The sequence below is a fragment of the Catharus ustulatus genome, chromosome 10 (genome assembly GCF_009819885.2).
Source record: "Catharus ustulatus isolate bCatUst1 chromosome 10, bCatUst1.pri.v2, whole genome shotgun sequence".
NCBI lineage: Eukaryota > Metazoa > Chordata > Aves > Passeriformes > Turdidae > Catharus > Catharus ustulatus.
In genome coordinates this window covers 7,298,967-7,443,145 of record NC_046230.1, presented here as the reverse complement: position 1 = coordinate 7,443,145, position 144,179 = coordinate 7,298,967, and the positions used below count along the sequence as shown (strand labels likewise).

The window sequence follows — 144,179 nt, the reverse complement described above, 5'->3', positions numbered from 1 at the left end:
GGAACAAAAAGAACACTTGTTTCATATTAAATGTATGCCTCGTATATTGAGAGGTTCAAACATTAACAGGCATGAGTGTAACTCAGTACCCCACTGCCCATCCCACAAGTCCCATCTGCTGAGTGGGTGGTGATCACGGGCCACATTATTTTGTGTGTACAAGTAAGAGAAATAAAACAAGAGAGTACAAAAAATACATACACTGCATTGTCTTAGAATTTAGTCTCACCTTTGCATTTGTACCACAACATAGAAATAGAAATGATAATTTTTTAATATTAAGAAACACAAAACATCACATGATGTAATTTGTAAAAAAAAAGTTTTCTTTCTATGTAGTCATGCATTTCTGGCCTATTTTAACAGATTTCAGTTGAGAGAATGTAAAGCCTATGTGACATGAAAATACTTTTGGAACAAAAAGCTCCCTGCAGAATTTAACATAATCAGCTAACCAGACAAGAATCTGAACCAGGTTTGCTTTCAAAAAGCAGTGATGGGAAGCATGAAAAAAAAAAGTTTTTTGCTACCATTCCTGTTCTGCCTTGCCATGTCATTCTGCAGAAGGGGGAATTACAAGCAAGTCTGATGGCACTTTACATGACAGCACTTAAACCCAGTGAAGACTTCAGAACCCTGGAACAACTTGCATATTCTTTACAAGTATTTATCCAAGAATAAGTGGCTGGCTGTTAACAGAGCAATAACAACATATCCACTTCTTCAAATAAGGATGCACTTGGCTCTGAAAAGGGGCAACTGTAAAACTTGTTCTGGTGCCTGTGGCAGCTGCCCAGTATTAGCAATCTTTCAGCACATCTTATTTGGATTATCACAAAATTACTTGGGAAAAGGTTTGTATATAACAAACAAACAACAATTCCTGGCCAGAAACATATGAGAATATAATGGAATGACTCCATGAACACAACGTAGATGAGGTCTGGGTTTCTTGTGGTTTATTTTCATAAGGCTGGAGTTCTGCTTGGATAAATGACACAGGGAGGGAGGAGAAACAGAATATCACACTGAAAGACAAAAGTAACCCAAATGTCCTGAGTGTACCTGGAGCTGCTGGAGGATTTCTCTCAGAGAAGCTGAGATAATGTGTTGTATCTCAGACAAGCCTGCACCAGTTTGCTTTGTCTTCTAAAAATGATTTTTTCATTCCTCCAGCACATTTCTGCCTTTCCTTTCTGTCTTTGCAGGCTCTTCTGCAGAGACTACAAGATGTAAGGAATGCTCCCCCAGGTTTTCTGGAAATGGGGAGTTTACTTATCCCTATTTATAGAGTAAGTTAAACACTTTCCCTTAATCTTAAACAGAAACTAAGGGTTGAATTTTTCCACAACAGTAAACTCCAGCTTTATTCTGCTCCCACTGGAGAAGTTCTTTTTCATTGCATTTACACAAGGCTCAGTATAAATAAATACTTTTAACATCCAGCCCCTTGATTAGGATAGACATGAAAAGAAATGTGGCAAATGGAAGTAATCTACGGAAGCGATACATGTGAATCAATAATGCCAACCAGTATTTATGGATCTCATTATCTCAACATGTGCTTTTTAGGATCATTTTAAATTACTATTAAAAATAGCCATAGGTACATTTAAAATTAATATTTTAAAGTTCAAATGGTCTGCATTTGCCAGTGCTGATATGCATTTGTTACATAGCTCTATTAACTAAAGGAACAAAAGGTATTGCAGAATATAATAGCGTTCTGCGGAAGAGGAGATTTCTACAGGAAAATGATTCAATTACTCTAAATCAATTATTATAGGAACAGCTACATAGCTCTATATCAATCTCCTTACGTGTTTCTAATTCTTTTGTCTGCTACCTGTGGATATTTAATTGGAATTTATGTGGAAAAATATATCCCACTAGGAACAAGATTCAAATAGTTAGGATCATTTTTCTTGCTTTAACTTCTTTGTGAGACACATATGAGGGACAAGTCAAAGCCATCACTTTGTGCAAACAGCAGCAGTCAGCAACAAGTTATAAGCATAGCTCCAGGCTGCTCTGTGGGACAGCTGGATTGACCACAGACATCATCACCCTCTGGAAGAAACCTGCACTAGGCACAGAACGAGAGCACTGTGTCCAACAAATTTGACAGCCATTATTTGATCAAGAGTCTTCAAAAAAATAGCAAAGCCTTTTCCAAAAGGAAAGCAGACTGTTCAACCCTGTCAGCAAGAGAAGTAAGGGCATTTTTCTTTAGCAGAAGAGATGCAGACCATATGATTAAGAGGCATAAGGGACACCTCAGACAGTATTTCTGGCTCTGAAGCCAGATTTGCAGGTTCCTGTCAGACTCACCAGCCATAGGGACATAACACGTTCATCCAATCTGCACTGAGAGAAACGAGATCCTACTGTATCTGATAAGCATCTGCTAACAGACCACAAGAAGAGCACAACAGTAAGCACTTCCTTCTTTTATCAGAAAAGATTGTCTCCATGCCTCTCCCTGACCCTGCACTGCTCTGGAAGCATCAAAGGAGTTATGAACCGAGTTAGAGACAGCTGCTTCTTGGCTGAGAACATACCAAGGTTCTGCTCTACCTACCAGCCACATACAGCACGTGGGATGGTCAAAAGAAAAAAAAAGGGGAAAAAGCTTCATAGAGCAACAGCTCACTCACTTCCATTTCACTAAAGAGATTCCTATTGGTCCTTTTGTCAGTCTCAAGGGGTGAAAAAGAGGTCTTGATATATCTCTTGCAGGCCTCATGATGAAAGGACTGGAATCCCATTTTAGATTTAGGGCATTCTCAGAGGGCTGTACAGCAGAAGCATGTACAAAAAGAAAGAGGGAAAAGAAGACAAGTAAAAGGAAGCACTAAGGAGACAAAGGAGCAGTTGAAACAAAGATGATACTATTCATTTGCATACTAAACTGGAAAAAAATCTCAATCTTACTCTGATGTCCTGAAGTAAGAACAAAGAAACAAAAACAACAAAAAATGGAAAGTCTTAGGTTGCATCGTTAACATAGCTGGTAAAACTGAAAAAAAGCTTTTGAGAAGGGAGAGAACTACACACCAATATCTCAGTCAAGCTGTGTCAATGCAAAATACATTAGAAATTATTGGTTGCCTCTAACAGCATTTCTAGTGGTCTCATTTGCCTTCTAAACAGAGAGCTGACACTTCAAATCTAGAATCACCAATGGAATCAACAAGGTTGCAATGAAAGACAGGTTTTGGATGGAGATTATGATAAAAGTAGAGCCTGGTATTTTTGATAGCAACAGAACCTTGATATTTTCCAGCCTGTAGTCCTCAGTGCCCTGGTGAGCTTAACTCCAAGCCACTGCCACATGTTTGCTGGCACTGATGGCTACATCCAGTACACACACTTTCAGTCTATTTATTTTAATTTATGCTACAACACTTATTCTCAGAAAAACAAATTTAACAACCTCATTCACACCACCCTGAAGGAATGCAAACTTCCATGAATCTAAAAAATACCATGCTGGTGTTCATATTAATGAAGTTATGGAATAATTCATTAGCACATCCTGGAGTATGAATAATTTCTCACAGAATTTTACCATCAAGACAGTGCATTATCTTTTAGGTTCTAGAAAATGGGACTGGCAAAGGATGATTGCAATGCTAGAGTTGTTTATTGTAGAGGAGAGGGTGAAGGGGTTGTGTGACAATGACCTCCAAGTGTGCAAAGGGCTGGTGAACAGAAGGGAATGTGCTGCTTCCCATGTGTTTTGTGTATGAAACAGTAAGGAAAAGGATTAGACATAAGGCAAAGACTTCTAAACACAAGGACAGAACAGCACATTTCTTCAGAAGTTTATATAGTCTCTATCATGGGTAATCTTTAAAGATAGCTTAGACAAACAACTGAAGCAGCACACAGCCTCCTTGGACTGCATTGTTTCCCGACTTCCCTTCTTTTCATCAATATTCCTGTAGAATCCATACAAAGTTTATCAGCTGTGGCAAGAAGAAACACTAACAGATTTATATTTAATGGATTACATAACACAAAGAAGCTGAAAACACAAAAAGCAGAGAAATGCCATCTTGTAAAGACACAGAACCTTTTCATGCCAGCAAGATCAGGGACTGCATTTCTGGGTACACAAACACATCCTTCAGACTGTATGATTGCAGCATTGTTCTCCATGTGATCAGCAAGAGACACAGCGAGCGATTCCCTGAGTGCTGAGCCCACACGAGGTCAGCCTTCCAGCACTGCAGAACTCCACCAACACTGCTTCAACTGATACAGCTTGAGAACAAATCAACCTACTAGTCTCTCCCGAGTCAGAAAAAGGGAAAGGTGAAGACACATGAGGAGAAGGACATGGTGACACTAAAGTGCAAAGGAGGGGTGGGGAGGAGGGTGTGCTCTGAGCATCAGAGCTGAGACTCTCCTGCAAGCCCTGCTGAGGGCTATAATACAGCAAACTGCTTCCCTGTAATTCATAAAGTGCATGGGGGATACAGCATTCACCCACAGCCCACGAGAAGAAGGTACTCATGCTCAAGCATGTGGATGTGAGAAAGCTGTGAAGTGGTGACAGGCTAGAACAGAAAGAAAGAGAACCCTTACTTTCAGAGATAGAGGACCCTTGCTTTTATACCAGAACAGCTGATCCTTATACCACACCCCATTAACTAATGGCCCATGAAAAAGCAGTTGTGGGAAAATTGCTTTGCTTGTTGGGGGGACTTTCACATTGCAGCAGGTTCTGGGCAGACTTCTATGTGTGAAAAGAGAACCACATTGGAAAAGTCGACAGAAAACTCTCTCTCATGGAAAAGACCCCATGACATAGCAGAAGAGACTCCTTTGCCTAAGTGAACTACAAAACTATTTTTAGAAGTAGCAAACCAACTAAAAACCCCATGTTTTGTCTCCCTGCATTGTTAGTGGGAAGGAAAGAAGGGCTGAGGGAAGGTGTTCTAAAGGTTAATTTTGGTGCTCATTGTTCTTCTTTTAATTCTGTTACTAAAGTATGCTTTTTAACTTCTGAGTTTTGACACTGTTTTGCCCTTCAAGTGTTTTTTCCCCAATCCTAACACCAACTCATGAAGCCCAATAAAGTATTGTCTTTCCCCTCTCTGCTGAACTATAGCAGAAGAGAATGAGTGAGTAATTTTCATGAGTGCACTGGTGCTTTGGCAGCATCAATCCCCTGACAACTTCCCATGCATATCACATATCCGTCACCAGCTTCTCCACTGGTTTATCATGGCCTGATTCAGGCAGTGGACAAAAACCTTTCAGTGTTACTCCACCAATATCCGAAACATGGCACTGCACAGGAGGTAAAAGTATGACTACTTTTTCTTCAAAGTATCCATTATTGCAGAGTTACAAAACTTAGGTATGTGTGCATAACCAGTCTATTTCCCTTTTGAACTAGTCTAGGTTTGCACTCATTCTCCTAAAAACAACAACAAGGGGTGGGGGGGACAAAAGCTTGTACACAAATTAAAATATTTCTAAGACTTTCTCCTCTTCAGCACAACGAGTGCAAAATCCAGTCGGTTTCAGCCCACATCTTTATTTCACCCTACCATCTTGTTTAACCTGAGTTATTGGAAAGAAATCCAAATTGGAGCATAAAGGTTAACCAGGTATGCGTCAATGATGTCACAATTAAAACGTACAAATAACTGAAATTGACACCACACATCCTACCCATTAGAAGCAGAAAAATTATCTTCATACTCTTTGGAGTGGATAATAAAGCCAAACACCAGAAGGCAGCAGCATCCAATGGGACAGACAGGCATTACCCTCCTATATCCTTTCTCTTCTGGCTATGAAGTTTTATTGTGTAACCTCCATTTAATTATCACCTTTGTCTCCCCTGCATAAGGGAATGTCAAGAACAGCTTTTGTTACTGCAAGTTGACTTCCTTCTTGATAAGCTCTCAGCCAAGAGGCAAAGCAACAATCTGAGTTTGACTATCCTTCTTCACCCCAGACTAATAGTACTATAACTACAGCCAGGTCCAAACCCCTTAAAATTAAACCTACCTCTGTGCCCAATAAGTGGCTCCAGTAGGACAAAATAAATCTAGGTAACTATGAGTAATGAAATCATGCTGCAAGAAAATTGAAAATACCTGTCAGTCCACAAGAACAAGTGGTCTCACTTTTGAACCCAATTCATATATAGTCTATAGCCACAAGGATTTTTTTTGGCTCCCCTTCAAACTCACTTCAGCAGCAAAACAGACTAATATTTCTGCACTCAGAAAAGCATTTTAAAGTCTTCTTTTAACCTTCAAACCACAGTCCAGAGATATGTCTGACCTAACTCATTTCCTGCAGCCTGGCAAGTTTGAGGTGCCCCATGCACTGAGCCCAACAAACACTCAGAGCTGCTGTGGCACTCCTCCATCCACCCTCCCTGCTATCAGCAGCAGCCCTTGTATAGGCAGAGGAGAGCCCTGACCACATCCACACTGCTCTCACTGATTGCTGGCTAACAGTCAGGAATATCTCAGCTGCACAGGGAAACTGCTACAAGTGAGAGAAAAAATACTGAACTTCCTAACATCACCCAACAGCTCCTGAATCAAATGAAGTCTTTTCCACTGCTACAAAGGAGTTGATGTGAAATAGCTCAAATATCTCCTATAAATGCAAAGTTTATTCTATCTAGAAAATTCACTATAAAGCTACTAATGACTTACAAGGTATTTTATGTCGTGTCATTGCACTAATTTCTCCTATGGTGTTCATATAAATATATATGGAGAGAAAGTTCAGCTCATTGTTTACATTTTTACATTTAAAATGTACCTTACTACAAAGTTTCCACCCCAAGATGTGGAATGCTCATTTTCCTGGAAAACATATGGTTAATCCAGCTCTAGAATAGAACACAAAAGAGGAGAAAACAGAAGAAAACAGCTCTCTATGACACACAGCTACACGACGTGAATAAGTGAGATCTGGGTTACCTAAAACAGCACAGTACAGCCACTTTGACACATTCACAAATCATGAGCCAGATCCCTTGGAATTCCAAACACAGCTTAAGAACCATGAATTTTACAAAATTAAAATAGTGTGGATTTCCTGTTATTTCCCTATGTGTACTTAAGCCATCAGGATCACATTTCAAGCTACATTTCCCTTATGGCACTCTTGGCTAAAAAAAGATTTCTCTTTTATTTTACTTTCACACGGAAAGTGAGATGTTCCTGCACTCACTCTAAGGGCTGGCACCACAGCACAGATGTGTTTGAGAACTGGAGGCTTGGGAGAACACACCTTTGCTTAGGCTTGGACCATGTGACTCACTTCTGCTGTTTGCAAAAAAAAAAATGAATAAAACAAGATATGAGTGTTGAGGGAGTAAATCCTTACAAGAATAATCAAGCTTTTTGTTCCTCTGTCGATCATTGTGTTCAAGTCTAAGTTTTAATTGTTTGCTACTGCAGTACTATGGGAAATAAACAACTATGCCAAAGATACCAACAGAGGTTTTGTAGAGTCCCCAGATGACTGGTACCAGCTATGTCCTATAAAACTCACTCTATCTTGTATCATAATAGCTTCCTGGGAAAGATGTTACAAAAACCCCCAGAGGAAACTGTGTGCGCATCTGCTCTGCTGATACCTCTTTGTTCCATGCACTCACACCAGTAGTTTAAAGGCAAAGAAGAGGTTAATAAACAGCATAACTAAACCCCCAAAATTATTTCCATGAAACTCAATTTTTCTGTTACTAAGAAAATAAACTCTTAATCAAAATCAGCATGCCTGTGCTTTTAATTACATCCCCTAACTGTGAGAAGAGCAATTTAGCATCATGCAATAAAATATTAGACTGACCTTCAGAACCAAAACTATATTAAAATGTTATCAATTCTCAAAGACTAATTAAGGAGCACCAAGAAGGTGTGCTCCTTGGTTACAAATAAATCTTTTTGCCTCTCAAAGGTGATTCCCAAGGTGCACAGCCTTCATCCCCTCACTCACCCGAGTCTGAATTTGTCCCCTGCCCTTGCCTTGGCCCTGCCTGCTCCACTCCTGCTGATGGGCCCCAGTCTGAGCTCCAGCAGCTTCCTTTGCTCATCACTCCCAGAGAATGCTCCACAGAAACCCACACAGGCAGCCCTTCTCCTCCTGTCCCAGAACAGCAGAATATCCACAGAATATCCCCTGTGAGCCACCAGAGCCCACAAGCTCCTGTCACTTCTGTCAACACACATCCCTGCACAGAGCTGATGGGAATTGAGCAACTGGTTCCCAGCAGCTCTGCTGGGTCTTTAGGAACAGGGAACTGTGTCACCCTACCTATCTCACTCCAGACAATGGGCTCTGGAATACTTAGGGGTCATGACCATATGGACAGACTGTCTCACTGCCACAAAGGAAGAAGTGGTACTGTAGCTTTATTATAGGGGGAAATCCAATGCATAAGAGCTAACTCCATGAACCTACACACTTCACCTATCTAAATCCAAAAACCTATGCATTTCACATACCTAAATCTCACCAGTGACTCAAAGTTGTTCAAGAACCAGCCTGAATCAGAATTAGTGCTGACACTTGCATCAGAAACTCCTAACAGCTTCTGAATTTCTAACATCTCCCAAATAATGAAGTCAGGTGTAGGACATCATTTACACTTTTCTCAACAACTTGTAATCTCATTTCTATAATGAAATATCAAAAGTTACATATCTACTGAGAAGCACCTTCTTCATCAGCAAAGTGCTAATTAGAATTTTTAATGGATTAAATACTTGCAGTTGACTACTGTCCTTCAATCCAGCCTTCATCAGACAAAAATCAGATATATTCTATATGCTTATAAAACACAACCAGGTATAATGTATTCCCTGACACTCAAAAGCAACAAATGCAGTCACTAAGTAATGGCTAGAACAGACAGGTAGCTAAAATATTTTGTGATGAAGAAAATGGTTGGATTTCTCCAAGGCAGTTCCATCCCCTGAAGTCATTATCACATATGGAGATATTTGTAACATTGGGTGCCTGGTGTTTTCATATTCTGTGAAGACTCCATTTAACTGACAACTACAAAAATAAACTATATCACCACCAACCTGGATACCTGGCTTTGAATTCTGTCTTTTCTTTACCCAGACCTGTTACAAGAGACTCTGAATGAGGTATCAACAGGCATGATGAGAGAGCACAGCTCACAGAAAGTATCTCTTGAAGAGGTGAGAGCACTTCTGCTGTGCCACACCACACCAAATTAAATCCATCATTCCTTCAAAGCTGTACCCCAAGGAACAGGCATCTTGCAACTCCAGCAGATGGGCCAGGACTGGACCCAGCCAAGAGACATTGTTATGTGCATTAAATGTTTGTTGAGGGCAAGGTTCCCAACCTGGGATAATGAATTAGCTATCCAGGATGCTCTGTCCACATGCAAAATATGTGATGTAAGCCTGTAACAAGTTAGCTTTTAAAAGCCGAACCTCATCACATCTATGAGAAGCAAAGGAGAGGCTAAATCCACCATGGCAGCAAAGCCCTGTGAAGACACATTTCTAATAATTCATTCCCCTTAAGCTGTCAGAAGCCAGGTGTATTTGAGGAACACAGGAAAAGTTCCAAAACCAGATCCACTTAGTCCAGACAACATAAAAACACTCAGTGAATAAATTCAGTCACCTGAAGAAATAAACATAAACAAGGTATCATTATTAATTTTTCTCAATAGATTTATTTTCACTTTAAGTAGAATTGAGTTCAATCCCTTCCTTTCATCAGTTATTTCAGTCCATTTGCACAAGACATTATGAAGCACGCAGATATAATCACGCAGGTAAAGTGTGAGGAGTCCATTTCAAGGAAAACACAATTCTCCCATCCACTTATTGAAAGTTAAAGCAACTGCTTTAACCCATGTCAACTGCTCCACAAACCAAGAAAGTCAGACATTTCCCATTTCTCATCTTATTTTTTTTTTCCTGGCTTTAGGGAAGACTCCAGGGGTTTATTTTCTTCTTCCTTGACTTTCTATTCACTTAATTCCCCTAAATCCTTCACTTGGATTAGTGTAACCATACTGTGTTAGGGGAGCCCAAGTACCAGACTTATAAGACCATTCCTCTTGTATGACTTGATGTCTGCATACCTGAATACTCTTCAACTACTGAATTGCTTGAGGGATTTGTGACAGTAGGTATGGTTCTGTGTGTGCCTAGAACCATTAGGAAAAATCCCCAATATATTATTTACTAACAAAGCATCCATGTTTTTCCTCAGAATTATCAGGATTCTTCTAATGGAAGTGCCAAGGTTGACTAACTTAGCACAATTTATCAGTGTTACAAACTTTAAAGCTCTCCAGGCACTATATTTAGGCTCAACAAGCAGACTACAATTAGCCAAACTCGCCAGACCTCATCACAGTGGAAGCATTGATTGTGCCCCATTCCAGATGTTATTAAAGTTTTCTGCTGCCTGTCAAGCCAAAGCTGTTCTCTGCAGAAGCTCAATCAGTTGACACAATATGGCTGCAGATGTACCAAAACATCTGTTTGTGGTTTGTTTTTTTTTTTTTACAAAGTATCTTTGTGATACTACAGATATTTTCCACCTTACTATTAAATCACTCTCATCTATGGAGTCCACTGTGTGCTCTTGTGGCCAGTGAGCAGTTAGGCTGCATGGGAAATTAACCCAAAAAATAATTACAGGACTTGCAGCAAGTAAACCAAATTTCAGATAGTCACAAATCTACCAGTCCAGCCTATTCCATTCTTAGATATAATATCAAAAGGGATGACCAAGGAACCAGAAAAATGCATTTGCTGAATCTTGGGAACTCCCAAAACACAGAAAAGGAGACCCAAAGCAGCTTTCTTTACTGCTTGATTACTGACTGAAATCTATGCTTAGACTTCACTGCTCCTCTCCATAAAAAAAATCTTGTAGCTTCCAACTGGCAGGGCTGAAATCCCTTGTTTGGATTCAACATGCAAGGCTGACCCATTAGCATGGTCTCCAAAGCCTTTGGCTTGCCCTGAACACTTCAGAAGCAGACATTCCAATCAAGATGTGCAGTCTGACAAACTGTTCAGACTGTCCTGCCTTCACTGGATTGGGGTGGAAATCATGGAACAACATACATGTGGAAGAGATTACTTGCACTATTAAAAAAAAAATGAAAACACAGCAGATTTGCATTTTTGGCTGGTAGAGACTAATGTAATTGCATTAACTGGGTATTTTACCTTCCAGGAGATCATCAACTCTAAAAAATTTTACCAATCCCTCACCACAGACAGTGACACTGCTCACAGATGCCTGTCACTGTCATTTAATAAGGTAGTAAAAATCAGAAGAGCTAGCAACACTGAGGGACTGAACCTGAAGGAGATCAGATGGATTTTTTTTCTTTAAGCAATGAGAAATATTGAGCTCTAACTTCAAAAATAATCTTTTATAGTGATATTTGCCTAGGTGCTTTCAGGTACAATTTAAAAATCCATCCAGGTTCTGCACCCTGCTTCACTGTGCCCTCAAGGGGGAAAGGCAGGTGTTCCTGAGACCAAGTCAGAACAGCTGAACACCATCTCTGAAGGGAGAGGGGCTCTGGAGACTTCCTTTGCTTTGTCCAGCATTCTGAGAGCACAACTCCTATGTGTAAGGAGCAAATGCCCATCCTGTACCTCTTATTCCAAGACTCCTGAAGAAACAAAACCAACTGATTGCTGTGCCAAGCACTTCCAAACACCCTAAGGAGCCTCACAAGCAATACTGATACTGGCATATTGAAAAGTAACTCACTGCAATTATCTATCTCTACTGCAGCTTTTGCCAAGCCTCATCTGCATGATATTTGCCTATCTTTTGAAGATGTGCTTTGATATCAACAGCAGAGAGATAAAACAGAAAATCACTATTATTTCCTATAGGCAGCAATTTGAGAAAAGCTCCTAACATGCAATTATTAAATGCAATTTTTAGACTCCAATACAGAACTGCAGCTCAACCTAGGAGTTTAATTCATTAAAGACAATAGGGATCCAGGAAGGAAGAACTTAGACTACAAGTCATTGTCCCCAACAGGTGGAAGAAAAGGTATCAAGATACCCTCTCACCTCAGGCAGAATAGACAGGCAGATTTCGTCACCACTTTGGTTGAGCACAATGGAAGAGTAGAAGCATAAAACGAATTAGTAAGATTAAAAGTACAAAAATTCAAATACAGTTTTAACTTTGATGGCAAAACAGAGTTTGGTTGAAAGTCTCCCAATAGTAAGACTGCTGGCCGCCCATCTATGACCCTTAGTACACTCTTCCCAATCCTTCTGATCACATTGCTCAGGCAGTACGTGTCTGAACACTGGTAATATTTTCCTCTCAATGAGGCAATGAAGAGACAGCAGAATCATGCTGGACATCAGCCAGAGAAATTACCAGGATGAGATATTAGTGTTTTGTGAAATGAAGACAAGAGGTATCTTATTTCCCTCCGAGACTATTGCATATAGGTCTAAAAACTTAAAGAATTAGGGCTTAGCATTAGAGCAATCCAAATGAAACACATGATGCAGCTGGTTTTGTGATTTCACTTCTTGGCCAGAAGCTTTTTTTGCAAAATCAGCCATTTCTCGTTAATTAAAAATCTTCAGTCATAGCTGAAGATTTATATAACAGATTAGATAATCCAGGTGTTTGACATTCCTGAAGGACTTCTTCTAAACCTCAGCAAAATATAATAAACACATTTTTTCTACCAGAACCCACTGTAGATCTGTCTTCCAAAATGAACTTACTATTACTAGAGCTTAAGTTTGTCAGCAGCTGTATATTAAAAAATGCCTGTGTTGGAGATAAAATGTTTTCTATTTCTTATTCCCATCTGCACTGAAAGTGTAGGCTCTGTCAGTAGAAGTCAGAGATTGGATGTGGTCTCCTCAGTCTGTGGCTAGACCAGGGGAATGCACAAGCTGTTCTGACAAGTTCCATGCTAAAAGAAGGATTTAGCTTGTCTATATCAGGCATTTTATTTGCAGATGGAGGTGACAGGTAATAAACTGCCCTCTCTTTCCAATACTTTTCTGATTTAAGCTTTTCATGTCAAAGAGTCAACATATGTGTTTTACATATTCCCAGGGTTTGTCCATGTCAGGCAGAAGGATATGCTGTGAACCAAAATTAATTTTCTTGAAAAGTAGAGACATTTCCTAGGAACCTGCAGGTTCCATGGTCCTGTCTGTGTCTGCTCTTTTCCCTCCTCTCCTCTTTTTCTCTTCTTTTCTTTTGTAGCCCACAGCCCCTCCCTTTGTCATGTTGGCCTTTGAAGTTGGCATGAACAGGTTTAAAAAGGAAGAGCTCACTTGCATCTTTACAGCCAACCAACCATAATCAGACACTGCTGCAATAGCAACAGAAATTCTCAGAAGCCAAAATGAGTTCAGTTCAGTCACCCAGAGCACCCATCACAGCCAGGAGTGACTGAGGGTCTGTGGTAGCCACAGCACTGGGCAGGCAGCAGACCTGGGCTGGAGGAGCCCGTGCATTGCCATGAAAAGGAAAGGTCACCAAAAGGGCTGCCATGCTCACTCTGGGGACACCAAGCCCTGCCAGTCTTGCACCCTTCCCACCCACATCCTCACAGTACTTCTGCCAAAATACTGAGTACATGCACTCCACATCTCTTTCTGTCGCAAATTTGGGCTTTAAAAATTAAACAGATTGAATATTTCTTCAAGAATTAAAACCCTTCCAGTGGGGTTCTCTCATTTTTGTCTTTATACTACCATGCACACGTCTGAGTTGTCTGCAATAAAATAAGGGGAAATTAATGCTAAAAGGACTGCCAAGTTCCAACATCTTTAACAGAAAATGTGTGTTGCTTAAAGCAAAGGAAGCTGGGGGGAACAAGGGTGGGAGCAAAGACTGACATATCTACTCAAAAATCCTTTGCCTCCTTTTGTTTACCTGCCAGAGCTGAACTGTTAGGGCTTTGTGTTTCCTATTGTATTTGATGACTTCCCTAACACCAAAAGCACTCAAAGGAATGCAACTCAGGGCTGTTTCAGGTGTTATTTATGCCACTAGCTATTTAAAGGAAATCACAGGAGCGTGAGGCCCTGAACTCAGGTCTTGCAAGGTAAGAAATTTTCAGGTCTCTCTTAAATAACAGTAACCTCAAAGGGTTTACAAATCTTATTGTTTGAGTCAGTGGGAGTTTCAGCACTGAATTTTTTGAGAGCATGCCAAGGTCCTAGGAAGTAGCTAATTAACATCTCTCCAGGAAATCTGAAAACTTCCTCTCTCATGAATTTTAACAGAAGTTTCTTGAATGATTCTCAGATTTCATGTCTGCATATCTGATCTTTGGCAAGACTAGATCTCCACTGCCATTGCTTTTCTTTTTTGGCCAGACACTTGTCTTTGTAAGCCTGGGAGAAATTAGGAGTAAATATTGTAAGACTAGCAAATTCTCTGAAGAGAAAGCTTCACTGAATAACTAGAAACAGTATTTTGTAGCTTTGTTTTCATAAATTAAGAATTAGGGTTTGGAAACCAAAATCAGAAGTGTTTGAACTTGGATTTTCCCACCTCTTTTGCAGTCTCAGGCAACATTCTTGCTTGGCTTATGTTTTCTTTGGGTAACACACTGGCCCCACTGTACTCAGTGGGAGCACTGCCATTTATTTCAGCAAGGCCAGCACTTCCTTTCCCATCTCTTGGAAGCTTCTGTGGGGTACGTGCAAGCTTGCCTCCAACAACAATCATCTGTACTTCTCTTTCTGTAAATCATTGAGACTTCCCAGCAGTATTGAAACTGCAAATGCTTCTGCTTTGTGTCTCTCCTTAAGCTGCACTAATTAATTGCCAGCTGATACAGGGCTGCAGGAAACCCATCAGCTTCTGATGAAATAGAAGATAAGCCTTTAAACAGCACTAAACAAACCACTGAGTCTTTCCAACAGCCACATCAACTTAAAAATGCTTTTTCAGACCACATGAAAAATAGAGTAGATTCCTTCCCACCTAAGGTCAACTACTGTCTTTCACAGGAGCAAAGGTTTTTGAGAGGGAGCAGCTGGGTCAGAGGCTCTGAGGCCACAGAGCACAAGCAGCCACAACAGAGACTTTGGGAGGGAGGCTCCACACACACAAACCCATGGAACCAGCCTCTACTTCCAGGGAATTAAAAGCCTGCTTTGCTGATCAAACCCAGAAAAACAGAAAAGCTTGAGACTAAAATGGATTGAAGTTGTGAATGTGGCTAGTTCAGCACAGCTAACCAGGCACAAAGTTGGTATTGTTAAAATCTACTGCAAAGGTGACTTACAGTGGGAAATACTTGCTCTATCCAAGTATCCAAAGCATCAGGATAGTTCTGTCACACCTCACTTGTTTTGGTAACAGGGAAAAAAAAAGCCTACAGTCATTGTTGGATGATGGCACATAGATACCAGAACTCAAAACCACTTTTATCAGAAGTCATCCTTTAATTCAGTCACTCCAAAACCAGGGTCAATGCTGAGCTTCCAATTTCGTTTGTCTCATCCTCAACCAGTGACCATCTGTTCTCACTTCCAAATTATTGTATTTTTGTAGCCAAAAGAAAATATTGATTTTTCTCACAGAAAAGAGGAATACACAGCCCCTTATTTTCACAAGCAATTGCCTTATTCAGTGGCATTTTCTTAGGGCTCAGTGCAATTAACGAATAAAAATTCAGCATTATAAAAAAATACATTGAAATAAAACAATCTTATTCTGCAACTTTTCTCTGTCTCTTCACACTCAGGTCGTCAGGCCTGATGCTTCAGTCATAAAATTGACAGCTTGGTGTGATCTCTGAACTGCCAGGTTTAGTTTAGTGGCCGCTGCTTGAGTAGGTACACAAGATACAAGAGGATGTTGTTAACACTTTTCAAAACTTCTCCTCTCCAAGCTAGAGCTTACTGAAGCCAAGGAAACTAGCAGGTGTACAAAATACAGTTTGTGCTTTACATCTAACTCCATGCAGAGAGTTTGAGTCTTAGGTAAAATGATGTTGTACTATGGTTTAATTGGTGGAGATTTTTCCTCAAATATTTACTCACTGAACATTCTATTGGGCAAAGTGAGCAGCAAAGAAGTAATGCTGAGAAAAAAAATTTCTTTTACATTATGAAGCTCACAATATACACTTAGACCATTCATTCTCTACTCAAGAAAAATCCATTTGGATACCCTCACAGGAAAAAATGCTTCTCCCTTTCAGGTTCTTGAGGGGTTCAAGTTTGCCTGTCCTCTTTGAGTTTTCCAGAAGGATTAGGTACTAACCTCCTCCTAGGAGCAACAAACAAGAATAATTTAAGTCAGCCTAAATCAGAAGTGGGGCTGAGTCAACCAAAAGAGTATAGTAATTATTTTGCAATATTTCTGGTTATAAAGTCCTCAAAAAAATTACTTTCCTTACCTAATGACTAACTGTTCCCTAGAGAGTTAGTCCTTCTTCTAAAGAAATTAAGATATTTGAGGGAATTTGTCTCTCTAAAACATGGACCAATACAACCAATCTTGCAAATCTTAAAGCAAGAGGTTCCCACATCGCTGTTTTGGGGTTACTTTTGAACAGCAGTCAATAGCAAGAGTCAAAAGTAGCATGAGAAAATCATGCTCTCACTGCAAGAAACATCTGAAGTAGCCCATCAGTGAGCCCATAGCTCACTGTCTTGGATTTATTTTTAGGTAATCCTCTAGAACAAATATGTATATGTATTATCCCACCCATTTTATATATGACACTTTCTACCAAATCCATGCTCCAAGATACTCACAAGCTGAAGCTTCCTGGGAAGGACACACTTCCAGTGAAATACCTACTGATTCAATAAAAACATGCCTGACTTAGATACTGCAAGTCTAGTTGAAACCACAGAAGTCAGTAATTCAGGTATTCCATGGACCAGTGCAGAAATAGGATGCTAATTTTGTTGGACTGTGAGCTGTCTAATATTACCAGATTAAAAAATTGGGTTCAGCTACGTGTACGCAATTAGCCATTATCTGACTGACATCTAGTTCAAGACAATGGAATTCTATCAATTTCATAATTTTCTTCTCATTCCACATACACACCCTGCATCTTCAATCTTTTCTGTGTTAATTCAACATCTAGAGAAGTTAGACATCTGCTGGGAAGCAGAAGTTCATAATGCTCTGGCATAAAAGTGTTTGAGCAATGACATTTAGTTTTAGAAATAGAAAGCATTAGAATAGGTTTTTTCTGCCCCTTTGCAGAATATTTCATTTGCTTAAATTATTTCTACAGTCACTAGACAGGTTGAAGTCTGAAACTCAGTCACAAAGTTGAAAATCAGACATTACTGTGAATAACCAGACAAAAAAAATAAAAGGAATATATATATATCAGGCAAAAAAAAATTATAAATCAGATCCTCTTTTATGGAAGAGGAACAATATTCTTTACATGAAGAAAGTTCCCGGTCTTTGTACCAAAAGCAAGACCAGTGAATTGGACACTACCAAGTTCAGAACCATCAATAACAGAAAATGTTAAATCCAAGTTACAATTCAGGCATAAAAACTTGCAGAGATAGAAAAAAAGTAGCTTTCATAAAACATTCACTTGTCTGTACCACAGGCATTGCAGAAGAAGATATGCAGATGTCTCTCCCCCATCCACATGTATTTTCTGTGAGTTTCTAGTTCTTAAGTCTACATTACATTGTTAAGAAAAAAAGGTGAGATGCTAACAAGCTCAAATTCTAAAATACAGTCTTTGAAATACTCTCGGAAAATCATCATGTTAGTGTTCATATACTCCCAACATCATTTCAATTCCAAGCACCAGTAGTGGCTGTGGGAGAAGTTTTTCAGTATTGGAGAGCAGTTCTTTTTTTCTGAAAAGTCATGGAAAATGACACATCCATATGATACATACATGTGCGACATGAGCACATGCTTTTTCACAGCTTTGAAGCAGCATACACTGAAGTGTCACAGAATACAATACTCCCTAGCACTGACTATCATGTAACTGCTTTTCAAAATCTGTCTGGACAAAACTCTGGAGAATTAACTGCACAAAACAATCCTGCTTTGGCACATGTATTGAAATGATCCTTCATGGTCCCTTTCCATCTGTAATTTCTAGGATTTTGCAAGCGTTTAGGGATTTTCTATTAATAAATTCCTTGGACAAATTGGCAGCAGGCTGCAACAATTTCCCACCCTTAAATCAAATGCAGAGCTCAGACCCCTCTGGATGAAGTGCAGGGGAATTAGTGTACCTGAGAACTAAACCTATGATAAGGTGCAGAGTCCAGGTCTTCAGTCAACTCCCACACCTCTCCAGTGATGTCAGCACAGGAACGTGAGGTATCACAGCACAGTCTGGGTTCAGCATGTCAATCATTGTTTCCCCTCTACCGATTTGACTTTCCAAGAACAAAAGCCTTTTACAGAGAAAGGAAGTGGTGTTTCTGCAATATAAACTCAGACACAATTATTGTGCTGCTCTGATACATTAATTGACCATATTAATTAAATACTTATCTAACATAACTGAAGGATTCATTTTGTTTTATGACAACTTTTATGCCAATAAAAGCTGGGCTTTCAGAGGTACAAAGGAAATTAAGACATTCAACAGAAGTCATTACAGAATTATGATCATCCTTAAGGTTAACTCCTTGCTGTGTAGACTTCTGCTCATCTGACAAAAGGGGCATTAGAAAAGAAAATTCAGTCCCTTTATGCAGAAGGTTTTCCCCAGTCCTAGTGCCCAAGAGGGGGTAGTTTAACATTGCTTACAGGTTACAGAGCATTGTTACATGCCTCATCTGTCCCATTCTCCCTCCACCCACATTAACACATGCTGCATGGCAGGGACAAAGAGCACTTCTCTAGGGTCCACAGTTGCAGCAGGCTCTCAGCTTTGTACCTAACTCTACTCACATTAATATTACTTCATGAGCAGAAAATTCACCCCCAAGTACTTTACTCAATCTCCTCAGAGCTTCTTTAAGGTCTAGAGCATATATCATTTATTATATTGTAGTGAGCAAGCACTGACCACAATCTTCAAGTAACTTCTCTTCACAGTAGCCTACACCATGGCCTCTGGAACCAGGGTAAACAAAGCCTGTACCAGGTTTTAGAGGGATTTTGAACTAGGAAGTAGAACTATCTGTTTCATCGATCACCAGCAGTAAGTTGGGTTCATTTTGGTTTAAATACATTTCACACATTCCCTCTTCAGTCTAGTTACATAGTAAAAAAATAAGACTATAGAGGCTGAAAGATCAATCAGTCCAAAATGCAGTAGATGTCCACAGAACAGTACAGAAAAAAGGAAAACATGCATTGCAATATCCTCTAACACTCACAAAAATTTCTGCAGTATGGACTCTCCAGTCTGAGGCACTTCCTTTGCATTTGGTTTTTCTTTCATGAATGATGTGAATCTCCTTTTTAAACCATAGAAGTTTTTTCATAGTCACTTAATCTTTCAGTAGGGAAGGCCACAGTTTAACATCACATTATAGGAATAACTCACACTGTTTGCTTTGAACTTCTCACTTCAGTTATGTAAGTTCCTGTTAGTATCAGCTCTTAAATTTAAGTCACAGCACAGAAACTGATCTATTCAGGCATACTGAAGTTATAGAAGAGTGAGTTCTTTTCCTCAGTTAAAGAAAAACCAAAACAAAACCATACGTACAAATTGGGAGCCTACACAAACCAAACAGGCAGGAGGCACTTGTGATATGGAAAATCACTGTATGGAAATAAAATTAAATTATATCACACAGTACAGTACATGTCCTTGACACATTGGTGTAGGCAGTAAAACACTAGAGTGTAAAGGGTGTAGACAAGTTATTTCCTTTCCCCACTATATTTTAATGCCATAAAATAAAATTAAAGGTACTTTGCCATTGCTGTAAATACCAAGGAGAGAAACAAACAATAAGATTAGCATAACAATCATCTTTAGAACTAATGTATCACTTAAACACATCTGTAGTATTCTGAATGTCAAACATCTAGAGGGAACAGAATTCAAATCAGACTTAAAACCATCAAGATGTTAAAAAAACTGTCTCAAGGGAGCCCAGTCTGTTGCTTAGACCAGTGACATAAAGTTGTCTTACACATGTATCCATTGGATCTTAGTGTTTTCCCTTGAACATAGAGAAAAAACCTGAGACAGTGAACAAAATTAACACAAGACCAGAAAAACATGTAAATACAGGATCTCTTAGCTAGCCCACCACGAATTGCAGCCCACCTCATAAATTATAGCTTAATAATACTATTGTATATGATGATATGGGTTATTGGTCATGGGGTATTAACACAATGATGCCTGCAAATGGGAATTTTACGACCTCTTAAAATGCACTTGTCACTTCACTTGGTCCAATTCATTGTTCCTTGCTGTTATGGATAATTATGGGTGCTGACTTGTATTAGGCAAAATTACAATTGATGTGAGCAGGGATTTTGATCAAAATGAGCCTGTTCTGTTTTACTTCACATAAATTGATGCTAGAAATATTTAAAAGGAAAAAACAGCCCAAAAACAAATAAACCCAAAAACTAAACACCTGTTCCCATTCCTGGTCCCAAAGAATTTACATCAGCAGCAATGTTTTCAGTCACTGAGTTTTGGGTTGAGCCCTTATACATGCACCTCCTACTGGGCAATGCTAACAGACACAAGTAAAGGAGCGAATTTTTTATTCAAGTATGTTCTCCTGAAACCTGAGGTCACCACTTAAGATATCTACTGGTATGAAGTCCTACACAAACACTGTGAGGTTGCAGTAGTCCACACCAGCTTGAGTTTTAGCCTAGATGTTCTACTTCCTTCTCAGTGTGGAAAACTCTGGTTGATCCCAATCTGTCATTAGATTTGGCTTTGTAGCTGAGAGCACATGTCCCCCAGATCCCATCCCCTGTGTAAGCCAAGCGCCCTTTGTTGGGAGTAACACATGCACACTGCATGTGGCTCAAGCTGCTAGCCAGCAGGAGGATGAATGTATTTACTTACACTCCCTCAAAAGTTATCTTCTAGAATCTGTTTTTTATGTGGCTTGGTAGTCTTCCAAGTGCAAAGGATTAAATCACCAGGAAGTGCTATCTTCCCATTTTCAATTCCCTTTTAAAAAGTGTTTTTCTGTGATGCCATTGGATATCAGTAGTGATGCTTGGCAATATTACATATTGCTGTTTAATTGCCTTAAAAACTATTTCCCTGGTAGTATCATTAATAATACCAAGTCTAAATTGGATTAAGCACTACACTGCTATAAAGTTAATTCACTGTAATACTAATGAAATGTCATGTGAGGCTTCCTGTAAATCCAGCTAAACAGTCACTGCCAAGGGTCATTAAATCAATGGCACATTCAGCTATTCTGCTTAGAAAGTATTGTTTTAATTGCTAGCAGGTAATTTTCATTAATGCAGGCATCTTCCATTTTACTGACTTTTTAGGTCTGATGACAATAGAGCCTTTTGTATTTCAATAATGACAATACTTTTCCATTTCTAGGAAAGGAATGAAGCTCACTTGAGAAAGTGATTGAACAGGAAAAGCAAAATTTCAATCAGCATATTCCACTGCATATTTAGAAAGCATCCAAGTAAAAGACCTGCTCTGATGCTCAAGCAGGTCAGCAGGATGTAGCATGAACACGATCTGAAGCAATATGAAATGTTACAGATCTGCAGCTCCCACAGGAGATTTCCCATTGGACAGCCAAGTTTGAAAACTCTCAACCTTCACCTCTCTGCATCAGCTTACTCAGGTAGAAAACAGCAATAACACTTCCCTGCCTTTGTGAAATATTTCTAATTCACTGGGGGAAGGAGTGCAACTTACACTGGAAGTGCTACACTCAGACTGCTAAAAATGTCTAAAAATGTTTGCTAAGTGGTTGAAAGCATGCCATGATCTTGACCTGCATATCACATTGTTTCAAGTTTATTTTTTGTATTCTGAGAGGGAACTGTCTTTAAATTTAGTTTTGTCTCTGATTCCCATTGGGTTTTTGCTGTTTTCTCTCTCATTTTTCCAAAATTATAAGCATGTGAAAAACAGTCTTTCTAGAGTGTCTTTTGGCTCTGAGCTTTGTTCACAGCAACAATTCAGATTCTGAAGATCTTGGCTCCAATCTTAAACAGACTCTCAGATTGCAAACAATTAGGGCAGGGGTAAGAAGGAAGACTGCTTACTTAAACAGAGAAGAAAGGTAAACGGAAATGCCCAGAGGAACTCAAGACACACACCCCCACACACCAGCTGTTACACTTCCCAGATAGAAGGTAAGAAACTATACAGGCCAACTTACTGTGCAGAAGCTAAGTGGGGAAATGCAGGTTTAAAGACCAAGATGAAGTGGTTTCACCCATCTCTGAGACTGCTGGACACTACACAACTCCCACTACTAAAGCTACCTCTCAGCAGCCTCTAATTACCCTAACAGCAGACACAGGGGGATGCAGTTAAAGGGCTTCTTGACAGAGTAACCGTGCACCTGTCCTGAGAAGATTGTGCACACCTGTAATTCAGCACTGCTAGTAAGGCTCTTGTAGCCTTCATTTCCAGCAGCCTCTTTTGTCCAGGAATGGAACATTTCCCAGAGTCTCAGCATTGCTTACTCCTGTGCTAGTTAGAACTTCTGGAGCAGGCTCTCTCTCCCTGCACAGTACTCTGGGCAAGGCAAGACAGCTCTTAGAAAATGGCCATGCTCTGCAGCATCTGCATGAACCTGGGCAGGTCAGAGGTTTACAGAGCCCCTCTTTCCCACCCGCCATAACAAAAACATCCAAAGTCTGGTGTGGTACCAGGAAAATCATTGCCTTGAAAAAAAATTAAAAAAAAAAAAATGTACTACACACAAAAATCTGGCTTCTGATCAGTGTTCAGCCACATATACCTAGAGATCTAAGTGAAATAAATAATCAAGTGTGGAACTTAAGAAGGTACTCATCACTTAATTTGATCCATGTATTCTATATTTTTGGTTCTACATTAGATAAAAGGATGTAATTCAGCCCAACTATCTTATGAGGATTGGTGGAAGAAAGCAGGATTTCACCCCATTTCAGTGATACTACACAATCCACACCTCTGAAGAGGAGCCAACAGGGCAGAAGTCTTACTACCACTAAACTTCAGTTGTAAGTGCTCCTTTCTTCTTAACTGCTCTTCTGTATAATAATTTCCATCCAACTTAAGGCAAGAATAGAATCTCAGTTCAAAGAAACTCAATTCAGGGTCACTTTCAGTAATGACATCACTTTAAATCTTGCTAATCTGACACATAAAATCACTGCTAAAAATCTCCCTTTTGTCTCCAATATATTCTTCAGCAATACTTACTGTCTTTGGCAGCATTCTTTCTCTTCTCTATGACTGTGTTTGCCCAAAGTACAAGTAATGCAAACAAGCTGTAAATCAGAAAGATTTACCAGTCAGATCTCATTGCACCTCTCCCTGGTTTGTAGCCACATTTCCCAGTGGGGGGTCAGAGCCATTGGACAATTCTTAGGAGCAGGTAAAATATCCCTGAACCGCCTGTGGAAGATTACAATTAAGAACCAATATGTTCACCAGTGAAAATCTAACTCTCCTCTTAAGCAACGTAACACAGACCTTGCTTCCTATCATCATATCCATTTGTCAACTTAGAAGGATATTTTAATTTTAGAAATAATACTTGGTTTTCAATATTTTTAGGGATTTTCCTACCAAAACACAGATTCGCTCAGAACACCATAGTCTGAAATCCTCTCATAGCTCCTTTTTTTTTTTTGATAATAGAAGTCCTTCTTTTTAAACATTTGCCCTCTGATTTTATAAATCAACTGATGAAGGTCACAGGTTTCCTACAGCTGAAGCCCAGTTTGTGTCAAGTACAGCAAAAGTGTCTCAGGGACTGCTGTGGCTGTTGTTACAATTACTGCAAGCTCTCTGCTGGCCCGTGGATGTTTAGCTTGTCTCCTGAGCAGTCAGCATAGCCTTTTGTTATAAAGAGGGCAAACTGAATAACAAGGAAGTCAAGGACACTCTAAAGGAGACTGAAAACAATTTGCTTGGCACTGATTTTGACACCAATACTCCTGGAAGCAGAGGGTGGCCATAGTGCAAATGTAACATCTTTGCCTTAGCTTTCACTTTATGAAGCTGTTAGGCTTAGCTCATGCTTGTAATAGACCATGCAAAAGCTGATTCTCTTTATTGATCTGTATACACAAGCATATGCTTGCTCACACTAGGACAGTTAATTCATAAGACTCTAAACATTCAATTTCAGCCCAGTGCTGAAAGATGAGCTGAGTTTCCTTTTGATAAAACCTATACAGTGGCAGTGATGTTCCCATTCTCTCATTCTTTTCACAATGTACATTTAGATCAGACTTAAAAAGCAGTTAGAGCACTCTGAATAACCACATCTATTTGTGTCCTGTGTTGCCTCTTCTTCATTTCTCTGTAGTAGTTATTCTTTTATCATGAATGGCTTATCAAACATCAACTCCCTGTCTCTCCAGAAAATTAAAGGCTGTATATCATATAATAAACTACTCCACTGTCAGTTGGCATCATAAACTACAAGGAGCCAGTTGTTCAGGATGTCATCCAGCCTCTGACCAGAGGCAAGATGAAAGCTGAACTCTGACCTGAAGGAGTGATTGAGAATATACTGTTTGTCACTGTCTAAAGAAAAACTTGAATCATCTCCACTGGCATTCACACTTTCTAAATTTAGTTCCATGCTGAAATCCTGAGATTAGTGAAACCTTTCAAAGGGGAGATGATAGTGCTTTGTGTTTTACCCAAGGACAAAGCTTAATCATGTTCCTCCCTAGGGGACCTTACAGCACATTTCTAAAATAATAAAATTCTGCCTGTGTAAATTTGGACAGGAGACAGTCGTTTAGATTTTTTGGCTCATATAAATAGAATCAGCAACCTAAGCATGGCAGTTCAGGAATTCAGCCTGCTAAAACACTCCATCATAATAGCTGGCAGTTTACCTTCAGATAATTATGGTGCTCTCTGTATGTGTTTTCAAGCATTGACCTTCCATGCACACATTTCACACGTTTCTTATGACGCAGGGGGAGCTGAAGTTGTGAAAACATTTGGGTCAGAACCAAAAGCTTGGTGCTGCTGCAAATGACTGGCAATACCTGTCAGTCTATGTTGGGCTTTGACATAATTTCCAAATGCCCTACCAAAAGGATGAAAACACAGCACCTCCACTAAAAGCAATTCTTGGCAGTTTGTCTTTCCTGACCTTCTTCATTTTCCCTCCCCAGCACATGCTAGGAATTAGGCAGTGTGGTGCTCTCCACCCCAAATTTCTCTGCCTTTTCAGAAGGGAGCCTGCAATCATTCCACACCAAAGCTTGTCCTCTTAGCACCTGCCTCTGATCTGTTTCTTGCACCTCCATCTCTGAAATGACTGGTGTTAACTTCTAGCTCAGGATCCACTGCTGTAAAATGTGGAGCTCAAGTCAGAGATGGAAGTTTAATGTAGTTGTTGCATTTCCTCCCACACAGACAAGGTCTAAATCAACAGTGAAACAGCAAGACTTAAGGATTCAGGAGCTTGGTATTTATTCATCTGCCCCACCCCAGCTTGCATGTGGGGCTTCAGCCCTTGTCACTGAATGTAAAGGGAAGCCCGGGCTCTCTTTAAAAGTCCTGGACACACAGCTTCAGAGGGCATCTTCTCTGAGAGGCAGTCTATGTGAAGCTTCCCAGAGCTGACAAAAGAAATTTCATTGACTTTTTTCTTTCCCACTGTTTTCAGTTCAACTCAGAAACTAGGAAATATGTATATAAAAAACCTTAAAGTAAGTTTTAAGGCATTGACACCATACTGCTGACAGTGTAATGTCAGCATGGGCAGCACTGGCTCACAGCAGTGTCTCAGGAAGAAACCCTATAGAGTACACACCTTTCTGTACATCTATGCCACGAGGACTAACACTGTCTGGCCCTGGGTGACTGCAGGGCTCATTCAATATGCGTGAAATTGAAGGAGTAGAGTCTCCAAATATCTAATGTTATGAACCAAACAAATGGCCCAAGGTCAAAGTCACTTCACTCTGAAATGGAGGTTAAAGAATCCTGACTAAATGTTTTAAGCTGGCCACCCCAGCCATGCTTCATTTCACATCTTTCTCAGCAGTAACTATGTATTGCTTCAAACCCAGCATAAAGTTTGCTGCATTCAGTGCCTAGTTTTTATTCTCAGACCATATTTATCCAGTCTGTAAACCAAGTCTTATTAGCACTCTCCTCTCCCACAAAAGAAACCAAAAAAACCAGAGGATGTCTTCTTCCCCATATGACATTAAGTACTTAGATACCTTACTAATTTAAAACAGAATTTTTTTTTTAAATCAGAGCAATAAAAGATGATCTTGCCAGATTTGTATTTTTGAACTCCAAAAATCAGTTTGGTGAACTCTTAAAATATATTTCTGATAGAAAAAGCTATTGCAGTGATATGACACCGTATGTAGGAAACTACTTTGTTGCCTAGCAATTCCCAGCTGCTTCACCATTAAGGTTTTAAGCATCATTTCTGTTTGACAAGCTCAGCAAAATCCACAAGCAACAAAACTGAGTCAGTTCAAAGTGACTTACACTGTGAAATGTTTCTAGTTTCCCACATATCTGCAGAATTACAATATTTTCCTTTCTCTCCTTGCAGTTTTAATTACAACACTAAACTGTTCTATAAAAACAAAAAACTAACTATAACAAACAAACAGAAAATTAGATTATGTGCTTCACAGCTTATTGTAATGCAATTGCACCTAGGTGACAGGAGTTGATATTCCCTCTGGTAATAGTTTAACCATAATAGGGAAAGAATGTGCATATATTTACTTTACTGACTAAATCAGAGCTGCAGTATTGACCAGGCACTATTTGCCGATTCCAGACACTGAGGCCACTGCTCTCCATATCACACTGAGACCACAACCCTGCACATCACAGAGCTGACTGCTCTGTCAGGCAAAAGTCTGAATGAGTGGGGCAGTAAACCTCACAGACCACAGCACACACCGCCAGGGCAAGCGCTAAAGACCAATTCCTTCCCATGTCCCTGATTTCACCCTGATATCCTATTCCTCATGCCAGCACCATTGTACTATTTCATGACATAGCTTGTATCAAATGCAAATTCCACATCCACCACTCTTCACCTGTGCAGCTTAAAAGAGCAGTAGATGTTGCCTAAAGCCACAAAGGAAAAGAAAAAATATTAAGACAGGCTGGGTTTGGAATCCAAGCTTCTGCTTCCCATCAATAAAGTAACACCAGTCAATTTTAGTTTTCTCTTTTTTGCCCCCTGTGTGGGGTGAATGACAGTGCTGAACCAGCACAGAATGTGCAGATTGATAAACAAAGGAATGAGAAGAATTTAATCCTATGCTGAGAGGTGCTCAGAGCTAGCTGTCTGAAACTGAAGGATGGCTTCCTAATAGATACAGCTCCCTGGTTCAAGCAATATGTTCATTTATGAATGTGCACTAAGTTTTCATAAAAATCCATTAATGAGAGCCGCACAACCAAGAAAATAAGGTTAGAGAAGGACAAACACTTGCAGTGATGAATTTATCTGGCATTGGTAGCCATTTCTAAGCATTCTCCCTTTTTAAAGACAGACTGACCCACTTCATGCTAAAGCAGCCTTTTAGTTTTCCAAGTTCTCATGCATGGTTTGCTGTGTTACCACATATAGTGCTTTTTTGTTATCTAACCAGTTGCATGTCATGGACAAGATAATTTCTGTTTAGGAGGTTGCTAAATTCCAACAATCATAGTGTTTGTCCTAGGCATCATATCACATCACTTACAGGTCTGCTATTAAGGTCCTGACATTTCTGTGCTAACCTCCAACAGTGTTGCTAACCCTACAAGTCTCTAATGTTTAGCTGTACTATTCGCAACACTTAAAGAATGGATTGACTTTGAGGAATCATGGCAGCAAACAAAAATCTCTTTTTACCTATAGAGGAAAAAAAAAACAAAGTCCAGTAAAAAGCATTTGGGTTCCCCATGAGCTGTTCAATATGCAGGGTACCAAACTGCATCCACTTATCTTATAACTTATCAGTTGGTCTACAAAGTGTATTTGAGCCCTGAGGGTGTGAGCTACTCCTGACCTTTCACAGCAGACATGAGAGACCAGAGTTGTCTCTTTGCTCTTAGTCACACACAAACTCTGTTACAGAAACATACACATGTTGTACCTCTTTTCTCAGCATAAAAAAACACTCCTAAAAATAATTTTCACACTCTAGTTAGTAACCATTCCATAGTTTGCTAGCAAAACTTTGATCACCAAAATTTTATAGAGACAGAGCTCTCCTGTGGCAGGGGATGAGGCCTACCATACTTCTGTATCCTTTACTACAGCCCTGAGTGCTGTAAATCAGACTTAGACCATTTCTGCATCTTATATCAACAGCAACATACAGTATCCATAAGTGCTCTGTCCTAGCCTTTAGCCTATTGACAATAGCTGTTACAGAGCTAACAAACCAAGCAATCCCAAACACACTTCCAGAGGGGCTCATTGCCAAGTCTGGAAAACAGAAAAATACAATTCAACAGTATTAAAAAAGAAACAGGGGAGTTTTCTTTTGCTTCTGGTTTGAGTCATACCAGACTGTGCCCTAGAGCAGCAGGTCACAGGGAGAGGTTCAATCACTGCTGTTCAAAAGCCATCAAGGAAGACCCTTTTTTTTCTGGCCTTTATAAACATACAATAGGAAAGTGATATCAGTGTTAGAAACCTGCTAACCAACTGGAGAGAGACAAACTTATTCTACTATTTTCTTTACCTTTATTCCAGAAGTATCATAGCAGCTCCACCACTGCTCTTGAAAGTCCCCCTCTCTCCAAGTTCCCCAGGATCCTGTGGCCAGCAGAAAGGTGGCATTAAAAGGTGAGGTGAGTGAGAACCATCCTCATTAAATGCAAAGCCAGCAGTTAGAGATAATAAGGCACCAAATAGCAGTAATTAGCAATAATAGCAAGCACCTTGCTTCTACCCTTGCTGTTTCTTTAGCCACAACCACCTCCTGTGGGGAGAACTGAGAACAAGCAGCTGAGGGGCTGGGATTGAGGATTTAACAAGGCCAGTAAAGCAAATGCTCAAAGTATTATGGTCCTCTTTCCTCACATTTGTAGAAAGCAACCAAACGATCTATTTATTGATAAATCAGACACAGATGTGAGAACACCCCTGGCAGCCAGAAACCCACTGCTTGCTTTTGCAGGGATTCCAGGAACACCTCACAGCCCCCTTAAGATCTAACTTTTGTTCCAGCTGGTTCCTTAAGGCCAGGTCCTCAACACACATAAATCATCCCAAGCTCCAGTGAATTCCTTGTAAAACCACCATCAACAGAGAAACCAGCCTCTTTTACCTCTCCTTGCAATCCCAAGTGTTTGTTTCCTTTTCATCCAGCAGTTGTGCTGCTGAATGCTAATGAGATGAGAGGTGATTCATTCCCAATCAACCATCTCCAGAATAATTAGCATGAGCATCTAACCTTCACTCCCCCTGTTTTTTCAGGCACTACACATCCTCTGCTATCCACAGATACTGGGATACTGTGTGGAGTATTTCAGCTGTATCCCAGCTGTAATTATTTTCTCCAGTATTCAAGGCATTTTGAAGAGTCACAACCACCCCTTAGTGTTCTGATGGAAATGAAGTTGTTATTTTTCTGTGTAATTATTTCATCATATTTATTACTTAAATCATCTCTAAGAACAAAAGCTACACAGAAAAAGCAAAGCTTCATTTCACCAGGTGCTCTCCTGACAGTTTGAGGAAAGCTATTTAGGGGAAAAAAAAAAAAGACAGAAAAAAACCCTTTTCTTTTAACATCACTGCTCTGACAACCACAAAGGCTGCCTGACATTCTTGATAGCTCTATTTATGATGTTACATTATCCTGCAACTGTGAGGAATGCTGTTTCTACTAACCAGGCTTAGGTCTAAATAGAGCTGTGAGACAAACTCTCTCTTTCCAGCCGTGTGACCTCCTGGAGAGTGAACAAAAAGGGCATCAGAAACTACTGAAAGGTTGCAAAGATGGAAAGAGTTAATGTCCCACTTGGTCCCCCACCTGGGCCCAGTGTGTCTCAGGGAATCTCAGACTGAGAAGTTTCCCTGGTGGGGAAACAGCAAATCTATCACCCAGCTGTGAACAGCTGCAACATACACCACATGAAAAAAGCCATTTCAGCAGCTTGGATCCTTTCTTTTATATTACTTCAAGTACAGGAGGTCCTGCACATCCATGATGGATTGTGGCCTCTTAGAACTTTAAGACAGAAAAAGTAGGGCAGTAGATTCCAGAACAGGAGAATCAGAGCCTATAAAACCCCAGGTGGCCAGCTATCTGCAGTTACCAGATTTGCTCTCTCTTCTAGGCTTTTTTCTCCCTCCCACCTCTATCAAATCACAAAATCATGCACAGAAAGTTTAGAAGGAGGTTCAGATTTTCTCAGTGCCCACATTCACAGGTTTCTTAACTTCTCAGAAAATACAGATACAGCTGGAGGGAGTTCCATCCTCCAAACAGTACAATAATATTTGGTGTTTATAAAGGACTTGTCATAAATAAAATATTTACAAACGACATCACAACCATTATCACCATTTTACAGAAGGAGCAAATGAGCTGAGGGACTTCTTCATAGCAGGGGGAGCTTGAACCAGATATTCCATGCTCCTGGTTGATCATGCTGCCAAATTAATACCAGCAGAGATGATTTTTTCTTACTCTCCAGGGTATAAGAAGATCTCTTAGGAAATCAGCTGGATAAATAGAGCAAGTGAAAAATTTTAAATTCTCTAACTTTAAGGACGGTGAACTGTGGTTTTTTTGGCCACATTCTTCAACTGGTTTAAATCAATTTGCTAGGGGTTTTAGCCCAACTTCTTGATACAAAATATACAGAATAGAACTGGTGTGATTGTGCTCTCTCTTCCCTCAAATATTCTTTGAATTTGCTAGTCAATTTAAACCAAATATTGAAAAGGTGTGGAAGTTTCAAAGGTAACTATATTCCCATAGATCTTAAGACTGGCCCCAGATAGGGCAGAGCTGGAACCAGATTAGTCCTGTCACTCAAAGACCCTGACGAATACAGCAGCAGACAGAACTTACAGAAGGAAGGTGAGAAAAACATTTTAAAATCTACTTTAGATGTTCATTTATTAATTTATCTTCAATTTCCTGTTGTCACTGTATGCATGAGTTTACATTTCAGAGTACTGGACAATTTGAACACTGAGAGCCTCTGTAAAAGCCCAGCAGCTTCTCAGCTCAGAGCTGTGTTTCCAAGCAAATTGAAATCCATGTAGATATGTAGCAGTAAAAATAACAGCTTTTAACAGCTATTAGCTGGATTTCTGGATGATGATGATTATTATTAAACAACTAGTTCATCAAATTAAAATAATTAATTGATCAGATCAGAAATTCACAAATAAATGAACTTTAAAAAATTTTACTGTTTGGTAGTTACAAGACAACTTACTGCCAAATTTTCACTATTTTTATTCCATTACATTCAGAACTTGAGCGACTAAGCCTCCAGTGCATTACAAACACTTGGTCTTACTTTGACCAAGAATTTCCAGAATTATCCCAGAAACCCAACTGTGTCCTGGGGTGTACCACAAGAAGTGTGGCCAGCAGGGCAAGGGAGGGGATTCTCCCCCTCTGCTCTTGCCTTGAGACCCCACCTCCAACGCTGCATCCCAGTATTTGAAGGACTCCTGATCTGCTGGAGCAGATCCAGAGGAGGCCATGAAGATGAATCAGAGAGCTGGGGCACCTCTGCAATGGAGAAAGGCTGAGAAGATGGTGTTGTTCAGCGTGGAGAAGGCTCCAGGGAGACCTTGGAGCAGCTTCCAGTACGCAAAGGGTGCTACAGAAGAGGAGAAGACTTCTGACAAGGGCATGTAGTGACAGGACGAGAGAGAATGGACCCACACAGACAGAGAATAGGTTTAGATAAGATATAAGAAATCCTTCCCTGTGAAGGTGGGGAGGCCAGGCACAGGCTGCCCAGAGAAGCTGTGCCCGCCTCTGGATTCCTGGAAGTGCCCAAGGCCAGGCTGGATGGGGCTTGGAGCAGCCTCGGATGCTGGAAGATGATGCTGCACATTAAAAGAAGGTTGGAACAAGATGATCTTTAAGGCCCCTTCCAACCCAAACCATTTTACAGTTCCATGATTTGTGGAAATCTTGTGAAGCAGTAATTTTTTCAGTTTCAAAAGCCAAAGACAGTCTAATAGCATCATCTGAGGCTGAGGTGGTGTGCTCTGGTGTATTTTGCAATACTGATACAGGTAAGCTATTTGCTGTTAGACAGTTGAGACCTCTCTGCAGTTCTGATAATAAGGTGCAAAGTGGAATACATATGCAATAGTGTGTTCACACACTGAAAGGTAAAAACTTGGTTTGCGGGAATCACATTTTGCTGGTTCTTTCTTCTGGAGTGAATCGCAGACATTCTCTTTGTCTGGTGACTCCTATTCTGGAGGAAGTGACAAATAATGAGTTGTTCAGTGACATCTCAGGTATGCCAGAAAAATAATTGAAAATTCACTCCAGGAATTGATCCTCTATTGACAAGGGAATGAACTGTATTACATAAAGGGGTAGATTCTGCTCACTCTTACTTTGGATTAACATCAGTGTTGCTGAGACAAAACTGTGACTCCAAGGGCCATTTCTGTCTTCTCATGATCCATTTTTTTTGCAACAGAGCCATAAGGTTATGAATACAGTGACATGTCTGAAAGAGGAGCTCCTAGAGACAATGAAGAAACTTCTCATTCAAATACATGGGTCTTCACTAAAAACAGACAAGGAGAAATTACTGTCAAGCTATTTGCTTTATAATGTGCTCCATTGTCTCTCCGAAATAAAGACTCCACTTTTCCACACTTGCATGTGCAATTTAGCCATTATCATATTGTACTTGTTGGAACGTCAATTTAAGAATCTAAATTTCTTATTTTTAAATTTTACTTTTTTTAATCACTTTTTAAAATTCTGTCTCTTGTTCAGTTTCTCTTTCCCTTTTATTTCCAATTGTTCAGTTTCACCATAACTCCAGTTTTTTGTCTCAGTCCCTAGAAATTCCCTGTTCCTGAAGATTATCTTGTCCTGCCATCTAGCGAGCCCTGTGCAGGATAACACACTCCTCACTGAGCCTAGAGACAGCTGAAGAGCAAAGAACAGGGTGAGGGGCTTGAAAACCATTTTCTCCTATTTACATTTCTTCTTTCACAAAACCTACAGATAAAAGGCTCCATCATGTTGTGGGTTAAGGTATCTTTTCCCCAAACAGCGACACCTATTATTGTAATTTACTGTTTGATTTCAAAGAGGTTTAACAGGTTCAGTCTTATGATAGGCAGTGATTTAAGGTTACCCACCAATGTATTACAGGAGATGTTTTGATGCACAAGCATCTCCTTTCAATAGAAATGTTCCTGGGATGGGAACTTGGGGAGAAAGATTCTGTTGTGCCAAGGTAATGAAACTGCCAGGATGATGTTTTAGTAGGTACCAGGCTGCATCGATAATAATGAGAAAATCTTTTGCTCTTTGAAGATAAAAAAATATTTCCTGCACCCAGCTGAATTCCCCTTTGGTTAAAAAAGCAGATTTCAGTCTCATTTGGACTGGGTGGCCACTGGTTGTAGTGTGTTAGATGACAGTGCTATACACACAACCCACTAATAAATGATTTCTTAATACACTTCCTGTCAGATCCAAAGCCCATTGCAGTCAATGAAAAGACTTTCAATGGCTTTAAACTGGCTTTAGTCCAAGTCCTTTTTCACTAAAGAATTCTTAATTGAAAATTAAAAGATGCGAGTTAAATAAAAACAATCAGGCCTGAAAAAGGGAGAGCATTTTTCAACCAAAGTGCTACTCAGGTATGTTAGGATTAGACTGGAATTTAAACCCTATGAATAAATCATCACTCACAGGAACAGGGTCAGCACAGGGCCTAAAACAAATACTAACAGGTGAAATACCCAGTTAGTGCTACTATTGCAGAAACCTTCTTTAAACAACATGAAGAATCTAAGAAAACACCACAGGGGGAAAAAAACAAAAAAGAAAAGTAGAAAAAAATCTACCAGAAGGATCTCATATTTTCTACCCCCTAGAACTGAACGAACTCACATAAAATGTGCATGGCCTTGGTCAAGATTAGCAATTTCATTTTTCTATTTGTGTAGGACTTTCAGAAACACACCAAGCAATGTTCGAATGCACATACACCAAAAAAAATTTAAAAAAAAACAAACAAAAACAACAAAAAAACAAACCAAAAACAAACCAAAAACAAATCAGAAAACAAAAAACCCAAGGAAAAAAAAACCCAAAACAACAACAACCAAAAAAAAAAAACTAGAAAACCAGCAAACTCATCACTTCAATCTTTCATTATTACTATTTGTTTTGGATGATAGGTGGAAAACAAACAATACTCTCAAATCAAAAGATTTGGTCATTTCATAGTTGCACTGCCAAGTTGGCATAATGCCTTTGGGGTCTGCCATAAAAGATTTGTTCACTGCCTTGATAAAGATTTTATAAGCAAAATCAGATTTTCACTTGCTGCAAAGGGCATAAAGGTTTTTATCTACATGGATATATATTTTCCCAAGTCCTAAGAGACATGATGTAAAAATGTATACTTGAAATGTACTTCTAAGCTGCTTCCATAAATGTAATATCCTTAAAGTGACTGCCACAGTTCAGTGCAGTGCAAAAACATAAACCAGAAGTAAACATCCATTTACACAGCAGAAAAGTATCTCACATTACCCCTATGGCAAGCTATTGAGAAAAGCAAGTTTAATCTCAAATCACCTTCCATGTAATCATGCTCTTTGTAATAATGCAACATACAACCAGGAGTAAAAATTACTTTGTGGAAATGGCAGCTACAACCAGTAATAAATGGGGCTCTTTTCTTTCTCCAGTTTGAGTTTATGAATTTCAATATCATATTCTTTCATCATGACATCCAAGACAGACCCCACTGAAAATTTTCCTGCATCAAGGAGCTTTGGTTCATTCAAAGCACAAATAACATTCTAAAAAACCTGAGCTTCCTATGATCATATTCTAGATATAGAATTTGTCTACCTGTCTCTCCACTAGCAAATGCTGAACTTACTGCTTAGTTTACAATTTGACAAAAAGGTTGGAATCCAAATGATGTTAATTTCTTAAAATCACACCAAACCCAGCTGGAATGAGGATAGAGGGAGGTTTAGCATTCTGGAGAGAAAAAGACTGCAAAGGAATCTTAGCCTGCTATTAGCTATCAGCTACTCCACTCCATGCAGGGTACAATCCTCCCATGCAGGTCATAAATCTCAAGAAAATCAAATCTCAGCAGCTCGGCTGTTGATGTGAACTGTTTTGCCTGCACCCTTGCTTGTTGTGTTAACAACTCTTTCACACTTTGGACATGCCAGCTTATTCCATGGCAACACTTGGGGTGCAGCTGCCTGAACCACACAGGCACGGGGGCAAGCCTGCAGGCTCAGCACCTGGGATGCTGTGTGCAAACCCCAGCCAGGATCTGAATCAAACACTAACTACTGCTATTACTGCTACTACTACTACTACTTCAGGAGCAATTACTTGTAGTAGATTGCACATCTATCCACAGAAAATATCTGAGCCTCCTCAGCCAACAGCTGTGCCTTAAGACATGAAATTTGACTCTGGGGAGTAGATGGAGCACAGTGGGAACAGATGCAGGCAGGATCTTTCCAGAAACAAATTTCTGCTTGCTCCAAGTGGAAAGTATTAAACACAGAACTTTGCAGTGAAACTAAACCAAGACTTTCCTGAACTTCCAAAACACAAGGATTTTTCTTCAAAGTTTATTAACTGCTGTAGAGGTTGGACATGGGTGTCAAAGAGACCACCTCAAACACAGGAACAGACTATTGCCTATCAAGATTAATTTTAAATATGGTATTGCATAATTTAATTAATAATTTTAGAATTCAGGTATTTATTAATGTGCTGGAGATTTGCTTTGTTTCCATGCATTTGCTGAAGAGTCTCAGACCTAGGCAGAGATATGTATCTTTTCAAGGGGTTTAATTTCTAGGATTTAGCCATTTATTTCTTCAAGTTTAAGGAATATGTGCAAAATTCAGTTTTACTGAATTCACTGAGGAAACATCCACATACTTGAAACTATCAAATAAACAAAAAAGTGAAGTGTCTTGACAGGAAAAATAAACCTAGCTGAAAAAGATTTTGCATATAGGCAAATTTCCAAGCATATTTTACATATTGGAAATCAATAAATGTGAAAGAGTCTATTTTGGAAAAGAATCCCCTCATCAGGTAGAAGAAATATAGATATATTTGTTTCACCACTCTCCCCTCACTGTCTTGCAGAGGGCAAGAGGGAAACACTTGTCTCCTGTCTTCTTCAAAGTTTAACATCACATAATGTCAGAACCATGCCAAGGTGAAACTTGACATAAATAGTGCAACATATCAATCATTTTCTCAAAATCACATTACATTTTCTCTGTTTTTTCTCTATTTCAGTATTCATACTAAGAAGTCAAAATGTATGGAGGCTATGATTAAAGGCACTGTCACAAATTACATAAGTTCTGTTGCAGACAAATTTTTAATGATTTTATACTTCCTTTTATGTGTGCATGTCTACACACACACACACACACATATATATACACTTATATATATTCTTTCAAATAAGCTAGAAAATATTCAGTAATTCCGTAGCTGGGAGCCAAATACCATGATCACATAGGCTTAAAAATAAATTCTATTGCAACTTCTGAGTTTGTTTTCGACCATTGTCAACATTATCAACAACAGCAAAAGACCTTCTGAAACTCCCTGGTCCACACTCACATCTTCATACCTGTCTGCTGACAAGTGGCACAGGGCATATAAAACTTAGCCAGGGATTCTTGGCATGTTAAGTCCTATGAGAAGCATCCCAGATCGATTTCAGGACAACATGACAGAAATCAAGGCATGTACAGAGGTATCAGAAGTCACTGTGTCTGGCATACCAGGTCAATAATGAAAAATCAGTGCAAATCACAATCTTTCTAGGAGGGGGGGAATGGGAAAAACAAAACCATCTGAATTTTAACCGAGCACAAATGCTGGGTTCTATTTCTTCCCATGCTCAGGACACGAAACTGGTCAGAGCTGGAACCAGACAGCAAAGAAGGAATCTTCTTCCTTACAAGCCCTGTAGCAGGAAGCCACAGCTACAGGCCTGGTATCCTTCTAGAAGAGGTGCCAGAAATCCTGCCCTGACACAGCTGCATCCGCACTGAGTGCAGCTGTGGTCTTCAGATGAGCACCAGACTTGTTGAACAATATTTTAGCCTGGGGATTCCTTTGTGATTTCACAATCTGCCCCAAAGATGAGGCAACACTTCTAAAAGATGCTTGGATGTTTTGCTACCAGATTGTGCAGATTAAAGAGCTCCTTTGAGCAGTGCTGGAGCTGCTGGGGGTATTAAAATTTTCTGAAAAAATGCTGCTGTAATAATTCCAACTTGCTGGTACCAGGAACTTCTGCCTTGTAGAGATCAAGGCACTGCTGACTGGTGATACCATGTCTTCAAGACATCCCAATTCACTGAGTTCAGAATCAAGCTTTCACCATGTAGGCAGTCCCAGTTCTACACTTCAGATATGGGATACTCTGCACCTTGCAAATTTTTGAAGCTTTTTTTTTTTGCCAAAAGGTTAAAAAAACCCTCAAAATAAAACAAAATCAACAATGAAGAAAGCACTCAACATAAAACCTGTATATTTCAATCCAGTAAGTGGCTGAAAAACCCTACATCACCTGACAAAGGCACAAGACAGAGTGTGGAATGGATCCTCAAAGCAGAAAGAGCTGCTGACACAGCACATGAAGTCACTGCTGCCTGAAAAGATCCTGGCCAGACTCCCACTGAGAAGCTGGGAGAGCTCCAGTTCCATTCTGATCGTCATAGCAGGAATGTAAATCAGGGTGGTTCAAGAAAGGTGAATGAAGTCACCTGCATATCAGACCAACACAGAGATCACACTCAACAGTTGTTCTGACCTCACCCAGTACTGACAAACACTGCACATTGTTGTGCTCTCAGGCTGTCTCCTGGCTGCACTTCCTCCCAGGCAGACAGTTTAGCAGCACAGTGTGAACTTTACCTAGGAACTGGAATTTAAATAAGACACAACCATACTGTAAATCCAGTGAAGTATCAGGATGGATCTGAGCCTGTAGCTCCACTAGGATTACATTAGGTCAGTGTGTTTGCAGGTGTTTCAGTGCACAAACAAAGCAGGGAAAGGAGGGCAGTGAATTGTAAAACAATTTTTTACAGGTCAACATATCGATACTTCAAATCAGGGGCAGATTTCACCCAACCAGGTGCACGTACCAGGAAATATGAACGTTGAACACTTATCCTTTCTGTTCCACCAACACACTATAGCTTCTGTGCCTTTACTCTGCATTCCTCACAACACAGTCTAAAACCTGAGCAGCCTGTAACAGATTCCTAACTTCAGTGCCTAGAGGCTGGACAGCAGCACGAGGGAGGTGATCCTTCCCTTTTTCTCTGCCCTCATGAGACCTCGTCCTGCAGTGTTCAGTTCTGGGGTCCTCAGCACAGGAAATACATGGACCTGTCAGAGCAGGTCCAGAGGAGGCCATAGTTATGATCAGAGGGCTGGAGCACCTCTCCTGTGAGAGCAGGCTGAGAGAGCTGAGGCTGTTCAGCCTGAAGAAGAGAAGGCTCTGGGGAGACCTCCCTGCAGATTGTAGGGGGCTTATGAGAAACATGAGGGAACAACTTTTTAGCAGGGTCTGTTGGAACAGGGCAAGGGGTAATGGTTTTAAAATAAAAGAGGAAGATTCAGACTAAGTGTAAGGAAGTTTTTTACAATGAGGATAGAACATTGGAACACAGAGAGGTACCAGATGCCCCATTCTGGAAACATTCAAAGCCAGGCTGAATGAAGTTGTGAGCCATCTGACCTGGCTAAAGCTGTCCCTGCTCATAGCAGGATCATTGGACTAAACAGCCTTTAAAGAACCCCTCCAACCCAAACCATTCTATAATTCTCATTTAGGATTCTATTGGGCTTTTCATGTTCCATGTGTGCTTGATTACTCTCTAACATACATTCTACAAAACCAGTTTGAATGCTGGCAAGCAGGCACAAAAATGCTCCTTGGGTTGAGACAGAGAAGGGCTAAGAATGGGCAGAAGGGAGCAGCAGGAGTGTTCATACCATGTTCACTTACTCAGAACATGCCATAGCAGATGACTGTGCTAAAGCCAGATGTTTCGTGACAAACAAAACACGCATCTTCATCAGACTGGCCTTTCCACAAAGGTTTTCACATTTCTTTCCTTTTATTTTTTCTCAAGAGTAAAGCTTAAGAGGACAAAACCCCTTTGACTTCACAACAAAGTGAAGTCCATCAGAGCTGGAAGTGGGGAGCCAGACTAGTGTACACTAAGACTGAACAAAATCGCAGAGTCTTCCACTAAAATGCAAACTTCAATGTCTCTGGCCCATAAAGCACTGAGATGAATCCTTGAACCATGTCCATGTTCACATGTGTTTTCAAAAATGCGAGCTTGCAACTATTACTTCAGGAAGACGCTTCCTTAAAGCCACAGTCATGAGTTCTGAATTAGCAGTTTGATCAGCAACTTGCAAGAGCAATAGGCAGAGAGAGAACCCTGCACAGGCATGACATTCCATGCAGGGAAATTAATGGGGTTTGGGCTGAACCAAACAGCTGGCAGCTTCTCCACTAAACAGTTTGGCTTCAGGGGAAAACAATCAAAACCAGAGTCCCAAAAGAAAATAGAACTGTGCAAGTTCTGCTTTACTGTGTTACTTCAGAAGCCAATGTTATAATTTTAATAGTGCTGTTGAGGAAAGAAGAGAAGAAATCTTATAGCTATAAAATATGGTATTTCTCATGTTTGTTGCAGTGCAACACCTGCTCAAATGGGACACTACTGATAAGGTTTTTAAAAAGATAGGAACATAAGGCCCTTCTGAGCTCATCACTTGCAAGCCACTATGCACACTGTGCATTCTCCACTGGTTTGTGTCTTTAGCTTTGTTTTGTTTGAAATTCTTACGCTACCACATTATCTATAGCCTTAGACAGCTTCTTGGCCCAGACTCTGAGACTTCTGGAGGGTCAGGGCAGAGCAGTAGAGCTCTCTATGATTTCATGACAGACCACAATAAACACTGCATGGCTCCCTGCTGGTTCTGTTTACACACTGTTTTAAAAATGCATAACAGCTCCCGTCTGCTCTGCTGCTTTGCTGCTGAAGGTGTGGCTTGGTGTCATCCCACACAGGCCAGGAATCCCAGCTGGGACCTCTGAAGTGCTCTTTCTCATGCTGGCAGGGACTGTCACAACTGGAATTGCAGCAGTACAATACAGGATTACAAATACGTGTTTTGTGGATGATTATTCTAATATAATTCTAAATTAAAAATAGGGTGAAAGCCTTGATCCACTGAGATTACTAAAGGTTTTTGTCAGACTCTGAGAAGGGCCAGGCTTTCACAGACAGCATTACTTTAATTCACCAATGCAACAGTATATCTATTCTACAGGGAATCAATAACATGCAAGATTTAAGACAGCAATAGATTTGAAAATCCAGGATAGCAATGTCTCATGTTCTTCCTGGTCTGAAAACATGTTGCTGGGTTGGTTATTGGCATAGCCATACCCTTTAAGCTAGGACTGAGCTCCTCAGAGAACAGCTTTTGGCACACAACTCAGAATGGTAATGGCAGCAGAAATGGCCCCTCACCCATAATGAAAACAGCACAATGCGAGAGCACTGTGACAGGAAAATAGCCCTGCAGCATGGATGAGAAAGTGTAGCAAATATCATTCAGAGTCATTCAGATGAGCAACAGCAATGTGAAATAAGTCATATCTGAGAATGCTCACGAGCTGTGCTGCTATAGTAACTCTGCTGTGAGGAGCTTGGAAGGAACCAGCTGGCTCCCTGCTCCTCTGCTCCACTGATGGATGGGCAGTTCTACTGACAGCCATTCCCAAAAGGATGGTGGGTGTCCATTGTCCCCCATCCCACACAGCCAGCAAAGTTTTCCACTAAGGACGCTTCTAGCAGTGGGTTGTGCTGATCTGGACACTTGTCCAGCAGGGAGCAGAAGGAGGAGGACCAATCAACCTGGAGAAAGAAGAATCAGGGCAAACATTAATAAAAATTAGCTGCTGAAAGAGAGAGCTGCATCCAGACAAAGCTAGACCAAAGGCACAGATTGCTGAAAAAGCACAAGGAAGCTTGGCTCTGCCAGAAAGGGGTCTGTGTCTGGACAGTCTGGGACACCACACTGTGCCAGGGGCGAAGGAACCACCAGGGAACAAGACATTTCAGCTGTAACACTAAACAACCTTCCACTTGCCATAAAAGGTTTATTTGTTAGTTCATAGATACAGACTGCAGCACAGTTAATATCACACAGGTCTGCAGTTCTAGCAGTGCCACAGCTATTAAAGGCAGAGCTAATCAAAAGATGAAAAATATCATTCTCGTGACAGGTTGTAATTCTTTAAACTTTTGTGGCGTTCACTTGGAACCAGAAAAAGCCCATTTAAACATGAAAACTTGGCTGTTGGATTCAGAAAACATGAAGATGTAGCATGCATGTCTTACTGCAAGAATGAAATCAGAAAGACAACAAAATTCAGTGAACCTGGGCTGATAGTAAGTTTTATGAGAGATCAAATCTTAAGAACCTGCTAAGTGACTTGGGGGTGGGGAATCAATGGAACTAGGATGCTCTTACAGGAATAAAAGCACATCCAGAGATCCCCAAAATGATGGGAGCCCATTCTGCTGCATCAGTGTACTAACAAATACAAACCCCAGGTGAAAGGATCCCAGCTCAAGTTGGCTGCAGCAGTGGGGGGCGGGGGCGGGGAAGAAAAATTAAACCCTGAGTAATGGCAAGAAAATGGGATTTGCCTGAGGTTGTAGGACCAAGCAAAAGCAAAATCTATTCTGTTTTCACACACATGCTTGCAGGAAGCTGGTTGAATATACATAGAATTAACTCCTGATAAAAACAAAAAACATTATTAAAAATGATACTTTTTCACCTTTGTGCCTTCAAAGAGATACAAAACCAGGCAATGTGTTAAGTATTCTCAGATATGATTATATTACCTCTCTGCCCTTTGAAACAACATACTAAAATATTTCACAATTTTTAATGTCATGCAGGGTCTTCAAATTTCAACAGCTTTCTCTGAGAAGCCATATTAATGACTGAAGAGCATGGAAGATTTACTACTTATTGCCTTTCTTTATGTTCTAAGAATTAATTGGGTGGGGGTGTCTTGCCCATTTTCAAATGTTCCTTTTCTGATTTATGCTATTTGCCTCCCTTGTTTCAGGAGATTTTTTGAATATGGGATCTCATCAACTTTGTGTGTTCAAAGCTGTAATTCTAATTAAACTTTTGTAAAGGTAGATGTTAACTTTAGCTATAAACTAGAACATGAGAAAAATACATTAAAAAAATAAAACGAGAGATGAAACTATAAGAATTAAATCATTTCTGGAGGATGTGCCCATTCCCAAACTTTGCCTCTCTTCATTTGCCACCTTTCTTCATGCAGTAAGAACTGCTTATTCCAGTCAGTTCTCCTTTGTGCAGTTTCATGGCATAAGGCTACTCAGCATTAGATGTCTTTTCCATTTCATCTGGGGTTTTTTTTCTACACACTTGGAGCTGATTTCTGTTCTCTTTTTTTTTGTTGTTTTGGTTTTGGGTTTTTGTTGTTTGTTTAGTTTTGTTTTGTGGTTGTTGTCGTTGTTTTTGTTTTGTGGCTGACAGCTCAGAATTCAAAGCAGAGCCATTCCTGGGTGGTAAAATGGAACTCAGACTTCAAAGGAAGAATCACCAAAAGACTACAACCTGGTCAAGCAGTGGAGCTATCAGAAATCTTCTATAAACTTGAAAGATGCTTACAGGACACACAGAGCTCATGTTTAAAAACAAACAAACAAAATCCCCCAGCATTTTCTTCAAAACAGAATAAAAGGTAAGAAACAGGGAGAAGTTTTCTTAGCCTGGGTCTCCTGAAGCAATACTGTCATCTGCAGGTCTAGTAGCTTCACTGATGAAAATTAATCACTCTTTATCTTTGAAGCTTGTTTGTTTTGTTGTGGGGTTATTTGTTTGGTTTGGGATGGGGGTTTTTTCATTAGCAGAAATGATGTCAATACTTACAGTTAGGGCCTCCAGCCACTTCCCATACTTCAATTTCATTTTCACATCACTCTCTGAACTTCATTGAGGGATGAGATATTTTCTGTTCTTGTTCTGACACATTTCCTTTGTTTAAAGTATTCAGGTTGAGTTCAGTGCTTACTGTATCATTTAGAAACTCCTTGAAGGCTGACAGACAACACTGACTTGCTTTTGCACTCCTCTCATCCAGGGGCTTCATATTTAGGACCTGTGAATCTTGCCAGTTTATCCCCAAAGCTTGAAAAAGATGGGAAGAAAAGAAACTCATTTATGGAAGAGTCTTACTTATTTTTCAGAGCTTATTTAAAGCACAATATTTACATACATCACCCTCAAGCCTCACTCTAGTATCTTTTTCAACTCCTTTCTTTCCAACAAGATATTCACATCAACATGATGGTTTTTTTGTATGTGAGATCCAACAAAATAGCAGAAATTGCCTTTGGAAACATTCTTCTTGGAACATTCCTTTTCTGGATACTTCCACCAAATGCGTACTTCACAAAAGTCTCACAAAAGAATTCCATTAAATATTGTCTACAGATGTATCAGAAACTCCCAAAAATGCTGCATGAATGGACCATAGATCCACTGCATGAATCAGAGATTAAATTTATCTGAAAGGTCCAATTTTCACTCTTACAATTCAGTCTCACAATGTTACAAAAAACTCTAACATACTTTTCCCTGTCTGGATCGAGTTCAGCGTGACTGGTACTTGCTACGCTTCTGTAAAACACAGTGAAGAAACAACAAGATGAAGCAGCCAAAATGAGGAATTTCCAGTTTTTCAGCAAACCTGGTGGCACTGCTCATAGTGTGACACTTACCCTGAGCAAACTGAGGCACCCAGAGAAGCCTTCACTAAACAACCACCCCTGCTCTTGGGTGGGCCCAACAGCTGAAAGACATGAGAACAGTCTCATTTAAAAAAAAAAAAATTAAAAAAAAAACCAAAAAAATTGGAAAAGCCTTGAAAGGGAATAATGAAACTTTAGCATCCTTCATTTCTTTGATTGCTGTATTTCACTTGAAAGCAAGTCTGTATGGAGTCCACCTCCTCAGCAGACAAGGATCAGCAGGCCTGAAGTTAAAAAGGGGAAAATAATTGATTCTACTGGGAAAGCACTTCCACTTAGGATGATAGTAAGTCATCCACTCTGTAGATGACTGCATATATCCTGTTGTGTTGAAAACTTTAATCAGAATAATTTATTTTTTAATAATATTTGCACTTATTTTTAGCAATGTTTCCTCTTCTTTTGTGCACTTCTCTGGGCCCTATGGAAAGTGGTACCAGGCATGATATACCCTTGAGATCTGTGTTTAGATATGACAGCCACCTTTTTCATGGCCAAGGGACTGCAGAAAGGCCAGTTTGGGAATTGGGGTGCATTAGACAGACCTGCAACATCTGCAGTCACCAACTTGCAGGTCAGCCTCCACCAGAGAGTGTTGAGTCAGCAGGGAGCAGAGCCAGAATAACCAGCCCATGCTCCCCACAGAAACCTCCGGGTACCTCTAATTCTTATGATACTACACCTGGATTTTCAAGCTCTATTCTCCCCAGAAGAGTAGGAAAGAAATAAGACATTCTTGCCCAGTAAACTGCGCATTTGCAGGGGTAGGAGAGGTGAGAACAGCCCAACTTTCTCAGCTGATATTCGCGTGCAGGCAAGCACTCGGTAGGAACCAGCTACAGAATCCTGAAAACACTCTATCAAATGGGAACACACAGAGACAAGCAAGGAAATAGAAGCTTTTAAACACTATTTGCTTTTCCCTAGGACCACAGAGGTTTGTAGTTAGGCTGATCTACCAGTCCTCTTGAACTATGCTACCCCACAGGCAGGTTACAACTCAAAGAAGTATCAATCTTGACAGCTGGACTAAAAACCGCTTGTGTTTAGAGGCTAGTTTGGCAAGGAAGAAAAATAGCAACTTAGTCTTCTAAACCCTGCAAGAAAGGTTTCAGATGTAAACAATATTTTTTCCTGAGGGAGACCTGGAAAAACATTGCTCTTGTAGTAGAAAGTTTTTCCATTTCAGCTTCAGAATGGTTCTTGGGTCCATAATTATTCTAAATTCCTTCCAGGGATGGACATCTACAGAGCAGAAGGATTGGTTGTAATTAGTGCTGATTTAACACTTTGGTTATTAAAGGACGCAGCAGCTGACCTGTGCTACTATTTCTCAACAAGTATGGGTTAACCACAGCACACAGCATTTTGTCCCCTGTCTCACACATGAATTTTAGACCCCCAAAAGTTATGTCTGAAGCTTTGGAACACTCCAACATGTAACTCATCCATCACATATAAACTGTTGCTCATCTCCAGTAAAATAAATTTGCTTTAAAATAAGCATTTGCTTTTTTGCCTGCATCACTCTTTGTGCAGAAAAAAAAATATGAGAGTAATGGTAAGCCTTGGAAGATCAAACAAATATATTTTAGAGTAACTTCCAGAACATATAAGTTTTGATGGAACAAAGAATCAATCTAAAATCTGTCTAAAGATTCTGTCTAAAAATTACAAACCAAGTCATCATTGTCCCCCTGGTGTACTCATGAAGTCAAATTTATTAGCTGAAGGTTGGAATTTTAAAGGCTGCAAGAGAAGTCACTTACAATGACCCTCTAGAAGACAGATGCACTGAAGCTTTTGAACATCTTACTGGCAGTCTGATGTAAAGGCATTTTTAAGCTGCTTCTTCTGACAGACAGTACAAGTGGGCCAGGATAAAAGCCCACTGTCCACTAGGGGAAAACTCTTTGAATTAGGAAACCTAGCCTGGTTTTGGGGTTTTTTTCCTTTTCTTTTTAAATATCCTCACAGAAATCTATGAGTTGTTTCACTATTTACAGGAATGTGCATATAAACTGAAGAAATCAGTTGACCAAAACTCTCAGTAGCCCTTCAGAAAGTCAGGTCTTTAACCAGTTTTCATCAGGGGAAAGGGATGACTGAAAAAAGAAAAAAACACCACCTGAAAACTTTCCACACATTAGAAAATACTCTTTAGGAAATCATCATCTTCCTTCTGCAATTTTCTCAACAGGCCTCCAATTCTTTTTTAGAAATCACTGTGCTCTGGTGACCCAGCAGGCACACCTTTCAGATGGGTTCCAATCCTCCTTGTTTTTAATGACTCATTTGCAATATGCATTCCTCCACATCAGCTTGTCCCTGTGGCCACTAAGCCAAAATGTAAATGTTAAGGTCGGTCATATTTACATGTCACCACTTATGCTAATCACAATCCCAGCACCTCACTCTTTAAGGGATGTTATCAATCATCTTGAATATGATTAAGCAATAATGTGAGCAAACAGCTCACAAGGTGATCTCCCCTACTCCTCAGTCAATTAATGCTGCCTTGTACTCCATCTGTTTGGAGAAATGCTTCCTATTGAGTATTCCATGCCTCTCCCCAACACACAAAGCAGTAAACATGAATAGCACCATTTTATCATTATTCTTGATAGCACAGACATGCACCTCCAGCAAGCTGCAGTTCCCTGAGTGTGTTTTCCCAGATGTAGTCCAGATGCCTCCTAAATGCATATGGCAGGAAATTCTTAGCAATCTTTTCTGTTTCCCGTATATTATTGGTTTATAATTGCTGCTATCCATCATAATTTTTTTTTTTTTAGCTACTGACTACTGCCCTGCTCTGCAGGTGTGTAGAAGAAACACAGGTCTAGCACATGAGCTGCTTTTACATCTGTCTTGGTGGGGAGCAGAATAGCCAGTCTTTAGTGTTAGTTTAAAGGAAGCCTTTTTGGCAAAATCTAAGATAAAAAGATTAACATAATATTGCACAGAGACCAGAAGATACATACATAGTACCTAACAGACAAGCAGATTGTTTTCTTGATAACTGAATTTATTTGACTGTTGTTTGGTTGGAATGGTGGTATCCAAAGCTCATAGGCAGTGCCTGACAGGGAATAACTGCACAGCATAAAGCTACTGCACAGATACACATCCCAGCTCCCTGAGAGCACGCTTGTCCGTGGTACAACACAGAGATTTCATTTCTGCTCCCAGCAGCAGGCTGTCTGTATCAACATGGTGCTGTGCTCTGATTAATTACCCTGGCTCTAGGGCTGACTCAAGGCTTCTCAGCAGATACTGGAGAATGATATCTCAAGGGTGGGTTGTTCTTATGGCTGCAAGGGGCAAGGGGAAGAGAAAGAAGACAGAAGTACTGTACAGGTACATCCTGAATGTAGAGTCCTGGAGAGCAATGCTGGAGCAGCACTGGGATTGGGAAACACAGAGGTAGAGTTTACTGATAAACCCACCACAGCTTCTGAAAATGGAGGGCTGTGTGCTGAGTTGGATGTTCCAGCAGAGTGCACTGACTGCTGTCCTAATTTACCTTGGGCCCATGTGCTTTGAAGTGACTGCTCTGACCCTGTACTTTCTAACATTGTTTTGTCTTGAAGCACACAGTACAGACACCCCATGGAAGCTATTACATGTGGCATGATCAGCCTTGAGCCACTGGTATCCTTAGGTTATTCAATGAGCTGCAAAGTTTCCCATTATTTCTGCTGAGCTTTGCCCTGAATTGGTAAAATCAGTGCATTTCGTGTGCTTGGAACTGAAAAAACATCTCAGATAGCACTTTTACTGTGGTGGCCTCTGGAATGTTTCCCCACTAATCATTAAAACTTCTAACTAGAGATTAAGGGGCAGGTCTTTCAGTTTTAACTGATCAAAAAGGGCATGAAAGTATCACCAGGTCATTCTAAAATTCTCAGTAACTGATGCTGCTAAGCACAACAGGCCAGCTCCACTAAAACATGACAGAGAAACAGTCAGAAAATAATTGGCAAGAATACACAGTAAAACATCCACTTTCTCTGACTTTATATTTCATATAAAATCCTAAACTGTCTCCAGCAGATAGTTCTGGTTTACTATCTCTGAGGGAAAAAAAAAGTAGATCAATAAGGGTTTGGAGTGATGAAGTTGATACTTCTTTTCCCCACCACTTAACTCTACAGTTGAGAACCCTATTGACTTCTAATTGTGTCTGTACCCCTTAAAATCCTTCTCAGGCAACAGATTGGATAAAAGCTGAGTGAGGACATGGGACCATTATCAACCTTGCCAGGACCTTTAACCTTGCATGACCACAGAGATTTGGATGACTAGTGAAGATGCATAGATTATTCACCAGTGCCTCTAACTGGAGAGTCTTATCTTCTTTTTGCCAGGGCTGGGATTAAATGTGTGATACAATATTCTTTGTTCAGACTCAGATGTTTATTAGTTCTTATCTACATTACAGTCTCACAAACCATAAGTTTTACAGCACTTCAAGCTAACAAACTAAAAATGGAGCTCCATCTCTCTCTCTCTCTACAAGGCCTTTTAAGGATAAACTGTCCAATTTAGAAATTACATCTAAATTAGTTTTACTTTTAACCCAATAACCAACCACCTGTGGCCCACAATGCAGACTTTTTATCCAATCACACAGTATCACCCAAACCCATGAAGAAGAAGGTGAAGAAGAGGGACAAACCTATGCCCTAAAACCTCCATCTTGTTTTGCATATATTACTATATTCTAAAACCTTAAGCTCTAAGTTTTCTACCATCTGATATTACATACTTCTATTCTATACACCCATAATCCTAGTTCTACCACTCAATTTTGGAAGCTTTCTCCATGGCCTCAGGTCAAATGCAGTGTTCTCCTGGGGGACAGTGCCTGTCAGCACAGAAAGTCTAAAATGCTCAGTGACCAGGATTCCAACATCTAATGTCTTCCCACCACCACCATCAGACCAGCAAGGACAACCACTCAGCACTGATTTTTTCCTAACCTATTTCAGCTATTTACAGACACTTCAGAAAGTCACAGTAGATATGGCAGTAAGTTTTTTAAGTTGGAAAGAAATCTTAAAGTTTATTAAAATAAAATACCTATCCTTTCTACTTCGAAGTGTATTAGGAATTCCACCAAAACAAATCACTTTAAGTACCATATCTCAAGTGTAACCTCTGTAGCACTTCCATAATTCAAGTCATGCATCTCCCTGGGGCACCAGCTCCAGTTCCTGGGTGAAATGATCAAATCCTACTTAATAACCTGACTACACAAAGTTTAGTAAAATAGCATGAGTTTTATTTGTACCTCTTTTTTTACCTGGATTATTTTGAAGATAATTAATCCAGGAAAATTAAAAGAGACTAAAAAAATCTTCTGACTCCATAGAAAATCAAGCCCTGAAAGCTTCACAGAGTCCTCAACAGAAACATTGAACACCCTAGTCAATCTCCAAGTAGTGCAGATGTGGATGTCAGTACTCAGGCACAGGGTGAAGAGGAAGAAGTTCCATTTGACAAAGTTCTTGGCAGAACATAGATAGTAAATTCATGTAATATATCCCTAAAAATTCCATTCATCTATTTAAAAAATAATTATTCTTGGAAAAGAATTCTTACAGTTTGGATTTATTTGCACACTACAGTTTGCTGTAAAAATGCAACAATCTCTACAGCTCTGCTGGCTACTAGAGCAATACCTGCAGAAAATAGGCCTTTATGAATGACCACTGTCATAGTTTATGTTTTTAGTAATATTGATTGGTTTCAGCAATCAGATGGGATGGCTTCACTACTCAAAAAAAAGATCATTTATTCTGGCAAAACAAAGCTCATTAATTACAAAGAAAAATAAATGTGCATTGATTGCAAGTCTTTATGTATTGTGGATGTGTTTTGTTAAAATGAGTTTACTCCATGTTGAGTTAACATAGGAACATTTTCCCTTTAGGGATCAGAGACTAAGAATAACTTAAATCCTGCTCCCACCATGCCTAAAAGATAATGAAGCCAGCCAGCAGTCCCTCATCAGCACACATCCCTTGTCCTTGCTGGATTTTACTGTCACACAGAGCCTGCTGCATGACAGCATCCACCTCTTTTGCCCTGTGGTGAACCCTGTCACATCTGTTTGGAAAAAAAGAATTAAAATCACTATAAGTAAGATGCATCTTTGTGCATAGAGTCACACACTCTTTTAAGGTAGAACTGCCCTCACAAAAAGCAGATTTACTCAACAGCTGCCTCTTTCTGTCCCTAACAACCTCATTTCTCTTCCCAGCAAAAGCATTTGTGCAGCACCATGGCAAAACAGATTATGTAGCAGATGGAGAATAAAATCTGACCAGTCAAAAATAGCACTTAATTTTAACTCAGACTAGTTTCCAGTAGTAAATTCCAGCCAGGACTTCATAAGAAGTGACAGCCTCAGTCTTCCAGCCAAAACATACAATGACAACATAGACAGTTGTTACCAGCATTTCCCATGAGTTAAGGCTTTCTAAGGGAAAGAAGTAGACAAGGGATAGAGAAAAAAAAAAAAAAAAAAACACCCCTGTGCTGATTCTCACTGTTCATTAGAGTGGTCCCAGTCCCCTCTACTGAAATCTATCTCCCTAAAGCTGTACAGAAGAGAGCACTTCCAGCTCCATGCTCTGAGGATGCTGCATCTCATGACCTGGGAGGTTTACAGTGTCTCATCTAAGGGAGTTGATTTCAGTGCCAGATTAAGAGCTTTCACCTCTCAAGCTGTTCCTCAGACTTCCAGAGTTATTTCAGGAAACATGAATATATGAGTACACCACAGGCTCGGGAGGGTCAGCAACCACATGCCATAGGCTCTCAACACATGGGCTCTCAACCCAGGCCACAAGGAAAGATTATAAGGAATGTGCTTGCACATCCATCCAAGTTAATATGCACAGGGCAGAGACAATACATGGCCTTGAAAACCTCTCTGGACAACCCCAGAAGAAAAGCCAGCTTCTTCACAGGGCAATTCAAAGCACTACTGGTGACACACTGGTGTCACTTAGAAGTTTCCCTCAAGCCTTTCCCTGCTGTCTTTCTCCTTTCCTTAATTGCTCAGCAATGTTCTCCTGGTCATGCCACTGTAATGTTTGCCAGCCTGGTTGTGAATGTCCTTATCTTTTGAGTCCTTTATTTAATCTTTACATCCCCTCAGTCTCTTTTCCTCTTTATAGCTCTTTGGAACATTTATTTATACCCTAAAATACATTTGGTTCTGCCTGCCTGCCCAATCTCCCATCTATCAGCTCACACATTCTTTAATTCAGCTGCACATTCTCTCATCATTCATCAGTCCATTTACACATTCTTCTATCCGTCCTCACGTTCTCCCTCTCTCTTCTCCTCACTTGCTGTTCTGTCACCTCTCTCATTTTTACAGAGCTCTCCTGCCTGTCTCCTGTGGGCCCTGCAGGCCTGGCTCTCCCAGAGTACCAAACAGTGTGTCACTGTATACCATCCTGCACTCAAAACTGCCATGAAACTTTTCACAGCTAATCAGACCTGCAGACCCAAGTATGTTTTATACATTCAGTGGTCCTGATTCTGATTTCATTCACTTCACAGTAAATTAAGTCAATGCTAGTGGGAATATACAGGTGTAAAATTAGTTTAAGTAAGATGAAAAAGAACTCATATTTTCTACCAATAACATAACTATTAAAGGGTGAAAAAAAGGAAGTTAGATAAGTCAAAATCCAGCAACTGATCTTTTGAAGAGACTGAAAGACCATGGAAGATTGGAGAGCTGTTGTTTTCTAGCAGAAGTGTGACAAAGAAATACTCCCTGAGCTCATGGTATTTAGTCCTGGAGATAGAAATACAATGGAATATGTCTTTCTGAGTACAAAAGGCATGAGAAAGAAACACTAAAACAGTACAAAATCCAGTACAAAAAGGACTGACTTCGCAGAGGTCCTTCTCAAGGTTCACAAGCAAGCACTCTAAGCAGTGGAACTAACAGACAGAAACAGAGTTTGTAACCATCAGGATAATCCATGGAAACAACAGAAAAACAAAGGCAACGTGTACAACTTGAGTTACCTGCAGAGACCTTGCTGTGTTAACAGGCAAGCCATGGAGATGTAGGCAGATTCTCCCAATACACACAGGTAAGAGCTCTTGCAATGCAGCTGAAGGACTAGACATCCAAAGATACAAGAGACCAGATGAAGATTTAATTTGGTCCTAAAAGAATGGGCCCATCTCATGTTTGTCTTCAACAAAGAGACAGCCATTGAATTCCATTATAACCAATAAAATTAATCGAGGACAAGAATATTCACTGGAAAGGTGCAAAGAAAAAGAGAGGCTCTGTGTGCCATCCTCAGACAGAAGGAGGAAGTAACATCTTTTGAGGGAGATGCTAGAGGTGTAGCTGGAGAGAAAGGGACAATCATCAGACCAAGGGGACTGATGACAAAGGAAAATTCAAGGAGGAAGAGAATGCAATGCCAACATCCAGAGAACAGCAACACACAGGAGAAGAACTGAGAGATGAAAAACTAGAACACAGTCTTAGTTAAGAATTATCAAGGAATAATACAAGAGAAAGGCATTAAGAACCCATTAAGTTCTATCTCCCAAGTGTAGAAAAGAAAAAAAAAAAAAACCTCAAACTACCAAGAAAAAAAAAACCTTTCTCATTAAAAAATTTAGAAAATGCCACATGATCATGGAAAAAATTAGGCCCAGTGCCAGCACTACACAATCACTTATCAGGTTAAGATAAGAGACATGAAAGGACATTACAGATTTAACTTCAAACACCGACCATAACATTATGCAGAAATTCTGTCTTCCCATTTTACTAATCTCAACAGAGTCACTGAATTGAGCACAGTCTGGTGAGGCAAAAGAATTAAATTCAAGTGGCTCTTCCATAAAGAATAGAGAAAGGAAAGCCATCAATACCAGGAACACTGAATGAGGAAAATCAAGATCTGACAGAAAACACTCAAGAAGTCAGCCATTATCACAAAAGAAGAAATAACATGATTTTGCTTTCCCAAATAGCTACCACATCTTGGAGAGCTTGAAATGCAGTTAACTGGAACCCAGTGGAGGCCACAGAGAGGAAGAGAGGGCAGTGGAGGTTATTTGAACCCAGGAATATGCATCTTAACTGACACAGAATCATGTTCAGCAAATGTTTTAGAGGTAATGGAATGCAGATTTAAAGATTATGGAAGAATTACGGGGCAAATGAGTTCAAAGAGACCTCATTGACCCTGCCATTCATTCCTAACCTATGGAATACTTCCAGTATATGATGAAAGCAGCAACATAGCCTTTGCCATAGCCTTGTTTATTAACTAATTATTTGAGGCCACAAAGATAATGAGAACTACACAAACAACATTGAGAACACATTGTCATTCACCAGATCAAGTTGCAGTCACAGAAAACTATTTTTGTGGCTTATTTCCCTCATCCAAACTCCTGGAGTATTATGATAATGTGTTAATGGTTCAAAAGTACCTTCAGCAAGTTGGTACAAGGCTCAGCTTTCTCTGCTAATCAGCAGCTTGAATGAGCCCATAATGATACTTCTGATTCAGTTCGGACCCTTTCCCCTCTCCAGAGCATTCATATGGTTTTGATCTCAGTGCCTCCTCCAGAAGAGACTACCCACAGAGTGCAGAGATGGGGAAGATGGGGAAGAAGGCGTTTAAGATGTAATTTGCATTTCCAGGTGGGAGTTTTCTGGGCTGAATGTTTCCTAAGCCTGCACTTGTCTAAAGCAGTTCATGAGTAACAGAAATGGATGCCATCGCTTGGAAAAAACAAAAACAAAGAAATCCAACCAACCCCAAAGCTACCCACATCCATCTCTCCAGAGCAGCTCTTCCCCACCACAGTGCCAGACAGGGCTGACAAGGGCCCATGACAGCATCCCACACAGCACAACAGCAACTGAGCCATGGCCTTGGGAGTCCTTGAGTGAAAAAGCCACAGCACAAACCAAAAAAGCTTAAACTCAAACAGGGAGCAAATGCACACTGAAAGAAATGGAGAAACAATTAATAAACCATCTGAGAGACCAAGGGGCATTGCTAGAGGCTTTTGCAGTCCACAAAACAATTGAAAATGAGTTAAACTAAGCACTATGAGAGAACTAGGAGGGGATGAGGGGTGAGGAGTTTATTTAAACTCTTTACTGTAGGTGTAGAAGAAATTACAGCAACCTCACCTCTCATTGCATCTCTGTCACTGGAAGAGAACACTGCACTGTCCACCCTGGGCTGCCATGATGAGACATCAAACTTGCATGTCAGGACACTTATGCTGTAACACTGAATCCTGACCACACCACCCAAGAATACAGAGCCAAAATTATACAAAAATACTAAGCATGCAAACAGTGACAGAGAGCAGTCACAATGTGAGCATAATATACCACCAGTCGGTCTTTATGAGCTTGTTTTTCATTCGTTCTATTGCAAAGTTTGTATTTTTGTCACTCCACTTCCTTTACAGACTTGGGGACAGCATGCCAGTTGTACTGAATTTCCAGCTGCCACAGCCCAAACCAGGGCTATTGCATGTCAGAGTTCAAACTGAACATGCAGAATGCAGAGAACAGTCACAATAACTCCTTTATGATGCTAATGAAAACACAAATAATGAAATTAAAAAGCCCCCATCTAAAGTAAAAATAACAGTCACTGCCATAGAGACCGTATGAGGCAAAATGAGAACTACATTTCAGCAAAACTGCACATGTTCCTGTAGCCAGACAAGAAAAACCTTCTCCTTTTCTCAGTGGGATATTAAACTTTACAGCTGCACTTCTTATTTTTAGATGGTTCTTTGAATGCATAGCTTCTGACTTCCCTAATTTCTTTTGTATGTAGTAAGATTTGATTTTTTAAATTTTTTTTAAGAGCTGCACTGTCATAAATCAGTCCAGTCTTTGGAGGTCTTAAAAATGTAACAGTTATGACTGTAGTATTCATAATACTTTTATTATCCCTTCTAGGCTTTGTGGAATGCCTTGACATTCACGTCTCTGACTTGGCACAATAACCACCATATCTTTGGGCATGTGCTAGCACACACACACAGAGCCTCTCACTGCAGGCTGTTTAGTCAGGGGGAGCCTGTGCACACTCCTGGTGTGCAGCAAGTGCCACCAGTGCTACGGTGTGACACCACTCATTTCTCTCAGGGAAGAGACAGAATTGCTAAAGATGGATTCTGTGTCGCTGGCTGCCCCCTCCCACACCTGCACACAACCTCCCTGCTCCTTCCAGAGAGCACAGGGAGCCCAGGGGAGAAAGACAGAGAGACATCATCTTCCCATAACGAGGTGGGTGATGATCTTTCAGCCCCACCAGCCTCAGAAATGGATGTGAGCCTGAGAGCAGGATCTGTGAGACACGTAGGAGCCCAGCAGGGGCTGAGGGAATGAGGGCTTGGCTTAAGGTGTAGAATGATAATTGATGAGTCTGTCTGTAGCTGTGAAATAGGATCTGAATTGCTGCAATACACAGGACTTGCAAGCCATTCTCAGGAGACTGGAACCAAGTCCTTGTAGGAAATTTCAGGGAACACAGTCAAGCATTGGCTTTCCTCAAATGTCATCTTTTCCACTGGACACATGTAAGCACAGGAATGTGTGTGATACCACTGCAAGGTGAGTCAGCCACATATTCTATTAAATGCTAAGCTTCAGACATAAAACAGGCTCATGCCACAAAACCACATCTAGTTCTAATCCTTTTACTGCTACTAAACTAGACATTTCCCTAGTTTTCAATCAAATGCTAATTGAAGTTGGTTCTAACGAATGCTTTGCAGCTGTGGAAAGTATCTGAAAGAATTAGTAGTTGATTTTTAGGGATCTCAGATGAAACATTCCACATGTGGTACTTTGGAACTGCCACAAGGCAAAGGCTGGGAAAGCCAAAACACAAAAGGAAAGTCCATGGGGGGCTATGTACACGCTCACACAGATGCAAGGTGTGTTTGTTGGTTGTTTGAAAGCTCAGGGAGGGCAAGGATCAGGTCTAGCAAGCAGAGCTAAAATCAGGTGGAGAAAAACCCAAACACTAATACAGATTTTGGAGAAAAAAACTGAACCCCAGCTACCAAGGACACAATGCACAAACTGAACACCACACACACTACCATCAGCTATCCCCTTAAATCCAAAGAGTTGAGGATCTGAGCCTGATTTGATTGCTAACACAATTAATGAGACAAGTCAGGACTAGTGCTCTGATTCCGGTCTAATAATAACAATTTCAGTTACTTAAGTTACAACTTAAGTTACTTCTGTGACATCTGAGCATCACAGAACAGAAGCCTTGAGATTATTTATTCTTATGAAGTGAGCCAATGAGTAGAAAGACTTGCTTGGATTTATGTGTATTCCCCCAAAATTAACACTTACCACAGCAAAAAAATCAACTGCAAATTCTGTTGAGGAGGCGTGAGACTCTTCTAATTATATTGAGAATGCTTTTGCAGTATAACATTGATTATATTAAGCCTTCTATGATGCAAACAATGTTAGTACATATAAGACTATCTGTACAAGAATCACATAGAATCAGGGGTAAAAAGTATGAGATTAGGGGTCCCAGACTTTGCTGCATTTGCAATTCATGCTGAATATGTCCCCTGCCAAGCTGTCATTTTGCATTGGGAGTTAATTTTCCTGCTATCGATCCTCTCCCTGCTTATTCTTTTTCTCCTTCTTCAGCTGCCAGGGGTTTTGGAAAACAAACAAAACTATAATGAAGAACTTGAAGTCTCAAACAAATTTTGCACACATTCATTCCATAACCAGCCTGACTTATACAGCCTCATGCAAATTTCCATTAAAGTTGCCATGCATTTGAATAATGAGTCACTGTCTAAAGACGGGAAGAGGCACAGTGCATTCACGTTGAAGAGGAGCTAAAATCAAATAAAGATACTTCACAGCATAGGTGTTCACAACATTGTAGCTGCTGTAAAGAAAACACCTTGTTTCTGAAAACAAAATCTAAGGGACAGAAATATGGCCCACAAATAAGGTATTGCATTTTGGGAAGGAATGAATGAAATACCCCATATAAGATAGACTGTTAAGAAACAGAAAAACAAAAAGGATTGTGATAGATACCATTTCTCCAGGACACTTGAACTACATTCTATACTCAACAGTAGGATTTGTCAATAGCAGTAATTCTGAAAATGAAAAAGACATATGTAGAGTCTTTCCATCAGCCTTTTCTGACACATTATTCTTTCTATTCTTTTTTATTTACTCTCTTTGCATTTCTCCAAGCTGGTTTTGGCTGAGAGATACAGCACAGGAAAAAGCAGAGCAAAGTGTGTGTAAGCCTATGTGTAAGATCTTTCTGGCAAGCAGTGATGGGACACCCTCTCCTGGAGAAACAGACACACTTCCTCTGCTCCAGCAGTGGAAGAATAGGAAATCAGTGATATTCCTGGGATCTGGAGACAAACTACCACCACAATTCTTCATATAATCACAATAAGTAGGAATGCTTCCCCTTGATATACACAAGGTCCTTCTTTGGATTGACAAAGACACTGTTAAATACAGCCCCTCCAGAAAAATAACTCATTCACATTTAATCAATTAACAGCTATATTAGAACCACAAAGAAAGAAACCTCTAGATAAAATACATCAAGATTTTTTACTCAAATTCAGATCTTCCACAAGGGGGATCCCATTGGCGGACTGACACCCTGCATCACAAAATACATCACTTTGAACCAGGCAGAATATCACCATTCAGGTGGTTACCTCCTAAAGTTAAAAATTAAAATAGCTCAGATGGAAAAAAAGGATCATCTTGCTTGGCTAAAAATCAGAGTTCTACACATTTCCTTCACTCACTTCTTAAAGATGTCATAGTTTCACATCATTATAGATTATGGCAGTTCTCATTAATCCACTCATATTTGCTTAGAATGTCATTTGCAAAATTGCTACTGCCTGTGGATGAATAAGAAAGCAGTGAATAGAGCAGGGATTTGTGGTGCCAGTGCCCAGGCTACAGGTGACAGTGTGCTAAGTTACTGACTGCCTGCAGCCTTTAAAAATCAAAGAACTCTACAGGTACAGGGCTCCCAAACGAGCAGCCTGGATTCCAACATGGCATATTTACACTGGCAGCAATATCTCAGACACCACAGTGGAACAAACACCTGGGCAATTCATTTTCCCCCCTGAGGGGCCTGGCAGCTCTGCTGTGTGCAGAAAGCAGGACAGCTTCTGACCTGGACACTGCTGACCTGTGTCTTAATTAGATGCAAAACAGAATGCAAGGAGAGAGAAAAATAACAGTTCAGTGTGGTCACTGATGTGAGTTTTGAACTTCATTTGACATTGCTAACATTGCTCTCATTTGGAGAGCTTCTAATCACGGTCTCCTGTGCTATGAGAAGTTTGTAATAAATTACAAATGATCAAACTGCAGGTACTTCTCTCAGTTTGCAGCCTAATTTAGAAAAAATCAGTGGAAGAACAGCAGCAGCACATGGCTCAGGCTATGCCTGATCAAAGGGGAATTATTCCTCACAGCTCCAGGAGCATTCAGGCACTGTTTACTTCAAGGCAGGAATGAATAGCAAGGATAAGGCACTGAAGCCCCTAGGAAGTCCTCACAGCCTTAAAAAGTCTGCAGAGAAAATTTCCAAGATGCATTAAGCACAAAGGTTCTCAGTGCCCAAGGCAAACTGGAAAATATTCCTTCCCTCGAGTTACTTAATGCTAAATCATCACCTGCAGGCTCAAGCTGTCATTTCACACTGAGTCACATCTCAGAATCAGGAGTTCTCTTCAAATCATTTGCTCTCCCCCTCCCCACCCCAACACACACGGTGGTTTCTCATACAAGCATTAGCAGAATATGAATTACTTCTAGGAAGGAGACTTATATTCATAGATAACATACAGTAATTTCACGAATACAAGCCGCACCAATTTGACCAAAATTTTGGTGGAAACCCGGAAGTGCGGCTAATATTCCGGGGCGGCTAATCTATTAACAAAATTCTAAAAGCTGCCAACACGGAAGTGAGAGCCCGCGGCAGCCCCAAGCCAAGCTGGAGCCCGGCCGGCCCCGGCTGAGGTGGGAAAGCCTGGCAGAGGCGGGGCCAGCAGTGTGGGGGGCGGGCGGCAGAGCCTGAGCCAGCAGGGCGGGGCAGGGAGGGCGGCAGAGCCTGAGCCAGCATGGCGGGGGAGCCCGGGAGAACTGGGGCTAGCAGTGCAGGGGAGCATGGCAGAAGCAGGAAGGCCGGCGGGTGGGGCTGCCTGGCAGCGGGGGAAGCCCAGCAGAATCGGGGCCAGCAGCGTGGGGGAGCCCGGCGGTGCGGGGGCCTGCAGTGCCGGCCAGGGCGAGGAAACGCGGCGGCGGTGCAGACGGGAGGGGGCGGCTGGCGAGCCTGGTGGCGGCGGCGGCAGCCCTGCCGGCGGGGCGAGCGAACGCGGCGCTCGCGAAAGCGCCGCTCGGCGAGCGAAAGCGGCGCTCGCGAAAGCGCCGCTCGGCGAGCCGAAGCGCCGCGAGCCGAAGCGCCGCTCGGCGAGCCGAAGCGCCGCGAGCCGAAGCGCCGCTCGGCGAGCCGAAGCGCCGCGAGCCGAAGCGCCGCGAGCCGAAGCGCCGCGAGCCGAAGCGCCGCTCGGCGAGCCGAAGCGCCGCGGGGTGGGCGCGGCGCAGGGCGAGCGAAAGCGGCAGCGGGGCGAGCGAAAGCGGCAGCGGGGCGGGCGGCGAGCCCGGCGGCGGCAGCCCTGCCAGCCGGGCTAGCGAACGCGGCAGCGGGGCGGTGCTGACGGGAGAGGGGGGCCAGCGAGCCCAGCGGCGGCGGCAGCACCACCCGGCCAGCCCCGCCGAGCCGTGGCGCTGAGCTGGGCCACCCGGCCCCGTCGGCAACCATGAGCGGGCCGAGCCTGCCTGGCTCCGCCCCGAGCCAGTAAAGCCCGCTATGCCGCGATCCTGTTACTAATTGGCCAATTTGTGAAAGCTGCGCACGGATTCTCGCGACGAACGAAAGTGCGGCTAATATTCGGGGTGCGGCTTATCTATTGACAAAGACAGCAACATTGTCGAGGCACCGGGGGTGCGGCTTATAATCCGTGTGGCTTGTATTCGTGAAACTACTGTACATTAATGCCCTGATTAAATTCAGCCACAGCCTTCCAGTCCTTCAAACAGTTCTACATTCAATGATACTTCAGGATTTATAAAGAAAAAGAAAATTCTCAGCATTTCCTGGTCTAAGGGTTACCCTAAGAATCTGTTGTTTGGTCTATAAACAGTAAGAATGCACCTTCAAGAGTCAGAGGCAAGATGCAAATTAAATACAACCACTTCAAAGATGCTCCTGTACTGAAGGCTTTATGGCATCCAGCTGGCTCCAGGAAAAGGTCTAGAGAAGGTTCTGGTGAGGATCAGGGAGACAAGACTTTTTTTCTTTCACTGTCTAGTCAAAGAACTCTGTGCAGTTTGTTTCAGTAAAAGGGTCATCTCCCACAGTACACACCCTTGCATTATGGCAATGCATCTAATCTAAGTTGGCAGTCTCGTGACTAAAAATACAAACACATTAAAGATGATAGTCACAAGTAAAGAATTAAAATTGTCCTTCTGATCATTATGTGAGCCAGAAATAAGAACCACAGGAAATCATTATCAGTCTAAGGAACCAGGAAAACCTGAGTTACACACAAGAACTTAATGTGCTGTGATGTTTCACATCCAGTAAAAAGCCAAAATTCAGGTTATAGATGTTGGGAGTCCTGCATTGCTGTGTTAGGAGTAGTGTGCAATTCATAAATCTACAGAACAAGGAACACTTCCTTAAAGAGAAAGCAATGCAAACTCTTAACTCTGCTGCACTAGTAATTAATTACAAACTGGATTCCTGAAGAGAAAGCCTTTAAAAATTGTAAAAGAAAATGGTAAAGCCAAAGAGCCTTTCAGCAGCTCAGCATGCAGAGCAGTCCTTAACAACAGCCCACAGAATGACAGCCCCTGGGTAATGCCTCATTTACAAAAACACAGGTCAAGGGTGGCACAGCCTTGGCATCAGCCAGCTGCAAACTACCTCTTTTTCCACTGGCTCTTCCCAAAGCAGAGGATGAAAGGCTTTCCACTGAAGGTAACTGTGCAATGGGAGCACGTTCTTTCAGAGCCCATACACACCTGACCAGCACACAGGACTCGGCAATTGCTCCTAAATGAGTAGTACAGACTCTTTATCCAATCAATAGGACCTTCCTGCTGATCTGCTTTTGCAAGGAGAGCTGACCTAAACTGAAGGAAGCCTGATTGTTGTACAAATACACTGATCTAGTGCATTTATGTTTTAAGTTTTGGCAAAACCCACAAGCAATCATAACAGTTTAGCACCTCAAAAAAGTTAAATAATCAGCCAGGTTCGTAAAAATCTTTCTAAATAGTATCTCATTTCTGCTGTGCATTTTATCCAGAGGAATCTTGAAGGGACTTTGAAATATGCACCAAAGCACAGCATAGATTATATAAATTATATGATCATTTCCCTCTCAGATGAGCTCTAGTACCTGTTTGACACTGAGCAGAATCACTGCACAGCAGGCTGCAGCTGGAAGCAGAGTAGCTTTTTATACAGAAACTGCAGGTGGGGTTCAGAGTCAATATAATTGCAGAGCCTGGAATTTCATCAGAATCCTAAAGATGACATTCCTTTCACTGCTTCTTGTGAAAATCTGTAAAACTTAAATTATTAAAAAGGTTTTCCTCCAGCCATTCTTATTTTGGATTGACATTTCTTCACTTGACTCTCCATTTCAGTGGTCAATAAAATCACAAAGGAATTGTGCTCTGGAAGAGCTTCCCAACAGGTATTGCAAGTTGGAATGAGATCAGGATTTTCAATGAGGGTGCAGAGGAGCCTTTCCAAAGTTTGGTTCACATCTGTGAAGGGGCCATGCTCATTGCTAAAAACACCCACCAGGGAGGTGCAGGTATCATTACTAAATGCAAATATCATGCTAACATTTCTAGCAGATTCATCTGAAATTGCTTCTTCTCTTGACATCGAGAAAGCAGAGTGCCATGGTAAAAAATTCATTTGGAACTTACCTTCCTGCTCTCCTTACAGAAACCTCTCTCTTCAGACCAGCTCTATGGGACTATAAGCAGAACCTGGAAATGGTGCTTTACCTGCACAACAATTATGGACAAGTGTCTATTGATGGAAAGCAACAAAGAGAAAAATAGGCTCAGGATTTTAGAAGCCTGGTGTCTGTGCATTTTTATCTCACTTCTGATCAACTTCAGTGTCTTCAGAACAGTCTTTAACATCCCGTAGAGGATCTCTTTCCTCTGCTGGTCAAACATTTTCACAAAATCTGTAGAGCTTGGTGACTTCTACATTCCTGATAAATGTTGTTGAAATCCACTCAGGTTAAAAATTTATCAAGGGGAGACTTCTCCCCAAACCAATGCCAGGTGTGGTTACAAAAACCTTTCTCTCCTGTGTTGAGATGCTGCCAGTAGACCAGATTCAGTCAAGGACCAGGTTGAAGAACCAAAGCTTTGTGCTCTTTTCTCCCGCACATTCAGCATATCAGTGATTTACAGAGCTGGCCCACCAGGGTAACAGCAGATATTGGCATTCTGTCAGCCTGAGAAAACTCTTCCATAGAGAAAACATCTGCTGAGAGTGTTTGATAAGGACACTTCACTGTCTCCCACTGGCAAAGTCATTTTTTGTTCCAAATATCTGAAGGAAACAACAACCAAAGTCTTTGCCTAACTCTGTCCAGATGAACTAGACAAATTCTGATAGAAACTGGATTGATAAATGCTGTAACAAGCTTTAAATTTTAGATCAATATTTTACAGGATTGTAATCTCTCTCAGGAAAGTGTTGTCATTAAAAATACTACATTCCATACAGGGAACCTTGCTGGAAAATCAGAAAAGAGAGCAGCACATACAGGGCAAAGTGCTCTATTCAATCCCAATTCTGATTTGACAGGTTTGAGGTCTGGGCCAAAACAGTGAAAAAAGCTGTATGAGAAACCCCTACAAGATAATGTATTTATATGCAGGCACACAAACAAATGCATATGAACTCATAGGCACCATTTGGATTCACAAGATTAAATCAGAAGTCAAAAATCATAAGTTTATAAGATTTCTAAACAGAGTGGATCAGAGATGCAATAAGCCCTTCTCAGTTCTATGTCTGGAAAAGAATCCCCCACAAAGGCATATCAATATTTTGGAGTTGCCTGAGTGGTCACTGATTTCAGAGAAAAATATATCAGCTTCTTTAGAAAGAGAGAAAACTGTGAGGGGAGGGGATGGGTATGAAGGAAGTAATGAAAGGTAACAGATTAAGATGATACTGATTTTTCCCTGAGGAGGTTTTTGGCAGGAAGCCACTAATGAAATCTACATTTGCACACTCCTGTGGGAACTGAGAGAAACCTCAGCCCTGCCAAACTCTGTGGCTTCATTTTGATGGATGAAAAGGCTTTGATAGCTCACTGTACATGGCTGGAAGACTTGGAGAAATGCTCAGCTTCCAAACAGCCAAATTCATGAGTTGTTTGCCAGGAGAGGTTGCCACTATACATGCCAGAAGTAGTGGGCATTAGAGAAGTATCTCCATACAGTCAAAGAAAAATAAAGGATGAGAGAGGCTTGGAAGTCACCTCTTCATCTCCTAGTTGCAAAATACAATAAATGCTCAGCGAGGTGTTTATATCTCCTCTTCCTAAAGACACTGAAAGTCACCTCTCCCACCAGCTCATCCCATCACTCTGCTAGACTTACTCCCACAAAATCTTTCTTAAATGTCCAACTTGAGTATTTTTAACTACAATTACTTGTAGCCCTAACCATGAGGAAGAAGAGATTAAAATCTTTTTTTTTTTTCATAGTAACCATACTTACATTTGATTAAATCTTTCTCCCCTTCCAGATTTCTCTCTGGAGTCTCCCTCCAGGTTATTCAGCCATAGTTTCGAGCTTTCTCACTGTTCTGGATGTTCAGAAGAGGACATGGCACTTGAGGCAGGTCCTTCACCAGCACTGAGGGAGAGGGAGGATCACTCCATGCATTCCCCAGGTCACACCACTTCCTTAGTGCACCATCCTTTTCTCGCTTGGATCTCCCTCCTGCAGTCCCCAAGCAACATCACTTGGCTCTGGCTCTCTCTCACACAACCCCCAGGAACACAAGCCCATTCATCTGAGACAGACTCCCTCTCCCTCCCTTGTCAATGTTGCTGCTAAATAGTTGTATTTTGTCCTAATTAGTATAGCCTGCAGGGCACTTATTCTTTGAGTTATCCTGAGAGTTATTTCTAATAAATATAGATGAGAGAAACCTTCAAAGTTTGCACCAGGTATTTTAACACCATTTCATACTGGTGAAATAATATGTTGCAATGTGCTTGAGAGCTCCAAGAGGCCAAAGGAATTGTAGCTGCTCCCATGATAAACTGAAAGCTTAAGAGAATGAGGATGAAACATGTTTCATACCCCATCCATATTCACTATTCAATAGCATACAGGATTAAGAAAACATGACCTGGATGCTGTACTGATGAAACAATGTAATTTCAAAAAGAAACTAAAACAAATACTACATTTCCTATTCCATAGCAATAAGCAAATTGTTCATGGTATGTTTAGAGTTAGAAGTGTGCACAATGAGCCATTTACTAATCTATCATCTTTCCATCCACAAATTCAGCACACAGGATTACAGTACAGTCTGAAGGATCATCAATCCAACCTCATATTCTCAGTGCCACATCCAGAAATGTTCGAAGGGATTTCATAATATATTTCAGTTTTGAGCTTGCATACAAACTGTTCCCTGCACCTGCTGTCACCAGTGGTTAATATTTGACATTCTGTAACTTTCTCGTCTCATTCACATACTTTTAATATTTATGTTCTCGGATCAGACGGGTTCCAAGCCCAATATATAACTACCAAAATACCTTCACAACAGCCAAAGATGGATGAAATCTATGCCATATTTATAGGGAAATAAACATTTGTGCAACAGCTGATGACTGTCAACTGTGCTAGTGTTGGTTTACTCCCTCTACAGATACACGAGAGCATAAATACAGGAAATTTTAAAAGCATTTGAAGCTGGGGCACGAACTCAACCTGCATCCAGAATTTCTGGATGAAACAAAAAGCTGATTAGGGCAGAATTCTAGTTATTTAGAGGACATGCTTTCTGGGGATTTGCTGGAGGGAGAGGAGATCCTGTCTCCAGGGAAAACCCTGGCTTGGACATTTCATCAGACTTTGCTGCTGCTCAGACCCGTTCACAGGGCTGCACACACACAGACACACACACAGACCCACAGGGCTGCAGACCCACAGACCCACAGCCGGTCCCGTTCTGGGGAAGCCGTGCGGGTCCCTGCGGTGGGGCTGGTCCTGGGCCCGTCTCCAGGGGAGGCTCCCCCGGGCCAGGCCGGGCGGCCCGCGGGTCTCAGCTCCGGCTTCCCCTGCGGCGATTTAGCAACAATTCCCCACGTTCCCCCTCTGCGGGCTGTATCCTGTCAGCACATTCCCGAGCCGAGCCGCAGGAGCGGGCAGGACATGGTCCCGCTACCCTAATGCTCCTCACTGGGCTCACCGGGGCATCCTCCTCCTCCTCAGCTCCACACTGCCCGGCCGGCACCGTGTGCCCTTCACAGCCCCTCCATAGCCCCTCCATAGCCCTTCACAGCCCCTCACAGTCCCTCACAGCCCCTCCATAGCCCCTCACAACCCAGCGTATGAGAGAACTTGACCAGTGCAATTGCAGCATTGAGAATCTGGACCACTTGCAGAAAATGCAACCTTTTGCATCCAGTTAGGGAGTTGGAAGACAATAAAGGGGTCTACTTCCCTGACAAAAAGAGAGGTGTAAAATTTGCGTTGTCATCTGATGTCGAACACTGTGACCCCTAATTAAAATTGAAATTACCAATGATGGCCAAGGTCAGTTTTAAACTGCTGATAAAACTCCGTGAGCACTGACTGAGTGGCAAAGGCCACGGGCAGCGTTTTTCAGATCTGCTCCAGAAACATCAGACGGTAGCAGTGAAAAGGGCAGCAGCTCCAGAGCAGGAGCGAGCAGCGGGATTTAGGGAGCAGCAGGGAGGCGATGGGCCACAGGGAAGGTGCAGGGCCAGAGCTGCAGCACTGCAGCCCAAGGAGCCCACCCGGGGCTACCAAGGACACAGAAGGGCTATTCACCCTTCTGCCACTGCCCTCCAGGATTTGCAGGAAGTTTCCTCCCAGCGAAGCGCTCTACAAAAATTAAGGATGGCAAGCAGTCAGTCCTTTGTGAAAAGGTGAGATTCAGGCAAATCCAGTGGTTTCACGTGGATACCGGGACACACGGATCCTGCTGTGACAGTTACATTCTGTTCTATGCCCATCAGAACAAGCACTGCCAGAAGCAGCCCAGATTCACAACAAGTCCTTACAGCTAATGAGCCCCTGTCTATCCGTGTTTGAGCTGGCTGCCTTCCTCCTACAAACACCACTTCAGAGCAGCACTGCCTGCTTCCAGTCCCCCATTAAAAACAAAAGTATTTTTGTCACTCTTCAACAAGATGCAGTGCTCTTTCTTACCAAAACTCCAATTACCACACCGCATACTCAAGTTAAATATTAACAGATAAAACTCTCCCTAAACCTACTTAACTCTGGGTTCACAGCTAAAGGGTTAGGAACACAGCTGAAAGCACACTAATTGTTGACAAATGTCATCTTACACCAGTGCTATTACATAGTCATGGACATCATTTAATCCCCCTTGGAGGAGTTTTTAAGCAAAAAGACACCTCTCTGGTGCTTGAGATTCGGCTCAAGCTATTATTGTTGTCCACTTGACAGCTAAAAGTGACAGTAGCTGTTAATCACCCTTCAAGATAAGCCTGAGTTATGCATGTATGAGCAGAGCAGAAAAGCACTGTAGTCTGTTACTTATAAAGGTCTGGTTGTTGAAGGTTTTTTTAAAAGGCACTGAATTGGTCAAAAACCTGTTATAACTAGAATTATTAAAGAAGAACATTAGGTATGCGATCAGTTCAAGAAGGAAAATGAAATTAGTGACCAATGGATCAATACTGACTCATCAGGAGCCAGACTTGATCCCGTCCCTGTTACTCACCACTTCTGGGGGCAAACAGACTTTTCAGAAGACAGAACAGTATTACAGTCATCCCTCTCATCATCTAAATCTGCAGAATCCCTTTGTAAATGACTGTAAGTAGCTGGCCCTGGCCCTTTAACCTTCCAGTCACTCCAGGACCCCAGCACTCACACATACACCCTGCAGACACCCCACAGCTGCCCTTTGACATTCCTTCTGTCCTGTAGCCGGCCAGTGATCCTCAGTCTCCTGGGTAGGAACAGCTTTGAACAGCTGCATCTGTACCTGCTCCAGGAAAGGCAGATGCATGAATCCACATTTTCTACCCATTTTTCATCTTTTATCCTACATATCCTGTTTTACAAGGACCTACAGCAACAACTTCTGCTCAAACTTTCCCCTCCCACATCCTCCCATGAGCATTCTACAATGGCATGTTAGAGGCTTAGAGGCTGTCCTGGGGTGATGTTATGATTCTGTATCCCCCACTGCCTGCTCTATGCCCACACACGGCTCCTGTACTTGAAGCTGGAAGGGGGGAAGCCGGGGGAATTCCTTGTGTTCAGTTCTCACAGACTCCCCCAGCTCTCCCTGCTGCGCGGCCGGGAGAGTTGTGCCTTTACTTTTAGCTAGCTCCCGTTTGTTAGCTGAGGCACGAAGTTTTCCTGGGACTGTGCCTTCTTCTTCTGGAGCTGTTCAGCTCTGTTCCAGTCCAAAATCCATCACTGGGAGCCCCTCACCGTGGCCCAGCAGGGGGAGGCTGCAGGGACACCACACCCCGGCTCCGGAGATCGGGAGAAGCCGAGCAGGACTCTGAAAATCCACCCGCTTTCTCCACAGCCAGAAGGTTTATTATCTGACAATATTCATTATTTTCTTTCCATGCCTGCGTGCACTCTGCTTGTTAAACAAACACGGGGTTTTTTCAGTTTCCTCCAAGAAATTCCTTTTGAACCTGTGGGGAGGGGCTGCCAAAGCCTGTCTTCCTTTAGAGGACACATTCTTTTTTCTTTTTTTTTTTTTTTTTTTTTTTACTGTGCCATAAAGACTGTCTTTAGAATTAAAACTGGACTGTTTTACTTTTCAAATGCCATCACTTTTCTTTCACCCTACCCTTTTACTTTCAACAGAAAAAAAAATTTTATGATTTCGGTCAAGGGATCCTAAAGGAATAGCTTAAGTGTAATTCTAAATCACTTTTGAAAATGGCTTTCTGGGACATTTGGAAACAAGAAGCTTAATGGTGTTTGATTTCAGTTTGAAGGAACTTTACGAAGCTCAGACTGTGTCACATCTCAACTGCTTGAATAAGGTCACAGCAATCACATGCAGCATAGTTACTTTCATGTGAAAAAGGGGGAAAACAAAACTGCAAGGCAAACAAACTGAGACCAAACCAGAAAACTGACAGGAAAAAATAATACTCTTTTATACTTCCATATAGAATAGGCTTTACTAATTTCAAAAATAACTCTGCTGAAAAGTGCTGAAAAGGGCTGATTTTAGTACACAGGTTCGCAAAGCTGTGGAATACCTGCAGAATACACCTGTGTTCAACAACATGAATGACTCACTTCAAAACAACCACCACAGCTCTCGTTATTCCTGCTCAAACCCTTGTGGGGTGAAGAACCTCACATAGACACCTATTGGCTCAAAGCACGGGGATGGAGGCCTCTCCCTCAGCCTGCAGGATGAGATCCAGGCACAGCTCCGCAGGTTTTAACTCCTGCTTTGCCAGCGCCTCCTCGCCGGTGTAACCCCGCCATCCCGAGCTGCACCGCCCGGAGCCGCCACGCGAGGGCGCCGCAGCCCCGCTGCCGCTCCGCGTGTCCCGGGGGACGCTGCTCCCGCATCCCGCGGGCTCCGGGAACGGCCCCTCCAGCGCCCTTCCCTCCCTCTTCCATACACAAACAACACACGGCAGCCCCAGCCAAGCCATTTGGCACTCACAGTGCGCAAGGAGCGTCTGAAACTAAAGCTGTTACGCCTTCCTAGAAAAGGAACAAACAGGAGCGAGGAGTGGGCGGAGAGCGCGGGACATCCGCACTGCACTGGAAAATGAGCTGGACTGGGTGAGGAAGCACTGCTTCATTCCCAGTACAAGTACTCAACATGTTTAAAAATCAGTTTCTGAATACTGTGTTTAGCACACAACACAACAGCCCACTCCTACATCGGTTTCAAGCCAAGAGCAAGATCTCAAGCAGCACTCCTTAAAGCAGCAGCTTTTAGTCCTGCTCTACCATTTGATTAAACTGTGCAGCTGCTTAAGTCGATGTGTCCCAGTTAGTACAGCTAATTCATCAGTGCACCCCTACAGAAAAGCTATTTATCAATTCCAGGATAAATAAATTCCCACCAATTCCTCTTTTCATTGTTCAGGTAGTTACATTTGTTACCTTAACCTAAATATAAATCCACTTGAAATTACAAATTGAATCATAAATTAGGTCAAACTTCAAAAGGTAATGATGAATCAACTTCAATAATGCAGTTTGCTTATCACAGCCAGGTCCAAGGCTTGTGAGAATCTCAGCCCTGCAGCTCTTTGCTTTAGCCCTTCTGGTGGCACTGGAGATGGGTCAAGTCTTTCACTGCTGCAGATCCTCTGTGTGTATGGCTTAGATGTATCTTAATGACCTGTGCATACACATAATAATTAACTTTTGCCCTTTCTAAAAATTATTTTTACACTTAAGATTTGGTTCTGCCCACCCAGTGACCCTCGAACATACAGGTGAGCAGGTACTCACGACATGAGGCTGTAACTGAAATTTAGTTCCAGATTTCCTTAAATCCCCCAATCCAGGTTTCCTGTCACTGCCTGACCACAGTGGAGGCCGTTTTGGCTGAAACAGCCATCAGTGCTGTTATCACATCAGGACAAGAGAGACAGAGCTACTGGAAAGTCCCCACTGACAGCCAAGATCATCAAGGATCCCGTGACATGAGGGTAGAGCTGGGTCTGTTTAGCCTACAGAAGAGAAGGCTCAAGGAAATTCCATCAATTTGTATAAATACCTAAAGGGAGCCATAACAGAGGTCTTTACAGAGTTGCCCAGGGACAGGAGAAGAGGCAGTGGGGACACAAGCACAGGAGGTTCCACCTCAACAGAAAGTTATGGGGTCTCTACATTTGCTACTTATGATGGACCAAAGGTCCCCTTCAGCTAATTTCTACAGTCAGCTCACCTCTCAGATTGTCTCTTCCTGTTTGCCCTCCAGCACACAAGCAGGGATGATGACAAGCAGATCCAGTCTCTTAGACAGAAAGGTTAGCACTCCAATGTGGTACAAAAGCCCCAAATATTGTATCAGGATTTCTAGTTCAGTGCTCATGAAATGTTTACTTGTTCCTGACCAGACTGGGGCCTAGGACAGATCAAGTGAAGTTAGAAATGCAACGAGCACCATGACAATATCCACTGTTCCTCCAAATGGCTAAGCAAGTCACAATGAATATAACACAACAAATACACAAAGAGACCCCAGAATTTTATTTAAAGAAACATGTTCAAATGCAGCATTGAAAACAGAGACTGGAATACCAAGAGTCAGAGAACTTATGCTGAGTTATGTTTTCTTTGACAAACTAGCACCATTGAATCACAATTCACACACTAATTTATTTCTAGAGGTTAAAAAACCTCCATCACTATAAAATTTCTAGGAGTTCTATTAAAAATTGGTTCTCAATTTACTACTCCTACAGAGATGAAAGCAGTCTGAAGTTTTCATATCTGCTCATTGTTCAAATTACCCATAACAGGCAGTTTATTCTTAAGTCTAAACATCCTGATCAAGGGAAAAAAATGTCTAAAAAGTGACCTCCACAAGTCTTTACAAACTAAAGAAGTAAGAAAAATCTACTGTGTTATAAAGATACACAGTACAGCATGTACAAGTCTGGTCTTACAAAATAAGAGCTTCCTAGTCCATAAAAATACTAACTCAACTACAAAGTTTTCTCAGTATTTAGTCAAGCTGCCTCAAGCAGTCACCACAGCAAATTCCTAAAACACTGATTTGTTTCATAGCACAACAGCTTGAACGTGTTCACAATGGGAAAGTGCCCAACACTTCACCATAAAACTGATTTCTAACCCTAATTTCCCACTCAGGTTTAGTGGTAGTGTTAGTGTTTGCTATCTATTTTAACATCACAAGGCCTTTACATGTTTCTAGACTGTGTTTGAACTATTCAAAGTGCTGAAAGTGCGATCAAAGAGTAGAGTTTTGTATCCCTTTTCCAGTACACCCCTCTCTGGCACTGGCAACAACAGCCAAGGGTTTTTAGGTGTGTGAGGTGCAAAAGGCACATGCTCCTTTGTACATGCTCAGGGAAGTAGTCACACACACATACATGCACTTTGCTTTAAGGACCTGCCCCATAATATTAGAAGGCTTCCTCTGAGTAAAGAAATTCAAAAATTCCTTACAAATGCCTTAATGCAGACACCTGGAATTCATAATGACCCTGACATGAACTGCTTCAAACGACTGTGAGATGGTGGTGGAAAAAAAAAGGTAGTTTTGGCTTTAAATTTATGCTGTCCAAATATTGCTCTGGAACTGAGAAGCACAAAGTCTATGCTCTCACTCAGTCAAGCAAGGGCCAGTGATTTATCACAACAGTTAACAGCATTTGTGAACGTACACATACACACAACCCTTGGCATTTGTTCTTCTACTGAAGGCTTCTGCAGCCTGAATGAAAATAAACCTATTTGAAGAATGTTTCAAGCATTACCCCTCTGTACTTACACACAAAAATACAAGAAGTAAGAAAACTGAGTCTGCCAGAAAACAGATCACTGACATAAGTTAACACTGCCTCCTTGTCTCCTCCCTTCTCTACAGTGCTCTCCTATGACATGCATCATAGTAGCTTGTACTGTTAAAAATTAAGAACATATCCCTCTTGACAAAGTTGACAAATTTTTCTAGTGGGCACATTGGTTTGCTGGAACGTTTATAATGATCCTTGCAAAACGAGGTCTGGAATGTGACATCAGCACCATTGTACAGGATGCGGATAAAGTGTTCTTTGGGCCTCTTCCCATCCTGCCACAGCTCAAAAACTAATCTGGCAGCAAATCTGGGAAATCTGGCCTCTGTAATGCCCAAGGCACTAAGAACAGGTGACAACGTGACATCATGTGCAGAGTAGAGAACAAACACCTCTTCCTTCTTGCCTTCTGCAATACGCTGCAGCCTATTAACAGTCTGGTTGAGGAGAGGATGAGTAGCCAATAGTGCGTACAAGAAGTAAAGTTTCTTTTCCTGTCTTTCTCTCTCATCCTTCAGCTGGTGTCTTTTGATTACTTTGAAGTGTTCCATACTAATGCAGCCAGCTTTGGTACATGGAAATGAGACATTATGACAGAAATAGCACAAGAGAGAATCGATGGGGTTAGAAGCTCTCAGCTGCCTGGTGGGAATGCCCACAATCCTTGCCATATCCACATAGATTTTCTCCAAATCATTGTTTTTCACCCGTAAGCTGTACTGCCTGCGCTGCTCCTCTTCCAGGTAGTGGTTTCTCATGGGACAGTCACAGCTTCCTGAGCAGAAAATGGTGCTCCACTGGTGCCTCATGCTAATTTTCTTCCAGTCAAAATCTGGCAGGAAGGTGTAGAGCAGCGCCAGTGCGCTCTGCAGCGTTCGGCTTTTCCCTGTGGTCTCCAAGTAGAGCTGCTTGGCTGTCCAGTCACCAGGGAGCAGCTTGTGTTTGTTGATATAAATTTCTCGGAGCAGCTGTCCATTTCGCAAATGCTGTACAACGCCTGAATTTCAACAGAAATTGCAACACATGATTAGAATCTTTGCAGTTTTGCAAAAAAAAAAAAAATTACAGCTAGTAGCCTTACAGACAAATGAATGATTTGTTAAAAGGTTATAAACTTGCAAAACTGTACTTCACTCATGATGACTATTACAAAAACTATTTGAAACATGCGCAACTTGCCATTCTTCAGTATCTCTCAGATTCTACAAACTATTAGAAAAGAAGTTGGTTCCATAAAATTTGTTTAAAAACTCAGTGGTTTAATACTAATTCTCTGGACTAAGACACACACTGAATGGGTCTAACAGGACTATAAAAGTAAAGTGTTTTTGAAGACTGCACCTCAGTCAGGTTTTCAGGCAGGCAGAGAATGCTGTGCCCTGAAAATTTATGGCAGCCAATAAAACCACCAGCAGTCAGGACACAAATAGACAAAATGTAAATTAGTGTGTAAACTCACAAAACAATCATGAGGTGTAGCAATTGCCTCAAGCTTCCTTCTCCATCTTCCTTCAGGGAGTATTTAAATTGCTTGATAATTTATGCTAAAGCTCTGCTTTTATCCAGCTGGAGAATGCATCCTTCTCACATGCCAAAACCTCTGCTCCAGAATCCACACCTCTCGAACAGCAGCAAAGCAACAGGCATGAACACCCTTTATGCACTAGAACACCTCTATATACCTTGCTGCCAGCCACAGGAGTCCCAGATGCCAGCTCAGTGACACCATCTATGCGTTGTGTGCAATTTCAGTGGTGTCCTGCCTTGTTTCTCCTGATACCACTTGGTAAGACTTAACAGTGGCCAAGGATTCATTTCAAAGAGATCCCAGAACACATAAGGACTTGACAGGCACCAGATGTATAAAGCATTTCCCTAACACAAACATCAGGTTGGTCTGCTACATCAGCATCTCTTGTAGGGGACACAGGGTCCCTCTGGATCACAGTCCTGTCAGTAACAGAGCACCAGATCTTCCTCAGGAGGGACTGAGCAGTGCTGCTTGTCACAAGGGTAACAGAGGAATTCTGAGGTGTGAAGCAACATGAAAGAAAGGTGCTCTGACTTGCTACAAAGGAAGTTTAGAGATGCCAAGATTGACCAGTGTGTAACAGGATTGTCAAGCTATAGGACAAAGCATGATTTCTACAACTTCAGCCACTTTTACAGTTGAGAGTCTAATACTTGATCCATGTCCCAGCATAGCCTAGGATATGACCAACATGATAAGCTTCCACAAAAAAAGCACTTATGTCATTATCAAGAGAATCAGAAGATTCCTTTTCAAGCAGAGCTGCTAGGGGAACTCACCTGTCTGTGTAAGCTCTCCCATTTCACACAGGGAATGACTGGGGAAGTGAGGCAGGCTGCTCAGAGAACCATCCATTTGGGCTGCAGACCCTTTGGACATATGCTTAATGAAGGCTTCAAGCTGAGGATGAGAAGGTTTCCTAGAGAGATAAAAAACCAAAATGTGAAAACTTCCAAAAGTATATGGGAAAGCAACTCGGGAGAGTCAAGTATTCCAAGTATGTCAGCTCAGAAATTTCATGATGTGAGGTCATTTCCCACTGACACATCTGCTCTTACTCAGGACTTTTGCAAGGGTGGAAAACAAATCTAACTACTTAAAGAACTACAGGAAAACAGATGTCTCGTCATGTTAAAATTACGATACCTTCCACTAAGCAATTTCAAACAATTTCTGGGGGTTGCTTTGAATTCTGTTATGAATTAAAACAAAAAAGGAAACGTATTTTTAAAATCCTTAAAAAAACCTCCAAACCTCTCCCCAGTTTCTGAAGCACCAATGCTCTTGAACAGCACAGCCAAAGGCAGTAGCAATCTAAAAGTGTCCAAACAGAGTACTTTAAGTAGATCATCTTGAAGGAATTCTCAGATTTTGCAATGTACAATGCTGACCACAAGTTCAGCTTTTATTTCTATTCCCTTCAGCCTCAAATCAAATAGCACATGTAGTCTCAATTATGTGGGACTGGAAAGCAGTACCAGTGGCCCCATTAAAACTGGAATCTTTGGGGTACTGCACTTTTATCCAGGAAAAAGAGGCCAACACTGCTGGACACGTACACAAGTCAGATACCCCCAGCATGGAAATAATGAATGCAGTTGGAAGAGATATTCACTAAAATACCCAAGTTAACTCCCTGAAACAGAGTTCAGGTCAGTGAAGGAATACTTAGATCCCACTGCACTGAAAATTTCAAATACACCACAGACTCAGCTCACTGTGGTACTGCTGTGCAGAAGGCTACAGGTACAAAAAAAGCTCACAATGTAATCCAAAGGTAATCTGAACCTTTAAAAAATAAATCTGTGATCACATTCCTAAAGCAGAAATGCATTACATGAGTGGGGACTTCTTTGTTAAATGTCAGCAGCTATCAAAGCTTACAGTCACCTCTAATTTTATGCAGAACTAAATCAGAAACTGCTTGGCAATCCAACTCTGCTCCAGACGGTTCTTGTTTTAATAAGATGTTCAGTTTGAACACACAATGTATTTTCATGTTGCTTAAAAATATATATAAAAATAAATTTTGTCAGGGATCTCTTGCAGAACTCTGGGATTTGTGTTTACTGCTCATATTTACATTTGTTAGAATGATACATTATTTTTTACATAAAAACTTCAGGTCTTAAAAAGACATCAGAGTTGCAGGACACACCAGAGGGAGCAATAGCACCACTAATGCAGGAATGAGAGTCTGGAATCGAAGTTTACCAGGACAAAGAATTCCATGCTTATTTACAAGAGCCAATTGAGACACTCATACATGAGAAGACCTCTTGCAGAGCTCTGCTCACAGCCTGCACATACAGAAGGGCTCATAAGAACCAGTGACTGTCAAGAGAAAGGACACTCAATTTTATAAAACTTGAATTTTCCAGTATTTAATTTGCCTTCAGGAAAAAAAAAATTCTGGCAGGAAAATGTTAAAATTATGCCACAACTGCCAGTAAGAAAAAAATGCAAAATGAGACAAAAAGCATAATGAGATTAAAGATCAGACTATTTTTTTCATTTTTACTTCGAATTAAAGGAAAACCAGACCATTTATCATATTCTTATGTATATTGTAATTTTAACAGGGCAACTGAAGCAGACAAAGGCCGAAAGGCTGGGTTATGTTGCTGAAGCAGTAGAGGCTTCCTGCTGTACAATCATACATTAGAAGCTTACTCCAGCTCCAGATGAACATTTCCAACAGAACATTTTGTACATTGCACTATTTTCACAGAGCAGCAGTGAAATCTAAAAATGGAAAAATTAAGTTGAGAAAATTAAATTACACCCATTAGCAAATGGCTTTTTCAGCTTATTACAGAGGTAGCAGGCTGAACCACCAATTTTCTAAATTTTGAACTTTATAAAACTCTACACATGAATAAACTGATAATCAAAATTTTCCTTAAACTCTGCTCACTTAATTTAGCAAGTTCTGCAAATACATGTGAAAAAAAATAAGAAGAACTGCATTATCCATTCTGCTTCTTTCGCTGCTTTGCTCCCAAAAGCCTGAAAGAATTCTAATGGAATCAAATCTGTGCTGATAAAACTGCCAGCAATCACTTGTGGGAAGAAAGAAAGGGAAGAAGAAAGGAAAGTATTTATCTGTACTTTGCAAAAGAATTTTTCTGAAAAAATGGAAGGCAAAATAAATTAACTCTGAAGATAAAATTACAAAAGGGAGGAAAATTGATAATTTTATATTCCAGTGTATTAATAATATTAGACATGGAGATGCAAGTTACTTAACTTTGGATTACACTGTATTTAAAGTCAGCATGAGATAAGCACATGCCTGCAGAAGTGCATTATGAAATATGACTGTTGAACATCTTTCTGCATAGAAATTCAAAGTTTAATTCTTGTTAAATAGATAGCCCTGTACAACTGAGCAAACAAACACCTATTTTTCTCAGCAGCAAGACTTGCAGCAGCACTCAGGCTCCCAGCTGACAAAGCATCCCCCCTCCCGCCCCAAGACTTGGCTTTTATTTAGAATATGAATCCTCCTGTTGAATTGGCCAATTTACAGATGCTGCAGGAGATAGAGTATCCAGGCAACACGGCTGAGGCTGCTGGAGCAGGAAGCAAAGGAAATTGCTCAGTTGCACAGCTGAAAAGACTGAATTATCCTTAAATTTTTATTTCCATAAAAGTAATCAAAAAATAAAAATTAACTAAAGAGATATCCTTCTGTAATTTTCCTGGCCTTACAATGGCAAGCTATCACATTTGCAAAAGGTGAGAGTATGAAAAATATTTCAAATTTTGTTGGAAAATGGAAATGCTTTTTATTTAAACCCACTAACAACAGTCACACTTCCCAACTTTAACATTGTACCCCTTATTTAAAATCTGTTAATTTGCATTTTAATGATTTTTATTTGTGTACAACAGAATAAATTTTATCTGTAACAAAACTGAGGATCTTTTCCCTCAAATAATTAATTCAGCTGATCTTTTTGTTATTTACAACCTAAGCACTGGGATAATAGATCCCAGATTGAATACTCTGGTTTTCATGCATTAAAATGGACCAACATTTAAATCCTTAATCAACATTTAAGTATCTTCTTTGCAAAGGTCTTACAATGCTTTAATATCACCTTTTATTGCTACACTGTAACCAGGAAGGAAATATTACACAACTACTTGAATTATATTATGTATTTCTGCCAGGAACAGAGCTGGCATCCTGCAATAAAATTTACTTTTTCCTTGAGGAGTTGATACAAAAATGCATGGCAAAATCTGAAAGGACCAGGCTTCTCACAAGGAGCTGCAGAGTCCTCAGTGCATCACTCAGTGAGTAAACATGACCCCATCGGGCTTCAGACACACAAACATGACTTCTCTGTAATCATACAACACAAGCTTCTGCCTGCAAACTACACCTAGAGTGAGTCCCTTTCTCTTGACTTACAATGCAAAAAATAATTTTACAACTTCAAGCAAAAATAACATGTTTTCTGTGAAGTTCAAGTAGGCAAAAAGAAGTGAGATCAAAGGACTACGCTGTGTGTGCTTTTTAAAAAACGAATGGAAAGAGTCACTACACCCAACAACAGACCAGTGTAGTCTACACAAGAGCTCCTAAGGCAGTAGTAGTACTGTTGGGGATTATTTATTCATAAAGGTCTCACAGCTTGTACATTTTTATAACAAACTGCACAGTGCTCCCCTGGTAGGGGCTTGGAATGAGAGGATCTGCAAGGTCCCTTCCAGCCCAAACCATTCCATAGCTCTGTAATTCCATCCTTCACCACTGCCTGACTCTCTAAAGTCAGCAGAGGCCTCAGGAGATCTTTCCTCACCTGATGCTGGTCGGGATCCCACTCTGACCAAGTCAAATCCACAGTCCCTTTAGATCACAGTATGAAACTTGTCTCATTTCCCACCTCCCAGCTCATTTTTATGACAGTTTCAAAACATGTGCATATTGAACCTAAAATTTCGGTATTTGTTACTAAGCTTCTTATGATTAACATCAACACCTCTCAAAATGTCTTCAAGTATATGCTAATTAACCCAGCTTACTATCAAATTATAGCAGTCTTCTGAAATCATTTTAGCATCTTCCAAAAAGCATTTCTTTTCTCTCACGTACAAACTCAGTGAAGAAACACTGTATATTTTTTATTTTTGACACTATAAATGTGAGCTACATAAGGAAAAAAAATGTGTGGGATTAATTTATTTCCCCCATAAGCGAACACTACAATGAAGGATTTTCATAACATCATTCAAGTAATTTTCTTAAGGAAAAAAGTATGCATTATTTGGTTCCCTTTGGAAATTTGCATCCAGAACAATAAAAATGATAACAATAATATTAATTGAAGTTTTAGATGGAAGAAATCTCCAAAGCATTTAATCCATTTCCTTATATTTATTCCACACTTAGATGTCACAATCCATAATTCACAAAACCCAAGCGTGACCTCAAGGTACTTTGCATATCCATTAGAAGTCCATGGGGCTGTGGCATAATCTGCTTAATTAATGAATTCCATCAGCTGAATGCCAAGTCAAATAAAGAGCAGCCTGCATATGAGCAGCTTGCTTATCTGATGTTCTAAGTCCAGAAAGCTTAAACAAGCCAGACTTTCCATCAGACATCTCAACTCAACTGTACAGCAGCAAGAAAGCCTCAGTTCAAAGGCAGTGATTACAGACCCTGTCACACTCCCCATATAAAAACATTTACAATCAAGCACCAGATTTACATCACAAAGGGATACAAGCCTGACAGCCAAACACAGCAAATAACTTCCTGATGCTGAAGTAATGAATGTTGCTTTCAAAACAATGGCTTAATTCTAGCTTTATTCAGTAAGGTCAGCTTTAACACATCTGGACAGAATGGTGCAGAGCCAACTCCTTTAATCTTTCTGCTGCCCTAAATTACGAGAGGAGATGCTCTTTTACAGAAATTTGCTTCTTGAGAAGACAAGGTCTTTCAGTGATTGTAATGGTAACAGATGTGTCATTTGCACAGTGATGCTCTAATGATTCACAAATCAGTGAGACCCACGAGTGAGAGCCTCTGGCCTCCTCAGAGCCCCAACTGTGCCCTCTCGACTGCTCCACTTGGGCATTCTTTGACCAGCATGTGGTCAAAGCCACACTACTTCCTTGCCTTTTACAGATAGTTTTTCTGACTTCAAAGCCTTCATGTTGTACTCCTTGCCTGAATCTGAAGTGGAAACAGCTATAAAAGCTTTTCTGACAAATACAAAACTGAGGTCTCATGTGGCACACTAATATTGAGAAACACAACTATTCATCTAACACTGTCACTTGCAGTTAACATCTTTTCAATAAAGCTTTCTCACATACATTCTAACATAACATATTAAGAAAGATCAGAAGATCAGAGCCTTTAGGAACTCAAATAGAAATCTGGATCATATTTCTCTACTTAGTATTTCATGCTGAAAATAATCTCAGCTCTTATAGGTAGGTCATTAAAAATGTTATCATACCTATTAACAAACAATTCATTTTCCGTTTTGTTAGAAAAATTATTTTTTTATTAAGGTAACTCGCACTCTCTATGGCAGAGATAACTCAAGTCTGGTCTCCTCTCTGCAGTGTCAGGAATGCAGATCTCATTTCAGGAAACCACTCAGTTTGCAGCAGGCACAGAGTGCTTCTGGGGCCTTCTGGGGCTAGGTACCTCTCAAGGAAATCCAACTTCTCCTGAAGGATGCTGGACCAGACCCCTGGATGACACCTCTTGACAGAACAAGCATTTTGGTGGAAGCTGAAGTGTGAACACAGAAAAGCAGCAGCCAGAGTGTGATCTCTTGGTGCACGCTGCTGCCTCGTGTTCAGTTTTTCATCCACCCGAACCCCCAAGTCCTCTGCAGGGCTGTTCTCAGTGATTCCTCCCAGACTGTACCCATGTCTGGGACTGCCCTGAGCCAGGTGAACTTCTTGACACTCTTGAGTTTCTCATTGACCTGCTCCTCAAGCCAGACACAAATTTCTTGTCACTGCAAACTTGATGAGAGTGCATTCAATTCCACTGTCCCTGTTAGCAATGGAGGTATTGAAGAGCACTGGCCCCAGAGCACTGAGGGACACCACTTAAACTGGCCTCCATGGACACAGAGCTCCTCAACACCTCTGCATCCATTTAGCCAACTCCTCATCCTCTGAACAGTCCACCCTTCCGGTGCACATCTCTCCAGTCTGGAGTTAAGGATGCCATGAGGGACACCACCAAGCCTTACAGAACTCCAGGCAGATGACACTGCTCAGTCTCCCCTTGACCACTGTCTCAGGCACCCCATCATTGAAGGCCACCAGACTGGTCAGGCATATTTGCCCTGAGTAAAGTTGTGCTGGCTGTCCTGGATCATCTCTTTGTCTTGCACTTGCCTAAAAATTCCTTCCATGAAGATCTGCTCCATGATCCTCCCAGGCACTAAGGTGAAATGTACTTTCAGTGTGGCATTAACACTTCCAGCACAACAGAGTAAAGCCATTTGTGAGTAAAGAAATAATGTTCTTGCTTTTCTAGTGTGGAATTAAAGACAGAGATTCCATGCCCTTCTGGAAAAAGACATTTGTGGTCCATCTACACTGCTTTGTGTACCTACTACGCCTCTCTTCCTGAGTAATGTATGCAGGAACACAACACACAGCCCTCAGCCATTAAAATCTCCACACCTGACACTGCTGAGGGGACAGCAGCATGAAGGGGTAGATTTGCCCAGAGGTTTTACTAACATATCTTGGTATTTTTCTTTTAATTTAAGTATTCAGTAGGTTCACTGGTATGTCCTCTGTTAAAAAAATCATCATCATCCTACTTAAAAGTACTTACATGTAATCAAATCAGCCATGGCAAAGGCTGGGAAATTACATTATTACTGGTTTTTCCTACTGCTGTATAATATAATTCATCTATATCAGTGAGTAGAATCTAAACAAAAAAGGAAGGTTCTGCCACAAAGAAGCAATTCAGATCACATCTGCAGCTCAAGGTGATTCAGGTGTGAAAACAGCAGTAGATTTTCAGCAACTTACAAAGACATGATGTTAGACAAAACCACTACACTGAAAAAAAGAATGATGTTTTAGTGGCAATTAGACACAAATAACTAACTTGTGACAGGTCTAAACAGAGAGGTAACTGCAGGAAAGGGGCAGTTGTCAAGTACCAAACAATGGTTTCTGTTAACTTGTATTTTAATAGTTAAATGTACAACTCCCATTTTTTCGTGAATTTTGACACAAATCATTAAGGGAAAACTCTGATAGCCTACATTTCTGAAGAGTAAAAGAAAAAACAATATGAAAGACAAATATCAATTTTCTTGTCATAGTGCTGAACTGCCTGAGAGCTTTTTGTATTCAGATACAAAGGGAAGCGTGATGAGCTGAAATGGAAGAGATCATCACTAACAATGCACTTACATTTTCAAAATGTAGAAACTTATCTAAGAGCAATGGCAACCTAAATATCCAACCAAATAGCTTTTGCTTTTTAAAGAAATATAAAGAACTTATTCTGGTCTGAACTGGTAACATGTAATAGTTCTTGTTTCAAAGAAAATACTATGCACCACTGATCCAGGGGTTGGTTTTTTAGACTACGGCAATACACAATAGTCAGAAGTCACAATGCACTTCAGGCTGCACAAATTGTTTCCTGAAGAGGAAAGAATTATTCTCAAGCAAAAAAAGAGCTCAGTCAAGACAAACTCCAAGAATTTTACCTGCTGGGCACCAACATACAGTCGATGTCAGGTCTCTTTGTCTTGGGAATGGCATACAGAGGATACCTATCACCATGTCGAATCAGTACTTGAACTGACACCAGCTTAAAATAATGAGGAGCATGACCTAAAAGGGAAAAAAAATAACAAAATAAAATTTAAAAAATTGTTACCTGCATCTACTTTAATAATAATTTAAAAAAAAAACCAAAACGGGTATCATCAGCTTGCTTTGGTATTGCAATGAAAGAAAATACCCCTAGGAAATTACAGTTTACCAACCCAAGAAAGATTTTACTTCAGATTGCAAGACAAGTTATACAATACTGAGGTTCTTAGTACATCTCCACAATACATCTGAAACCCATCGACCACACAAAGCAAGCACTGAACTCTGTCAATATAAGGTTATTCCACTTTTATAATGCCTCTCTTCTGGTGCCCATTATAACGATGGATTTTGCAGCATGTCTAATCTGGATCTTTTTGATACACTAGTTTGTGATTTATTTGATAACCATTAGTAGGATATGCTAATGAAGGACTTTATTCAACTTGCTGCAGCTGCTGTGGAGTAAAGAATGCAAATATGCCTTCTAGCTGACCATGTCTAATGGCTTGGAATTCCAAAACTAATTACTTCTGTGGGGCTTTCCTGCCTGAATTCCAAGTCAACTGTTAGAAATGCAGCTGATGTGTAACAAGAATTACAATTCAAATATTTAATATCTAAACCTCGCCCAACCCTTTCAGTTTTAGGCCTACAGTTGACTATTGTCTGGACACAGAACAATATCCAAAAATCAAGACAGGAAAGAGCAGCAGTGTGTTTTGAACGATGTAATGCAATTCAGACCAGCTGGTATTTGCTCCCCCTTCTCCAAGCAGTAATGGACTGGCAATGCACAGGAGTTAGCATTTCTAATAACAGCACAAGGAAACAAGGAGCAAACCTGAGGCCTGCCCTCCCAAAGCTCACCTTCCATGCTGCGCTCAGCAATGGTGGGAATATTGCAGTAAACATGAGCTTCATAAACGGGGTCTATGGCAGGAGGCTCTGTCAGCAGATCAGGCATGATTCTCTTCCGGCTCTTAGGATTCAGCCCATCTTCCCTGACAGGGTTTACTGGGATTAAATGCACTGAAAGATACAACACATACATCATACACTTATCAGGAGACTTCAGGGATATATAGGGTTATGACTTTTTTATCACTATTTTTAAGTAATTATGTACAAAGATTGTGGTTTCATGAAAAGGTCTCTGTCAACAGCATGCAACAACTTCACTGTGATTTCTTTTTTTCTGATTTACATAGCCTAGAAGAGCTCTTTGGTTAAGTCAATGCTTGGCTAAGACTTCAGGAACAGACCTAGAGGTAGAAAAACTCTGGGTTTTGCACTCGTGCTTTTTCTAGCAGTCTCTCAGCATGAATCAAAGAAAAAAACCACAATAGGTCTGGCTGTCTCTCATAATTGTAACTTAAAAACTGACATGGAAGGATATCAGCAAAAGACACAGCACAGTTATGATGAGGTAGTACAAACCACTGGGAAAACAAAGTAGTCAAGACTGAAGGACTGGATTATTCATAATTTTCCTCACTAATCCCTGCCCTTACATTGCCACCTTGTCAAGCTTCAACAGTCTGGCTTATCTAACAAAAAACCACAGAAAATATATTTCTTAGAATGAAACTGAGACTACCCAAAAAATGTGAAACAAAGAAATCCAGTATATACACAAAGAGGAGCAATTAAGAGAAATACCACCACTAGGTCTTCTGACACACAGGTGAAAGTTGAAGTATACATAAATGTAAGGCCAGAATTGTAATGATCCTGCCTTGATGTGACAGCATCAGTTAATTTATGAGTCATACCAGACTACACTTGTAATAACAAATGCCTCTATCCTATTCTGTTTTCTGAAATTTTAATCAGATGCTTTAGAGGTGAAAAAAAGGAGGGAAAGTGTACATATTTTTATCCCATTAGTCCTCTATCCTGAGAAGGTAAAAAAAAAAAAAGAAAGAAGACAAAAAATTTCAAAGTAAAATTTTACTAATTCTTCTGGGTCAGTTCCTCAGTTCCATCTTGACTCCCAGTTCCAATTTCAGAGGTGAATTTGTGCCACAATAAATAGTAGTACAGACTAGGAAAACCAATGAAGACAGCAAAGCAAAGCAAAATACATAGATTTTAAGAACAGATAGCCAGTAATAAACACAGGCTGTTCATTCCACACTACATTACACTTCAAATATTTTTATGTGGTTACTCTTTGTCTGCCAAAACCAGAATCCAAGCATTTTCCATAGCCTTGCTAGTGCTGTTGACAAGGCCAATACCTGCCAAGTGCAGTGACTTGAAACTTTTCATTAAGTTGTTTCAGATTTTGCTTTCAGCTGTGTTTGGTGAGAATATTAAACAGTAATTTTGACTTTGGACACTTTAATTGTGGAGCTCAGCTGCCATTTCAGCCTTTACCTACCAGATTCACTTTCTGCCAACCCCTGCCCAAGGAGTTGGCAGTAACTCAGAGCCTCGGCAACATCCATCCGAGGTTGGGAGCTCTGGGCTTTGCAGTACATTTGTACTTGGGGTACAAGTAAATCCCAAACCCAAGAATGTCACACAGCAGTGACTGGACTCTGCAAATAAACAACACTACACACAGCAGCTGTCCACAGTACAAACGGCAAATTGCAGGTACCTTCTATTGGCCAAGTTCCCAAGCCAGAAAAGGTTACAGCAACAACTCTCAGCTTTCTGCAACAGCTCTCTAGATGAGCACACCAACAACACTGCTGCTTCTCCCTTAATGTCACAGACAGAGCTGGCTAAAGTACTCCAGAGGTCACATAGCTCAAGCCAGCTTCGACACAGAAGTGTTTCAGTAGACAGGGGAAATAACACCCCAATAGCAAAAACTAAGTTAACTATGATCCTAAATTTTGGTTGGGAGATTTAAAAGCAAAATAAAGATCCTAATTTTATTATCTAAGGCAGTTTTAACCACAAAAACCCTGAACAGATCCCATTTTTGTACTGAGATTATTAAGGGCAGAGGCCAACAGATGCATACATCGACTTCTTAAAATCAAGTGCCTCTAATTCCCAAGGCCAAATACCTTGCTTTGCAGAAAGTAAGTCTCAGTTCTAATCAAACTGGTTGAATAAATACCACAACACTGCCAGACAAACTTAAGAATAAGGAAAAGCACTAAATCTTACAGAGAAGAATCTACTCTCTTTCAAATATTAAAACTAAAACTGAAAATTAACATTGAATACTAAGAATAACATAGAACACTAAGAATAAAATTTAATATTAAAAATAACACCAGTAGAACTGCCAGAACACATGTCTGCAGTTTAAAAAGCAACTGAAAGGACACTTTTAAAGCAGAATCTTAAGTCAGCATAGCAGCTATGGGTACAACTTAAGAATATTTTGTGGACTGGAAATAGACTCATTAGAAATATCAACAGTTCATGTCATAACTGGTAAAACTTGTCCTTATTGTACAGTGAAAAAGCTTGGCTTATGTAAGGGAGAAGAAAAGACATGATAAGCAGTATTTGTTTTTAACACACTGGAAATAATACAATAACACATAATGGGTGAAAATAATGGCAATCCATCAAACTACCTATGCAAACAACCTATACGTCAGCTATTTAATGTAGCTAAATAAAAAAGGAATTATATTAACTGGGCACCAGTCTCTGCAGTCTCCTGAAATCTCCACCAGGTGCATGCACATAAAAATCACAAGTATTTCAGAGTTGGGGGAATGGGGATAGGAGGGATGAGGGGAACAGGGAAGAATAACAACACAAGACCAAAGAGAAAGGAATCCCAGTTGGAGCTGCCTTCCCACAGCTCATCACAGTCACCCTGAAGAGCCCACCCAGCCACACTGTCTTCCCCACCCCTTGTTCCAGCTCCTCAGAAGCTGGAGCATTCCTGCAGTTTCAGAGCTTTGGGAAAAGGATCCCAAGTGACACATCCTCTCTGCATTTCTGGCTGCTGAAACAGAGGTGTTTTCCATGCTCTTAGTTGTTTCTCAATGATTTCCTCATCTCCTACCATTCCCTGGTCATTGTTTTTATCATGTATTTATCATGTCCTCTCTTCCTCCTTTCTCATTTCAAGCACTTGGCCCTCCTGCTCCCTGGCTGGCTCCATTTATCCCACTTCCTAGCTCTCCACCCCTGCTTCACACACCTCATCCTCTCCAGCTCCCTTGGCACAGCAGGCTCAGTTAGGTCCTTCATTTCTGTACTCCCCGTACAGAAACTGCTCACACAGAGCTGCTCTCTACAACTCTTTGAAGAGGAGCTGACTGTCTCTCTGTATCCAAGTCTCTCCCTACTGAAAGTCCTCCTCTGCACTGTCAATCCCACCTCTGTCTCCCACAAGGGTTTTCTGGTCCGTCTGTAACAGGCAAAACTACAAACGGTATTCAACTGACACAGCTCAGAGGAAAGGGAAAAAAGTACATAAAAATAAGTTTTAAAAAGCCTCTCACATGAAGCTGAAATTTTTTTTTCCATACTCAGTTCTGCTCTTCCAGCTGTAAATCATTACAAGGTCAGAATACTGCTACACAGTTTTCACATTGTTTTTCACAGCTTAGCAATATTTTATGTGAATTTCTCTATTAGTTCACAGTAACATGCCCTTGCCCAAAACAGAAGTCTGCCAGTGTGCACAGTCATATTTAAATCTATGATTAAGAGAGGTTTTGAGCAGGATTTTTCCACTGCTGTGCCTTTCAAAGCTCATGTTTCACTAGACAGTAATACAACAATGTAAACCAGAAATGTAACAGATGATTTTGATGTGCATTTACCACAGCCAGAGAGGTTAATAAAATTGATCTGAAACATATTTCATCATCTAACTGGAACAACACTGCACTAACACTGCCAACACTGAAACTATAAAGAATATGCACGCATTATTACAGAGGTAGTTTGACAACAGAAAGGGAAAGAGAACACATTTTTTTTCCCCAATATTCATGAACTTATTTTTATAACTAAATAAGCTACATAAAAGCTACTTCGAAACAATAATTTTGAAAAAGTTATAGTGAGGAAAAAAAGTAGTAAGTTACAGAAACAAAAGGAAAGAACTTAATGCAACTCTTCCCAGGGTCCCACCAGGCTAAAATTCTTTGAAAGGTGAAACAAAACTGAACTCATGCACGGGTATTAGACAACGGTAAGACCTGATGGAACAGTCAAACAACAAGTGCTGCCTTGTGAGACAGAGGCACTAGTCACAATATCACACCTGAATACTTCTGTATAATCACTCCAAGAATTCTTGCAGTTCCAAACTCAAATTACTGTTTTAAGTCAGCACAATTCAAAACAGATAAAATCCAAATTCTGACACTAAGTTTAATTAAACACAAAAGCTCCAAGAACTTTTATTGTAAATCACCACAGAACCTGAAGACCACATTCTGAAATGAAGTCAATAAATTGACTAAGAAATGCGTTTAAGAACAAACCCAGTGCCATCTCAAACACTATGAGTATGGTTTTATATCTAGTGTACATTAATTAGGACCTATATAAAGAGCAATAAGTTAATTGTCTGACTTCCATACTTCTCCCCCCTCCCCCCCACCAAGTTCCTGAATGCCACAAAATACATAAACCCCCCCAAGCAAGAAAGACAAGCACTCAGAAGTGCTTTCAGTGGAATGATCATAACAATTCCTACATAGCAACTAATCCCCTCTGGAAAAATGTCAAGTTTACCAAATCAGCTATTGTGCTCAGAAGCCTAAGCAGCGAGTCAGATACACATTCAGGCTACAAAACTGACGTAAATTTGACAGAATTCAGTACAGCAGAAAACCAAACACACAACAAAGTGCAATTCATGTAGAAAGAACACCAAATTAAAGGCTAAATCACTTGATTATCAATTTCTCTCCCTCCTACAGTCCTACTTTCAGCTTGAGATACAAAACATAGTAACACTGTTTACCAAGAAGAAACACATTTTTCCATTAAAAACAATCAACATTTACCTAAAACCAGAAAGACAGGCAATAAAACCAGTTTCCATCGCTGTTTTCCCTTGTAGCTCCAAACAGCCTGAGAAGCAGCAGCACAAGCAGCCATGATAGTCCCAGTTTTGAGTGAACACAGAGCTGAAGTTCTCATCTTTTATAACACAGAAGGTTCTTTCAGCCCCATGCAAACATACTATTTAAAACAGTCAAATAGAAATTCAGCCACAGCAGAAATGAAAAACAGCAACCCCACTGTAAGTAACCTTATGCTGATGGGTAAAGAAAAGCAAACACGCATGTCAGAGAGCACAAAAAGTTATTTATCCCCTTCCACCTTTCCCCCCACCCCTTTCTGCTCCTACCAAGGCAGTAACAAGGCTGCCCAGCACAGAGCAGAACACTCAGGCCTCTCTGAAAGTCTAGTGAGGAATGTGGACTTCACAGATTCATAAAATCACTGAAGTTGGAAAAAGCTTCTAAGATCATTGAATCCGATTGTTAAACCCAGCACCACTACCTTAACCACTAAAACCTGGCCCCAAATGCCACATCCACACACTTGTCCCCATATCCAGTCTACAGCTCCCCTGGCACAACTTGAGGCAATTTCCTCTTGTCCTTTTGCTTGATACCTGGGAGAAGAGACCGATTTCCACCTGGTTACAGCCTCCTTTCAGGAAGTTGTAGAGAGAGATAAAGCCCCTCAGCCTCCTTTTGTCCAGGTTAAACACCCCAGCTCCCAGCTCTTCTAGCTGCTCTCTCCCTGGAAAAAAATGGAAGCTAGAATAGGAGTACTGTACAGAACAACCATCCAAAAGAGGCAGGAATTCTTGAACACAACTGAGGTGAGGGACAAAGGTGAAGAAACAATCTGGAAAAAATCTGAAAAACAATATGGAAAAAACAGGTAAGGCACACGTGGGCTGAAGAGCACATCATGCAACACTGAAGGTACACTGCCAGTGAAGAAATGAAGCAGCCTGAGCCCAGCACTGCCAGAGCTCTGACATCCCGTGACCCTGGCTATGACCCCTGCAAGTCCCAGGTGTGAGCCCTGCAAATCCCCAGGTGTGGTCCTGGAAAACCCAACCCTCATCCCTGAGCAGCACACTCCCAGTTTTAGAGCTCTGCCTTGGATTGCAAATGCACATTTGGGTACCAATGAAGCTCAAATGCGCCTGTGTGACACACAACCCACCCTTCTCATTTTCTTCTTTTGTATCACTAAATAAAGGCTTTGACTGGCTCAAAGGTAAGATCTGTATTAACAGCAAGGGCTTCATCCATAATGCATAAGGCCACAATCACTGATGTGCTGTATTTGAATGCTGAGTAATTGCACAAACAAAAAAAAAGGCTTATTAACCTCACACTGGTCAAACTATCAAGTACCATTAAAAAAAAATAACCATGAAAGTCTTTTGCAAGGCTTTCTAAGCCTGTGAACATAAGTTTCTAACTTTAGATTCGGTATTTATGTTAAAGATAAATGGAGCTGTGAAACTTTTACTGTCTAAAATTTTCACTGGCTTTTAGTTTATTAGAATGTGTGGTTTAATTAAACAAAAAAAAAACACCAGTAGTTTTTACTTTAAATCAAACCTCTTGCTTTACAGAACCTGAAGAGAATTTTTTAAAATGTAATGTATCTGACCACACTGAACCTATGAAGAAGTAACAATTCTCAGTGTCTTTTCGTGTCAATCCCTTAACTACTTTTTTCACCCCAACTGTGCTTCCCCAAGCATTTGCCCTTCCATTTTCTCCACTTTTGCTGTGTGTCCTGCCTGTTGAGGAGCAAGGGGAGAAAGGATCCCTCAAGCACAGATGTGTTCATGGGCAGCCACAGCCCTCTCTTGACTACAGAACAGGCTCCAAGCTTCAAGGTTTTCTTCCCACAGCGCTGCTAAATTCTCTGAGCACAACTACAAAGGAGAAAAAAAATTAAGAGTGAAGGGAGCTATGGGGGAGGTGGGTAACAAAAGAGAAGAACAGTGGGGGATGGAAGAGGGCACACTTAAATTTAACCTGGAATAGCAACAGTGAAATGCTCTGCCTTAAACCCCTGAGAAGATAAAGAAGGCTCCTTGGAGTGTAATTTCTCCACAATATTTCAGCATAACAGTGGTGTGCATTCCAAGGTGACACAGGTACAACCTTCACATTGCAGCTGTGGCAGGGCAGCAGAGGTAAGCACTTCCCTCCTCACATGCTGGAAATGTTACCTACCCAAACTCTGAAAATGGATTATTCAAACACTCATCAGCCTCAGTATGGAAGAGACCAGGAACTTCTAAACTCATGGGATTGACCAAGTAGCCAATGGGAGCAAATAGACTACAAATCTCTGAATTTCCAACAGTTTGCAAACACTCAGCACCAGTGGTGACTTATGGGCTGACACGTGCCCAGACACATACACCTATTTAACCCACTCAATTTTGTGACTGCTGCTGCTGTTTTTTCCTTCTGTAAAAGCAATCATAGTAATTTAGAGACTTTTCAAGCAGTCTTACAGCACAATCCTATTGCCAGCAGCCTACAAGTTAATTTCTAGGACAAACTTAAAAAAAAATTCACAAAGAGTATTCAGGTGTAGCAAACAAGTAGCAGATATCATTGAATAAATATTCTTTTCATGGCAGTGTTTCTAATCCAAAGGAAAAATGCTTGCAACAGCAGCCTTGAATACCTGCATTTCATCCTGCAGAGCCATGGTTCTGCCATGGCCTTCAGCACAGCATATTTTGACACCAGAAATTAAAGCCCACTAGAACACTTCTATTGATCCTATCAAATAAACATGGAAATCTCCCTTCCTACAGCAAAAAAAACCCAATTATTTTGGAAGACCATGAGGAAAGCTGCAGCTTGTGAAACAGAACATGTTTTAATTCTTACAGAGAAACTTGAACCTGTCAAGAGAAATTGATTAAATTCACATATTGGGGAGCTGGGTGGATGAGGAGGGTGTGTGTCCATTTTGGTGCACTCATCTTTGTTGGGTAAATTTCTGCATTACTTGGGTCAATATTAGACAAATGCTGCTTTTAAAATTCTGTTAATGCTATGTTTGTATTTCCTCATGTAGTTCCTCAAACTACACCTTCAGTTTCATAGTGACAATACAGAAATAACAGCCCCATTTCCTCCCCCAACTACTTTTTGGTAATTTAACCAAGAAAAGAGGTGGATTTCCCTTTTCTTTTAGCCTTGCAGACTCAGTCACCACAGAGCCTGAAGCATCAGGTCCCTTCCTGCCCTTCTCCACCTGAAGAACTCCTAAGTCTCCATGTGAAACATGCTGGAGATGGGAGCAGGGCAGCCAACACAAGGAACCACTTCCTCCAACTGGAAAAATACCCAGGGGAAGTCAGAAATAAAAACACTGTTTCTCTGTTTAAAGTGTAGGAAATAAGTTTTCTGAAGCATCCGGTATATCATATGTTCACTGACAGAAAATGGGAACTCAGGGAAACGGAGGCTGCAGATGTACCTCAGCTAACCCAGTGGAAGACAGATCTGATTAAGGAGGACAGAGTGTGAGCTCTAGAGGATTTAGATTTTTCAATGTGCATCTTCTGAAGAAAATCATAGACATTAGGACATAAGAAAAAAAAAACCACTTAGACTTAACACGGCTCTCCTGCCACACACAAGTGAAATGGAAGTCTACACATACACCTCAGTATGGGTTTTCTCACCAGTCTCTGCTTTCTCCCCAGAACAATTGTAATACAATTGCAGCTACAACTTGTAAACACACCTTAGCTATTCTAATCAATCCTGGTGTAATTTTCTTACACGAAATGCAGCCAAAAGCTTATTCTGCAGTCTAATGCCATCTGAGTCTTCAGTCTTCTTAGTTTTCAGATCCCTAAAGATTTCCACTGGAGATGCAAATGTTCCTATGGACAACTGAGAACTACTATAAATAGGCTGCTCTCCTCAGCTGTTTTTCACAGAGTTGGACAGAAATAGCCAACCCTCCTACCCCTTCCCAGGAATGGGGCAAAGCCTGCTTGTCTGTCTGTTTTCTGGCTCATAAGCTATGAACTTTCTTTAAAGGTTTTTCTCATTTTGGGGCAATTGCCAAAAGCAGCCCTTACCCATGGAGCCAAAGGTCACAGGTACTGACCCAGGGCCTTTTTCCATATCAGAGCCAGGGAAAAAATACCAGATTTCAGTACTTGTGTGTTCACGTTCAAAGGTGAAATAGAACTACACACAGCCACCATTCCTGGTAGCCTACCAGCTTTAAACACCAGTATTGCAGAGAACAGGTCTCTTATTTCTAGCTGAATTAGCTGCATGGCTAGCAGATTTTTAACAAGGTCACAATCAGACTTAGATGAGGAAAATAAATATGTTAAGAAAATCCTTTTTGCAGCAAACACAACATGACAAGCCTTTCACTCTTGTGTTTGAGATCTAATTTAAGCAGATACATTAAATTATACAATGTGTGCTTGCATTTATTAAGTCCAGATGTGGCTCTGAAAAGAGCTTTATCGTTTCAGGGGCTTTCCCCTGCCCCTCATTGTTTTTTGCTGGACAATTCAGAAAGACATATGGCACTGCTTAAACAGCTTCAAGGATTTTCAGCCTGAGAGCAATAACACAGCAATGCTAACTGCAAATCTGAGCCTTTTCAAGCTCTAGAGATGACAATCATTTTCCACTTCTCCTCCCAAAGTGAAAAATTACTTGCTGCATTTTATCGTCTTTTCCTACTACACTCAAACTGTACAATGTACACCACAGAATAGATTGCTACTTTCATCAATTTAATATACTACTTCTTTAAAATAAATACACATGCATACTAAAGCTTTTATTTCCCAGCATGTCACTAATTACCCCATTGCTTGGCTCTGTGCTCGGTCTGGAGGGAGTGGGGGAGGTTCCCACAAGACATCCAGACAAGCAGACAGATTTGCTGCTCTATAAACATATTGCTCAAGTCACATCTAGCTCGTTCTCCAGGTTGTTTAGTGACAAGATGCAAAAGGATCCCCAGCAGTGCTTACACTGACACAGTAATGCTGGTCCTGGCCCACCACTGGGATTCCCGAATGAGAAGAGCAACAAACACCACAAACCATCACGCTCTGGTGAAGTCCCTCCTATTGCTGGGAGCTGCCACGTCTCATCATGCTGTGAGAAGATTTCAACTATACCAAATCTGTGTCCTGAGGGCCACCAAACAAGGCTTAAATACACAAAGACTAAACAAAGGGGAATTATGGCCTGAGTGCATGATTTTTATAAATACCATAGATCTACCCACCCACTGCTACTTATCCAACAAGATTCACGAGCACTGCAGTACGATGTTAAAGCACTGTCCTGTTTCTGTCTACAGAACTCAGGAACAGCTAAATGAACTAATCCAACTGAATTGTCCTGGAACAGATTTTCAAAACAGCTTTTATCAGCTGTGTTCAGAAATGGTTGGCAACTCTTCCCATTTCCATAGTATTGTCTCAAAATAAAGATCAACTGCTCTGCATTGATATACACTGTACTAAATGCTTCTGCCATTTTTTCCAGGGAGTGGGGACCTTTGCTTTTAGTTTAGGGGTTGTTTGTTTTTGTTTTTTTCTTTTATCCTGTGTGATTTCCACAAATACTGGAGTGAGAAGCTGTGCAACAGCAATTGCAACACAACTGCAAAAAGATGCTTGGCAGATTTCACATGTGAACTGAACACCAACATAGCAGCCAAGAAGACTCAGCACAGCAGAACACACAGTAAAAAGTATTTCGTCAGGAGCACGGGCTACAAACCCTCAGACTTCAGTGGTCCTTTCATCTACAGCAGCTGGGCATGATACAAAAATGCACCTCATAATGCAGAGTTCAAGAGTTGCTCCTGTTCTGTTGCCCAGCAATCTGTGGCTGACATGAGCTCTCTACAGCCCAATGTGTGCTCCCTGCACAGAGGAGAAACATGCACTGCTCTTTTCTATCGTCCTAGATGCCTCTTCTCCCTAGGGTTCTCCCCAGACTCAGAATGGGGAGACTCAGTCTCTCCAGACTCAAACCAAAATACAATGTCCTTTGACATTCAAGTCAACTGTCATTAGGACATGCACTACAACATCCAGTTGTTGAAACAGGAATCCCAAAATACACAGGGAAAATAAAGAAATAAAGGGATTTAAAATCACACCTTAGCTCTGCCCACCACATCTTCACAAGTATTGCTCCTCTGGTGTCAAAACACCAAGGCAGCAGCTTTTGGGCTGCAACAAACTGTATCAGCTCAGTGGTAAAGGCATCTTCTGGTCACCTTCCTGCCTTCCCTGCAGCATCTCTGTCACACACCTGGCCAGAGGCAGAGATCCAAGCACTGCCAGCCCACAGGCAGGAACATCACCATGTCTGCAGCTCAGCCACAGCCTCTGCACAGACACAGGGCACAGACTGCTTCCCATGTTAATGTCATCAGTCAGACACAATCACAGACAGCTGGCACTTCTCTAGAGCAGTGTCCTTCCAAGATAAAAAGCCTTACAAATTCAAATCAATATTTTCACTACTGCATTAAATTAGCACTTTTCTGTTTCACATCTAATCCCAACTGCTTTCTGTCCACAAACTGACCTGCTCAGGGAAGTGATCTCAACACCATATGCCACTGCTTACCCAAGCCAAGCCAGCTCACTTGTTTGTCCTTGTCAACAGCAGGGTAAGGCACAGAAAACTGCCATGGATTTGCCAGCAGCAAATCTCAAAACAACCCTTACAATACAGTAGAACCTGACAGATTTTTGTGCTGGGGAAGCCTTCCATGACAGTCATTAATCTCAACAGTGCTCTCTGGATCAGAGAATTATCGGTATCTTTTGGACTCTTGCCATAAAACAGCTTAGGGGAAGACACTGAATCTTAGTTCTTGTCTTCATTCAGCATTAATGTGCACAGTTGGTAAACCCATAATTACACCACATATGTTTCCAGCTCTTTTAATCCAACCATCTCATGAAAGTAATGAAGGGAGATCACTTCCATTTTACAAGACTTGGTATTTCATTGCAGCAAGTCCACAAAAGCCCCAGTCTTTTAAATACAAACTGCTTAGACCCTGCCTCATTTAATATAAACCACAGTGGCATTTAGTACGTACAAGCCCTGCTTTTCTGTCAGAGTGAGCTTTGAAAAGCTAAAAGGGAACTAATTTTGGGAACAGAGATTACTGTTATTAGAAAAAACAAAAGGCAATAAAAAATGCCTGTAGGCATTTAAATCTTTAAAATCAGTACAGTTTGAGACAATTTATTAATCACAGAAACTCCACATGCCCAAGAACAAAAAATAATTTTTTAAAAAAATCTTCACACTCAAGTGACAAGACACTTTGGATTAAGTCAGTCACGGTATCATTTCAGCAATGAGATCCCAGCAAAAGCACAGATAAAAGAACAAATGTGCCTGAAAGACAATTCACAAAAGAAAAATTAAAAAGGTTAAGAAGAAACATGAACAATTGTATGAAGCATGTTAAGCATCTCTTTCAGATACACACAATATAACCAACACATCCATAAACCCCAATGGTTTTCAACTTAATTTGCAGCAGCACAGTGGGGATTAAGTCAAGCACAAAGCACAGCTCAGAGAAACAAATCTATCATCAAACATGAAGTTTATGTAGCCCTCCATGCTTTTCAGAAGAGTGCACACAGCCTAGAAATAGGGAAAGTACAACTGCATTATACCCAGTGACATTAAGGTAGTTTTTCTAGTACTGTCCTGTTGAAACTCTGCTCACTGAACAAGCAGAGAAGGGAAATCTGGGTCAGAACATTCTCTGATGCAGATGCAGAACCTAAATCTCAAACAAGGGACAGCAAATTATTAAAATATTATGAACTCATTTGCAATTAATAGAGAACATTGTCCTAAAAGCTCTGGTAAAAGTAAAGCAAGAGATAAAGCTCATAAAAGTGTAAATGATTGTGGATTCTCAGAAAACTGTTTAAAAATCAGTAGTCGGCAAAAGATTAACAAAAGGCTCCTACTAAAACAAAACAGAGTGACAAGGCTCTGCCTTCTCAGCTTAAGACAGTCAAGTTTTGATGCCATCATCTCTGTAACATGAGAAAGACAGAAGTACAAGGGAAGGCAGGCCTGTAGCAAGGGGATGGGCAGCTGAGAAGTTACTTATGGAAAAAAGCAAACGCTCAGGGATTAGAATCACTGCTCAGTGCCCAGCCAGGCCCACCAGGAACACTCAGCAGAGAGGGAAGAAGCAGACACAGCCCAGAGCCCATCTCCCAGAGAGCCCTGGCAGTCAGGGCTGGGGCACTGGGCTCTTTACTGCAACCTGCTACCCTGAAAACCCCAAACAAGAGCTAGAATGCAAACCTCACACACAGGGGCCATGCTCTTGTGAGAATTGAGGCTTTATGTTGTGCAGATTTCACCCGTGTGAGCTAACCCTCATTCACCATTTATACAGAATGTAACAGCTGCACATTAGAAACTACATTCTCTCTTTGCTAGTTCTACAAAAAAATAGGGTGAATATCCAAATTTAACAACAATGGTTCAGTTGTTAAAACACAGTTTAGCCTGGTACACAAGTAACATATGGAAAAATTCTAGGAATAATTTTATTGGATTTAAAAGACAGACATGCCATCTAAAAATGCCTGCAGTGACCTGTAAGGCAGTCTGACTCACCTTTCAAGAGCTGTGAAAAAGGAACAGCAGAGAACTGGTATAATGACAAACAGAATTTGCTAATACATAAATAAATCACCTGACCTACTGCTACAGAACCAACTGTACAGTAGCCTTCAAACATGCTTTAACACACCATACTAATTCTGCTAAAACACAGTCCAACTAACCACCATGGATGAAGTTTGAATGTACATTTAAGTAAGAATTATGAAGTTCTGTAGCCTGACAACTAACTTCTGTTGGTTAAATCCCGTCTCAAGCAATTTAACCTGACTTATATTTAAAACAACTATTTTGAAATGATTGCTCTGTTTTTGTAGGACAAAGTAAGACTGTCCTATAGTATCATTCTCAAGCACTCATCATGTCTCCATTCCCTTCACAGGTTCATTTTGTGCATTATAACACCACTTTTGAAAAATCACAAAAAAAGCTATTTAAAACTCCAGTTACAAACATAAAAAAGGACCTTTAACAAAAATCTCTGTACTTACAGTTAGTCCTCTTCATTTGCTGCTAGAATGTACAGAGCCTTGGATTTATTATTTGTGGGTCGTTTTTCCCTTTAATCTTAAATTCAGATTAAATTAGCACTTCTCTGTGGGTTCTGTTTTTTAGACTTCTCATGAGTGGAAAATCTGCCATGCTTATGAGCTTGAAGGCAAAATTCATGAAGGGAGTTATCTGCTCTCTTTTTAATTTTGTATGCTGCTAACACATGACAAAAACAAGTTCTCTACATCAAGAATTTTAAAGCTGTGGCTTTTTAAATACAGTTAGTTGTATATATCAGCAAAATGCAAAACCCACCCAAAGCAGCCACTGCCCCAGGGTGCAGGCTCCCAGCAGGGCCATGGTGAGGATCTCAGGCTAAACACCAAGCACCTCAGTGTTGCAGATGATGCCCACACTGTCCTCAAAGTAAGAGCTGCTGGCAAAGCTCAAGCCAGTGAAATAAAACTCTACTGCTTTTTCTATGTGGAAAATCCAAATTTCTGTTTCCTGTGACTCATCTTTAAAACCAAAACCTCCAGTGCAAAATCAAATGACAGAAAGTAAAAGGAAATTATTACTGGAACAGCAAAATGTCACTTCCAGACATGCTGATGCACCAACACCCAAGCATGACCCACCAAGGCAGAGAAAGTATTTCTTAAAAACTCAAAAAACCCCATAAAACAGCTCTCCACATTTCACACAGGAACGAGCACCCCGCCGGGGCAGTGGCCAACATCCTAAAAAGCAGTGGCAGTCACCAAAATTCTTTTTTATCAACAGGCAAGCCTAAGCCACTGATCAAAGTATCAAAGTATGTAGGAAAACAAACTCTAAACAGAAGAGAAACTCCAGGGGCAAGAGTTGCCCGAGAGCCAGGGCCTTCAAAAGGAATTCAGTTGGGAACTGAGGTCAGCCACAGGGTTATAAAAAGCATCCCTGTAAAAAGGGATGCTTTCCCACCATCATTTTAGTCCTCTTCTCTTGGCTGTTACATGTTTCCTTAGGTTCTCAGTAAATAGAAGAAAAAAAAACTGAAAAACAAAGTAAAACAAAAGTATTTACTTCAGGAAGAAAATTAATTTACATTCCTTTGAAAAAAGACTAAAAAAATCAAGTAAATTTTACAGAGCATACACATGGCATCCTAACAGATAATGTTTAAATTGCCTTTGCATTTGGTTTATTCAAGGAAACTCAGACAAATTTTTGAAACATCCTGAGGAGACCCACCTTGAGGCTTCTGCTGCCAGTCACAGATGCTGCTAATGTAATGAAAGGCCTGTGTTTGCCCAGTAATTGGGTTCTCAGGTACCAATCTTTGGAGGAAAAAGAGCTGCTCCTCAGGTCTACTTGTAAACTCATGCTCCTGAGCTGACCTAAGGGCTAATACAATGCAATTAACACTGGCAGGGTCCTAAATTCTGTCTTATCTCCTTAGTTTGAGGCTGCAGGACCACAGCTGGATCCTGACACATCCTTTGGATGTAGGGGCACTGCCATCCTCTGTCCCTAACTGCAGGAATTGCCCCAAACCACTGCATTTCCCTTCCCTTTGCACTGTTCTAGGCATGTTACACAGCACAGAACAGGAATAAAGACCTCAGCCACTGCAACCTCTTCTTCTGGCAAAAAATAAGAAAGTATCTCCACATATATTCTCTGTGCCCATTTTTAATCCACAGCATTACAGATAATATTTACAGAGACAAAAATACAGTCCACATTCTAGCACAGGTCATTTTTCCATTCTGCAGTTCTTCTGACAAAGTGAAACACTGAAAACTTTAGATAAAAACAACATAATTACATTTTAGAACATACTTAGCTGTCGAGTCTATCAAAACCAACTCGCCTTTTGTCTCTTATGCTGAAGTTTTAAATTGTTTTACAATCATGACCATTTACATAAAGAGGAGAAAAATGAAAACATGTGTGGAATGATAAACACTACAAGAAAAATACCTCTCCACTCTTTTCTGTAGATCTGGCCCCAAACATAAAACAAGAGGGAAACAATGAAAATTCCTAATAAAACTTGAAAATTAAAGTCACATTTGGTTTGGAAGTCAACCAGTTTCCCTATCCAATAGGTTTCCCAAACAAAAACGTTCCATTGATAGAATTATCCATTAGAGACAGAGTATTTTTTTCTAGCCAGCACTGGAACATTTTTTTGTGTTAACTTTTAACACTGTCATTTTCCTACACTATTTAAACATTCAAACATGTACAAAATCTAGTGGCATTTGCCATTCAAGAGAGGCTCCCTCTATTGCTGATTGCTCCAGGTTTAACTCTGCACAGTGCATTAATAGCCAAACTGAACTTGAAGGCACATCTAGCCCCAGCCTTTTGCTTCTAAGCCCAGGCCACACAATTATATTAAAGATGCCTAGAACTAATAAGGCTTGTACATTTTCAGCAAGTATAAATTCCTTGTTAAAAGTCTTCTATGTGCCTACTAGAAATGGTAACCAAACCTGACAAAACTATGAATAGGTATTAGAATATTCTAGCAAATTTTCAAATGTGTCTCAAATGCATTTCTCCCATCATCCATCAGGTATGTTCAGAAAAAAAAAACCAACCCATGACATTCTTTATCTCAATAAACACAAATACACAGAGCTTGAAAACAGTAGGACTTCCTGAAGGAAGTTCCCTTACCCTACTGCTCCTTGTGAAATTCCCAGGAGAGCAGCCAGCCCCATGGGCAAAGATCATCCACAGACCCTGTGCCTTTCGCTCCTGTTCAAGGACATAAAGAGCAGAACCAGCCAAGTGCCCCATTGCCCAAAATGCACAGGACAGAGGACCCTGGCAAGAAGGAGTGTGTCTTGTAGCATCCACAGCATCACATCACCTTGAAGAACAACTATTAATGTTTAAAAATAGTCTCCAGCTGTGCAGCAATCTGCTCACATGTCTCCTACCTAGGATAAGGAGATGAAGAAGATGCAGCTGGCATTTGATGCAGCCAGCCAAGCCAGCACACAACATGTGACAGACTGAATGCTCCAAGAGCTGCCTGCCACACACCTGGGACAGAGCTCAGAGGGAAGCTTCTGACCTGATCAAAACTGGTCCATGAAGAAGTGATCCACGTCCATCCACTGAAACTGCTGGTGAGAGAGAATACTTCCAGCTCTCAGAGCTGTTCAGAGAGACTTTGGAGGAAACTTTCTCCTGTTTCACCCTGTGAGTTGAACTGTTAGCATCCATGTAAAGCACCAGCCTTATGGTGAAAGCAACACAGGAAAGCAGACTACAAAACTCAGAAACCACAAGAGAAAAGAAAGGGACCAAGAACAACCAAACACTGTAACACAGTTTTCTATCACAGTTTTCAGAGCACAGTTTTCTATCAATCCTGGATCCAGCCTACCAACACTGAAGATTCTGAGGTCCTACACTGGTTGTTTTCCCCAGTTTTTTCTCCTTGTGTATAAACTTAAATTGTGTCAACTATTAGCTCTGAAACAACTGCCTCAGGAGTTTGTCTTAGAAGCAAGGACAGACTTACTAGGACTGCTGACACAAGCACCCATCACCTCCACTTCACTGTGGCTGCAGAAATCACTGCTCATAAAGCAGTTCCAGGTCCTTCCCAGCACAGTATATTAAAGTAAACCAGCATCCTTTTCTGTTTGACTGGGTGGCAAAGTGCTGCAAGCAATTCCTGAATCCTTACAGCTGAAGCATGAACCAGACTGCGACCTTGTCGGCCATCCCAGTGTGGGCTGTTTGTAATACTGAGTCAGAACCTACAGAAAATCAGCTGAGCTTGGCCTTTACTACTCCCTTTGCTTCAAAGTCAGCTACAACTCACAAGTCTGGCTTCAAATGCCACAATTCCGCATGTGGATAAGAGGGATAAAATATCAAGCATTTACAGGAGTTATGCCCTGCTCTAAAGCAGAAGTTTGAAAAAGGAAGATATGTACCACTTGTATAATTATAGATTTAGAGTTAGTTTTGCTTTCATAAACAAATTTATCACAGAAAGGAGCAGACACTTTCAACATTCCATGCTTAGAAAAGCAGCAGCATATTTTAAAATTACCAGCCCTCCTCCACAAAGCTGTGCACTGCTTGCTAATAGAGATTCACAATCTCACAACAGGATAAAACATTCATTTCCACTCCAAATGCTCCAGGAGGTACCTCCCTTCCAGCAAAACAAAATAAATCTTGGCTTGGGCATTTTCCTGAGTCTAAATGTAGAATACTCATTTTCATTCCATTAAATCATATTATCATAGAATCATTTAAGTTGGAAAAGACCTCTAAGATCAACACCAACCATTAATCCAGCACCACCATATTCACCACTAAACCATGACCCCAAATGCCACACCTACATGTCTCTGAAATCCCTCCAGGGATGGTGGCTCCACCACTGCCCTGAGCAGCCTGTTCCAATGCCAAACTACCCTTTTGATGAAGACATTTTTCCTAATACACAATATAAACCTCCCCGGCACAACTTGAGACTATTTCCTTTTGTCCTATCACTTGTTGTCAGTGGGAGAAGAGACTGATGCCCACCTTGTACAACCTCCTTTTAGGTAGTTGTAGAGAGTGATAAAATCCCCCTGAGCCTCCTTTTCTCCAGGCTAACACTCCAACCTCCCACAGCCACTCCTCATCCAACTTGTGCTCCAGACCCTGCACCAGCTCCACTGGGGAATTATTCCAGACCTCAGCACCTCTCTTGTCATGAGGGGCCTGTAGCAGGATGCTCTTCCTAAGTGGGGGTAAAACAGCTCAAATTTTACCCTATTTGCAAATAAGTTTAAGTACTGGATGGAGAACAAGGGTTTCATGCTAGTTTTGGTGTTGAAGAATGCTGAGAACAGCCAGACCCACCAAACCCAAAGTGAAAAATTCTGAGGGTGTGAAAACACAGCATTTCCTGACAGAAGCAGGTACTGATAAGGACGTGACAAAGTTGCCGATAAAGAAAGCAACAAGTGATAGCACTGGTAACTCATCTGAAGCTGCTGAGCTGCAGGCTGCTCAGCTGGCACAGCTCACCTAGAAGCACAAGGTGATCTATGAGAGTTTTGGTTTTGCTGTGGAGATGGTCTTGGCTCAACCTTTGGACTAATTGCTCTACATCCTAAAGCTGGTAGAAGGGAAAGTATCAGGCTAGCCAAATGTCTTGGTTCCCACTGGACTGTATTGCAGCTCTCATTATGCAAAGGTTTCTGTACCAGTGTTGGTGTTGGCACTGAGCTCCACGGGGCTGCCTGCTGCAGCTTACGTGCCTTTTTAAAGCACCTCTCAAACATCCTTATCTCTAGCAGAAATGTTATGTTCTAATTAAGCAAAAAATAATTTTATCTTCAGATGAAATGTGATTCATTCCCCTAAATGCCTACCTCCTCATCTCTAAATAAAACTCATTTTAGTTAACAATTCAGTTTCATGTTTCAGCTGCAGCTCCTCTAGGATCTTCACCCTATGCTCAATTCATAACCAACCCTACAACACCAAGGGCAAAACAAGCTGCAATCAGACCCCCTGGCTTGTGCCCAGAGGAGGCTGAAAAAGCAATTCAGAGCCACAGGTCCCTTTATTACAAGCTGATGAGTTCAGGCACACAAAAATAGCAGAAAACCACTAAGTTCCTTTCAGCTTCTCTCCCTCCCTTTTTTTGTCTGCCATGTGCAAAAGCCACATTCTAATTCTAATATAATCTTTCAGGTTTGAGGGATTTTGACACTATGCAGAAGAAAGCATAGTGTAAATGTCCCAGAAGGGCTGTGTTCATTAAAACACAATGAAAGATGACAACAACAACAAAGAATGCTATCCTGCCCTATGGATGTGCAGTTTTACTTGCCTTCAAACAGCCACTGACTACACTGCTGTGCATTAGGGCAGACCACATTATCACAAAGCATGGCTTTACCCAGGAAATGTTCTCTCTCGTGAAGCAGGGGACAGTCAGGCACAGGGCACAGTGCTCACCTGTCACCTGCACTGCCCTGCCTTCAGCACCACATCGTGCTCAGTGCTCACCTGTCACCTGCACTGCCCTGCCTTCAGCACCACATCGTGCTCAGTCATCAGCATGTGAGGGTCCTCTGCTCTGACCATGATAAATTCACCTGAAGCACAACACAATTTATCTGTTCTTAAACAAACCAACCACTTCTGATGAACAATCCAACTGTGTGAAGTTTTCTGATGTCAGGGTACAAATCAGGAGAAGTTCCAGCACTCAAACCTCTCACAGCAGTTTCCTCAATCCCATCTGGTCTGATGCAATGTAAAATAGGAATTGCAGCAGTTTTCAGTCCAATGTGGTTTGTCTACTTCTATGGAAGGATTCAATCACATTTAATTACTTAACTGCACTACAAAATGCAGATTTTTTAAAAATCTGATTTGAACTCTCTAGATTGCATAGATTCATACACAACACACAAAACTATGTTTTCTTACTTTTTTGGAAAACAAACAAACAAAAATCCTTACAAACAAACAAAAAACCCCAAAACAAACCCCAAGTATTTCAATAAAGAAAGAGTGCTTAAACATGTAATCATGGCGATTCTTAAACACACCTATACATGGAAAACAAAGCATGAGGACACTTACAGAATTGTAGACTGAGGCTCAAAAAGGCTAATAAGGCTGCCAAGGCCAGCAAGAACAGAAAACGGTTTCGGAAAAGCATTATTATTCACTCTGCTTGCTCTTCATGGTTTCATCTTCAGATATCTGTGGTTCCTGCAAACAACAAAAGAGTGGCAAATAGGTATTTCAGATGTGGAAGCATCAGCTATTCTTTAAAGGCAAGCACACCAGGCAATTCAAATTGGTAACAACAAAATGGAGAAGCTGCCTTCACCTTAACAATAGGATTAACTGTATTTCCACAACAAAACTTTCAGGTAAATAAAAATTATTTCCATTTTCTATAAAATTAAGTTTGCTCCTGCTAACACAGGGTTAACACTCACATTCACAATTCTTAAGATAATAAAGAGTAAGAAAAGCTGTCAATACCACTACACAGTAAACAAAAAAGTAATAAAGCCTCAGCAGTCATTACTCATTGCAAAAATAAAAATATAAAAACCCAAGCCCTCTCCTGAAAACATCCAAACACGCTCTTCCTTACAAAATGACATTCTGAAGACTACAGAATTTGCTGAAGAGCCCTGTTTTCACAGATGTACGTTTTCCTGTGGAAAACTGCTCTATATAAGGGATGAGAGGGGGTTGCTCTCCCCCCCCCCCACATGCCTTTTTTTTCTTTTTTAAACAACCAGCTGCTCTTATGTGCAAGAGATGCCTCCTCCTAGCACTGACAGTGTGTTGCAGGAAATTGGTTAGTCTTGAAAGAAATCTTCTGAGATTCCCAAATCCTTTGAACTGAGTTCTGTTTATGACAGAATATTCAAATCTGTTGACAGAAAGTAACTTTTTTCCCCTCCAACATTTCCTTTTGCCCCAGAACTTATTTCCTCACAGAAAGAGGCCTCTTTTTATTTTTCCTGCTTTTGAGAATGGCAAGTGTTACATACACATGTAATTAAAATACATTTGTTTACCAAAACTCTTCTGGACTCCAAAATCTATCTTAGCAAGATTTTAATCTCTGAGTGCTGACAAAACCATAACTTCAAATTGATGATTTTTTCCTACACTACCCCATCCCTTGCCCCAATTAATTTTCTTACTAGTATTTGTAAAGATTTCAGGAATTAGTGAACTTATTTTATCCACTGGGAGTGCTTTTGAAAAGAGCTGTGTGATTGCAGCAAGTGAAATCCATTATACACATACATTTTGCACGACTGAGGTCTTTCCATCTCATTTTACTTGGACAGCTACCTTTACAGCTTTTGGAAACTGTGGAAAAATGGAAAGACCTGGAGATTCCGAGAAGCAAAAAACCAGAGTCATTAAAGTATGTTTCCCACATGCCAACAGCACCATAAATGGCATGTGCAAGCAGTCATAAAAAAGTAAAGAGAGGGAGAGGGAAAGTTGGAAGGAACAATTTTTAACAGTTCTCAATTTCAAAAAAATCAGAGCATATCCTGAAACATCCTAGTGAAAGGCAGGCAGAAGCAAAACTGAACTACACCCCTGCAACTCAACAAAGCTGCGAAGGATAGAAGGTAAAAGGATTAGTGTATGTCAAACACCAGGAGAGAATAAAGCAGTTCAACCAAACAGATGGGACAACAGAAGGAACCACAGGAAAAAGCAAAAAATAGATCTAGCAGCGAGGAGAAGGTAAAATCTCAGGAACAAAAGGTCTTGTGCACAGTCTACACAGATTAATACTGTTGTTACATAAAATAAAGCTGCCATGAAAAAGAAAAAAAATTAAATACTGAAAAATAGGAGATCTTACACTCTTCATATTAGCAAAATGTTTTAGTGAGTAAGCTTAATGAGCTTTTACCCTTAATTGCAAGATCAGAAGCTTTAAAACATTGAGTGCGAAAGATGTCATTCAAGAAATTACAAAGTGGAAAGATTTTGCTTTTGAATACACTTTGGCTTGCTAACAAATTAAAAGTTGCTCTGTTGTGACTTATAAGGAATAGGAACAGCTCCTGCTGAGAAGCTGTTAATTAAAAGCCTGTCAACACCATTTGCCATCAGCTCCTCCATGGCAAGAAGCTGCAGGGAATCAGGTGAAGGTATGTGAGACTGAGTCCTGAAGCCTCTGCTCCTCCAGGCTGGCACACAAGGTGCTCCCAGGGCAGAGCTGCACTTGGCCAGCAGATGTTAAGTGAAGGCACTTAACAATACAGTAAGTATTGTGAGTACTCACTGAAGCTAGCATTGGTAAACTAAAAAAGATAAAGCCTGGAGGGGGGAGAAATAAAAGCAAACTAACCTCATCTTCCCGCAAAACTATTCTTACATGCAGATGAAACAAAACAGCAAACCACAGAGCAAAACACATTTGGGGTGCTCAGGACAGACTATTACAGAGCAAGAGCACTGCAGAGCATCCACTGCTGACCTGACATTTAGGCACTGCTGATCTTTCTTTACCCAAGACAGAGAGCAGGGCCTGGCCCAGCCTCAACATCTTCACACACAAACTCACAAAGGGCAATTCCATCAAGGGCTGACAGCAGTACCTCCCTGGGCTGCAGGAACAGCGTTGGCTCTGTGGTTCAGAGCCAAGGAAGCACTTACTGCTTTGAAAGGGGAGTGAGCTCCACACCAAGGTGCAACTCAGTGCCAGGAGCAGCAGCTTCCAACATGTGCCCAAAATGCAGTGATTGATGCCCATCTCTGAGACAGGGAGATTTAGACTGGATATCAGGAAAAATTTCTTTTTTCCGAAGAAAGGGCTGTCAAGCACTGGAACAGGCTGCCCAGGGCAGTGGTGGAGGCACCATCCCTGGAGGGATTTAACAGACCTGTGGATGTGGTGCTCAGGGACAGGGTTTAGTGGTGGGTTTGACAATGCTGGGGGAATGACTAGACTTGACCTTTTCCAGATTAAACAATTCCACCATTATGTTTCTATGAATGCAGTACTTGATAAAGATGACCTATACAAGTCCAAACATTTCTGTCACACTAACTTCATATGTGACACACTTAAACAATTTAGAAATTCATAAGGACAGTCATTAATAAAGCATCCTACATTGAAATGCAGGTAAGTAAAAGGCTACTTCTCAGTCACCTTTTGCAGCATACCTACCTACATACCTATCCACAAAATGTAACTTTTCCTTTTAAAGACGATCCAAAATCTCAACTCATCAAAACATGCCAGAATGACTCACAGCATTTAGAGCACTCTCAGTACTTACCTAATCTCACACAAGTGCTGGTCTAAGGTGTTACTGCATGCTCACACAAAGGTAAAAACAGCCTTATGGTTGAAGGCCAGGCCAGGGAGTCAGGAAAAATTAGTAACTACCTAGAAATGTCGGGAGAGAGGTAGCCAGCCTGGAGCCCAGGTGAGGCACAAAGCAGGAGCAGAGCAGCTGGCAGCACTAACCCACATTCTGTTCAGCATTGAGGGTGTCACACAGAACTTCCTCCTGGCAGCACCAGCTCCTCAGCAAACCAGAGACAAGGCATTTCTTGACTGGCTAAACTTCTTTAAGTCAGGCCCTGAAAATAACTTTACATCAGTGCTTTCAAAGCACTTGTGAGATTAGATGTGACACTAAACCAGCACTGCCAAACTCTTGTGCCAATTGACTGATGTTGATACATCCTCTAAATCATCAGCATCCATCTATAATACAAACCTACTCTCCAGCATTAAATGTAAGCAAAGAGTTATACTGACTCACCATGACAGCTTAAATGAATTTACTTGATTAAAACAGCATGTCTCCATAAATAATCAATAGTACTCTTCAAAGTCTGCCTCAATAAAATGACTGTATTTATCTGATGTGCTGCATGAAAATGACATTGTCTACTGAAACGCAAGTGAGCAAAAGTGGTCACAACAAAAAAACTGGCAAAGATAAATGGAGAATTTGCCCTAAAAGGAAGGTAGTGCTCAGTCTGTACTTCACTATGTGCCAAAGACAGAAAAGTGTATTTTGGAGCAAACCTATAGAGTGTAGGAGGGAGAACAAAAAGCTCACAGAAAAAAATAATGTTGATTTGGAGTAACATTCACAGATAGTTTTAGAAAAGGTCACAGAATAACACAGAGACCCAATTATTAGTCTGGTATCTCTACACTGCATATGAGATTTTAACTACCATTACTTTTTGATATATTTTTTACTTTTCACCTGCATCTGTAGGCTTATTTTTTGACAAAGCCTGTTTTGAAGGCATCTGAAATGAAGGTGGCATTTCCTGATACAATTATAATGAGAAGTTCTGCCCTGACTTTCACTTTAACTTGTGATGCTCCACCAATCACTCCTCAGCCATTGGGCACCAGCCTACCAGGCACATTTTTCATCTACTCACAAGTCCAGCCCCCAGACAACTTCAGACAGTGAGTTCATACTCTTGAATTAGCAATTACAGAAAATAGTTGCGTCAGCAAATGGCACAAGCCAAACTTCTTCTTTGGCACTTCAAGCACTTGGCAGTTTTTTCTGCAGGAATGCAAAATAGTGGCTGGGATTTTCTGGACATGACCAAATTGACCAGTGCTACAAAGGTCAGTGGCAAGAACCAGAATAGAGTGCAAATGGGAACATGCAGCAGAACCAATCCCCGGGTCAGCATGACCTGCTTAGCTACTGATGCTTGTAATTGTCACGGTGAGGAAACCCTCACAAACCCCTGCAGCCATTGTAGCAGCAGCAATTTAAATTGGACATAGGATCGCTGTAACACTGAGGGTGCATTTTGCACAGCATCACAAAGTAACACAGCATCTGTGATACTGTTCAGCACAATTCTCCATTTTCCCATTGGGAAAAAAACCAAGAAACGTAGACTTTTTTTTTAATAGCATTTAAGAAAAATAGGTCACAACACTTGGTGCAAATAAATGCATTTCTAAAAAGAGTAAAACCAGACATAGAAAATATTAACTAAAATAATAAATAAAAACACTCCTGCTCAGTAGTGTTATGTGACTGCCAACATCTGGCCTGGAGGCCTCACAGTCATGAGTAACCCTGACCAGAACTCAACCAGCTACACCATTGAAGGAAGAGAAGTAAACATCTCTTCCAAGAAGGCACTGAGAGATACAAATGCAAACATTGGATGCCAGCCAATTCCAGATGAGCATGGATGCAGGCAGTTGTTGGCCAGTGAGCTGGGTGATAACAAAAATGTGCCAACCAAATGCAAGACTTCTTTAAAACCCTACAAAAGCAAGCTGTAAAAAATAAAATGCTCTATTACTACATGAACCTTGGAGTGTCATATCCTGTCCCTCCCTACTGCAACAGTGTTATTTGTGTTAGCCCACCAACCCCATGAGTTAAGCTTGAAGTCAGTGACCACAGGACACTCATAACTTAACTCAAAGTACAAATAGGTCAGCAGCCTCACGAAACAAACAAAAAACCACACATACAAGAAAAATCCCAACACCTAAGCGAAGATAAAAAAGTCATGATAAAAAAAGACCACATATACCACAAGTAAGGTATGGAAACATCAAGAAGCAGTGCCTGTCCAATAAAGCATAGCTACATGCTTTATGTAAAAACTAATAGTTACTTATAAGATAATTTTATTTTTTAATTATTTAACATTTTACCAACAAGTATCTGATTTAAAAGAAAAACAACCAAGATGTTGAAGGTTAATATGGTCAGCATATTAAAACGTCCACATCCAAATTTTTATTGCCTTTTGTTTGCAAGTTTCCACCTAACCTAGCCAGTTCTAAAATCCTCATACTGGCACAGCTGGTCCTGCAAAGTGCAAAAGCTATTGCAGTGGCCCAGCAGTGCTGCCCAGTCTTTGAAGCAGGCAGACTAAGTTCTCACTTCAAACAAGCCAAGGGACCAAACAGATGTTACTTGAACAATTGTGCCCCTCTGTTACAGCACTCACTGGCCCTGTGCAGCAGATTTACCCCTGAATTTGGTAAGCCTGGACACTGATGAGTGTTGTGCACACAGAAGTGATGAAAGGACCCGCAGCCAGACTGTCAAAGATAATCTGCTGCTCTGAAAATACAAGGTTCCCTTGACTCCTAAATTGAGTTTTTAAACCTCAAGGTGCACAAGCAGACCAACTGGTGAACATTTTAAACACCTCTTTCTCCTAAGCAGCTTTCAAGTTTGAGCAGGACTCTCAAAGTTGTAACTGGAAATGCTGGAAAGGGTTGTTTCAGCTCTGTCCTACTCAGTCACCATTAGGAGCTGCTTTCTTTCAGATACTAGATGCTAAGACGTGAGCAGAACAAATGTTTGCATAGTTTATGTTTGCATTTGATTTTGCCAGTCTAAGTCCTTTAGAATGCATCTGTTTTATTGAGCTTAGAACCTACCAGCCCTGAAACTCGGCAATAAACACAGTCATGCAGAGACACCTACGTTCAAGTTCTGTGCATTAATGTTATAGTTAATGCAGTGTAACATTAGAACACTCCAACTATCCTTTGTGAGCTTCACGGGACTGGAAGTTGACTTGCTCTGCAGCCAAACATCTCTCAGTTTCCAGAATTTCCTTATACTTAAATCCATTTTTGATGCAATAATGCCCAGATTATCTTGAACAAACATAATTGAGAAAAAAAAAATCATGGGAACTGTTGAAAAAGTACGAGAAGATCAGAAAGAGTGGGATTTTAAGTGGTTTTTTCACCCTTGCACAGTAAACCATTTAGGTGTGTGTGCTTACCTCCCTGTATTCTGACCACTAATCACCTTGCAAGGAAACACCTCTAAAACCAAATGCTTCTGAAAGCTCAAACAAGTACTTTTGTAAGAAATACCATAATTGCGAGTTGCAAATACCCTTATAAACACTCGAATTCCAAAACAGGGTTTTTTTTAAGACCAAGTACAATAATTTCTGACATGAAGTCACTAAACAGGATCAGTACTGCAGCTTCTATATAATCAGTGGTTCCTAGAATTATTAGTAAGAAAAATATAAGTAATTACATGAAGTAATTTAGAAATGAAGAAAACCATAGCTTCAAAATATAAGGGACTATAAATATCTGATTTTCTGGGGATGAAGTCATTGGCCTAGAACACTCTTTTCCTTCCCCATGCTCTCTGCTATCCTGAAGTTATCAGTATACATGAGAGAAGTTCTCATCAGTTGCAATTTAAAATACTATTTCCACATCCTTTCATTAAAAATAAATAAAACCACTATAAATTTAGTCTTCTTTTCTCCCAGAACACTTTCCCTTTAGAGACTCAGCTTGGAGACAGTTTACTGCCTTCATGCCCAGGCTCTGGCAGCACCCGGACAGCAAAGGCATTTTTGTTCTACCAGCTTCCCTTGTCTATTTACACAGAATATCCAGTGCTCCCACCAGCCAGGACACAGGGATGACATGCCCCTGCCTAGAGGAACTCAACAAAAGTCTAAATTAGCTCTGACAGTAAACAAAGAGAAAAAGTACGGCTGCACATAGAAACAATTATGGAATGTTTATTCCAAGCTGTCTGCAGAGCCCTTTATGTTCTACTTTCTCACAGATTTAGACAGTTGTTTAGACCAGAGGACAAAACAGTGCTCAGCAGCAAAACTCACGCCAGCTCACACATTATCTCCCTTCTGACTTGTACTTTTAGCCACTGACACCATGTATCACTTGACTCCAGGGGCTCAGAGCCCAGGTAGGAACCTCCACACCCGAGTTCTGCTCCACATCATGGGAAACACACAGGGAAAGCTCCACACAGCCCCCACAGGAACTCCTTCAGCAGAGATGTCTGTTCAGCATGATCAGCACTACACCAAGGGCTCAGAGTGCAGCCCAATCCCTGCAGATGGATGTGGGTTGGAATCTGAAGCCACATTTTGGACAGAACATGATACAGCATGGACTGCTTCCCTCAAACCACAGAGAAGCTTCACTGCTGTGTTACAGTGTACCAATAAAATCCCATCTATAATAAAATCTGTCAAATTACAAAGCTTTCAACAGAATTCAAACAACAATGCATCACAAGCCATTCCCCTTTTTAAAAAGTCAGAGTTCATGGCATAGCCAAATCTTAAGTATTGAAGAGACCACTGCAGTTCCTTTGCTAGCTTAAAACCTCTTATTTTCATATTCCTTTTATGAATTGTTTAAAGTCTCCATGCTTTGGCCTTTGGTTTTCCAACTATGACTTTCCAGGTCTCACGTGGTTTACTCATTTGAGCAGCAAACATATGAGAACATGCAATATTTCCAAGAGCAGGTGTCCTTAACTTTGGTTTCTTTTGGTCCACATAGACCTTCAGTTCAAGATATTCTTCAGTTCAGACAAACCTTTCAGTAAGTATTTTGATCTGGCTTTGATAACCTCTTTGTGGCTGGAAATAAGATCAGTGTCGTAAAAAACTTTAAGTCAATACCAACCCATCAGTCCAGCACATCACTTTGGAGGCTCTGCTTGAACCAAATTTTAATACCCAGGAAAATTTGTCACAAGTCCAGCTCTTGTTATCCACTTCAGGAATGTCCCCCTATTCCTACTCCTTTTCTTAAGCAATAATAGGTCATACAACATTCTGAACTGCAGAGAAAGTTAAAAAAATAACAAAAACCCAAAGGAAGTCCTTTTACTTCCTTAAAGGAAACTGAGTAACTCTTTTAACAGTATTATGAAACTTGAAGGAAACCTTATGATTTTGATGGCTCCAGGCCAGAACTGAATATTAACTGGCAGCAAAACCATTCCAGAACATAGAGATAATTAAATAATTCTTAAACAGCACCAGAATGTAATTATTTTAAACTTAGAATTTAAAAACCATACACCATATGCTCAGAACTATAAGCACAGATCCTAATCAGCCCCAGATCACAGCCACTGGCTGATCAGATAACATCACAGCTCCAAAAAACACACAAAAGCAAAGCAGTGAACCTGCTTGAACTGTTAAATGATTTTTAGGGTTTCTTTTTAAGTTAAGGTTTTACTTTTTACAGTTTTAATTGTTTGAACAACTCCACCTCCTGCTATAACACTCCCCTGTGCATGTGTTTTCTCTGAGCAGGAATCTGCCTCCCTCTGCCCCAGGGGTTGTGTCCTGAGGCAAATACCTTCTTCTGGCACTAACTTTGAAAGTAAACATTGCAGGGACACACTCAAAGCTAGTTGTGATCAACCAGGGAAGTCAAATTGAATAAACAGATCAGAGAAAAAAACTCAAAAACACAGAAAAATGCTTATTTTCCCACACCAAGTCAAATTTATCCCATATAATGTTAGAGATTATGTCAGTTTTAAGGACAGTATTTTTCACTGCTGTCAGCTCTTCCACTCAGGTTAGATTTCGATTTCAGAATGTGATCTGAGTTCCCAAATCTGTACTACTTTTAATTCCAAATGACCTTATACTGGGTCAGTTTATACCTTTCCTCACTCATACGTATTGTACTGGTGGAAGTTACACACGCAGAGTCTTCAGGGCTCACACAGGTTGATTTGTTCAGAGTATCCAAACCAAATGGATTTGGGGGAACTTGATCTCTTCAGCCCACTCACCATCCTGTCTTGTATCCCATCTTCACCTGGTCCTTCATTGCTCACCCTCTGGAAAACTGCCAGAATTTGAACGCAGTGTCCTAGCCATTCCCCCACAGCTGTCAGCTCACCCTAAAAGGCACCATTTTACATCTGCTGATTTGGCCACTACTGAGAGCTTTCCAGATAGTAAAACACCATTTTACTAAACTAGTTTAATTTCAGATGTGGAAAATGGCAGTGCAACAACCTGGTAAGCATTTGTGCAAGAGGGATGGAAGGGATTACATTGATTTCATTACCCATTACCCTATCCTTGTGTTCAAGCTATATTTTGACCCTCATCCCAAAAGATTTTTTCTTCTGCCTATAGCCCTGCATGAGATCTGTTCCATCCTATTTTTATATGTCAGGTCACCCAAAACTTCCACATTTAACCACTTCCATAAAATCTCAAGGATTCAAAATTACAGGGCAGATACACACTTCTGCTCCAAATGGAAAACTTGTGCTTCTCCACACATTCTACTGTTACCCACTGCAGCACATACTGGAGAGGAAAAAAAAAGATTAAACATACTTTATTCAGTAGTTTTGTCATCTTCCTGCAATCTAACCCCAGAATGGTTGTTACACAGATGCATTAGCACAGAGTCAGCATTTTCTGCTGCCCTTTCCTCCCCACAACACTCCACACAACTGCCAACTTGCCTGGCTGCTGCAGAGGGAATGGGGAATAACACAGGCAACATACTGGGGAAAACTGCCATGCTGCTGGCAAAAGGGCATGCCTGGTTTTTCCTTGAATCCTCATGGCAGCAGCACAAGCTAACCACTAGGAACACATCACCTTACAGACAGGGACAGCTGAACACACAGGTGCAGGGAGGAGAGTTATTGCTTCAAAAGGAAAAAATAAAAACAGGTTTAGATAAACAGTGCTAGCATTAAACATCATGTCCCAGCACTTCCTTGGAAAGGCCCTTTGGCTACAGTTCTGTTGCTTTAGTTGTTTAGCTGGTTTTACATTTTATCAGCCCAAAGAAGCTCCCCATCAAGGTACTCAAAGGTCTTCAGAGAGAGAAACACAAGCCTGTGTTCAGACTCAGAAGCAATCAACAAACCAACATCACAAGCACAGATGCAGGGAAGGTGAATAAAGCATGAGAAATACACAGCAAAATGCGAGAACCAGTGCCAGCAGCATTACTTTGTCCTTTTAAACAATGATTAACCACAGAGCGTACCAGCTGTCTGTAGGGTCCCCTATCAGCCACTGCCAGCATTAGGAAGGCACAGTACAGCATCTTCCACCACACAAGTAACTGTGACATTTATTACTGCAGACACTGACACAAAGCTGTGGTGTCTATTTTTATATTTTCACAAGGGAAACCATGAATGTGACAATTTTGGGGGGAAACTGACTTCATTCTTGGTTCATGCTAAAGTTTCAGATGGCTGTAGAAACTATGAATGGGTCAGCTGAAAAACACTGATTAGTATTTCCAGACAGCCATTCTGAAACTGCTCACCATGTGGCACAAACAAATAAGCCTAATTATTTCAGCTTCCAAAAATCAGTTACTTTTAAGAAATATGCCAGCTGTCTAGCTTTTCAAAACCCAGTTTACTTCTCTAATCAATATGAAATAACCTGTCAATCATGCTCTGAATCCTCTGCCTGTCATCAGAACCATTTAGTGCCTAATCACACACCATCTACCTTTGTAGCCCTCCTGGCAAATGTTTCTTTTATCAGCTTGCACAATGCAAAAAAAAAAATACATTCTTTCTTGCTGCTTAGGATGAACCATTACATTGATGATTCAGGCATAATATGTTTTTAAAAAAAGAATCATAAATGCCATTTGTCACAATACACCTTCCCACTCTTACATTTCTTCACTGAACAAGAAAATGCCTCACCCAGCTGTAATCAGAGAACATCTAGTATTTTCAAGACAAACAAGAACATGAATTTTGAATTCTAACCTAAACCTAATGGCACAAAACAAGCCATATGGGTAAACCTCACGTGCTCCTACATTGATATAAGTCAAGACTTATGTATCCCTCCCCTACAAATTTTAGACAATAAAATTTCCCAAATTCTTCTGCCTTAAATAGTGTGCAAAGCTAAATATTTGCTTCAGGGGACTCACTTTGGGATTCACCAAAGTGCAGCCTGATTTTAACAGAATATGAAGCATGTCACAGTCTGTACAGTATTCCTAGCATTGTCCTGGATGACCAACTGTTTCCAATTCTGTTTCTCTGTAATTTCTGCCATACACTGGCCTGCATTTCCATTCCCTGTTACGGAAAGCATTTTCAAAACCATTTCAAAAAAATAAGAAAACATGCATTTTGAAGCACAATATTTTATCAGTACTGCAATATGTTAATAAAAGTCCATAGAATTACCATGACACTCAAACACATGCAAGTAAAAATCTTGCATGAAATCTACATTTAAGTCTCCTCCCAAGCATTTGACATTTCTTCCCTTTTTGCTGCAAAATGTAAAGTTTGCTTTTTTGTATATAATTTACCACCCAAGCCAGAGTTTTTTAAACGCACCCCTCTGAATGTCAATGAATGCATCACTCACTTACTGCCTCCCTCTCTCAGACAATCAAGATTAAAGGCTATGTTCAAACACTTCCCAAATGTGATGCACTGCTGGGACAGTTTTGACCCCAACTACACTTTCTCCAACATTTGGACCACTGAGGTCCTTTTCTCACCCCTGAGGCTGCTGTCTGACATTTGTGTGTGTGCTGCTCTGGTGCCTGTCAGTGTAGCTGGGCTGCCATAACATCTTTTCCTGCATATTATTGGTAACTCTCCAAAAGGAACTCCCAAAATTTTCCTGTATTCCCTATTCCATCTTCTTTACAACAGCAAAAGCAATAGCTGTGTATTTTGTGCACACTCCCAAGCTCCTTGAGAGAGCACCTTCATCCTTTTGGCAGAGGCAGGCTTGAAGACTCCACCCTCTTGAACAATTAAAGTACCACTACCTCCTCTGTAGCATCCATCACAAATTAAAAATCTAAATCATAAAGTGTATGTCAGTAGGTGGCTTAACATTTAATTCCTATGCTCACGTGATGTATGCTTGTAAACAACACATCACACAGTGGTTTTCCACTTAATTAATTGCTAACATGCTATTGTTGGTCAAAAGATAAAACTGTGGGGAGATGACAAGAATATGTAACTAGAACTGACCATAAATCCAGATAAAAGTCACACTTAGAAACACATGAATCCACCATTCATTTTTTGGGCAATAACATGCAGACACACTAAAGATACAAGGCCTTGATATGTAAAATATTTGTTTGTCAGTATTTGCAATTTCATCAGAAAAAGCATCCAAAAAAATTCAACTAAAGTCTAGTTTCAAAGGTCTCCTATAAGATTGTGAAAATAAAAAAAGACAAACATAAGAAAACCTCACAGGACACTTCAGGTTTCATTTCTCTAAGGAGGTTATAGTAAGTGTGTAAAAATACACACTCCCTTGTAAAACCACTGGAGGAAGCACACTTCATGGGAGACAGTGATACACACCATGAAGCATTGTTTTTTGCGTTTCTTCACTCCAAGATGCCCACAACTAAAACTCGACCAAAAAAAAAGCCCAGAAGACAAAAGAAAGCTGTTACAAAAAATGAAGTTCCTAATCATGAAAATTAAACAATTTCAGTAAATGTCTGCAGCCTAACCCAAGGCACACCTCTACACAGGTAGAGACACAGCCTCAGTTACACCAAAGCCATTTTACAGCTCTGTTGTAGGTCTGTCAGACCTTCCTATGACACTTTGCTAACCCTCAATTATTCCTTTGCCCCAAAACAGGGAGCTTGTTCAGTATGGATTGAATCTTACAAAAAGTAGTATTTCAGCACTACTGAGTTTACATAACATATTCAAGATACTACATAACATATTCAAGATACTACAATTAAAAGCCATTAGAGAGAGGAACATAAGTGTTTAACCATGTGCACTACTTGTAGTTACCTTTTTGAGAAGATTAAAATTAAGCAGCTTTTGCTTTTCATCTCACTCACACCCTCCCACTACAAATTCTGTCTAAGCTAATCCTCCTTCTAGAGACGTCAAAACAGGGCATAAGTATTACAGCTACTTACTGCCAAAATGTGCTGGTTTAATATCCCATTACTATTGTAATACTGGCACAATAACTTATTATATGTGACAGCTTTTGCAGTTAGTCAAAGATAGAGCCACTTATTCAGTACTGGCTTTTCCACCACATAAAAATATCTCTTTAAAATTTGTAGAAGAGAAAATTTAAGATCTGTACTCAGATGCTCATCTGAGACTATGATGCCAGACGAAATAAAAGGCTTATAAAGTCATTACACATGCTTTTCATACCCTGTCATTTCCACTGTCAAAGACTTTACATAAAGTGATCGGTCCAGAAATTCCGGTTACAGTGTTTACAAATGCATTGTTTACCCCTTACTTCCCGGAATTTTAAAACACACTTTCAGAGTTCTGTTTCGTGGCTTTTTAAGGGCCACACTCTGCACGAAGGCCAAGACAATGTCCATCTCAGAACACACTTTCAATGAGAAGTCCATGCTTGACAACACGTTCAGGGTTATTTTTCGGGAACCTGCAGCACAGAAATACAGTAAGTCTGTTCAAGACGCTAAAAATATCTAGGTTAAGTACGTGCGATGAAAAGGATGCTACGGGACACGCTAACGACAAGAGGCATCAGGAAACAGGTGAATTCACGAAGTTACTCCACTCCGGCCACACAGTATCCGCCAACAATGGAGGGCAAGTCCGGCAGCCGCGGCAGCTCCGCTCCAGCCGCGCTGCCAGCCGAGCCGGGCACACGCCAGCCGGGTCCGGCCGCGGGGACTCGCAGGGGAAGGAGCCCCTGCAGCCCTGCCCTGCACCGCTCGCACAGCCGGAGGAACACAGGGCTCGCACGCAGCGGGCTCGCACACGCCGGTCCGGCCCGCGGTCCCGTCCGGCGGCAGGGCTGACCCGCCCCGAGGCCCCGCGGAGGTGCCGCCGGCCGAGCCCCCGCCCGCCAGGCTGGGCCGGCCGAGGCTCCGCGCCCGCAGCGCTCCCGCCGCCCCTCCGGGAGCCGGGCGCGGGCCGCACCCCCGCTGTCCCCGCGACCGCCCGCCTGCTCCGCCGAGCCCCGGCCGGGGGAGCGCAGCACCGCGGACACGGCACAGGCGTACCGGGGCACCGGCCACAGCGCGCCCCGGCGGCGCGCCCCAAGCGCTGTCCCACCTGCCCGGTGGGGGCCCTGCCCCGCCCGCAGCCTCCTCCTACCTGGCTCGGCGCCTCCTCCCGGGCCCGGAGCTGGAGCCGCTGCCGCTGTCTCCTGCCGGGGCCGGAGCTGCAGCCGCCGGAGCCGCCACGCCACGGCCGCGGCTCCGCGCCCGCCGAGCGCCCGGCCCGCCCGAGCGCCGCCCCCCCGGCCACGCCGCCCGCCCGGCGCCCCCTGCCGGACACCGCCGCCTCCGCCCCGCACCGCTCGGCACGGCCGGGACCGCAGCGCGGGCCGGTCCCACAGCGCGGGCACGGACGGTCCTAGAGCCGACGGGGGACGGGGTGCCCGCTGCCGCCAACCGCATACACGGCCTGCCCGCCAAGGAGCCGGGAAGTATCAGCCCTCTGACGCCGCCTTTTTATAGCCACAGCTGCGGAGAGCAGCGAGGGGTTCCGGGACAAACAGCGGGCACTCAACCCGAGTTCCCCACGCCCCAGCCCTGTTTTTCAACTTCCCGCTGCTTTTAGCTTGCGGTGTTGGAGTGGATGTGTGTCAGCTGCGCACGACCCTCTCCCGCAGCTGGGCGAGGTGGTTACTGCCGCTGACTCCGCTGCGCGTTCTTCTGGTGTTCGACTCACCGGGAGTACGGCTGCCAGCTGTCACGGCTCTTTAGAAGAAATGCCACCAATTTCAGTATAAAGATATAACAAACACATTCTCTTGTGCAGCTGATAAAAGTGAATTCATTCCATAACTTTGCAGTACTCACCTGGATTTGCTCCAAACAAAGCAATTCCCAGCTAACCAGCCTGTCCCCTCACAGGAGCCAATTCCGCTCCACTAGCAGGAGTGCTTGTTCAATCCTGCAAGCTGATCACCTTTCAAATACACCAATTTTTCATGTATCCCTAAACCAGACTCTAAAATAAATTCTGCAGATTTGGGGCATGCCCTAGTTCCCTTTACACACCTACTCTGACATGTGGATGCAGAGCATATGTGAATGCTGGGTGATCAAAAGTGATAGGAAAGCTGTGTGCTAATGTCTTTACAAACAATTCCATGGGGGAAGGTATGGGTGTTAATGGGTGTTAATGTCTCTGCTGACTTTAGGCAGCACGTTCCTTACCCTGAAACAGAAGAGTCTGCACGAAGCTGAACTTCTGGAACGCTGGGGCAAAATGCCAGGTTCGAGAGGGAGTTTGTGGAAGGCGGTTCGGGAAGGCTGAACCTTCCTAGCAGCTCAGCCGAAGGGGAAAGGAAGAGAGCACCGTGCAGCCGGGAGTTTGGGATAAAAGGAGGCTGCGCCCTCCGAAACCTCAAGAGAGAAACCGCACGGAGGCATGGCCCAGTGGACTCGCTCCCTTTATTCTCACAAAGTTGCAGGACTCCTCTGTCTCCTTTTTGGAGACTGGCTTTTCATAGAGTGATTTTCAGCAATCCACTGTCACTAAACATCTGGCACCAGTGTCTTTTGTTGCAGTAAGGAGGCACCTTGAACAATGCGGTTGTCATACTCCCGTGGTTCCACCTGCAACCCTGGATATTTCTGCCAGCTTCCAACTGCGCTGTCACACTGCTCTGCCAGAGCAGCAGACACACTTATCTCTGTGGCCTCTGCTCTTGGGTCACAGTGACTGGTGATCACACCCTGCAAACAGCAGCATGGAGCCAAATTTTCTTTCTTTGATGTTGCACATCCACAGAGTCAACATATCCAGGAAAAAGATTGGCCATGGTTTCCTGGCTAAACTTGTACTTTTGCATGACTGGTATGATTTCACCTGGAAATATGCTGAGGTTCTCCAACTTCCTGTTTGGGGTAAGAAGTAGGAATTAATCTAGTTTTAACCAACAGTCTGCAGAGCAGTGTGGGAAGGGGTTGTTCAGCTGCAGATCAGAAGAATGGAGCCTTTACCCACTGCGGCTCTCCAAAGCCATCCCAGGCTGCTCAGCAGCCTGCAAATGACTGCTGCACATCAAATGCAGGCACAGCTGTTCTTCCCTGCTACCAGCATCACATCAGATTACAGCTAATTGATCACGACAATTTTCTTATCTTGTATAAAACCATCTGAAAAATAATGGCTAGTAGAGGGAGTGGAAGAAAAACTATGGGCCCCTAAATGTGGACAGCGAGTTCTGACTGCAGTTTACCAGATCACTTTAGAGCATGGTAGGATAGCAAAATGCTCAACCATAGCACAAAGAATCTGGCCTTCCCCTACCCAGAAAGCAGAAGATATACTTTACAGAACAAATATCTCTGTATGAAAACAGTGATTTGCCATGATGGCAAATGTTTGCCGGGGACATTGCATTTCCACATCCCTCGAGAACCAAGTGCAGTTGAAAAAGGATTTAGGATTCAGAAACTGTCAATCTGTTCTCCATGGGAAAAAGGATTTCATTTTCTTCACAGGATGTTTTTGCTCTGGAAAATGAAATACACTTGCTTACACACACAAAAGAAATCAACTTCCTTAGACATAGCCATTATGATATTTATAAAACAAATTACCGTGTACTCCAAAGTTGTTAATATCCTAAAAAATTTCTCTGCAGAAACCACATACACGTGCATTTTAAAGACAAAATTAGAGGAGACAAACTGAATACTCACAGGGCAGAGCAACTGCAGCTCCTGTCCTTGGGACAGACTCCAAGTTACTCACAGCCCCACCACATCACCTCACTTGATACTCTGGTCAAATGGATTTACTTTCTGCTATATATACCATTATGTATCAAATGATAGTGCAAATAGCATTTAATAGAGTCAAGATTTGCTCTTCTTCCTTTCAGTAGAGTGAATTAGCTACAAACTATTAAAAGTTTTGTTGCACTAACCAGACAGTAGCCCTGAGCATGTCTGGGTGTTGGAAGTGTCCGGTCATTCACTCCCATCAATGAACCATGGCTGAGACAATCCACTGTCTTATGGTCAGAGCACTGCAGTGTTCCTCCGCCTGACCTCAGTCCCAAGAGGAAAACTGACAACCTGACTTAGAGATGATAGGTCATGGTGAAATGCAGCCCCAGCACACACCGAGGATCTTCCCTTTTGTTTCTTTTCCCTCATGGAATTTTGCCCCATAGGCTGCTAGGAAACAATAATTATCCATACCTAAGAGAATGACAAAAGAAGTTGCCCTAGGAAGAGTGGGGCTGGCTACTCTCTTATCTGAGATGTTTTTCTCTGAGAGGCAGAGATGCCGAGAATAGGACTGGGAAATGTAGTTGTGTGCAGCTCCTATCTCTCTTGCTCTCTCTGCATTCGGAGGGGAAGGAGGTTGCATTCGTTGTGGGAAGAATTCAGCACCACTGTGGGGTTCTGTCTTCTGCTTTCTTCTGCCATGAGTGGAGCCCTTCTCGTTGCACCGTACCTCACCAAGAAAGGGCCCTTGCCATCTGTTCAGATGCCTCAGGGGAAATGACCCGGACTGCACCCTTATCCCAGAGGGCAAGTTTCCTGGGCTGTGTGCATCAGCTGCTGTGGTGGAGCCCAGTTGCCACTGATCCGAGTTTTCGCGTATTAAAGCTCTGCACTCCCTGCCTGGCCCGGACACCCCGCGGTTCCAGCTACAGCTGAGGAGTTTCTGATATGTCTCATCTACCGCTCTGGAACTTTGCTCATCCTGGTCTTCCCAGCTTGCTACTCCGAGGTCTCTGCTACAGCCCTTTTTGCTATGCAGAGGGGCACTGGGATTGGCTGCCCGTGGGTCTGTAAAGGAGCCCCTTCTCTGTCCCTCCTGCCGGCTGTGTCCGCCATTGTCCCTGGGGAGAGACGGCCGGGCCTGCGCCACAGCGCCCCCTGCAGGCACGGGGGAACCATCACCCACCCTGTCCAGCCAGGAGCCAGCAGCGCCCCCTGCAGGCGTGGGGGAACCATCGCCCGCCCGCCCGGCCAGGAGCCAGCAGCGCCCCCTGCAGGCACAGGGGAACCACCGCCCGCCCGCCCGCCTGGCCGGGAGCCAGCAGCGCCCCCTGCAGGCACAGGGGAACCATCACCCACCCTGCCCAGCCAGGAGCCAGCAGCGCCCCCTGCAGGCACAGGGGAACCACCGCCCGCCCACCCGGCCGGGAGCCAGCAGCGCCCCCTGCAGGCACGGGGGAACCATCGCCCGCCTGCCCGGCCAGGAGCCAGCAGTGCCCCCTGCAGGCACAGGGGAACCATCGCCTGCCCAGCCGGGAGCCAGCAGCGCCCCCTGCAGGCACAGGGGAACCATTGCCCGCCCGCCCGGCCAGGAGCCAGCAGCATCCCTACTGGCTGTGCCCGGAACTGCACCAGAAGGGAAATTGCTCAGAGAGCAGGAGAGACTTCATGGGGTTTTCTGTTCTTGTTTGGTGTTGCTGCTGTTGTGGTTGTTTGTTTGCCCTGTTATACATACAAATGCTAGGAAAGAACTGTTATTTCTTTTTCCATATCTTTGCCTGAAAGCCCCTTAATTTCAAAATTATAACAATTCAGAGGGAAGGGGGTCATATTTTCCATTCCAAGGGAGGCTCCTGCCTTTGTTAGCAGACATCTGTCTTTCAAATCAAGACAGGATGACAATTCTAAACTAATTGTTTACTTAGATTTTCAAGCTCATGGTCATAATGTTGTTGTTTTGGAAATTATGTATATACCAACAGTTAGGTGGGGGCTTTCCTCCCTCTCCTTTATTTCTAGTCACTGAGTCATAGCAGCTCCACATCTTTCTGTTTACCAGCTTTGAATTGGAGATCCCTGGGAGAAGCAAGAGATTAGCTCATAACTGTCCTGCAGACAAATTCTAACACACATAGTACACTATCAATTAGATTTCACAGCAAAAGGTAATTAATTTTTCTATTTAATCCAGCAGCTAATACTTCTGCAAGAAATGAGAATCAGGGAGCAAGCTCAAAGATTTTACCCAAAATACCAGCTAGATCCCATCTACTGCTTGCCAGATAAGTTTACAGCCAGTTTTGTGCATAAAGAAAGGTTTGCGGCACTTCAAAGCTATTGTATCCTTGAACTGTGGGAGAGTGTTTTATATGAAGTAATATTTGCATGCACTTGTTTCACTTCTAGGGTTATTTCTTCACTAACAGTTTCAGACCTTCTAAGTCTGTGGGTGGGGGTTTTTTCTTCTTTTAGGAACAGAGGAGTTTCAGTGATCTGAAGCGTTCTTTCAGTTCCATTCTTTCACTTGGACTGGATTTCTCAGCTACACACCTGGATACTTCAGAGAGTCCTCACTCTCCATCTAGTAAAAGGTGACATCCATAGCAAGCACAATTTTCATTTTGGTAATTACTGGCTGAGATGCTTTCTGTTTTAGTCCTACTACTTTTAAGTATATTACAGAAGCTGACAGGTCTGGAAGGAAACCCCTTTGAAAACAGTAATTTATGCCTCTTTTTGCCACCACATGCCTGAAGTCTGATGTCACTCCTTTGAGCTGCTTTGTGCATGTTCCTGTGTCATTGCAGGTGTCATGTGCTGTGTCTGCCCAATGCCTGAAAAAGTTACCCCTGATTTTATAGCTTTGAGTGCCTTGGTGACTCATGTATATTTCAGAATTATATTCCTGTAACTTCCTAGGATGAAAATGTCATTACCCATAAATTACTAGACTCTAAGTCTCTCTGGATCTTTTGGAATCTTTTAATAATGTTGTAACTGTTGATCTGGATATGGTGCCACAGCCACTCACACAGATTTCTGTAACTCTTCCGTTGCAGTGAAGCAGCTTCTGTTTTCCTTAGAGGCTATCTATTATCTTTATTCATCAGCATTTCTACATATATGGCTTTACAGCATTTAAATTAACTCTGCAGGGAGTCACTCAATCCAACCCTCAAAGATGCTATTTTGCAGAATATTATGATCATGTTAAATGTTATGTTTTCATCTCTTGCTATCAGGCTTTACCTCCTGATAATATCATTGCACTCAGCCTCATCAGTTTCAGCAGTAATCAAGCAATCAGTAATTAAAGTACATACTAGGAATATTACCACATATCTCGTTATTTTCCTCTACTCTTTCACGGGTTGATTAAATCCCAAATAATAATTACAAATTCTACATTGTTTCTAGGTGAAGAAAGATACAGAAGAATATACTTTATCTGGCTGTACATGCCAATATTGCCTTTTCTTCTGGATAACATCATAGAAAACCCCATTTATTATTCAGAGTTAGCAGAAGAGTGCTGTTTGCTCATGACTCTATGTCCTGGAGGATATAATACCCCTTCATTTGGAAAATCACTGATTTATTTGCAGGACTTAAAAAATAAAATAGGACCTATGAGCAAATATAACTTGGACAGTTAGTCTGGTCTATTACTTCCTCCTCCTTTTTATTCCCACATCCCACTGCCATGAAGCTGGATGCAGCTCAACCACTGGATTAAAATACAGGCCTCTGATCCCAGCAGGTCTGTGTTTTATCCCAGCAGGAGCCACAAGAGTATTGCCAGTACATGGCAGAATGGCAAAGACCAGTGAAGTCACCCAACAGCTACGTACAAAGTTAGTTTGGCACTCATGGGACAGCAATCACCACATGGCAGTGTTACCCATCACAGTCCAGTTGTGCTTTTTCTGTTTGCAGAGTGACATATTTTGAAGAAGAGACCTTGTTGTCACTTCTTTATGGAGAAATTGCTGCAAGCAGCAGTAACCACAACTTTTATTTGAAGTTAACCACAAATTTAAGTTGAAGCTTTTGAAAGAGGAAGTATGGGACCCATGTGGGACCCCACTTGGGGAGGAATGTATACAGTAGAAATAAGCTTTATAAGTACATGAATAAAACACATATCGTGCATTTCTGATTTCTCCTCAGCAGAAAAACAAATGTCATTTCCCACTTTGCAGATGTTCAGCAGTAATCTTCATAGCCAATTTCTCCAGCATGGACTTGCTAGCATGAGACACAGTAGGGGAACCATAGCTCTTATTTTGCTCAGTGTCTCTGGAGAAAAAGCTTAAGTGGCTTCTTTATTTTGGCATAATGCCTTATGACACATCATACTTCAGTTCTGATCAAAGGGCTCCTGTTCACAACTCACACTTCAAAGCAGTTTTAAATGAGATGCTACACTCATTTAAGAGCATAAACAAGTGACTCAAACTCTAGCTTTTGCTACCATCTAAGATCTCTTTTATTGAGTATCTGTTGCATTGATAATCAGTAATTGTATTCATAGACTTTTATCCAGGTGTTATTCAGAACGCCTATCTAGGTGCGAACAGCACATATTATGAGGTGTGACAGACAACTTTTGGGAGAGCCTTAGGCCAAAATTAAATGTTAAGGAATTTTCCTCTTAGAAATCCTGCTTTGTCTCTCCAAATAGTAGAGCTATGGGTTGGAAACCGACTTGGAGAGAGCACCCTCTTTGCCTCTCTAATAGGTGCATTATTTGGCCAGCTTACTACTTCATCTATTTAAAGCTCCATTTAGTAATTTTCCACTAGAATAGCTTCTGAAAAGAAACTCCACAAAGGGTGCAGCATAGTCCTCTGAAACACAGGTCTCATATTGTCTGAATATGTATCATTGCTTTTATTTGCATTTCAAACAATGCAGATGAAAGTACAAATGCCCAAAAAGGCGGCAGGTGCATAGAAAAAGCCTCAAAAACAACCCTTAAAATAACTGCATACATACACAGCTACTCTCCAGTGTCATTTATGATCCCAAACAGCTCCTTCTGTTTCCCTGGAATAAGGCAAGCCATTCTTCCAGCACTTAATTGGTTCTAGGGGTAACCAAGTCCAGCTGCTCTGTCGCGCAAAGCAGCACAGCTGCCTTCTCTCAGTCCAGAGGAGCCGAGGAGAGGGGGAAAAATGGAAAGTACCCACCACTTCAAGAGCTCCATTCCCAGGGTCTCACATACCTGACTAGAATCTAGATCAGAATTTTAAACAGATCCTTTAGGAGCAGCAATCAGCTTCCTAGGCAACCAGAGTGGCCACATTGCTGGCTGCTAACACGAAGATAGGAGGGAGGGGAGGGCTTGTGAAAATACATACACACACACACACACAGAGACACACACACATATATATGTATATAGATAAAAGATTGCCCTTATACACTTACATGAGGGTTTCCTAGTTCATAAATATTCTCGCTGCAAGCTGTGATTTTAGTTAAATTCAGACTCAACTTGCCAAAGATGTAGGCAGTAAAGTTATTCAGAGTGACAGCTCTTAGCCCTTCTGTTGCTGGGTGAGTTAGGATCAGATGGTGAGATGCCAGCAGAACTGGCTTTAGTGATTGAACGCTTCCTGGCTTCTGAGGAATTCCCAGGTATCTTACTGGAGAAGAATTCTGACCCTTTCTGGCAGTACAAAACCAAAGAGTTGTCCATAAAGTTAGGAAATTATTTAGCATTATATTATTTCCCTGTTGTATTTAGTTCACAAGGAAACTGCCAACTTAAGTAAAACTGGGGAAACCCACCTGGAAAAATAGTCTTCAGCAAGGACAACATCACTTCCAGCTTCCTTATTATCCCCTTGTCTGATACACATCAAACCAGCTCATGAAGGAGCCCAGCGAGACATGAAAAGTGGTAGCTGTTTCCTTCTGAGTCAGTGTTTTTCCATTAAAATTGAAGGCACTTGCATGTCCCACACTGCTGTCCAAAATGTGAAGCTGGGAAAACCCTAGGAATGCTTCAGGGACACACACACACAAAGTTGGTGTTGACATACAGATATTTTTCATCCTGTATTCTTTGTCACCAGAGAGGCAAAGAAGTCATATGGAACAGGAATGTCAGTCTCCTTAAGCTGTAGGCACTAACACTGCTTTGCATCAAAGCCAGCAGGTACAGCTCCATTTGGCATCCATCCTGATGCTCCATCGGGAAACAACGTGTACATGAACACAGATAAAACGGGTGGATGTAGAAGAAAAGACATTCAAATAAGAATATTAAGTTATTGCTACTTGAAATATGAATAAGACTGAATAATTTAGGTATCTGAGTATCTTAGCATCCTATTTCTGTGCACAAATCCATTGGCTGAGAATGCAAGACTCATAGTCTGGAGCCATGTCCTAGTTTAAGTAGAGATAAATAGCACTGCAAGATACTCTCCCAAAATTTTAATTTTTCCTGCTCATAATTAACACTGACTGACATATTGTGAATCAGCAGAAGTCTTATACACATATATGCACATCCTGCTGTATCAGATCAACTTCCAGTATGAACACGTGCAATTGCTCCAAGGCAAGAATAGTAACACACTAAGTAGTTATAAAGCCAGACACTTCAATATAATTTATTTCTAGCTGCATTTGATGCTCCTGTAAAAATACACCTCACTTTTAGGGCTCAATTTTTCTGCATTAACATACAGAAGGCACTACCCCAGAACAAATAAGGAAGTGTGTAGAATGTAGAGATGAATGAGTTGTGGAGTATTTTCTCATTGTGTCAGAGGAAAAACAGTCAGTCTGGCTAAGCCAGGTTTCTCAGTTTTATACCCACATATGGTGAGGATTTCAAGAATTAATTTACTCCTTGCTACTTTGAGGTTTGTCAAAGGAACAAATAACATTAAGAGTAGCTCCAGTCTTAGGAGGACTTGCTTTCAGACAAGGAAGTGAAAAAGCCATATTTTAATACTTGATTCAGCCTGGAGGAACTTGCTGTGAACAGCAGTTACAAGCAGGCAACAGACAGTATGCCCAGAATATCTAAAAAACTGCAATTGTAGCACTGTCTGATTCCTTTCGGCTTCTCCTGTTCTTACAGATCTTTGCTGAGTACATTCTGTGAAGAAAGTAAGTCCCCGTTCTACTCAACGGCCTTAGGCAGTTAATTCCTAAATCTTCTGGTACCTTTGGGTGGGGGCAACCAGTGAGGCTGGGCTGCATTGTTAGGGCCCGTTAGCACCCTTAGGGCCACTGCACTTTTTTCCTCTCCATATGAGCAACATTTCTTGTTTACAGCCACTCACAGAGGCACTTTTCTCAGTGAATTGTGTGGTGTGTTAATCAGTTCTTTTAATATTCTACAAAGAGCACCTCTGGCTCTCAACAATCAGCACTTACAAGATTTCCACTATCAGTTCAGATACATGTGAAGCATGGCAAACACAAATAAGAGAGGCAAGGGCCAGGATGCTCAGCTGGGTTGTGGTGCTAGGTCAGGAGAATGACACTTTCCTAACAGCTTAAGGTCCAGCATGTGCAGGGTGATGGCAGCAAAGTTTATGTCAGTGGGTCTGATGATGGCTGGAAAAAAACTGTAACTTTTAGAGTGCTCTGTAAAATTATGCTAATTAGATGCTAAATTAGATGCTAAAAAGGCTGCTTGGAGATTACCCTTTATTGCATATATCATGAGGGGAACTGTAGTTTTTATATTTTTAGTATATTAAAGGCAGTGTAATTTTTTTAGGTTAAATGAACAAATATCAGGCCAAATTATGATTCTAGAGGTCACCTCTATTTTGGTGAATGCAGACTATGAGCATTCAGTATTAATGAAGAGTGCCTGCCAATGTAAATCATTTGTCATTGTCACTCTGAGGATTCACTTGTTTTTCTCCTTTTCAGAAAAACTGATGCCTTTGTCTTGTTGGTTTTTGCATACAGCTAACTAGCATGTTTCAAGGGCAGGACAAGATCAAACAAAGATGGGAGGGTATTGAGTCAGGAATGTGAGAGAGGCAAATAATGTTGTGCAGTGTGTAATGATAAAAAGAGACCATTTGATCACAGTCACTGCAGAGAGCAGCTAAATAGCACCAGTCCTGTAGATGAGCATCAGATTGCCCATTAATGAAAAGAATTAGTGAAGCAACGGCCCAAACGCTCATTAGCTCAAGTACATGTCTGAAAACAAACATATCCATATGCATGGAGATGTCAGGAAGGATTAATCCCACAATCTCAAGTGAAGAGTGACCCAGCTGCAGCAGACTGAAGAGCTTCATTTTCAGCTATTGGACAGATAGGGAGAATTTTACTTCTTCTACTACCCAGAAAAAGCTGCAGATCCTCTCAAAAGGATCAAGACCTGAGGGATCTACCAAAATGCTTCCTTACACATAGCAGGGCAAGGAATACATGCCAGGGCCTTACCAAGCAGACAGGCAGGGCATGAACACTCTCAGTCTGACACACAAAGGTCTACAGATGACTCCCAGGGTGGAACCTCCTCTCCATGTCTGTGCTGTGGGACAGCTGGGGATTGGATGTGTATCCCAACACCAAACATTGTTAGCTGCAGCCCAAATGTGGAGAAAATAGAGTAACTTGCCTCTCTCACTGACTGGCATTAAAGTGAGCTCCGGCTGCTTTTGCAGCTGCAAGAATCAGGGGGCTTTTTTTCCTGACAGCCTTCACGTGAAGAGTTTTCTATTTTGAGAATTTTATTACCCTTCCCCATTCCTAATAGTTTGATATTTCTTTTCAGAAGCTTGAAAGTAATATTAGCCACTGAAATTTGTCTATTTTTTGCCCTCAAAAACTGAAGTTCTAAAATTGAATTTGAACTTGAAAACAACATTTAAATGATCCCCCCCCATGCAATAGCAGTCTTAGTAGAGTCTGAGAGTTTTTAAAGTAGTCTGTAATGGTTGTGCTTATTTAGCAGGCTGATTTCAGACACACAAAAAGAGCTCTGTCATTCCCCAGTGACCTCAGTGGGGTTATTTCAGGTTTATAAGAACAGGAAAATTAGCCCTTTTTAAAAGCAAGATAGCAATGCAAGCCTTTGCCCACAGTCAAGTGCAAGTTTTGAATGAAGAAAGCATTCTTACATTTAATATGTATTTGAGTTCTACTGAATTCTGCTAATATTAGGTATATGTTTAAAGATTTTTAAAATTTAAATCCTTTAAATGGGCTCAGATAGAAAGCAAGCTGCCTTTCACATTCTGCTCTCAGTTCCACCAGTGTCAGATTTACTCCACCTCCCTGCAGGAGAAGTAAAACCAAGCCAGATGGGAATTATGGAGATGACCTGAGGTGTCTCAAAAAAACAATCAAAACTTGACACACCAACTGTGCCAGGTAACTCCAGTAAATGCTTTTAAGGCTTTATGGCCCTTTAGAGGGACCATGTACAGTTGGGAAAAAGGATAACTAAAACCTGCACAGGGTGTGCTATGAAACTCCAGTATCTCTTTTTCTGGCTACTTGTATTTCGAGAAGTAAAACCACTGTAAAAGTGTTGGGTTTTCGAGAAGTAAAACCACTGAGTAAAACGAGATTTCACTGTTTGTATGTGGGCTTTTTATTTCCTGTCTTGCATATCAGGAGCAAATTCTTGTTTCTCAGCAGACTATAAAACAATCTGTGTTTATCTAAGCGTACTGTCTAATGTTTAGAGGCTCCTATTTACAATGCATTGTAAGTGTGTTTTCTTTTGGATTGTTCTATCCTGACAGATTAAAAATCCCCTGCAGTGATGAAAATATTTAACTGGAGACTTTTCATAAACCTTCTGATGTGGTTTAACCCATCCCAGCTGAAACCAGGGTGTCTTCAAACTTTCACAGTGAATAACCTCTTAATTAACTGTAGCAGTCTTCAGTATATTAACAGCTTCCTCACTGAAATTGTTAAATAAGCAGTAGAATTGATAAAAGACATTATTTCACAGAAGTCTAGCACTAACAGTCTTGGGTGCATTGTTTTCCCTCTCAAATGCACATAATTACTCATTCTTACGACAAACATGCAGTTCATAGTCCAGCCAGTATAGACCTCACTACACTTCAGGTCCTTGTGATACTGAATCTCATAATTCAGGCCTTTTAGATCTAATTCATCTCAGCACCTGTCACAGCAGGCAAAACTGAGTTATGGCCTGTTTTGTGCTCAGCCGATAGATGGGTGGGGTATTAAACACATGGAGAAAAGAAAGCTAATTTACCACCCTGCATGCTTAAACAAATAGGCTGATTAAAAGAGACAGTGATTTTGTGTGACTTTCCTACAGCTGCTAAATAAAAAAAATGACAGTTTTCCTCTCTGGCTTTAAAGCGAAATATTTCAGTTCTGAACAAAGGAGGTGGGTAAACAACTGTCTTTGAGGACCAGAGCAAAGCATTTCTATTCTTTGCAATGAATGCCCTAAAGCATGAAAGCAGAACACACTCATTGTATCCATGACACTGCTGTCTCCCTAAGGCACAAAGGGATGGACACAGGGCTCATACAACTTTGACTGCAGCAAAGTAGCAGGGATCCCAGTGGAGTTCCCATGGAGCTTTCATCAGAAATGGAGATTCATGGTGTGTTTAATCTCATCCCCTAAAGACTTTGCTCTGTGTCAGACAGCAGCAGTGCATAAAGATAAGAACTGCAGTCTGGCAAACTCGGTCTAAAGTTGCACAGTTTAGTGCAAATCAGCACAGACACATCCTGCACCCCGCCAAAAACAAACAACAACAAAAAACCTACCCAAACTTAGGAGAAATTGAAGAAAGATCACACTTCAACCCACCAAATAGAGAGTCTGAATTACAATGCCTCTGCCTTTGCTCATCAAAACATTGTTATTACAGAACAAACTCCTGTTGGAGTTGCAGCCTGTTTGTCACATGTTATTATGTGCAGTTCTTGCCCCCAATGTCAACAGAACATAGGCACAAGAGCATTCATTAGTGAGCTCCCTGGTAAAACACAGATGAAACTTCACACAGGAATGGTATATTGAAGAATTTCTTGCCTGGAGAGAAAGAGACATTCATTGTCTGAATGCTCTAAAAATCTGAACATGAGCAGGTCAGACAGATCTGCCCACAAGGTTACTGTTTTATCTTACAAGATCCCAGGTAGTACCTCTGAAATAGCTCTTCTACAGATTTTCTCTTTAAAAAGACAATGGAAAAAAATACTTCCCTTACTGCCTCAGCCTTGCCTCTAATGACTTCATTTTCTCTTTGTATATTTTGCTCCTCTGATGCAGGTTACAGCCCAGACATTGTTATGTTAACCCAGAATTTCACAGGGTCACCAAACTCCTCCTGTCTGTCATCTTGCAGAATTTTACCTTCAGGTAATTTGTGAATAGATGCAGAACAGAAATATTACTTAACATCAAGTATGGATTAATTTGACTGCTTCCTGAAGCTGAAGAGTGTTGTAAGAAAAGAGCTCAATTCAGCCTTTATTCTTGTACATTTTAAACATCTTTAAACACATTACCCAATCTGGTGTCATACACACTTTTAACTTGAAGGCTTTTCAAGTACTACTGATGGCAAACATGTTTCAGCTCTGTAATTGCTTTCTCTTCTTTGTCAAAACCAGTGACAGAACACAAATCCCAGAGCCGATAATATTGATACTAAAATGTACTGTAAAAAAAATTTTTTTAGGCTAGTGATTCTTGTTACTGTGGCAAGGGATTATTTCAGTATCAGCCAGTTATTCTGACCTTAAGAATAAATTTCAAAAGTTACCTAAGTGTCCACAAGGAACACAACATTGTCTGCTTTAAGTTTTGCCTCTTATATTTTATCTTTTCATTTTTCTTCACAACACAATGGTATAGAGAATCGTTTAGTACTGCCAATTACAAAAATATTTTGTTTTCAGCCCACTGTTGTATTTTATTTTAATGGCTTTTTCAATGATTTTCAGCTGAATTGTGTGGAAATATTTTTAATTTTGCATATTTTGCTTGAAAAAACCTCACATTAATGAATGGAATATGAGAAGTCATTACAGGAAAGACTTCTTCAGTCTAAAGACTTCAGTTTTAGACATTATTTTCTATTCTCAACATAAATTGCATAACCTGAATGGTGATCCCAGAACTTTGAACTGAAACTAAGCTCCACTGGGAAACTGCTAGTAACCAGTACTTTTTGTGGACTTTCTGTCTTTCCACTGCTGCTCTCACTACAAATGTGAATAAGACACACAAATCTCCCCCAGATCTGCTGGTTTCTGGCATGTCAAGAGAGAAATCATCAATAATAACTATTGATGCAAAGTCTGTCTGGCAGTCAGCCACTACTGGTGTCCCTCAGGAATCAGTGCTGGGATCAGCACTAATGTCTTCATTAATGATTTGGATGATGGGACAGAGTGTGCTCTTGCCAGGTTTGCAGATAACACAGCATTGGGAGGAGCTGTCAGCATGCTGATGTCAGGGCAGCCCATCAGAGGGACCTGAACAGCCTGGGGAAATGGGCTGACAGGAACCTGGGGAGTCAAACAACAAAAGCAAATACAGATTCCTGCATCTGGGATGGAATGACCCCTCACAACCCAGACAGGCTGGAGCCAAATCTCTGGGAAGCAGCTCTGCAGAAAAAAACTGAAGGCCCTGGTAGACAAGTTCACATCAATCAGCAGCCTGTCCTTGGATCACAGGAGCTTAGGAGGCTTTAGCCTGGGCTGTATTCTTGTGACCACCAGTTGAGAGAAGTGATCATTCCCTCTGTTTGGCACTTTTGAGACCTCTCTGGGATAAAACATCCAGTATTGATCTCTCCAGTACAGGACAGATATTAACACTCTGGAGTGAGTCTGGTGAGTGGCGCTAAAGCAAGATGGTTTAGGGGGCTGAAGAACATGATGGGAGAGGAGGCAGAGAGAAATGGATCTGTCAAGCCTGGAAGACAAAACACTCACAGGATGTCCTTTCTACAGTCTATTCCTCCCTGATCAGGGGGTACAGGAAGTCAGATTCTTCTCAGAAGTGCACAGCAGCAGGATAAAGGCAACAGGCACAAGAAGGAACATAGGGAAGCAATTAGAAAGAAAATTTTCTCACCATGAAAGTACTCAAATGCCCAGGTAGCTGTGGAATGTCCCTCCCTCTTTGCAGGCTTAAGTTTAAGACTCACCTGGACAGATGCCACCACAACCTGATCTCATTAGGCCTGCTGTTAGCAGGGAGTTGGCCTAGGTGACTTCTGGAGGTCACAATGAAACCCAAATTATTCTAAGACACTGTGATTTCTAGATACAAAAAGAAAAGCTACAGAAACAGTTAACCTGCAAATGGTTGGAAAACAACAGCAAGATAAACAATCTAATCAACTATGAATCTGTTGGTCTATCTTTAAGAGGTTTTAAGATTTTAGGATATATTTTAAAGGTAAGAAATACTGAAGATGAAGTGATGAACGGACAATGAGACAATATCAGACTGCCAGTAGTACACCTTGATATCATTCTAGTATTTTCTTTGATAAGAAATTCCAGGTAGTTTAGACTGCTGTGATTAAATAGCACTTTAGGTTTTTCAGGCTGAGGAAAGCATTTAGTGCAATAAGTATAAAGCAGCAAGGGATCTGATTAAAGCAAGGAACTGATAAATCATACCAAAATGAGAAGGCTGAAAATTGGTTCATAGATGGTCTTTTCAAGGTCTGAAATTGGGACTACATCTCTTTAATATTTAATTTTGCCATTATCATTAAAAAGATGCAAAGGTGGTATTTGTCAATGTCAAAGGTGGGACATGCTACCAGCATCAGAGAAGACTGAAATATCCTACAGACTGAAGTGAAAAATCTTTGGGATGACAGCATAGAAATTGGATGATATTTAATTGCACAGCATGCAAAGCCATGTATTTAAGGAATTGCAGCCAGCTGGAAATTACTAAGGAAAAAGATGTGGATGAGCTGGCAAATCACTCATACTCTATCTGGTATACAATACAACAAAGACTGTAATTTTTTACTGACTTTTTTGATGCTTCTAGATTTCCTATCAGAAAGCAACCCTGAATATTGCAGTCTTTCACAACCAGCTTTTTAGTTTTAAGAAACCTTTGGGTTTTCCATACAGCAAAAAGCAAAAGAAAAGTATGTATATGTGTGCACAGAGGAAGAGATGGAAAGAGACAGGGGAAATACTGAAGCACAAATATAATTTTTAAGGTTGGGATTTTCTGTTTGAATAAACAACCACTAATTCCAGACACATGTCCAAATACTGCTTTTGAAAGCTTTTGGCAACACCTTGGAAGGTACTACTCCAGTTAATGCTTTTGGAGGGACAGCAGGTGATGTCTTGCCAGCTTTTCTTTTGGCAATGTCATTTCCATGCTAGACCTATCCCAAAGATTTTGCATGCCTGAAGTATTCAGAAAATGTTGTTGTTAAGCTGTGAAAGTCAGAAGTAACAATTTTCTTATATTGAATCATATTAATAAGTTCTATTCTTCTGCTCTGATAGTTTCTTATTTTATTATTATATACATTATTAACTATGCTAGCAGTAAGACATAACAAATGCAAAATACTTGTTCAGGAACACTACTGTTTCCAACAGGGAATAATTAAGAATGCATGTCAATAACATTTAGGATTCTAATGAATAAAAGATAACTCATGCAGGCAACTCAGAGACCTGAATAATTTTCTCCAAGAAGGTTAAAATGCATGATGAGTACCTAATTCAAAGGGAAGCACTTTTGGGTCATAAATTTCAATAGTAGACAGGATAGATCAAGGTTCAGGTAATATACAGGTTTGAAATTTCATCTTTACTGCAGGAAGCCTTCAAAAGGATGTCAGAAATCTTCAGAGCAATTCACCTGAAAAGCAGAAAATACCTTGGAGAGGTAGAATTTTAGACCTTCAGCACTTAGCAAAGAGAATGTATATCAAAATCAGAAACTTTACCTCTCATTCTTGGGAGCAGTGACTGCATTTCCCCAGCTGGATCTGAGTTGGTAAACAAGTGCTAAGCACAGCTGTGATCCAATATCCATAACAGCAACAAATGAAAGCAGTAAAGAACATGACCATCAAACTGGGTTTCTTTCAGACCCTCTGCCATTCCTCCAGTTCTCCTAATTTCCAGATGCAGCTATTTAGTTTTACATCCCAAAATGACCTTGATCTTATTTTTTCTCGAAAAACAGTGAAGGACAAAATTTGTTTCTGTAGCTCAGTCCATTTAGACCATCTCATTTGCTTTAAACTTTGCTGTCTATGGCAAGTGTAGGCTGTAGCATTATTGGCTGAATCTTCTTGGATTCCCCACCATGAAATTGTGTCAGTGTATTTAGAAGTGGCTCCTACCTCTTTAGTACTCTTCATTTCTACTGGCATTCTGCAGGCATTTTGAGGGCAGGGGCAAGATGGGGACTGTGGGGAGCAAAAGCAATAAAGAAAGCAAGTCCAAGGGCTGTGATTGCACAGAACACAGGCTTTAGACAACCAGGACTCACAAGACAGGCATTGGTACACTTACATTGCTGCCCTTAAAACAGCAGATCTAAAAATTATCAAAAATTTCTAACACAAAAAGCATGAATAAGACTGGTTTGCTAGTTTGGAATTTTTAGATGCTTTGATAAAACCAAACGCTGAAGTGCACTTTATGTATTAGTGTTACCTCCTCCCTTATGCAACTGAATGGTTTCCCCAAATTTTAAAAAATGTTTAAAACTTTAGCCAAACCTAGAGAATATAATTGGTTTTGGATAGGTTACAGCTGCCCTCCCTACTAGGCAGGCAGAGAGCAGCCAGGACTCCACATGAGGCACTCTAAGGTTTCCAGACTGGCATTAGGATGTGGAGGTCCCCAGGCACAACCAGGGCTCTGCTGCAGGCTGGGACTGTTCAGGGCTGATGTAAAGCTCACAGAGGAAATAAGAGGGCTTTGTGTGGCCCATTTGATCACCAGTAGAAGCAAAAGATAATTTTTCTGCCACTTTATGTCAATGTTGTTCAAAATTATTTTCATCTCATGAATGATTTTAATCTCACCTGGCAGCTCACTTTGCCTTTGTCATGCAGGGACGGTCACTACCTAGTTTTGCTCCTATTCCAAGCTACAGTAGAGCAGGGGTTTAGGCAGCTTTACCCTATGCTGTTGCCTACACTACAATAGACAGATTGGGTTTGGCCAGGTTGGTTCCTATGATGGATGGGCACAATGAAATCTCTTCTGCCCCTCTGGGTGCTTTTTTCCCCAGCAGCACAGTTCCCTCCCAAAGAACAAGCCCTTTCCCTTAGCCCACTGCCATGTCTTGTGCAAAGAGATTGGTTTTCTTTGTTAGAGTCTTGCCATCCCATTTCTTTCTCTTTCAACCCAGTTTCTTCTTCCTGTTACGAGAGACTAAATTTCTGTGTCCAATTTTACTGTGTTTTTCTAAAAGATAGATGGAGTATTTCCATAGGCAGTCATGTGAATTTAAGTCAGTTCCAGGGTCCTCCAGATTTCTAGAGCTAGCTAATGCATTTTTGAACTTTTCAAGCTCTCAAGGATTTAGAAGAAAACCTAGAAACATTACCAGAGCAAATCCTACATTTAAATGCCAGGGAGTGAGCCAAAATAGACCTACAAGGATTAGTTTAAAATCCTCAACTGATATGTTTGTTTAAAGTCAGTATTCAAGGTGCTGCTTGGCCACAGGAGATATAATTAAAATAGCGTTTCTGTCAGGGAAAACAAAACCCTTCAAGTTGATCTCTTAGTCACACTCACAAACTGCAATGATTAAGCCCAGGGAATATGTGATGATACTTTTACATCAGAGCTTTTTTCAAGAGCAAGCATGTGGTGGAGGTACATCAAGCAATTTGACATTGTAATATTGTCTGATCTCCACCAACCAGATTCTGCAACCAACAGCAGGAAGCAGGGCATCAGCTGGCAGCTCTAAATTCATATTCCAAAGGCTGAGGTACATTTTACAAGCCATCTGTGGCCTGCTCTCAAAGGGACAGAAGGCACACAGGAGTGCTTTGAATTCTAATGAGTGCATTGGCTTGTCAGTCCCCTCCTGCACTGGCACCCTGTTTCCCTTCACACTCAGTTATTTACCTTGAAAATACTGCTAAGGATCTGTGCTAAGTCACCACCACTCAGCTGAGGTGCAGTGCCCTCTGATATCCCAAACATATCCCTGCAACTCTCCTTTTTCCTCTCCCCTGAGAAGACAGAGTTTCTTCCTTGGAATTAAGAATCTAATGAGGATGAAGAAAGAGCCTCTGTGCTAAAATTAGAGTTAGAGGAGTGCCAGATACTATTTCTCTAGTTTCTGAGAAATGCTACACAGCACTTACCAGAGGTAATAGCTAAATAATAACTAACTTAATTTCTCCATCTTTTCACTGACCAATCTACAGACTCATTTAAGATTTGTCACTCTGACCATTTCCTAGAGATCTTTCAGAGGAAATTGTTACTACTCCTGAAAAATATTCTGTAAACCCCAAACAGGAAGAAGATGACGAGAGAGGAGCTTCATTACAAGCAGAATAACTGCATTACAATTTCTGTGGCGCAACTGAAGACAGTATTTGGCCCTAAGTCTTTGGTTTCAGGCTGTAAGTCCAAATGTCTTTCTGCAAACAGCACTTACACTACTTTCCAGCAAATTAGGCAACATTCCAGGGGGATACTTGGGTTTACTGGAAATGATCTTTTAATTCTTTGTAAATGAAGGACTAAAAATTATGGTCAGGTCAAGAAGGTCTGGGGTGCACTTCAGAATGTAGATCAATAGCCAGAAAAATTCAAAATAGACTCCCTGCTAAGTGTCAGTGCAGATTTTCCTCATGAAATGAGTAAAGTGCTGCTCTATTGGCAACCTCATTATTCACTACTTAGCAGATGCAGTAATGACTTTAGGCAAATGTGAATATTGAACCTGAAAGGTCTCAGCACTATAAGCAGGAAACGAGCAGAAATGACAGTTGTGTTATGTCTTAGTCCCTCAGAGTGCCAACAGAGCAGAAAACAGGAACTCAGAATTTCAGCAAATTGTTCTTCTAGGCAGAACTGAGAGTAGAGGGGTAGAAAGTGAAGCAGAAAAACCCTGTGAAGTACTTTCCTTGTTTACTGTGCCTTTCTTTCCTCAAGAGAGCAGGGGCCTGTGAATGTGACACATTTCTAGTAATGTGCAGGGCTGGATGGGTCACACAGACTCCTACATCCCTGCTATACCACTGGTGAGGAAAAACATGAACCATGGCTTCCTCCATAGGAACAGCAAGCTGAGCAAGGAGTAAGGTGTGGGGAACACACATGGGAAGTCTGCATGAAACACACAGATTGGAAAACAAAAACATTCATCAGCTGATGGCCTCTCTTTTAACAGCCTCAATAGCTGCCTAGGCAGAGCTGGGTTATTTCAAGAGACAGTGGTTCTGACAGTCAGAGCAGGTTCAAAGCTTCCCTAAAGAACAGAACAGATTCTGTTGCTGGCCTAAAACCCCTTTGAGCAGCAAAGCCTCAGTGCTGTGACAAAGCTGGTTTGGGGTGGCAATGAGACATGGCCAGTGGAACAGAAAAAGTCAGTAGGGTGGGTTAACAGCAAACAGAAAATGTAAAGGATTCATTTGGGACTTTGGGATATGCTTGAGAACTGTGAAGAGGAGAGTCAACCCATAAGTTTTCAGACAAGACCTACGTCATCAGCAAGCTTTTTGGGGTTTGTAGAAGGCTTTAAATGACTCGAGTTAGATATCTGCTTCTCCTGGAGCTCCATCTCTGCTCTTCAACAGTTCTGTAAGGAACAGCTGCTCCTCTACCAGCAATGCCCTGAGAGGAACTGGGGCTTCATCTATAAGCTGAGAAAAATGTGGGCTAAGAGGAAGGTGTCTGCCCATTTCCCAAATTACCCTCTCCCTCAGCTGGGGCAGTGTCTGCACTGTGGTAACCCCAGCCTCCCTCAGCACAGGAGACAACCTCCCATAACCCCACACTGCCAGCTCCAGTGCCACTGTTGAAGTGGCAAATTACCCAGTCTGACAATCTCTACCCAAAAGTGGAAGCCACTTTGCTGTGTTTCAACCAAGAGAAATATTTCTCTGGAAAATGAGTAAGTAACCATATTTTAAGATGAGATGAAAGAGGGAGCAGGGTTTTTGTGAGGAAATTGACTCTAGAGGACAAATATAAAAATGCCTGTTGCACTGTGGATATGGATATATGAGGGGAATGTAGGTGGTCTTACTTAATGAGACCAATTAACATAGAAAATTAGTCAGAAAAAGAAGTGAGAACCAGAATTCTGTCTATATCCTCTCTTGAGGTAGGAAACACCTTTTCTTTTAGAAGCTGGCAAATCTAGGGACAGCTACTGGAATTTGAAGTCATCCAACCAGGAAAAGTAAGAAAAGCAATATTTTCTATGGCCCTCTTAATATACTGTCATTTCATTGTAAAATAAACCTTACTCACCTAGTGCCTCTATTTTAACTTCAGTGCTGTAAGCAAAGGTAAACATGAAGAAGCACTTCTAGAACTAAATGACGCATGGGAGGGCTTAAAAAGAATGTTTATTGTAAACATATATTGAAAAATCTACCAGTCAGTCTTAGTAAATCATGTTTCAGCTTCTGACTGGTGATTTTTTTCACAGGAGTAAATATTCATCTTCAAAGACAGTAGGTTTTAGGCAGTATTTTAAATTGTTCTTGGTTAGTTTGGTCTTTGTTGTTTGGTGGGTTTGTTTTTTACGTGGTTAAGAGGATTCACAGTGCTTCCAAGGTAACTAAAGTCTGTGAATGAAAGTCAATTGCCAGCTTCAGAAAAAGGATATAGAAGAAGTGAAATTTCTCTGATTTAAAGCTAAGACAAGCACCCTAGTCATTGAACTTAAACCTCTGTCACAAATATTCTTATCACATAGCAAGACCTGAGGCAGGGGGTCCAAACACTTTAAAGAATTGTATTCTAATTATCAAGATGTTGAGGACATTTTCCTTACCACTGCAGTTTAACACACGCCCAGACTTGGAGGACAGTGACACTCCTTAAGGGCAATCCTCAGGTAACACCTCCCTGGTCCACTGTGCCTGAGACAGGTTAAGATGTTGCTGTGCCTACAGAAAAACACTGAACACTAGACAATACATAAGCAAAACTTAACTGAACAATTCCTTTAATCCTCTGGTAAATCCAAACTGAATTTCTAGTTGTACAACCCAGCCTGCTCTGTTGCCTGAAGTTTCATGGGATACTTTCATATGAACAGTTTATTTCCCTCCCATCATTCAATGTTGAATAAAATAAAGTTAGACATGTAACATTAACTGACTAGTGAGATAAAAATCTCAGTGCCACAATTCAATGCCTTTTGTATTTCAAGCCTAGGGAAAAAAGTGAACAATTAATTTCCATGGCATTAATATAGACAGAAGGACCTGTCGCAAACACTAGCACTGATTCCCAAAAGCAACATCCTTCTCCCAAACATATACATAGTCTCAGACCAACAAGCAAATTACAGGGAAAACTGAAGCAACTGAAAGCCACTCTGAATTCTGTCTGATTCTGCTTTGTTTGCAAGTGAAAGCCCTTGTTGCACTATGGCACAGAACTGTCCTCAAAAATGTTAGATGGGGTTGTCATTTCCCAATAGACTGAGGGAAGCTGCTCTGGAAGAGGCTGTATTTTAATGGCATCTCATTTACTGTCATGAGGACAATGTGTTGCAGATTTTGGCCTTAGTTCAATTTAAAACTGGAAACACCAGAGCTACAGCTAATTTAGCTAAGGGGAAGCTAGACTAAACTGTACTTTCTAAAAGTAGTTATTTGTATGATGTGTGAGGGGGAACCTTGCTATTTGCTTCAACCATACTGAGCAGAGAGTTTAAAAAAGAAAGAAAACCTTTCATAGGGAGGAACTCTTCCTAGGCCCCAGCTTCCTTGGGATTGCCTCTCCTTGCATGTAAATTTTAAATGCTTGTTGAAGGTGATGGCATGGAAAAACTGAATGGGACTGGTTTTGTGGTATCCACAAAACCACAGTGCACATCACCATTGCTTCATCTGTGTCATTTCCCTTGCACACCAGCTACTGTTCAGATCTCTTAAAAAAAAAAAAATCAAGCATCTCATGGCTTCAGTAGACCTCTTATCACTTGTTTACAACCATTTTCTTTGTCTTTCTTAAATGCACAATCAAAATGTGCCATCAGTAGGAACAGGGCAACCTTTTGAGGTTTAGGATAAGTGCAGAAGCACCTGGCATTTTGTAGTGTTTGCCTGCTCACTAAGGCTTGCCTGCCCTGCCTCCCTGTGGTTACTGCTGTCCCTGGCATATCACAAATTGTCCTCAGAGCCTAGAGGAAATCATCTCCTGCAAGGGTTGCTCAAGCAACTCATTCTTTGGACTTGTTCAAGCCTGAAAATATTTTGGAATAAGTCAAAGGATGCTGTGGAGGCCAGGAGCATCATCAGTGGCAAAAAAGCATTTCAGTAATGCTGAAGTTTCTCTAATGTCTCTCTGATTATGAAGACAAATTTTAAAATACCACATAAAGCAAGAAGCATTGTAGTGTAAATTAGCTGAATTCTGAGCTTGACTAATTAAATTAAATTTATTCTAAATTAGCATATTAATCTTTCAGAGCGAGGCTTTTCAAAGAAAGCTTTATAAATATTTTGGCTACAATTTGATTAAACTTCTCTTTTTCCAGCCTAAAGCTTTTTTATTTAAACACTGATATATTATACATGTTTTCTTTCTAGGATACGTTAAAGGGTGTTTATTATTAACTTTTCCCTTTGATTTATAACAAATAAGAAAAACAAATTACTGTGAATACTGAAGTACTTTGGATGCTTTAGAACAATTTTCATTATTATATATCAACATTCACAATTGATTGCATAAAAAAACTTGTATTTACAACATTTTCAAAACTTGTTATTTCTCCAAGCCCTTGAAACATAGCTCACAAGTGGTGATGATCTATTGGTGTTTAAATACCATGAATGGCTTTTAATATTTTTAACGGGTCTTGCAAGGGCTGAGCTCAGTCTCATTTCTCTGCACCACTAGAGGGCAAAATGTTCTCACAGAACTGCTTAAAAAGAGAGGAAAAATACATTTGAGAGGTTAATTTTGAGAGTACATGAAGTGTCCTGAAAACAAGAGGGTTACAAAAACAGGAAAGAGAGCTATTACAGTCCCCAAAACTTAGACAAAAAAATTGTATCTTTGGAAACCATGTGTCTTTAGCCTAAAATCCTGTGTCTGCATTTGTCAGTTATTCTAGAGTTATCAAACTAGAATAAAATTCTTCTATAACTGCAAATAAGTAAAAATATCCCGTGGGATGCATGTCTGGCTCAGCTTCAGGAAAATAGTTTTAATACACTATATTTTGTTCTTTGCTAATGAATATCAATAGGCCATTAATAAAC

General features: G+C 41.2%; 1 protein-coding gene and 1 long non-coding RNA gene across 3 annotated transcripts in view; one reads left to right on the top strand and one right to left on the bottom strand.

The window, feature by feature from the left end:
• Window positions 1–70,900: 70,900 nt before the first annotated feature.
• Window positions 70,901–119,224, bottom strand: PXYLP1 (2-phosphoxylose phosphatase 1). Of its 2 annotated transcripts, none has more exons than XM_033069211.1 (6): window positions 119,138–119,224; window positions 104,322–104,453; window positions 83,455–83,616; window positions 82,476–82,602; window positions 74,526–74,665; window positions 70,901–73,212 (listed from the first exon to the last, which is right to left on the bottom strand). In XM_033069211.1, the coding sequence occupies exons 2-6, from the start codon at window positions 104,398–104,400 to the stop codon at window positions 72,281–72,283; spliced, it is 1,440 nt and encodes a 479-aa protein (XP_032925102.1). In that variant the 5' UTR covers window positions 104,401–104,453; window positions 119,138–119,224; the 3' UTR covers window positions 70,901–72,280. The 2 variants fall into 2 exon arrangements, with proteins under 2 accessions (XP_032925102.1, XP_032925103.1); XM_033069212.1 differs by lacking the exon at window positions 119,138–119,224 and adding an exon at window positions 104,848–104,912.
• A 21,538-nt stretch (window positions 119,225–140,762) lies between these two features.
• Window positions 140,763–144,179, top strand: part of LOC117000568 — a 22,613-nt gene continuing 19,196 nt past the window's right edge. Inside the window, exon 1 of the long non-coding RNA XR_004418815.1 lies at window positions 140,763–140,842. This is a non-coding gene — a long non-coding RNA (uncharacterized LOC117000568). The remainder of the gene's footprint in view (window positions 140,843–144,179) is intronic.

Bases quoted from the DNA above. Each gene is read 5' to 3' on its own strand.
- PXYLP1 (XM_033069211.1), bottom strand. From the start codon at position 104,400: ATGCTTTTCCGAAACCGTTTTCTGTTCTTGCTGGCCTTGGCAGCCTTA. The intron at 83,617-104,321 runs GTAAGTGTCCTC...TGTATCTTTCAG, and splicing joins GAGCCTCAGTCTACAATTCT to TGCATTTAATCCCAGTAAAC. The intron at 73,213-74,525 runs GTGAGTTCCCCT...GTTGAAATTCAG, and splicing joins GGGAGAGCTTACACAGACAG to GCGTTGTACAGCATTTGCGA.